General features: G+C 39.2%; 4 protein-coding genes and 1 long non-coding RNA gene across 16 annotated transcripts in view; 4 read left to right on the top strand and 1 right to left on the bottom strand.

Annotated features, from left to right (window-relative positions):
- LOC123765461 (high-affinity choline transporter 1) overlaps positions 1-21,274 on the top strand; it is a 26,426-nt gene extending 5,152 nt beyond the window's left edge. For both annotated transcript variants that reach the window (XM_069333957.1, XM_045754052.2), the window contains exons 2-13: positions 1,713-1,878; positions 3,763-3,870; positions 8,996-9,151; positions 11,285-11,433; positions 11,931-12,086; positions 12,802-12,931; positions 13,066-13,154; positions 13,343-13,465; positions 14,848-14,951; positions 15,209-15,339; positions 18,625-18,799; positions 19,205-21,274. In XM_069333957.1, coding sequence (XP_069190058.1) covers positions 1,713-1,878; positions 3,763-3,870; positions 8,996-9,151; positions 11,285-11,433; positions 11,931-12,086; positions 12,802-12,931; positions 13,066-13,154; positions 13,343-13,465; positions 14,848-14,951; positions 15,209-15,339; positions 18,625-18,799; positions 19,205-19,373 — 1,656 coding nt within the window. In that variant the 3' untranslated portion in view covers positions 19,374-21,274. The remainder of the gene's footprint in view (positions 1-1,712; positions 1,879-3,762; positions 3,871-8,995; positions 9,152-11,284; positions 11,434-11,930; positions 12,087-12,801; positions 12,932-13,065; positions 13,155-13,342; positions 13,466-14,847; positions 14,952-15,208; positions 15,340-18,624; positions 18,800-19,204) is intronic.
- Positions 21,275-24,908: 3,634 nt separating this feature from the next.
- muskelin (muskelin 1) lies at positions 24,909-50,878 on the top strand. Of its 4 annotated transcripts, none has more exons than XM_045754051.2 (16): positions 24,909-25,037; positions 27,185-27,254; positions 27,596-27,738; positions 28,997-29,096; positions 31,386-31,484; positions 31,771-31,963; positions 33,578-33,723; positions 34,087-34,197; positions 35,936-36,049; positions 36,780-36,952; positions 38,438-38,618; positions 41,469-41,666; positions 44,058-44,137; positions 46,052-46,163; positions 47,736-47,875; positions 50,451-50,877. In XM_045754051.2, exons 1-16 carry the CDS (start codon positions 24,952-24,954, stop codon positions 50,773-50,775), a joined length of 2,271 nt encoding a protein of 756 aa, XP_045610007.1. In that variant the 5' UTR covers positions 24,909-24,951; the 3' UTR covers positions 50,776-50,877. The 4 variants fall into 4 exon arrangements, with proteins under 4 accessions (XP_045610007.1, XP_045610006.1, XP_069190054.1 ...); XM_045754050.2 differs by having other exon boundaries at positions 36,780-36,964; positions 50,451-50,876; XM_069333953.1 differs by lacking the exon at positions 24,909-25,037 and adding an exon at positions 25,052-25,245 and having other exon boundaries at positions 50,451-50,878.
- A 17,082-nt stretch (positions 50,879-67,960) lies between these two features.
- Gcn2 (eukaryotic translation initiation factor 2 alpha kinase Gcn2) lies at positions 67,961-103,635 on the top strand. 4 transcript variants are annotated; one of them, XM_045754049.2, is made up of 22 exons: positions 67,961-68,048; positions 69,851-70,069; positions 71,297-71,466; positions 72,944-73,085; positions 74,454-74,623; positions 75,619-75,738; positions 77,052-77,826; positions 79,154-79,327; positions 80,437-80,619; positions 81,230-81,397; positions 83,306-83,450; positions 86,162-86,300; positions 88,180-88,368; positions 89,206-90,442; positions 90,741-90,986; positions 91,235-91,389; positions 93,648-93,793; positions 96,113-96,243; positions 98,917-99,142; positions 101,820-101,911; positions 102,302-102,477; positions 102,740-103,635. In XM_045754049.2, exons 2-22 carry the CDS (start codon positions 70,019-70,021, stop codon positions 102,873-102,875), a joined length of 4,971 nt encoding a protein of 1,656 aa, XP_045610005.1. In that variant the 5' UTR covers positions 67,961-68,048; positions 69,851-70,018; the 3' UTR covers positions 102,876-103,635. The 4 variants fall into 4 exon arrangements, with proteins under 4 accessions (XP_045610005.1, XP_045610001.1, XP_069190051.1 ...); XM_045754045.2 differs by having other exon boundaries at positions 77,043-77,826; XM_069333950.1 differs by having other exon boundaries at positions 68,038-68,150.
- A 6,476-nt stretch (positions 103,636-110,111) lies between these two features.
- LOC123765458 (uncharacterized) lies at positions 110,112-116,573 on the top strand. The gene is made up of 4 exons (XR_006773717.2): positions 110,112-110,159; positions 111,790-111,961; positions 112,094-112,223; positions 114,594-116,573. It is a non-coding gene; the product is annotated as an uncharacterized lncRNA (long non-coding RNA).
- A 20,594-nt stretch (positions 116,574-137,167) lies between these two features.
- Positions 137,168-144,179, bottom strand: part of LOC123765457 (ankyrin repeat domain-containing protein 65) — a 22,268-nt gene continuing 15,256 nt past the window's right edge. For 3 of the 5 annotated variants that reach the window (XM_045754039.2, XM_045754043.2, XM_069333948.1), the window contains 5 exons: positions 142,586-142,662; positions 140,713-140,936; positions 139,234-139,472; positions 138,666-138,839; positions 137,168-138,191 (listed from right to left, as the gene is read on the bottom strand). In XM_045754039.2, coding sequence (XP_045609995.2) covers positions 138,051-138,191; positions 138,666-138,839; positions 139,234-139,472; positions 140,713-140,936; positions 142,586-142,662 — 855 coding nt within the window. In that variant the 3' untranslated portion in view covers positions 137,168-138,050. The remainder of the gene's footprint in view (positions 138,192-138,665; positions 138,840-139,233; positions 139,473-140,712; positions 140,937-142,585; positions 142,663-144,179) is intronic. The other 2 variants (XM_069333947.1, XM_069333949.1) reach the window with 1 other exon arrangement.

Genomic DNA, 144,179 nt, shown 5'->3' with positions numbered 1-144,179 from the left:
CCTGGAGTCATTTAACACCCCCATGCATCCTGTGGTGGTCAAGTTCAACATTGGCTGTTTCTTAACATTAGCAGATGTGAGACAGTTGAGTTTTGCTGGGGTTCCCAGCCATATTGGCTTACACGAACGTGCGCACACTGCCGCTAAACAGTCCGTACGTGTCCTAGTTCCATAACAAATCATTACTAATTCAGTTTTCTTCCTACAATCCGTAACCGCTGGCAAGGTCGTTGGTCTTAAGTTATTTGTAACAAACTGCGAGCTCTTAGAAGTAAACTATTCCCCTTGGCCTTCTTCCTACCACCGTGATAGACGCTGGGAAACGGCTTAGGCTAGGTTACGTATTGGGCATACACGCCTCCCTTCTGGCCATGTAATGGCACACCGCCCTGCTCCTTACTCTCCAGACCTTCTTGTGGGATGTCCAGATCTGCAGGATGGCCACTTGTCTTGTTTTCCTAATGTACCTCGACAACGTCCTTGGCGAGTCTGACACCGTCTTTGGAGAGTCTGACACCTTGGATACCGCTTACCTTATGTGTTTTTTGTCCTCGAACTGGCGTCCTCGGTGATATTTAGCACCTTGTGAGTACCCCTGCACACCGATGGTGCTGTTTAGCCTCCCCCGGATTGGTGCCTTCTTTTGGTAATTACTTAGTGAACCCTTTTCTTAATTTAAACAAAATAGAAAGGGGGGATATCATGAGAGAGGGATAGCGAGAGGGAGATTATGGAGAAAGGATAGCAAGAAGGAGCAATAGAGAGGGAGATAAGGGAAGGAGAGGGGGAGGTGAGGGAAAGAGAGGGGATGATGGGGGAGAGATAGAGAGGGAAAGTGAGGGAAGAATAGCGAGAGGGATATGACCACTTGGAATACCTTATACAAAAGTTTAAACTCGCTCCTTCTCATTATTTACCCTATCCCTCCATCCTTCCCCTTCACCTCACTCTACCCAACCACTTGGGCTAGACGGTAGAGAGCGACGGTCTCGCTTCATGCAGGTCGGCGTTCAATCCCCGACCGTCCGCAAGTGGTTGAGGGCACTATTCCTATACCAACTCCCCGTCCCATCCTAAATCCTTATCCTGACCCCTTCCCAGTGCTATATAGTCGTAATAACTTGGCGCTTTCCCCCTCATAATTCCCTCTACTTGGCTCTCTAACTCGTCGTATTTTCATGAATGGAGAAAGTCATACACTGGAAAATGAGTCACTTTTGTTAACTTGGATAGTAGTAGTAGACATCCATCAGTCTCAGGAGACTATGGAGATACACCTTATGATATCCTATTATCTGTTAAACTAGTCCCCCCTACAGCCCGTAACACAGCCTGCTGGGCTAAACTAACCTCCTACAGCCCGTAACACAGCCTGCTGGGCTAAACTAACCTCCTACAGCCCGTAACACAGCCTGCTGGGCTAAACTAACCTCCTACAGCCCGTAACACAGCCTGCTGGGCTAAACTAACCTCCTACAGCCCGTAACACAGCCTGCTGGGCTAAACTAACCCCCTACAGCCCGTAACACAGCCTGCTGGGCTAAACTAACCCCCTACAGCCCGTAACACAGCCTGCTGGGCTAAACTAACCTCCTACAGCCCGTAACACAGCCTGCTGGGCTAAACAAATCCCCTACAACACAGCCCGCTGTTTAAAGCTAACCCACTAAGAAGCTATACGCTAAGAAGCTAACCATCTGCACGTCTTACAGATGGTGAACGTCCCGGGCTTGGCGGGGATCGTGGTGTTCTACGCGGTGATCCTGGCCATAGGCGTGTGGGCCGCCTGGCGGAGGAGGAAGCAGCGGGTGGACTCGGAGGAGGTGATGCTGGCAGGGCGCTCCATCGGGCCCCTCGTCGGCGTCCTCACTATGACAGGTGAGAAGACCTTGGGGAAGGGCCAGGGGGCCAGGTGTCCCCTGAGAGTGTACCAGGGGTACACGTGGCTGGGACACGTTCCAGGGGGACGTGTCCTACGTACCCCTGGTACGTGGGACCACATATATATATATATATATATATATATATATATATATATATATATATATATATATATATATATATATATATATATATATATATATATATATATATATATAACTAAACTAACTATATATAAAACTAAACTAAACTATATATATATATATATATATATATATATATATATATATATATATATATATATATAATATATATAGAGCAGTCTTTGTAGCAGTCTTTCTTGTAGATATATTATTGAACATGGCATAAAGGATGAGATTCGTGCTTAAAGCATTAATCTTCTCTATTTCTTATGTATTTCTTCGTTTTAAAAGGAAGTCAAAAAATTAACACTCTAAAGACCAATTTACAGTTTTACTACTAGTCTGAAGCTAAGAGATGCGTCTCGTTGACTCTTGTCAACATTTTCAAAGTCTGTGACTATTTTCAAGGCCATATTCCGGGTGATTATTCTGAACGTTATTATTCAGTATAGGACCGTAAGTGTTATATTCAGTATCCCTGCCTAGGAGTAGTTATTCTGCGAGAAGCAGTATTTTGTGGGGTTGAGCCTGGCCTCGGACCGGGCTTGGGGAGTAGAAGAACTCCCAGAACCCCATCAACCAGGTATATGTGGGCCTACGGGCCGCTCCAAGCAGCAGCCTGGTGGACCAAACTCTCACAAGTCGAGCCTGGCCTCGGGCCGGGCTTGGGGAGTAGAAGAACTCCCAGAACCCCATCAACCAGGTATATGTGGGCCTACGGGCCGCTCCAAGCAGCAGCCTGGTGGACCAAACTCTCACAAGTCGAGCCTGGCCTCGGGCCGGGCTTGGGGAGTAGAAGAACTCCCAGAACCCCATCAACCAGGTATATGTGGGCCTACGGGCCGCTCCAAGCAGCAGCCTGGTGGACCAAACTCTCACAAGTCGAGCCTGGCCTCGGGCCGGGCTTGGGGAGTAGAAGAACTCCCAGAACCCCATCAACCAGGTATATGTGGGCCTGCGGGCCGCTCCAAGCAACAGCCTGGTGGACCAAACTCTCACAAGTCGAGCCTGGCCTCGGGCCGGGCTTGGGGAGTAGAAGAACTCCCAGAACCCCATCAACCAGGCATCAACCAGAGAGATTACAATTGGGGGGGGGGGGAGCAGAGGCAGAAATAGAGTAGGGGGTGGGAGGGTCACTCTGCCGGAATGGCATCAAGTGCCAATTGCGGCGTGGCACTGGCCTGGCTACCTCGTTAAGTGTGCCAAGCCGAGCTCTGGCGGTCATGACTTGACCAATATTGCTACGTTACCTCAGTACAGTTAGCTTAGCAGATCCGTTACTGATTGGTTCAGGGCTTCACTACCTGGCATCCCCCCTGAGGCATTTGTTTGCTTCCGAAGACTGTTCATCTGGCAGTAAACAAACACGTGGGAGTTATGTGACTGTTGTGGGTTGCATATTGCGTAAGGTTAGTCATTGGTTATAAGAACCTGGCTAAGCCTAATTCCCTGGAAACACAAATCCAAACTGTCTCTATTTTCCGCTTGTTACAACTTGTAATAAAGTTGTTAAATCTTTGCTTAACGTGTTTATGACGTATTAGAACGTTGTTACAACTTGCTATATTGGTTCTTATAACTGGTTAGGAGATGTTAAAGCTTGTTCGAACGTTGTACCAACGTCGTAGTTTCGGTGTGTGTTTGGCGGGAAGAGGCTTCTTGTCCCCGAAAGCGGGAAACTATTTCAACGTTTTTGGGATTTTAAAAGTTTGAATTAACTGTTGTTTGTGTGTGTCAGCCACGTGGGTCGGCGGCGGCTATATCAACGGTACGGCGGAGAAGGTGTACGAGAAGGGCCTCATCTGGTGCCAGGCGCCCTTCGGGTACGCCATCTCCCTCACCATAGGTAAGTGCCTCAGGGTGTCCAACGGTCACTCTCCCAGGTCGGTAAGTGTAGAACCAACAGCTCCCTAATCGGTATCTCAGGGTCCGTTTTTCAGACTGGGATTACTTTCAGGTATGGATTATCAGGGACAGACTCTGGAAGCCAGTCAGTTAATGCCAGCTTACAACACAACCCGTCCTCTTAAAAATAACGTCACTTTTGGCTCGTATGCGCCGCTATGGCCAAATTTGGACGTAATTTGAAATGAAATCGACTCACAAAAGTGACGTATTGTCCCGTTTTCTGTTTGAGTCGTCCGGCTTACTCGGCAAGCTTAGAAAAGGAAACTTTCCATTAACGTTTTTCATACCATTTTGAAACGTTATGAGAATTTCCTGCCCACCTAACCTATCAGAGGAACCTTAACTTACTGTTGTTGCAAAAAAAAATCCCAAATTTATTTTCATTTTTTTTTTTTCATTTTGAAATTACGTCCATATTCGGCCATACGGGCAAACGGCCAAAAGCGACGTTCTTTTTAAGAGGACAGGTTGAGTGTGCTCGGCCCCTTGTTGTGAAATGTTTACTTCAGTGATCTACAACACCTCTGAAGATCAAGCCTACGTTGATAACGGCATTCTGACCTTGACATATGCAGGAGAGAAATGACAGCTAAGGGAACCATTACTGGGGCTGGAGAGCGACAGGAAACTTTCGTGTCTGAGGATAATCAGGCGATGATGATGATGATGATACCTGAACTGAGTGATAGTGCAACTCGGAGTGGTATGGGATGAGTGGAAAAAGCTTATTGCAAATAATGCAGTTGGCCTCTTGGAGATGCAGTTCGGTTTTAATGACTTTGCACTGCAACCAAGAGGCTATCAGTGCTAAAGCATATCTCGTATTTTCTCAAAATTAGTGGTTACAGCATTATATATGAAGCTCAAATTCTTTCACATCTTGATTACGCATAAGTCTCCCCTAATGGCCAGCCTAACAGCTTTAAAACTACTTCTGGATAAATTAGAGAAACGTACTTGAAGATTCTTCTCTTAGTGTGACTCGTCTCTTTGGACAAGTCCGTACACCAGAGCCTTTAACACCCAAATTGGCGTGTGTGTGGTGCTATATACGAGGATACAGTCGTGTTGTAGGGGCAGGGTTACTCACCTGGTAAAGCTTCGTAGCCAAGCAGGAGAGAGGTAACTACAACACAAGGCGCTCAGCCATCAACAGCCTTTTGCTACATGGGTTATCAACGATCATACATTTCTAGGCTGACTGACAAGTGGAACATGTTTTCTCATTAGAGAAACCCGCTGGCACACAGCTCCAGCCTCACCCTGTCTCGTATGATTGTAACTTACTTTTAAACAAAGTTAATACCAAATGCAAAACCAATACTAATCTCAACATATTCATCATTTGTTAGGGGTCACACTTAAAATGAGCTAATGTAGGATAGCAAATCTTAGCTTAAAGTTCCTTTAGTATCTCTCTCCTTCCTGTTGATAGAGAGAGAGAGAGAGAGAGAGAGAGAGAGAGAGAGAGAGAGAGAGAGAGAGAGAGAGAGAGAGAGAGAGAGAGAGGAAGAGATTGTCAGGATATTCCTTGGTGGCCTTTAATGATGACACAGGTGTTGGACACCTGTGTCATCATGCCTGGGTGTTGGGCACCTGTGTCATCATGCCTGGGTGTTGGGCACCTGTGTCATCATGCCTGGGTGTTGGGCACCTGTGTCATCATGCCTGGGTGTTGGGCACCTGTGTCATCATGCCTGGGTGTTGGGCACCTGTGTCATCATGCCTGGGTGTTGGGCACCTGTGTCATCATGCCTGGGTGTTGGGCACCTGTGTTTTGTAAGGAGTGTAGGAGGAGCGGGTGAGACCAGCACCGGTGTCAACACCTCGGCCCGTCACAGTACTTGACAGTACGTCACAGACACATAAATCTTGCTGAAAGTATTCATTCATTTCATTCATGAATTCTTAACCCCACTTTCCCTTCTACTCGCCGCCCCCCCCCCCCCTTCCCCCTCTTCCTATCGCTCACGCATTCATTCACACACACACACACACACACACACACACACACACACACACACACACACACACACACACACACACACACACACACACACACACCAAAAAAAATAGAAATTGACCAAACAAACTTAGCAATAATTGTTCTTTAGGTGAGGCGCTTGAAGTTTGAGATAAGACTAATGGAACTTGATTTTTCGAATCGCTTGAAATTTGAGATAAGACTAATGGAACTTCGTCACACTGGAAGAGACATTGCATATAATCAACATGATCACGACATGCAAAGTTTTAACTGCAATTAACACAATTTTTTCCGAAAAAAATCGTTGTAAAATTGTGAGAAGCAGCAGACGGAGGCACAAATAAGTGAGAGAGATGAGAGATGCAACTGGGGTTACCCAGGACACCCGTTCATATTCCCGTCATGTTCCGAACATGATCTTATTCTCTGCAGTACTTGGTATTTTGATGTTATTCATCCAAAGTCCGAAGAGTTCATTAGAGTCATCTTGAGGTTATCTTGAGATGATTTAGTGTCCCCGCGGCCCGGTCCTCGACCAGGCCTCCACCCCCAGGAAGCAGCCCGTGACAGCTGACTAACTCCCAGGTACCTATTTACTGCTAGGTAACAGGGGCATTCAGGGTGAAAGAAACTTTTGCCCATTTGTTTCTGCCTCGTGCGGGAATCGAACCCGCGCCACAGAATTACGAGTCCTGCGCGCTATCCACCAGGCTACGAGGCCCCAATCAGTCTCACCCTGTGTCGTACGGGACGTTTATGTCCTTCGGTAATCACTACGCTTCTCCAGTGACTGCTGTCAATTATTTACCCGACTTTAAAATGAGAAAGGCGGTATTCGCCTTCACCCAGAATAGATGACTCGAGCGTGGCGAGTACTATAATGGCCTTGTCGACGCTGGAGATCATGGGGCTAGATTCACGAAGACGTTAGGTAAACACTTACGAACCTGTACATCTTTTCCTCAATCTTTGGCGGCTTTGTTTATAATTATTAAACAGTTAATGAGCTCCGAAGCACCAGGAGGCTGTTTATAACAATAACAACAGTTGATTGGCAAGTTTTCATGCTTGTAAACTGTTTAATAAATGTAACCAAAGCCGTCAAAGATTGAGGAAAGATGTACACGTTCCTAAGTACTTGCGTAACTGCTTCGTGAATCTGGCCCCCTGGCGCCTGCTCGCATCTTGGCACAAGTTCATATCTCTTGATTAAAAGCTTCCGTGTTCAATTGTTTCGTTACAAGTCTCTGTTATTTAGTTTAAGTTGCTTTCTGTAGCGTAGCCGTGTCCTCGCTGGCTTGTTACAGGATACAAGCCAGGATAAACCAGGAAGGATACAGGACGCCTGTATCCTTCCTGGTTTATATCTAGTTACTGTATTGTGTGTATGTGTGTAGTGTCCAAACCTGCCAGTGATGTTGTTGTTTTGGGTTTAGTTACTCCGAGCGAAATGTCCATGTAGCACGGGCTATGGTGAGCCCGTAACTGCCAGTAACATTACACCTTCTTAAATAAGACCATATGACCGCCATCAAGTGACATATAGGGCTGACAGCGTCAACGCTTCTGATATTCAGCCTGTCAGCTAGATAGCCAACAATTTAACCTATTAATCAGTCAGACAAGATTCTTTTGCAACAATTTGGCACCACTTAGAGTGTTTGTAAGCTGGTGTGTCCTCCATGTTTATGTTTCAAAAATAAACAAATCGACGCAGTTCCTCTTGAACTTTGATGTCCTAAGTCGAGGAAGTGTTATGTCTGCATCTGTGTATACTCACCTTGTTGTGCTTGCGGGGGGGGGGGGGTTGAACTTCGGCTCTTTGGTCCCGCCTCTTGACTCTCAGTCTACTGGTGTACATGTTGGGGAGCTTATTGAGCTCTGTGATGACCAAACCATACACCAGGAGATGAGGAAGTTGTCTCCTCATCTTGTGGTTTGACTCATCGTCTGCATTGAGCTCTAGCCTATCTACATTTGGCACTGTGTATGGAGTCAGCTTCCACCACATCACTTCCTAATGCATACCATTTGTTGGTTATTCTGACCCTGAAAAAAAATTCTCTCTTGTCTCTGTGGCTCATTTGGGTACTCAGCTTCGACTTGTGCCCCCCCCCCCTCCTTGTGCGAGTACCACACTTGCTAAATAATCGTCCTCTACCTTGTCAATTCCCCTGAGAATTTTATACATGGTGATCATGTTTCCCCTAACTCTTAGGTCTTCTGTGTGTCTTCTGTCGGCTGCGTGTGTGTGTGTTTGTATGTGTATCTGTACTCACCTAATTGTGCTTGCGGGGGTTGAGCTCTGGCTCTTTGGTCGTGGTATTCTGTACCAAGACTGCTCGTATCTCCCGTAACTACTGAGCTCGTAACTAAGCTCTTTGGTCTGTATGTGTCGGTGACTGTAGAAACGTGGCATGCTAGTGTATTCTCAGGAAGGGGGTGAGAATACTCCTTTTATGTGTATTCGTATACACAAATAATTTCGTGAATTCGTGTGTGTGTGAAGGAAAGAAATTGACGAGTATTTGCAAGGACCACACAATGTCGGTGCCTCCGTCTGTCTGTCTCTCAACGCGACTTGCAATGTCTCAGTAAGACTTGAGACACTCCAGCCAGGTCCTATTTAACGCAGCTTTATTTCCATAGATAGTAGGTAGATGTAAGAGTAGTTGAGGTGCCTGTGTGTGTGTGTGTGTATGTGTGTGTGTATTCACCTAATTCTGCTTGCGGGGGTTGAGCTCTGGCTGTTTGGTCCCGCCTCTCAACCGTCAATCAACTGGTGTACAGGTTCCTGAGCCTACTGGGCTCTTATCATATCTACATTTGAAACTATGTATGGAGTCAGCCTCCACCACATCACTTCCTAGTGCATTCCATTTACTAACTACTCTGGCACTGAAAAAGTTCTTTCTAATGTCTCTGTGGCTCATTTGGGTACTCAGAGTATGTGTGTGTGTGTGTGTGTGTGTGTGTGTGTGTGTGTGTGTGTGTGTGTGTGTGTGTGTGTGTGTGTGTGTGTGTGTGTGTGTGTGTGTGTGAGTGCGCCCCCCATGTGAACGACTATCTCCCACAGGCGGACTGTTCTTCGCCAAACCTATGAGGAAGGCTGGCTATGTCACCATGCTCGACCCTCTACAGGACGCCTTCGGCCGGAGGATGGGAGGACTTCTCTACTTCCCAGCGCTCCTGGGGGAGACCTTCTGGTCGGCTGCTATCCTCTCAGCTCTTGGTAAGTCTCCCACTAACTAGCCTCTTTATCGTGAAATGGGAGATACGAGCAGTCTTGGTACAGAATACCACAACACTTATTTATAAACTCACATTTTATGCGCTGACATACTTGTTTTCACCATTGTTATAGCTAATTTATTCCTCCCCCGCCCCCGGGTGCAATCCGGCTCAGGAAGAGCAGCAAACAAAACAATAATTAAGTAAAAGAAAGACAAAACAAATCTTCAGAGTCAGCCTGTGGCGTTAGGAGTCACAAATATGTGTGAAGGTTTGCCCTTTGACCTTATGGGCGGTGTTACCTAAAGGGGGTCGTTAGTATGACTTTACTTGATATTTTAGAGTTATGGGTAATGCCTGAAGGACCTTGGGGCTGTGCAGTGGTGGCTGACGGTCTCAAATGGAAGTTTGAATAAATATAAAATCATAATATAGAGCGTTAACTACATTATCCCTTTATAGCAAAGATTGGTGCATTTATGATGGTTTTAACGGCTGAGGGAGGCAGGGAGGACCTGCTGCATGGGTAACAGCTTCTCCACCATATCAACCTACCCTGGCTTTGCGCCCTGGAGAGGCCACTCCAGACCGACAACCAGAGCGCAACTCCATAGTCTCCTGAGACTGATGGATGCCTACTAGTATAACTTCACACCCAAGCTGAGGAGACACAAGTTATTCTGTTACTCTTGTCACTGGTGTGCCAGATATTCTAGCAGCCAAGAACAGTGGCCTGTTCTTGGCACCACTTGGGCCAAGAACAACGTTGTGTCTCTCTTGCAGGCGATGAGTCACAATAACGTGGCTGAAGAATGTTGACCAGACCACACACTAGAAGGTGAAGGGACGACGACGTTTCGGTCCGTCCTGGACCATTCTCAAGTCGATTGTGTCTCTCTCTCTTGTCTTACCAATTGTTTACGAATGAATCTCTAACTAGAGTATTCTTGAAGCACGGTTCTCGGCTCACAACCGAGGGACCCGGGTTCAGTCCCCAGGTCCCACAGGACAGAAACGGTTGGACTTTCTTTTCACCTCATGCCTCTGGTACCCGGGAGTTAGATCATGGTTGTAGGGTCGCATCCTGGGGAAGATTAGCAACCGGTTCCTGGAGCTAATTCTAAGTCTGAGAGCTAATTCCACGTTCAGTAATGCCTTTTATTAAGCGCCTTTTATAATGAGGTTTTGTCTCTTGAGTGAAGCATCGTTTGAAAGGGTGGTAGACATAGCCTAAGCTACTCTATCCCTTTGAGATGTATTTCTTTCTTGTCACAATAAACATGAACTTGAATCGTTTGAAAGTTGCTTAGCCTGCTGAGAAATTGAAAGTTTCTCAGCAGGCTAAGTAAACCTGTTTTCCCGAAACCTGTAAACCTGTAAACCTGAAGAAAGTTTCCTCAGTAAACCTGAAGAAAGTTTCCTCGGTAAACCTTGGCTTTTATGCTTGAATAGTTATAACGGGCTATAATGCATTCCGGTACCACCAGAATTATATTATTATTATTTAGCAGAATTTATTATAGTTGTTCTGAGAACATTGCTCTCAGTGTTTAATGTGATGCAAGTTGACCAAGGCCTGTCAACCCTCCACCTCCTGCCTTACATAGTTAGTGTCGTCCACTCTACGAGTCATAACATTTTTATCTTAATCTTTAAATTTGTTTTTCCCTGCCTTGCTCGTTGAAATTTCCTTCACCTTGTTCTTCATGATGATCTTTTCATTAATACGGCTTTTCTCCTTCATGTTCTTATATGTCATTAATCTTTTCTGCCTTCTTTCTCCCCTACTTTCCTCACTTCCTCCCTTCCACCCCTCTTCCTTCCCTCGTCAACTGTGCTTCCGTTTTTCCTGTCCTTCGCTGCCTGGCTTCCTTTTTGTTTACCTTCTTATGTGTTTTGACCTTCGTCTTTTCATTCACTTCCAATCCCCCTTTTGCGCGCTCTATCATCGTCTCCGCTTCACCTTTCTCCCTGTCTGCCCTGTGCCCTCGTGCTGCCCTGCGCCCTCGTGCCGCCCTGTGCCCTCGTGCTGCCCTGTGCCCTCGTGCCGCCCTGCGCCCTCGTGCTGCCCTGTGCCCTCGTGCCGCCCTGCGCCCTCGTGCTGCCCTGCGCCCTCGTGCCGCCCTGCGCCCAGGCTCGACGCTGTCTGTCATCCTCAACATCGACAACACGACGTCCATCTTGGTGAGCGCGGCCATCGCCGTCACCTACACTCTCTTCGGCGGGCTCTACTCCGTCGTCTACACTGACGTCGTCCAGCTCTTCTGTATCTTCATCGGTCTGGTAGGTGCAGGCTTATACCTCTTTCCTTACCTCTTCCATCCTCGTTCCCTTCCCCTTCCATTCCCCCATCCATCCCTTTCCATTCTCCGTCCCTTTCCCATTCCCTGCTTGTCTACTTCGTCTTTCCCAAATAGTGTTCCAAGTGTGACCGTCCGGAATGTCTAGCCAAGTGCAGTATTCTACTGAGAAAGTTTAGGAAAAAATGTATTAACTCTCAAATTCTCTTACATTTTATGAACATAATTCGATGCAATGATAAGTGTGCAGATGATGAGTCACAATAACGTGGCTGAAGTATGTTGACCAGACCACACGCTAGAAAAGGAAGGGACGACGACGTTTCGGTCCATCCTGGACTATTCACAAGTCGATCTTCGACTTGAGAATGGTCCAGGACGGACCGAAACGTCGTCGTCCCTTCATTTTCTAGTGTGTGGACAACAATGATAAGTGTGTGAACGCCAGGGCTCACGCGACTCCTTTTGGTCATCTTGCAGTGGCTTGCAGTGCCATTCTCCATGACGAACCAGGCGGTGGGTTCACTGGCACTCAACGAAACCAACTGGTTGGGTTCCATCGAGTCTGACTCGCCTGAGTGGGGACAGTGGATCGACTACTGGCTTCTGCTTGTCTGTGGCGGCATACCATGGCAGGTAGGTCCTCCGTGTCCAGCTCAGCTATTGGAACCACGTCGGCGAAGGCTACAACCTTCAAATCTCGGCACTCAGATGTTTGAAAGATACAGGGCGTTCAACTAAATAAAACTTAGACATTTCTCTCCTTCTACCGCATTCTAATTCTTCGTTACTCATGCAGTAAAGAAGCGCCTTTCACATCCCTATTGGTTATATTAAGTGGGTGACATGAGGGACGGGTGGAAGTACTGATCCCTGTGGTACTCTGCTTGTTACTTTCTGCCATTCTGAGTTCTTCTCTTATGCTTACTCTCTGCCTCCAGTTGGCTACGTGTTGTGAGGCAGCTTAACATGCGTCCGGGTTACTCCCAGCTGCTTCACAAGATTATACAGTAATTCTTGTGCAGAATTGTTAGACTATCTAGCAGTTCAGAAGATGCAGCCGGTACATCCTCCTCTTTTTTATCAATTATTGTTTATGTTGTCATGGAAACTTAACTAGTTCTTCATAAACTTTCCCTTATGTGCACCCATGTTGTTGCTGTCTATCTGAATAGACAGCAACAACAGTAGTGTAAATGGATCTATCTGATCCATTTACACTACCAGACCAGGTATACATGTCAGGGCTAAAGCGCTATTGGATGCGAGTGTTCTGGTGTTTTGGGCTCGGCGGTCTCCCTGGCTGGATGTGAAGCAAGAGGTAACCAGATCGCGCGGTTTGCTCCCTCAGGTATACTTCCAGCGGGTGCTATCATCGCGGTCACCAGGCCACGCCCAGCTCCTCTCCTTCGCCGCCTCCGCCGGCTGCATCATCAGCGCCGTCCCCGCCTGCATCATCGGCGCCGTCGCCAAAGCTACAGGTAATCAGCTAGAACAGGTACTCTGCACTTGGTCGTGTATTGGCGCTCCGCTAGTGACGCAGTGTGTTCCCATGAGTCACTCAGTGTTCCTGAAGTGTGATACTTTAAAGTCAAGTGTGGTTTATCGTCAACAGACTGGAGTCAGACGAGCTATGGCCACGCCCCCGACGGTTACCAGGCGAAGCTGGTTCTTCCTCTCGTGATGCAGTACCTGACTCCGGAGGCAAGCATTCTATGTTTCTACCCCTCACCAGTACCACCACCACCCTCACTACCCCCTTTGCTGATGAGAACATATATTTAAAGATATACAATGCTCGTTACTTGAAACATATCACAGACTCTTAATAATTGCGTTATGACAAGGTCAAGACGGAAGTGTGACATTACAAGATGTTCATCTGTTGACAGTGGGTGGCATTCGTTGGTCTTGGCGCCGTCAGCGCCGCCGTCATGTCCTCAGCTGACTCCTCCGTCCTCTCGGCCTCCTCCATGTTCGCCAGGAACATCTATAAAAACGTCTTCCGGCAGAAGGTGAGCGTCTTCCCACCGAGTCGTGGTCACCTTCATCTCTCTACGTAAGTTACCCCATAAACATGTCGTATTGTCCGTCTCTGTGAAAGAAATTTAGTACCTTTAAGTATCCAACTGACAAATTTAATTTTGAAATGTTGCAGTGGATTGATTTGGATAATTTTAACATGGAATTGATTTATTTACAAAGTTGCTCACTTTGGAGGGAAAAAACTGCCGGCTTAAGAAATGAACAAGAAAATATTGAAAAATATCGGATAATAACTGAAATCTTAAGAAATTTGCAGTAAAGGAGGTTCGGAAACTCTTGAATTTCATTCCTGAAACCTTTGACTGTCAGAAAAGTCTCTCAGTGGCATTATTATCCACATTTTCATCGACATATTCATGCGAGTCATTGTGATCACGATGAACTTTGTCAAGCCAAGTTATGTAGACATTTTGGTGAACTTCTGTATGTATATACAGCTCTCAAAACAACGAAATAAAAGCCTGAAATAGCAGAAATCTCCGCGAGTAAAATATTTAGCCTATGTTCTTTCCCCTGATTATATATCATGAACCCATATAGCCTATTGCTTCACATTAACTCTTCTTATGTTGCTTGTAAGGTACAATGACAATAAACACAGAGATCACACTAACTGAAATTGAAATTGAAATAAGTTTATTGAGGTCAAATACACACAAAGGTATGAGGTAGCTCAAGCTATTCTCACCCCGTTCAGTACATCGTGTTAATACATACATATATACACATCACAAGCAATAAACGTATTACCGAAAATCATCACACTAACGTGATGCATCAAATGAACAACTCCACAAGGGCCGTGACGAGGATTCGAACCTGCGTCCGGGAGCATCCCAGACACTGCCTTAATCGACTGAGCTCCGACAGGGTTAAAAAAGAGTTGAAACCGAAGTTCTACTGAACTTACTGGATCCCGTAGCCTCTCCGAGGCACAAATCCTCGTCACGGCCCTTGTGGATTTGTACAATGACAATACTATTTACATATTGTTTATTTTTCATGTTTTTTAACACGGATATTAATAATTTGTTGAATCGGCTTTCTAAAATGCCATCACTTATTTATATCTCTCTGTTATACTTATGTTAAAAGTAATACGTAAATACGGAACATGGTTCCTGATCTTTCCATAAAAAGGTCGAATATTATTGTTAATAATCCACACATTTGGTTCTTGTGAATAACTAATTGTTATTAACATGTAATTCCTAAAGATGTTCCATTTAAAACAATTCCATTGTACCGTTTGGAATCATTGCACCGCGGAATCCTCCAGTTGCCCAACCCCCAGTAGGTGTAGGAAAGTAACGAGTCAGTAACGCGCCAGTAACGAGAGTGTTTCCTGCAGGCGAGTGAGAGAGAGGTGATCTGGGTGATGCGGGCGGCCATCTTGGTGGTGGCAGGCGTCGCCTCCACCATCGCCATCCTCATCCACAGCATCTACTACCTGTTGTAAGTGCTCCCTCATGCCGTCTTCACACTTCTAAGCATCTACTCTTCCAGACCACTGACCTTTCCGCCCTGTTCTTTCTTGCTAATCATAATGTGTTCCGCTGTAGACACACATGTGGAGTACTGTTGGTGCGTTAGTGTCCCGGCGGCCACAAAATCCAAGAGTAACGTTAATTCAACGTTCTCTTGGGTGTTGCGACCACTGGATAGTCAGTGGTGAGGCGTAACGAGTTGTGCTTCTCTCCTGTGTGGTGCAGTAAGCTGTGTGGTGACCTGGTGTACGTGGTCCTCTTCCCTCAGCTCCTCATGGTCGTCCACTTCCGCCAGTACGTCAACACCTACGGCTCCTTCGTCGCCTTCTGCCTGGGGATGCTGGTGCGTCTCCTCGGTAAGTCCACATACACACACGACCAAACATTCATTTGCCTTTTAGAAGCCTGAATAAGGAAGCTTGCAGATATAATCTTGAAAAGGAATATATATAACTTTGTACCTGGTAAGTAACCAAGTTTGTAGACTCATTGTGTGACCTTGAGAAGAAGTATAGGTTAGGAGTCGTCTCCAAAGAATTTTCAAAGATTTACTCGTCCATGCTGTCTAAAATAATTAGAAGAGCCAAAATAAAATACTACGAAAATAAATTTACCCAAATTAAGGGCAACATTAAGAAAACATGGAGCACTATCTCCCAAATATTAGGATCTAAAAAGATTTTGAATAAAAAACCCATTCTCCTATCCAATAAGGATGGTGTGCTTTCGGCCTCAGACACTGCTATTGAATTCAATAGGTTCCCATTGGGACATCCCTTTCTCATGATATTCCATCCTCACTCACTAATATTAAAGACTACCTTACATGTAACTATGCAGAGTCTCTACCTAGCTCCCGCTAATTCCTCTGTTGTTAATGAGGTAATCCTTTCCCTTAAAACTAAGTCAAGTGCCCTTGATGAGATACCATCTTTAATTTACAAAAAAAGTCTCCAGATTTCTAGCTCCTGCCATTGCAATGCTCTTCAACAAATCACTTAAACTCCAAACCTTTCTGGATATTCTAAAAAAAAAAGCGAGAGTAACCCCAGTCCACAAATGTGGTGATCTCACTGATGTCAACACTCTATAAATCCAACATTATGTTTGCAACTAATCCTCTATGTATGTACTTTTACATGAAAAAACATTTGATTTGATTTATGTGTAAAGTTTCAAGTAAAAAAGCAATTACAAATATATAAGGAGGTGGTAGGAGAAAATATGCGAGGGCACGTGGGAGCCCCACAGTACACCCCAGGGTGTTACTTATTCTCTTCTTCGAGGCTAAGGGTCCCTACAAACACTGAACATTCCCAGTAGACAACCCGCAGCAGCTCGCCGCTTAGTAAACAAAGGCATCAGGTGCGAGTAAGCGTCTCGTCCTGACCAGGAATAAACACCACCACCTCACCACACCACACTAAGTAAAAGTATTAAATCGGTTCTAAGGAATATAATATAAAAACAATAGTTGGTGTTGGCCCTGACTTGTGTTTGCTTGTCTTCGGTCGTAGAGTAGGATGTATAATGACTACACATTATCCACATGATAATGTATAATGATCCACACGTTGCCACATCAGATGATAACGAGACGACGACATTTCGGTCCGTGCTGGACCATTATCAAGTCGTGTGATCCGACTTGATAATGGTCTAGAACGGACCGAAACGTTGTCGTTTCTTCATCTGATATGGTTATCATATCGTCAGCCAGGTTATTGTGACTCTTCGTCTGCAAGTAGGATGCATTGTCGTACAAGAGTCAGCACACTCGGTTTGCAAATCTGGAAGTACTGGGTTCGATTCCCGGGTGTGGCGATCCAATTTGGATACGTTTCCATACACATAATGCCTGTTCACCGACCAGTAAATATGCACGCCGGTGTCAGCAGACTATCTCGCAGTGGGCACAATATGCATAAGTGTAATGTTGTTTCAACTGTAGCGAGCGAGTAAACCTTATATTCGCTCCACGTTCAATACCCGTTACTCTTGGATACTGAGCCCACTGGATTATGTTGTATCCTGACGAAGATCAGTCGTTATTCATGGCTAGGGGGACCTCGTTAAGTTTAACGAGCTTCATGGACCTAATGATGAGAAACCGATTTATAAGGTATGAATATTTAAAGTCTACCTTTAATATAAACATTTTACGTTTTTTATAAAGAATATATATCTTTTTAAAGGAATAACTACTCTGTTATTTACCTGAGGTCCACTAACACTCTAGTGGCCTCGACGAGGACAGGAAGCTGGCGGCTTGTTAAAAGAACTCCCTGATTATTTTTTCCAGCTGGATTTTAACAATTAACAAGAGTTTTGGTATCTAACTATTTATCTCTCTTTAATCCCTAGTCAGACTAAATATGTGCAAACACTCCATGCAAATATAAGGGCCCAGTGTTTGGAACTCACTCCCTGATGAATTTTTTTTTTTTTTTTTTGAGATATATACAAGAGTTGTTACATTCTTGTACAGCCACTAGTACGCGTAAATTGTCCAGCCTATGCCCTATTCAAAAGTAAAACCAAAAAGTATTTAATTTCATCCTAATAGTATCAAATCAAATCAAATCTTTATTCAGGTAAAGTACATACATACAAGGGGGTGATACAAAAATTGATAGATTTATAGATAGAGCTAGTACATACAATGCCTAAAGCCACTATTACGCAAAGCATTTCGGGCAGGATATCCTACCTTGTGCTTTAAATTCACACTGTATCTTGTACTACCCACTTCCCCCAATATTAGTACTTAAGACATATATATCCTTACCAGTGTAATCACCGCTGTCAAATTATATTGTAGTTATTTGTTGATATAAAACCTTGCTACAATGTACACTTCTATCTTAACTGATATGTTAGATTAAGGACCTGCCCGAAACGCTATGCGTTAGGCTTTGCTTGAATGTAAAAATATCAATCTTATGTAATCTCACTAACCTATTGTACCTTGCTAATAAATTATTATTATTACTATTGTTATTATTATTATTATTATTATTACGGCTTTGGCAGTTTCAGTTTAGTTCATTTATTATGCACCCCATACCCATCTTGTGGGCGGTAGTGGAAAGGGTTACAGAGGCACATAATGGGTTCAGGGACTGAACCCCACAATTCATTTAACTAAGCAAGTTACAGTCTTGATGAGCGAGTTACAAAATTCAATATACGTCGTCACACGTCACAATGGGTTCGTGATCGGCCAAAAGTACAGGTTCTAAATTAAGCAACAGACATATGTGGAGAGCCTAGTGTCACAATTGATATGTTTGTCCTGCACACCGCCCCCCATCCAGTGGGCAGCGGTGGATAAGTTACAATCACTTAGTTACTACATACAGTTAACAAAATCAGTGTTCCAGTTGATTTTCTCATTGATATATATCACATTAGTGTGATTTCTTTGTGTATCAGTAATATATAGCGATCCTTCATTATGTTCCTTCGCATGTTACTTCATTATCTTCAAATGTCTCTTTTTCATGTTACTTGTGTTATCTTCAAATGTTTCTCCGCCATGTTGTTACTTAGATTTAATGCATTAACCACAAAAATATAAAATTAATGATGTTTCATTGATGGCGTACTTAAGTATTGTGTGTGTGTGTGTGGGTGTACAGGAGGCGAGCCGTACATAGGGGTGCCAGCCACCCTCCGCTACCCGCTCTACGACGAGACGACCGGCCACCAGAACTTTCCCTTCAGGACTGTGGCCATGACGGTCTCTCTTACCAGCCTAATCCTCGTCTCAGCCATCGCCAAGTTCCTCTTCACTCGCGGCTTCTTGCCTGCCAGGTAATGTTGCCCGTCGCAGACGACGAGTCACAATAACGTGGCTGAAGTATGTTGACCAATCCACACACTAGAAAATGAAGGGACGACGACGTTTCGGTCCGTCCTGGACTAAGTGATCGACTTGAGAATGGTCTAGGACGGACCGAAACATCGTCGTCCCTTCATTTTCTAGTGTGTGGATTGGTCAACAATGTTACCCGTCTCTTAACAACACTAGCTCATTCACTCGACAGTGAAACCGTGTATTTCCATTTGTACAATCTATACAATTAGTACCATATACAAAACTTGATTAAAAAAGTCGAAAATATAATAAATATTATATATTAATCGAGCATATAATATTGTTCCTGCATTGTTTAAAATAATATTCCTATGTCATTCTAACGAGACACTGGCTTCCAGTCTTGACGTGTGCGAATGCTTCGACCTTGCGGCCAAAGGTAAACAAGAATCAGGAGACTTGGCCAAAGACACCCAGACTTCACCCAAGGAGAAAACCTTAGTTATGACGAGTATGGAGAAGAATATGCATCAGGTGCAGAGGGAAGAGAGAAGTACTGCGGCAGTATGAAGATGTTAATCCCTCTCAACCCAACACTTCCGGTTTATTCATGCCCGTGTCACCTCTTGGATGGCTTAATCTTCATCAATCAATCAATCAACCCACCATCAACCCTCAAGCTGGGGCGTCGCTCGGCGCTATTCCTTAATTTTTTTTCAATTTATGACCAAATTCCATTATATATTCATACACGGAAGTGCGTTGACACTTGTAGTTCTTATATATTAAATCGTACTGATAGTGCTACGTATTTTTGAGTGTTTTAGAAATGATGTTATCTTTATGACAGATAACACATGTCTTATATCATTTTTACTTGAAGCAGTTAGGGGTCAACTGCACAGTGAACGTTGTTGCCCTGTTGGTGCATCATGGGAACCCCTGTGGGCCACGGGCGCTCAGGGGTTCCACTCCTGGTATAGGATATATGTCATATCAGGGACGGATCTACTGTGAAACTATTGCAGGTTAAGCTTCAGGGGGGGTCCCAGGAGCGGTTTTTAGTGTATGAGAAGAAGTTTTTAAACAAAAATATTAAAAAATAGTTAGTAGGGAAAAGTAGGATGTAAACCAACCCTTCACCGGCCTTGATGGATGACTGGCGGATGTACGCACTTCCGGGCGCTTGACGCGTGGGCGTTCTCCCCTAATTGTATGCGTGCGTAATTAGAGATGCTAGCTCTTGGTCCCCAGTCTTAGTAGTTTTCTATTATTCATTTTAAACAGTCGCATTTTGTACGTAGTAAAGTCCACTTACCTATGAGTTTATAAGAGTTCTTAGTCATTCCAGTGTACTTATATGTACTTACGTATTCATAGTTAGATGTATTAGGAAAAGCTTAGATGATTTGTTTGGGCCCAAGTCAGGTCCTAGTCAGATGGCCATGGCTTTCACTGGTTACATGGATCATTGGCCACTGTGGTCCGGTATCTGATCAGGTCTTCAATCTCCAACTAATGGGATGGATGAATGATGGTTGGTATGGCACCCAGCTCACCGTGCAAGCATGTGCCACACCAGAAAACGCTGATAACGCTGTTGTGATAGATCGTTCCTGAGCATACTTCAGCTTAGTATACTCATAGCTGGCTACTGCAACCTGAATGCACGACCATTGCATTCTGAATGCATTACGCATTCTGAATGCATTATGCATTACGCATTCATTTACGGTACTGCAACCTGAATGCATTACGACCATGGCCACAAGGTTCGTACTTCGTAAGAACTGCGACGCTGAATCAAACTGTTATAGCATGAGCCCATCTCCGTCGTGGACTCACCAGAGACGCGTCTTGTCTCTCAGCTAGACCACGGAGTGCTGGGAGTATTCGGGCAGTCTATGCTTGCTTTGCACCCCACTCCCTTACTACAATGCCCTCAGTGCCAGTCGCACCCATGTTCAGGATAATAGCAGCCGACCAGCCAGCGTAAGTTGGCGGAAAACATAATTATGTACGCTCTAAGGTGACCTACAGTAAGCAGGACGCATCTGAATGCTCCCTGGTCAAAAATGGCAGTGAATCCCTATGTCTACAAAGTATTATGAATAGAGGAACCAGAGCTCCCCAGAAGACTTAGTAGCAGCTCTCTTAAAGCAGTCATGAGATGTCAAGTATCAACGATCGCCAAGCGTTCCTGGTCTCTTCCAACCCAGTAAAGGGAGTAAGATGTCACTGCTGTATTATCTTCTGTTAAGCCACCTCAAGCACCAGCCTCCTGCCGTGACAGCCTCCTGCTCCTGGCCTCGCTTCAGACGCTGCTTGTCGTCTCCAGGAGCTAGGGCTTACTCCACGCCTACACCAATCATTGCGACATTCTCCTTATATATGTACTATGCAGTTGCCACGGTGCCCATGCATGTGGGAGTTGTGGCAACTGAATGTTAAATAAAACAAGATGAGTGTGATATTGGAGTTTTCACCGAGCCTATTTGATCATCTATATAATTTTTATTCCATTTCTTGCACATTTCTTCCACAAGCAACAAACATGCAGATTATTGATGCCGAAGTTACACACACTTGTCCCTCTCTCTGAGGTGGATCTTATGTCCAGCTTGATGATACGAACAAGGGAGCTATGGTGCATGTGATAAATCTGAAATTGTACTAGATTCTGTATTCCAGTATTCCAGTCTCTGTTGTCATGATCGCACTACTTCAAGAAACTAGGGCTGACAAGAGCAATTACTGACATTGGAAAGACAATAAGACGAGTATGCAGTTATAGATTGCATACTGCATATAGTTCATTCAGTTATAGTTTTTTCTGTATGGAAAAAAGTACGCGAGCAGTTATACCGGTAAGTTACCGGTATATATTTAGAACCGGGTATTATATGTTCTGACATTCACTAGAGAGTGTGACATTTTAATTGCCAGAGTTAGGCTGGGATGTCAATACTTGTGGCAGCTGGCTGAAGTAATAAATCCCTCGGCGGTTAACACTCCAAATCTAAACTATGTGAACACATTCCAACACCATGTGACGCCTCTCTTATCTGTAACTTTAGACCAAGTGGTACGAGGCACTTTGAGCTCTGTTACTACTTCATACACTCGTGAATATTGGAAGATAATCTTGTGCTCTACCCAGAGTTTGCTAGTGCAGACTAGTAGACTAGACTCACATCTCGTGTTTTCCTCTGATTCCATGTATGACTAACCATCCTGTGAGATGGGAATATTAGACGAACTCTTGATCTATACTATGTAAACGTTCATATAGAATAGGGTACATTGTTGTGTATACTTAAGCTTATTAATATAATAACTAGAGGAGCAGCCCGCGCTCTGTTCAGTATAGATACACCTGAGTATCAATAGAAGGAATATGACGCTTCATGCCCACAACAAGAGGGTGCGCTGCACGGTAAACTACTGCTCACAAGTGTCCAGACTGATTGTACAACTTTAGATTCAGGAAAGACCCGGTTGTTGTTGTTTAAGATTTGCTACCTGGAACAAAAAGTTCCAAGTAGCACGGACTATGGTGAGCCCGTAGTGGACTTAGAAAGACCCGGGTAAATCTTTTGTTTCCAAACACTAGTTTGGAAACAGGATAGTTGATTTATGGAACGAATTAACAGGTAACATAACAATGTGACCGCTGGACTGTTTTAAGCACAAGTTAAACATATATGAAAAAGTATGGGTGGATAAAATTAGGAGCTGCCTCGTGTGAGCCAATAGGCCTGTAGTTTACAACATTCTTATGGTCTTTCGAGTATAAGGATTTACAACGAACTAACCATCGCTGGAAGCACTATACTCAACCTCAAATCCCAAGTAGTAGATATTGCATCTAGATGACAGTTTGCTCCTCGAAGCTGTCAAGGCAAACGTGGTACTGCTGTTTAAAATACACAGGTGCGAATTGGCAAGTTGATCACTCGACAAGCAGGCCTAAAGTAACTCAATATTCTAACCAAAACAACAGTGTATCCGACATTATACATTTTGAAGATTCAAATTCAACATACGATTCTATTATTGTTGACAAAATATGTAGGAATTTATGACACTTCAATATAAAAGTTCAGTATAGGGTTCTCTACCATTAGGTTCTAAAGTCTGGACTACTTCAGTACCTTTGAAAATACGAAATCAAAATGACTTTGGTTTTATAGGGGCATAGCCCATATCTAGAGAAGGATAGGAGCCTAATCCATAGCTAGATGAGGTTGTTAGGGGCACAGTCTACATACAGGTAAAGAGGATATATTGGTTAGGGACATAGTCTGTGGGTAGAGTCGTATAGGTGGGGTCGTTACCGCACAGCCATAGGTTGGTGGGGTTCGCCACAATTCAAGAGAGAGAGAACAGCCTGCCAGGGTTACATTCACCCCCCCCCCCCCACCACCACCACCATCTTTGGTACTGCCCGCCGGCTACACACCTAAATATTTTGAAAACAAACATTTCAAAACAATGTTTTCTTTTTATGCACCATTATTCGCTGATCTCGAGAAAATTAACATAATATGCCCGTAGTCGCATAAAACAGACGATCCTAAGAACTAGTACACAGACGACACAGCTCTGGCTTAGGCTACTTGACCCGCTCCTGTGCTAGGTAAGTTAAGGGCTCACCATAACCTGTGCTACTTGGAATTTGCTCCGAGTAGCTGAATCTATAACAACAACAACAACTCTGGCTTAGCTATGTTAGTGGGCCTCAGGTAAATTAATTATTATAATCCCTCACGTAAAGGTAGCAGTGCAATATGGTTACTGTGTACCTAAGCTTGTCAAGACAAAAAGGGGTCCATAATAATTAAACTAAATTAAAAGATGAGTAATATATGAGACTTTTAAAACTCAAACTATTGTAAACTTTGTGATGTATCAAATATATATTATTTAAAAAAAAGCATTATTATTAATGCTTTAATACTTTAACCACCGAAGCTGTAAACGCCAAAACGCTGCTGGGTTTTAAGATACAGCTGGAAAAGATGATCAGGCACAAATGACAAGCCGCCGGCATTCTGTCCTCATCGAGGCCCTCAGGTAAATTAATAGTGTATTCGCTGCTGGCAACGTTAAAAACGTTTTGCATGCCAAGGACTCTCGAACCTTGCATGGGTAGAGCAAGGCAATCAATCAGCAGTTGCTAAATTTTGTATTTTCTTCTCATACATGCGATAAAAAGATTAGTACAAGTGAATGTAAACTTCAGTATCTCCCCTGCTAAATAGGGTACGTGAAATGTCACATAATGACAACCTCATTCGGATTTATATTTAATACTTTGAACGAGGTAATTGATTGTGTAAACGAGATTTGTACCCGCTGGCGGCAGAGGCGCGCCCTGGGCGGGACGGAACACGGGTTCAATACGTGTTCAATGCTTCCAGTGTTCGGGTCACAAAAGATGATAGAAACAGCTACTCTATCCTTTTGAGATGTATTTTGTTGTCTCAATAAACGTACTTGAACTTGTTAACAAACAAGAGACTGTATTACAACCTAGACACCACTACTCACAGGTTGGGTTATAGGGGGAGTATAACAACTTAAAGCTTTACTACTATAAGCTACAGCTCTCACTCGAGAAAGCTGGCGGTGATCTACGAGCTTGGGTTCATAAAAATGTATAAAATGATAATGAGAGTACATGTGCAAGCTTATAATCCGACCTATAAGGGCGAGGACTGGGGCATGAGATGATAGGAATCGCGTTCGACCAGTTCTGTCCCGCTGTTATAAGTTTTTAGGCATAGGTTAGACTTAATGAAAATAGATATGTCAGGTGAATGTGCTGTCCTGATAGACACGCAGACAGATGGACAGACAGATCAAAGAAACTTTTCAACTTCCAAAGCCACGTACGTAATAAATATATGTACTGTACAATAAAGTTGCAAAATTTTAAATCAAGAATATCAACTACAGCGAAACGTCTGGGAATAAAGATGCCACGTTCACGCTTTACGCGAATAAGCAATACCATAAACCTATCTCTCATCTCTTAACTACTTCCTATAGTGTCATAAGTGCCATGCTATTATTGAGTGTTCGAACTTCCCGCCAGCAGATTCGAACGCCACCATGGAACAGCTGTTTGAGAACCACAACAACAATGGCAGAGGCTCCTGGTGACAACACTCAACCTCTCAAGTATTCAATCCATAAGTTCTCCACTTACTCTTCCAATTATGTCCCAGAGTGAGTATGGAAGGAGGAGGGAGATGGCTAGTGTGAGGGGGACCAGGAGGAGGGGCACAGGGCCCCAGGTAGAGGTGCCCGTGGCCCCCAAGAGTGCTCGGGCATTTACAACTCTTCCAATTTCTTCTCTTTTATTACCTAAAATCTTCAGTGAAATTCTGCGGTCATCGGTCTTCAGATGTCTTAGAGAATATGCTGTGTTAACAAGGTTTATAAGGCAGCCTAGCAGGCTGTTGCTGTTCCGTCTTGTGCATCAATGTCTTAACAATTCCGGATGTCTTGTTAGTGGTTCACAAATCTTAAGATTTATAATATATCCATTGTGGCAGTAATGTTAGGGCCACATGCCTTGTCTGCCACTATGGTATTTATATGTAGTGAATTACTCTCTTCTGTGTAGGAGAGAGGTGCCGGAGTTGACTTGATTTTCTGTTCTTCGCCAAACCTATTCTATCCATTGCCTGTCCTCGCCTGATTGAATGCACCAGTCCTGAAAATCAGATTAATAAACGTTTGTTAGGTGTACAGGTAAGGTAGACCAATTGAGGTTTACAGGTAGTCGTGTGAACTCTAAAATCTTGACACAATATAAAGAGGTTTCGGTGCTATATAGCCATCCTGGCTTAATGTTTTATTTTTATCTTTCTAATTTAAAAATGATTAGGTTTTGAAGGACATGCACAAATTATTAATTTAGCCAATAGTGACATCAGTTTTGTTATAGAGCTTTTGTAATAAAATTAATGTACCTGTATTATGCTGTAGTTCCATTAAATATCTTGGGTTAGAAGGATTTGTTTTATTGACAGTAGAGAAAAGTTTTACTACAATTCACTCTAACTCTAACTTATTTCAAATACTAAACTAGCCAACCCAAGTTAACTGGTTGATCAAATCTAGAGAAGTATGGCTAGATGGAGGGATTAAGTTGAAAATAGGTTACACATCTTAAAGATTCATCAATAAAGATTACACATCTTAAAGCCGTATGTGAATTCTCAGTCTTGATTGCAATGGGGATTTTCATTTCTTTATTCAACAGTTTTGTTAATATTGTTTCAGATTGTGATTGTTATCAACAGAATTTTGTTAGCCATTATTCTCTACTGGTATGTTTACCATGACTTGAACTTTGTATTTTCAACTTTCTGATTTACATGTCTTGATTTATGGGAGGAAAGCTTTCCTGGAAAAATCTTTTGCCGAGTAAATCTGCACAAATTAAACTTAGATTGTGGTTTTATATTAAAATAGTTGTTTCAGAGATCTTTCAAAGTTTTTCTCACCCCCCTCCACTATATCAATAAAACATGTAATTGAATATTATAACTAAAGAAATATCCTGGACTACAACAGACTGTACAAGTAGATTCAAGTAGAATACAACTACATGTATTACCTGTACCAATAACACATGTGTAGATGCTGCCTTTTGTTATTTCATGAGTAAATCTTTGAATGCAGCAAGTATTGTAGACTGTTATGTACAGGTATCATGATGCAAAAAAAAAAAATCTGAAAGTGCCCAAGATGCAAGAAATTTCTACACAACTCTGGTCTGGCCTCGTCGAGGACCAGGCCATGGGGACGTTGAGCCCCAAAATCATCGCAGGGTAACCCCAAGGTAATCAGACCCCAGGCCTGGGCTCTCGGTGAAGAACAACTCCCAGAACTCATTACAAGTACAAAATACATCTCCCTGCATTTCAAATTTTGGTGTTAAAATCTATATCTCGTGTGAGAGGTTCACATTATCTAAATTCGTACTTATTTAGGCTTAATATAATTGTACTGTATATGTGAAATGTGTTTTTGCATTACTGTACTTCTTTTTTTACTTGGTCACCATTCAGACTTTAATAATACATAATTTGTCATTATTTCTTAATTAAAAAATGTTATTAATTATTCATTATAACTTACTTTACATTAAGTTACTGATAGTAAAATCTACAGCTATCTGTTCTATGTTCTATCATATGTATGGAAGAGAGTAGCACTTACTGATGCTCATAGGCAAAATTGACTTAACTGCTGTTTATATTTTTAAGGCTTAGATTTTCTTTTATTTATATTAGTCTTAAATGTTAAGCTTTGTAAAAGTGAAATATAAAACTCGACCTCATGCTGTATATAATTTTTTACAGAAATATTCTTGAAGATAAGCCAAACGATCAAGCATCTCGGTGGTCGTCTGATTCCAATAACCCTCCGCAGGTAATTCGTATATGCATTAATATTAAAGCATTAAAATGAATTTGACTGTACCAAGATAGCATAGCCTAGTCATGCACAAATGTTTAACATGTGCAAAAAATATAAATTTGGGATTCAGTTATATTTGTGATTTGGTTAAGTAACTTATATTATTATGAAAAAAGAAACTGATGAAATTCTTCAGTGCATAATTTACATCGTGCACAAAACATTTTGGAATGTGTTCATTTTTTAATGCATTATTAGTCAAATAATTATGCTTTTAATACTGTATGTTTAATTCATTTTTAATTTTTTTGGTATACTACACATTTCTACATATATTTGCATCTTTTCTTCAGTTCCTTACCCTGAAGCTTGAGAGGCCTGCTGTTCTGAAAACCATAGCTTTCGGCAAATATGAAAAAACTCACGTATGCAATATCAAGAAATTTCGAGTATATGGTGGACTCTCGGATGACAACATGATACTTTTATTGGAAAGGTACAATTAATTTGTCATTTTTTTTTGGTGTAGCTGTTGCTTTCATTTAAATTACAGTATTTAAATGCAACAAAATATTTACAAATAATTTTTTAATGCGTATATGACTCGAAGGGGGGGGGGGGGCATCCAAGTTTATTGGTGCTGTAGAACAATAGTTACCACATGATGATATTTAGTGTGGAAGCAATTATGGTAGATTGGGTGTTAGTCTGAATAAAATTTGTCTTCCATTTCTGATATTTTTTCTTGCTCGAGTTATTTCTCATACTGTACCATGAGGTTGGAAAAGTGGCTCATATGATAATGACATATATATACAAATAGGAAACATTTACTTCAGAGTGGTTCAACACTTCAAACGTTATAAACTAGACACCACTTAAAAAGTTCATGGGCTACCGATATAGATTATATGAAATAAAATTATAGCATACTTATGGAATAAATGTGACTCTTTCAATCTTTTGTTTTTCCTAACAAAACTAACTTTCATGTTAATGACTCATAAGTAATGCAAATTGAACTTAAAAAGATATACTGTATATTTAAATATAACTGACATATATACTGTGTGTATAAAGAATAGAAATACAAAATCAATGGTTTGTTTGCACTCAGTATTTTTGAAGTAATATCATTTTTTGAGCTAGTTACTAGTTAGTTATCACGCCACCACCTGGTGATTGATTGATGACGATTATGCCACCCAAAAGGTGGCACGGGGATGAATACCCCCCCTAAGTGGTAGATTTTTGAAGTGAATGTGAACTTTGGTTGTGCACCACCTGGTGTCATCTGAGACTAAATAGTCACGAAGAGTTATCACCTCTCTCTCCCCATCTTCGAATGTACAGGCTTCACCATCCCAGCTTGTGAGGAATCACGTTAAGCTAAATGACTTGCGTTTATCCCAAAACATTGGTTTAATTTACATTCGAGTCAATATTTTAACATTTATCTTTTCCTGTACATGTTTACATTCTGTTGTGTGTCATGAGTTTTTACCAACAGGCTTTGCAGAGTTATCTTTTCAATGCTGATTGAATTAGGGTTTTAGCTGTGGTTATTTTCTTAAGTTGACTCTTTTGGAGTTTTGTGGGATCTTGTTTTGGAATTAATACTGGGCTCACTTGATTGAGTTAATTGAGTCATCATTCAATTATTGTTTACTTGCTTGCAAACAATGGATACAAATTAATCTAGAAATTTAAAGACTGTTTATAATTACGTAATGGAGACATCTTTCACTTTGCAGCGGTTTAAAAAATGACACAGTTCCCGAGACATTCCTATTAAAACATACTGTCTCAGGGCACCAGTTTCCCGTCCGATTTGTGAAGATTGTCCCGCTTCAGGTAAGTGAAAGACAGCGTTTTCAGAAGAGCCTTATTTCTGATAAGTTTATCATAGTGGCATTAACACTTTCGCGCTATCTGGACGCGCCGGCGCGTTCGGTTTCGTCTAACGTAAACGCATAGTGGACATAAAGTTATGTCTACTTTCAAAATATTTGTATAAAATTCAATTTTTATCCGATTTACTTTGGGTTTGTTTCAAACTGCTTGCTATGAGGCTCTCTTTCCCACCACTAGGCTGCATGGTACAATAAGTTCATGAAAGGTGTGGATAACTTCGATCAAATGGTATTTTGTCCCAAACGGGTTGCAGGTGGGTGACTTTAGCCGTTTATACTGGTAATTCTTCCCCCATATCATGTATTATATGCATATGTCTGTTTAGGGAATTTTATTCCAATCAATATACAACCAAAAATAACTGTGTGCAACAAGTATAATCTTGACAAACATAACAAAAGTAAAAATATTTCGTGTGTGTTTGACGCTCACTGATATGTTCCAGCGTTGTTTTATATTTGTCGCTATTCTAACTTACGCTTTGTTGATATTTTTTACCTATGGGCACATAGAACATTCTATTGCGAACACATTGACATAAAAATGAATGACGTACATAGAAAATTAATGTCATGAGAGTGAAATAAGTATAAACTTTCAAAGCGCCGTGCGTCGTCCCGTCACCGATACCGGGTAACAATTTCACCACTTCCCACACTCTTGCGGGCGGGCTGCATCATTATTCTACGCTTATATTCATATCACCGTGTTGGGAATTTCATTGCGAGTTCATTGATACCAAAATTAACGCTGTAGAACAAGTGTGGAGGTGATTACAATCCCAAGAGTAAAAACATTTTGTTGCCGATGGGCGCTCACGGCGAGTCATCTACGTAGTTATTTATTTGGTGCTGGTATCCCTATATGTTTCGTGACTTATTTTACTAATGTTCTTCTAGAGAATTTTATTGCGAACACGTTGGTACCAAAATGAAATACGTAGCATGAGAACTAAGGTCAGAAGAGTAAAAAGAGTATACACATTTTTGTTTTTACGCTTAAGCGATAAAAACGCAGCGCGCACATTCGGTTGGCTGAGTGACCTTTGCGGAGAGCGCGAAAGTGTTAATAAAGGTAAAGACCCTTGACTCAATGTTAGTTCCAATTTCTTTATATGGCTTGGTTTTTATCTTGGCCCCTTGAGATAATGCTTCATCTCATTTGTATCATGCAGTCTAAATTAATTACCGGTATATACACATTAACATTAGCCTGACCAAGATATTGAATGTTATAGTTTCATAAGTTAACCCTCATAGGTAACTAACATAAATATATACATATATTGGTGTATACAGTACTGGCAGCCGGTTTTCATTTAGACATGTTTCATTGAATATGACTGCATACGGGTCTTGGTAGTACAGTCGGGTTCGTTCTCGACGCACAATCGAGAATTCCAAGTTTGAATCTCGGGCGGGACAGAAATGGTTGGGTACATATCCTTTTGCCTAATGTCTCTGTTCACCTAGTAGTGAGTGGGTACTCAGAAGTTAGTCAACTTGTTGTGGGATTGTCTCCTGGGCAGGGTCAGTAATTCGGCCTTGCAGGGGGGGGGGGGGGCGGGGACTTGATAAAAGCCAACTATGAATGAATACACTCTGGCTTCCTGTCTCCTGATACAATGAATTATAATATGAATTATATTCCATGTTAATTATTCTCTTGTTTAGGGCTTCTATTCCTCTGACTTGTGCTCTTCCATCTTGGTTTAACTGGAAGAGGATTTCTACAAGTGTAATATTTGTTCGAGGTTGACTAAAAGAATAAAAATTAACTATAGAATGTTATAAATTTACACTTTGTTGTAAATTTACACATTGTTTTGAGTCTAGAAGGTTCATTCTCAAGTGAGGAGACAGGATTAATTGATTGATGAAGATTAAGCCACCCAAGAGGTGGCACGGGCATGAATAGCCCTGTACCACGTGAAGGACACAGGTTGTTGTTGTGTTTCTGGTTAGCCTAAAAGGTTGTATTTTTTATGGAGTGGCAAATTAAATGAATGGGCTGGCCAGGTTATAATTACGTGATGAAATTTAACCGTTGTTTATCTGATATGGTAGATAATTTTATTTATCTGATATGATAGACTTTTAAAAGGTAATTTTTTTAACTAGGACAACCTGGTGAGTGTGCTTTGTTCTTGTTATTTGCCAGAGAAATATATTTAAGTTGATAAAGGGCTCTATATGCCAGCACCGTTATATATAAATCTTCACTTTTCAGTCTTGGGGATCAACATTCAACTTCAGCATCTGGCATGTGGGGCTTCGTGGTTGTGATGACTGGGCTGTGGTGCAGAAGTGTATCAACTGGTATACAACAGTAAGTACTCTACATTTTGTGTTTTTGTATTACCTTTTTCTTCTTCATTGTCATATTTCTCTTTCTTTCTCCTTATTTGTATTATCTTTTTGCACACAGAGAACTTTACCATATTTTGCAAGTTGATACAATACATATAGGTGAAATTGTCATAAATGGTAGCACATTATTTTCAAAAAACCATCTAGAAGTGTAAATTATATTCGGTTTTAATAATTAACAACATAGTGTGTGTAGGTAGTGGGAAATATACGGGACTATTTTTTCACTTCTGTCTTCTTTTTAGTACCGGGAAAGAGAAGCTATTCGGCTGTGTCTGAAACATTTCCGTCAACATAACTACTCTGAAGCATTTGAATCCTTAGAAAAACGAACTCGGGTTACTTTAGAAGATCCTCGTTTGACACAACTACATAAGCTGCTCGTGGAACAGGGAGACTTTGATGCATGTGAAGAACTTATTAGCCAGGCTGCCCAAGGTATGTACTGCCTCATGTGGTGTTCATACTCGAAAAACAATGAGAGTTCCATTGGAGTACTGCAGGTTACTGGTTTGATCAATGATCAAATTGTTTGTGATTTTGTGATCAGAGATTCATTTGTGAATAACAATCGCCATACTATATGGGTATTAAATAATTTTGTCAAAGTTTCCACTCTGATCATTAAAACTTTGTTTAACCTGTGCAAGTGTATTGGTCTTTGTATATCAAATACTTCGGTGTCTATATATGATAAAGCTTACCTCGGTAAGCAAGATGTTCTGTCAGAGAAATTCATTTCCATAGATAGGGTACAGTTTTTTTTATGGATGATAATAGTCCAACATATATAGTATATCAGTATCAAGTATATTCATTATCTCACTTTGTCTTGTAGCCACTCATTTTCATTGCCTCTGGTACTGTTGTATATTTTTCATAGCACTATGAAAGTCATGCATGATATGTAAGTGTGGGAATATGCAATGTAATGCATTTGTGTAGAGTTTAGTCTCGCCTATTTTGAATATCTAGTTGAAATCATGAGTGATTTTCAGTATCTTATTCAAAGCATTACTTGTATACAAAATAATAAAATCAATACAAATATGTTACCCACTTAGTAGTACAGTACATTAGATTATCAAAAGTCTGGACTTCTGTTCTAGATTCCTGGATTTTGAGAAATTTTACATTTTTATTATTGGTTTATCCGTTTTGGGAGGGTTTCTATGGAAAATTATAGAATACATTTTTCTGGGAGATACCCCTATATGGCTTCCTGAACTTAGTTCTGGTTCCACCACGCCTTAGCTCAACACACCTGGTCTTTGTGACCAGTCTGTTGCTTACTGAAAGGCAGGACCAGAATATGGCTCACTCTACAAGCCAATAGAAGCAGAGGATCAGAGCTCAACCACAAAACTGGGAAAATCCACCAGAAAGCATAGGCACAACAAAGCAACTGCGTGAATGAAATTAGGCAACCCCGAGATTTTCCCCACTGCTGTTGGGTAAATATCACATGATCCACCAGCCTGCCACCAGATGGCAGTCCAAGTCATCTGAGGTGTTGGCCAGCCTGCCCCCCTTCACTCTGGAGTCACCTGTGGCAAAACCCCACAGGCCTATGGGGAAGAAAGAAATAGGGTGGGGAATGGACCACGGGAGATCCTCCAAATACATTTGAACTTGTATAGGCAATTCTCACTCCCTGTTACATGTATTTATTTATGCAAAGAGGGCAACTATTTGATTGATGACCAAACATGTAGAACTCTTAGCCCATTATTTGAGTGTTGTTTCTGACATTTAGCTTTTGAAGGTTTAATGTTGTTAAGCCAAATATTTGGTATTTTTGCATATGCTAAGACCCCTGAATGGAGTTGATAACAGTGAGTGGTTTATTTTAAGATAACATACAAACTTAAAAGTACAGTATCTCAAATTTGTCAAAGATAAACTTATTTTGGACAAAATCTTTGTACTGTATATATGTCTGTATGTCTGCATATGCAAGTACAATATACTCAAAAGTGCTCATGTTAACATGGGCTTGTTATGTGTGACAATTATAATTAATAGGTAACCATTAATTTGTATTCCATACAGAGGGGTTGTTTCAACAGTACATTAGCCAGCAGGAGTACAAACCTCAATGGACACCCATCATTCCCTCTCCTGGAGGGTCTGCCAGTAGCCGTCAGCGGCCGGGTATGAGGGGAGGTCACCAGATGTGTATCGACACCAATACACAGGTGCGAACCTTTTTGTTTTTCCATATGGCATATTCAATTCAAATGAATTAACAGTAGTAATGCTGCTACTTTTACAAGACATTGTTCTTTCTCATGATTACTTTCCTGTTTTCCTTTTATTCTGAGTGTGTAAATATCCTCCGGATATAATTTTTTGAGTGTTGTATGCCATACTTTCCTGTTTAAATTACTAACTGTGTCTTCATGAATATCCATGAAAGAAATTAATTTTGCTTTTGCTATTTTTTTGGAGGAATAAAATATTAAGCGTTTAAATTATTACCGTGCACTTGCAATACAATACAGCGGCAGATTTGTTCGTTTACAGAATGTTGATTTAGGCATGTTTATTTTTTTCTTCAGACTATATACCTGTTTGGTGGATGGGATGGCATGCAGGACCTTAGTGATTTATGGTCTTATCACATACCATCTCAGGAGTGGACTTGTATTACCAGAGACACTAATGCTGAGGTACAGTACTCTGTGTGGTAGTAATTTTATTTATTGCACCACTTGGCGATCTGTTACCCACTTGTTAAACCTCTACCACACACAACACCATATGGCACTACCATACACACTTGTAACACCATGTGACAATTTGCCCCACACACTTGTAACACCTATTTATCTACCCCCTCCCCCACACATATAAAATGCTACTTGGTGATCTACCACACAATACCTCTTGGTGATCGACTACACACTTGCAGGACCTTTTGGTGGTCTACCACACACAATACATCCTGGCGAGCTGATTAGCAAAATTGCAATGCCATTTTATCTGCTACACATTTGCTATATTCAGTTGGCCATACCAACACATTCACATGCAGAATTCACGTCCACATCCGGTACTCAGTCAAATCAGCAAGTCAGCCATGTCAGTGAGTTCATTCAGTTTTTCAGGTTTGTCACAATTGGGGATCTTAAGTTTTATCCCCAGGTTGGGGAGAAATGGTTGGGCACATTTCCTTTCATCTAATACCTCTGTTCACCTAACATATTTTGGTAGCAGTCTTTCTTGTACATATTTGTTGTTGAGAATATGACCTAAAGGGTAAGATTAATGATTCTAACACGAATCTTCTCAATATTTTGTATGTTTATTTTGCACTTTCGAGGGAAGTTGAAAAATTAACTCTCCAGTTAATAAACAGAGTGGTAGACTGTTGGAACAAGCTAAGTGAGGTGGTGGTGGAGTCCAAAACTGTCAGTAGATTCAAAGTGACAAAGAGTACTGGGAAGACGGGACCACATGAGCATAGCTCTCATCCTGTAACTACACTTAGGTAATTACACACACACATACACATATATATACAACTATATATATATACACACACCCATATATACATATATATATACACACACACACATGCTTCCTGTTTGTGATAACTGGAATTATTAAATTATTGTAAGTCAGACAAGTAAGACAGTCTAATCAGTCAAATTAGTAAATCAAGTTGCAATCATTAAGGTAAATTGGTAAAATTTATAAATCAATCAAGTCAGTTGGTGTGTATCTGCTAAACCAATCAGTTAATCAAGTTAATTAGTTTATCGCTTAATTTTTTTTAATAGTCAGTCAAATCAGTTAATCAGTATCGGTCAGCCAGGAAGACAGACAGATAAACAAAGACAGTCAGGTTTACGCAGGTCAGTTAAGTTGTATGACTTAATATAAATGTATTGCCTGATGGACGGAGCTATGTTGCACTTGTCCCAGACCTGTAAAGAGTGTACAGACTCTACCACTAGACCACCGCTAACTTGTAAAAGTCATACAACCGGATTTCTACTGAAATCGCTGGAAAGTCTGGTGGCCTCTTCTGAAGCTAGTCCAGGTTTTATATATATGACCCGCAAGCAGTAGGGACCTCCAGACTTCCTGTGATTTCAGTAGAAATCCGGTTGTATGACTTTTACGAGTCAGCGGTGGCCTAGTGGTAGAGTATGCGGCTGGCAATGCCAAGGTCGTAGGATCGCGCCCACCTCATTGCCCTAGTGAATTTTCTAATTGATATATATATATCTATCACATTAATGTGATATCTGTGTGTTAACAAAATGAGTTTTAAATATATCTATATTTTGTGGCTGAACCCACAAAGCCAAGTTAAAAATATTGTACTGTACTTAAAATGTTTTTTTTACTTCATGCTGTCTTGTCTAAACATACAATAAATCTCCTAAAACGTTGACATAGGGTGGTCCTAGTGCTCGTTCCTGTCACAAGATGTGTCTGGATCCTGAGCGGCGGCAGATTTTTACTCTTGGTCGCTATTTGGACTCTGCCCTACGGCTTCCAGAGAACCTTAAAGTAAGTTTACACCAAAAATCTATTGGAAATCTGTGCCTCGGTTAATTAATTCAAATGAGTTCATTATTTTACCAAAATTACAGTACTGTATTTATGAGACAATAATATATTTACTTATCCTGACAATAGACTTCATAGCCACATGTCATTTTTAGCAGGTGCTGAATTTTAGGCTTTTATTTTCAAGTAGTTATGGATGTGTTTATGTGACTTGACCATTGTTTATTCAACCATTTATTCTATATATTCCCAAAAAATTATTGTGGGAATAATTGACATTTTGATAAGGCACATCAACTTAACCCTTAAACTGCTAAGATATTTACAAGTTCTACATTGTGTTGCTCATGAAAATAAGGTATTGGAGACCCATTGTGACCAATCACATATTGAAATTTAAGCACAGGAGGAAATTCCAGGTAGCAATTGGAGCTGTGTAGAGGTTAAAAATGAAATCTTTATTATCCTATTCATATATTTCAAAGATGAAAATTTATAACAAAAAACTTGTGAATTTTAGTTAAAAAGAAAGTTATATATTAATGAAAATACAGTAATAAATAAAATAGACAATTTTTCATTGCTGAATACACATTACTATACAGAATCACAAAATTTATTCTAAAATTCAATATACATGTACTATATAATAGTGGAAGATTTCTTCCAGGCTTTGTGGTGCAAGTCAGGTTTAATCTCATTCATTGCATTTTGTTTTCCTTGCCCCCAGAGTGACTTTTATATGTATGACATTGAGAACAACAAGTGGACCCAAGTTACTGAAGACACGGCAGCTTTGGGAGGCCCACGACTTATCTTTGACCATCAGATGGTGATGGATGTTGATAAACGGATTATTTATGTCTTCGGTGGACGTGTTCTCACCCCCTCAAGATGGGAGGGGTGCGTTGGGGGGTACATAAATGTTGTTTTATATATGTATGCTTGTTTAGATTTCATACATAAAGTACTAATAATTATATTTGTTTCTCTTCTGTCTTAAGTTCTGTCTCTTATATTACATTACATTATATATATATATATATATATATATATATATATAATGTATGTATGTATGTATGTATGTATGTATGTATGTATGTATGTATGTATGTATGTATGTATGTGTGTGTGTGTGTGTGTGTGTGTGTGTGTACTCACCTAGTTGTACTCACCTAGTTGTGTTTGCGGGGGTTGAGCTCTGGCTCTTTGGTCCCGCCTCTCAACCGTCAATCAACAGGTGTACAGATTCCTGAGCCTATCGGGCTCTGTCATATCTACATTTGAAACTGTGTATGGAGTCAACCTCCACCACATCACTCCCTAATGCATTCCATTTGTCAACCACTCTGACACTAAAAAAGTTCTTTCTAATATCTCTGTGGCTCATTTGGGCACTCAGTTTCCACCTGTGTCCCCTTGTGCGTGTTCCCCTTGTGTTAAATAGACTGTCTTTATCTACCCTATCAATTCCCTTCAGAATCTTGAATGTGGTGATCATGTCCCCCCTAACTCTTCTGTCTTCCAGCGAAGTGAGGTTTAATTTCCGTAGTCTCTCCTCGTAGCTCATACCTCTCAGCTCGGGTTCTAGTCTGGTGGCAAACCTTTGAACCTTTTCCAGTTTAGTCTTATCCTTGACTAGATATGGACTCCATGCTGGGGCTGCATACTCCAGGATTGGCCTGACATATGTGGTATACAAAGTTCTGAATGATTCTTTACACAAGTTTCTGAATGCCGTTCGTATGCTGGCCAGCCTGGCATATGCCGCTGATGTTATCCGCTTGATATGTGCTGCAGGAGACAGGTCTGGCGTGATATCAACCCCCAAGTCTTTTTCCTTCTCTGACTCCTGAAGAATTTCCTCTCCCAGATGATAGCTTGTATCTGGCCTCCTGCTCCCTACACCTATCTTCATTACATTACATTTGGTTGGGTTAAACTCTAACAACCATTTGTTTGACCATTCCTTCAGCTGTGTGTGTGTGTGTGTGTGTGTGTGTGTGTGATATATTTAATGATAACTGCAGTGTGTGTGTGTGATATATTTAATGATAACTGCATTATTTATTTCTATATAACATATTCTTCCACTTTTGAGTATTTCCACTCAAAGATTTCCTCTTTGCTTCTATAGTTGCTTGGGTCAAATATCTGTTTCTTAGCAAAACATGCTTTCTAACCTAAGATGTTGCTCTTATAAATATGTTTTAATAATCAAGTTGTATATGCTCAGATATTTGTTCTTGATTCAGTTTTCTTGTACAGTATTACTTCATACGATGAATGAACTCATGAATATGATTTGTGTGTGTGTGTGTGTGTGTGAACGAAAATCCAGTTCATGTAGTTTTAACCTATGATCCTTCACTATGTTTCATCCTATAGGCTAGGGCTGGATGAACTACGCAGCAGTAACTACACTCCCAGTGAAGCTATTTTCTCGGGTCTTTATGCCTACCACGTAGCCACAAACACCTGGACCAAACTGAGAGATGATTGTTCTGGCAACTCTTCTGGTCCTCAAGACATCAAATCACGCATTGGCCACTCTATGCTGTTTCATAGTGTAGGTTTACAGGGTATATTGCATTATTTGTCATTTACTAATTGTTGCTTCAAATGGACTTTTTGCATTGATGTCCCATGTTTTAAGCTTACATTGCCATTTTGAGTGTCAAAACCATTAGACAAGTATACAGCCTATGTTGTGAATGATAAGCTTTATTATGGAATCTAACATTGGTGGTGAAGATATCTTTCACCTCAGGAGTTGTCACACTATATGCATCCTAATATGGTTCATAAGAAAGGCTAAGTTTAAAATTAAAATGTTGATGTAAAGAATACCACTTTTTTTTTTTTTTTTTTTTTGAGATATATACAAGAGTTGTTACATTCTTGTACAGCCACTAGTACGCGTAGCGTTTTTTGCCCGAAACGCTACGCGTACTAGTGGCTGTACAAGAATGTAACAACTCTTGTATATATCTCAAAAAAAAAAAAAAAAAATACAGTAATTGCAACATTCTTGATCCTGATGTGCAGTTTAACAACAATATAAAATGTGATACTGTACAATGCTGAAGCTTGGAAGTCATGGAGATATGTTTGTATTGTATTAAGTATCACATTTTTCTTGGAGAAAATGGGTGGGCATATATCAGCTTTTGAACATGGAAACCTACAAGTGCTTCATTAAGGGATAATTAAATAATGTAGTGTGGAGTCAGCTCAGTGAAATTATAAGTTTAGTTTCAGTTGTACTCTCATAGGTAAGACTAGAATTATTTATATTAAATGAGATTATTTCACATGCTATATATAGTATACTATAATACAAACTATACCTATGAACAGTCAAGATAAGAGAGTTACTTAATGAATTACTCTATTTCCAATATTAACCTAAACTAATCAACATAACCCATCATGATCTTATCCTAATCAAACCAAACCTTGTTTAACTCATCTAGAAAGTTTGGAAAAGTATGGTGTCTAGGAGCTAGCAGGAAATAGAAGGACTAGAACAGATCCGGTAAGAATATTGAGCCTCAAACATGACCCTTGAAACTGTCTGCTATGGTGCTGGGCTTCAAATGACAACCAAATCAGAAAAGACACCAACATAGACAAGGGATGGCAGGGGCTAGAAACTACTGGAATGAATGTCAGGTCACTTCATACTATCAAGAAAATGCCTAAAGATGGTGATGAAGGCTGTCTTCATACAAGCACCAGTAGATCTGGGCTAAAAACCACTGACATAAAGATTGATGGAGAGCCTGGAAATACCCCACAAAACTTCCAGAGACCAATCTTATACATGAGTAGAAGGCTCAGAAAGGAAGAAGTTAGGTCAAATAGTAAACAGGGGTTGAGAATCTGAGTAGAATCAGTCACATGGAAGTTAATGGAGGCAAACAGCCCACAAATCTCTCTAACTTTGCCAATACAGGCAACAGTATCTGAACTAGAGGAAACCAATAAGTTGTCTTCCACTTGGTTCATTTGAGACAGTGTGTTCAATGTAAAAATATCATGATTGGAAAACAAAGCCACATTAGCAGAAGTTTGTGATTCCACATAGATGCAAACATATCCACATTAGGCATGCAAAAAGGTATACATTTTCTACTTAAGGAGGCCTTGTCAACCTCCCATTATCATCCTCTTCAGATGGAAATGGAAGAGGTCATCCATAAGACGTTACTTATCCTCATGAAAGTGAATTGCCAAGAGGAAAAAAAGCTGTGAAGTCAGATGAGGTGTTATGGCCACAGTAAAATACAACAATAGAAGAGACAAAAAACCCTCCACAATTCAAACAGAGAACTACGGGAACATTCGGAGTGAAGCCTTGCGGAAGTGCCCCCTGGGAGAGAAAGAGAGAGATGCTTTCAAAGTAATGCATACAGCATCTTTCTCCCAGCATATGAAGATGCATCATCTCCAAACATAAATGACCCAAAAAATATTTGGTAGCAGTTGGAAACAGCTCAACAAATAGCACTGGGTGCGTCAATAAATAGCACGCGACAAAACCAGCTGTCAAACAAAGGAAGTGGTTCATCACTTTCAGCCAAAACCAACTCATAGGGAAACTATGCAGGCAAAATTGAGACTCCTAATGAGCCGCTCGAAAACCTGACGCGAAAGTTGATGCTTCTAAAACACTAACCGGATGTGGGAAGCCAACTGATCCTTGTGTATATTTGGCAGATAGACTGGGTCACCCCTTGTATCCCAGATGAACCCTAGTTTTACAGGTTCATATGCCACCAAGCTCCTTGGGTGTGTTATTGTGTTAGTTTTCTGGTTTTCGAATGATGTACCCCAGATCCATGAATATGTTACTCGGTTTTCCTTGGGGATTTTTTTTTTTACCCTGGGACACCAGGGAGCTTTGCCTTCTTCTCTTAGCATCACATCTTGCATTTTTATATTAGTTATTTATCTATATTGATGTAGAAAGAAGCAAAAAAAGTAATTTAATAATATTTATTCAATAAATTTTTAAAGTAAAGCATAATTTGCTTCTTGAGCAAGCAGTCAAGTGTTTTAACTTAGCACTAGGTTGTGGGGACTGGGAAGTAGAGGACATAATATCTGCCCACTCATGAGATATTGTATTTGAATCACAATGCATCAATTTGATAGTCTGAATTCCTGCCCCACTCACCCTCCACAAACTCTCATATACACATTGACCAATTTTTAAGTTTCTTGTACTTTCTTGTACTGTACCTCTTTCGAATTTTGAAAAATTTTGCCTATAGCAAAATCCTTCCTGATTTTAAGGCTTCCATATGTGGAAATTATGGATTTTTGTGGTTATTCTGTACAGTATATCCATTTTAAAGGTTTATGTAATATAGTATATTCATATTTAAAACAGGCATATTATTTTCTTCTGCAGGGAAGTCGTCAGCTCTTCATTTTGGCTGGTCAGCGAAATAAGGAATACCTGACAGACTTTTTCATGTACAATATAGACACAGATACAGTAAGTTACATAAGTGATGGAACACGTAAGGACTCCTCATCTGTGCCTGCTGCTGGCTTTACTCAAAAGGCGACCATAGATCCTCACCTTAATGAGATACATGTTTTATCGGTTAGTTATTTCTCAATTGTATTTACTATATAACTTTGTTTCTAGGGGCCCATATGAAAATATCCCTGCAAAAAAAAAAAGTGTAATCCCTTTGGTATGTGTTAAAATGTAAATTCGTGAAACTCATGTTGATGTAGCTCTAGTTAGAAGAAAACCCAGATAAAAAGAAATGTAACCAGAGGTCTGCAAGGAATGAAAGTACCGACTCTCATGAACAGATGTGTGATGATGGCATGATATAAACATGAAAGGTCAAGCAGTAGAGCAGTTGGAATAGAGAAGTATATGTATTGCAGAGAATAAGTCGCAAGCATTGCATACATATAAACTGAAAGTAAATCGACAAAGTTTTGGCCCATCCTGGACCATTAAAAAGTTTTCAAGTGTTTTGTTTGGAGAATAGAGAAAAAGAATTAAAAATATGCAAAAATGTGAGAGTCCAAAAATCAATGAGTCACAAGATTTTAGAATGTGTACCAAGATGCTTTGCTCAGTTTAAATGAATGATTGATGAAGTGCATGTAGTAAGAGTGCAGGAAGAGGGGATGAATGTCAGGAAGATGGAGGAATGTGGTGAGTTAGTGTACAAGTTCATAAGGCTTGAGGGGCTAGGTCGACAATTTCTCAACCTTCCTCAAACACTCATAATTTTTGTGCATAGTGTACGTGATAAATACTCCAACTTTTCATAATGGATCAATATCATAACATGAACAGGAAAAAATACAAGAATGTTTTGTTTTAAAAACTGAAAATTTCACAATTTCAAATTAAGCTGACGAATTTAATATTTCACCAATTTTTATTTTATTCATTATGGGTTCTGAATGGCATATAATATTCATTTTCCTTAATATAAATTTGAGAGTATAGTTTACTGTAAAAAAAAAAGTTAGTGTGGACTTCAAAATATGCACAAAATTTAGACGCAAAAATTTACAACTTCCAAAGTTATGGGTTTATGAATAAATGCCATTATGGAAACCTTGGAACTAAAAACTATGCACATAATATATAAAAATGTTGAGAATCAGTCTGAAACTGGATTTTTGACATCGTCTCAAAGTTGAAATTCCAGTTTTAGAGAAAATTGAAGTTATTATCGACATTGTCGTTATTATCGAAGTTATCAACAACGAATATGGTAGTTCTAATTCATGAATGTTCTTGTATGTTCTAATAAACATTGCTTGGCATTCATACTTGAATATGTGAAAGTTGCAGGTCAATATGTGTTGAAATGGAGTCAAGAAAAAATACCCCCACTCTTCCCATAAAATAAAAACTAAATATTTTGGGATGAGGATAATGGGTTAATAAGGATAATAAGTATACTTTATATAAGTGAGGCCCGCATCTGGTCCCCCATTTATTAATATAACCTAAATATACAAAAAAAAATAGTTTTAAAATCTGTAAATAACTCAGTCAAAAAAAATTAAGAGTGACAAGTTCTGCCACCTGTGGCTGATTTACGTGTTGACCAATTTCATTCTATCTTCACATCCTTAGTGATGGATATGTATTCTCCAAGATTTAGAAGCCACAACAAAATCAGATGAGAAACAAAGGAGAGGAAAAAAAATCCCATTAAAAATAAGAGTGTTGGACATTGGTGGAAATAACAGACATTGGCATAGGGCAATGTATTTATATGATATATAACAAAATACAGTATTGTAACATACAGTACTTACTCATTATTATTTGTGTTATGTAATACTTGGCAATGATAGAAAGGTACCAACTGCTTATCCACTTTGTGAAGCCTTCTTACTACAGTACTATTCTTCTTTTGTGCGTCGGACAGGTGCCTGCATCTCTTTATTACTTCATTATCTCACGGTTCCATTTAACAGGAGCTGTTCTCCTTATCATCAATTTTCTTTTTTTTTAATCATATAAAATCCATTTCTTAACATATTGGGATGAAACTTTCACAATGCTAATGGCAAATAATTGGAGCTGCGTTTAACATTTTCAAGAAATTTTCATATAATTTAAATATTTTTTGAACTCCCGGCCCCCTTAAGCAAGAACAATGCATGGGATCAGGTAATTGACAAGGCATTGATTTTAAGAAGAGAGTGAATCTATTTGTTTCGTAGTATATATGTATAATAATAATATATAATAATGGTATTCATTAAATATACATAAGAAGATATTACAGTGGAGCACCATACACTTTGTGAAGCAGTGATTCTACTGGAGTATGTTGCGGATTGTTTAGCTATGATGCTCTATTGTGGATAATATAATGAATAATGGACGGCTATTTTTAATATTTGTAATTTTCTTTTTTCCATATTGGCCCCCATTTTTTTTACTGGGTGATGCTTCTGGAGTACTGTAATGATGATATAATTGGTTTTATTAACATTTTTTCAGGGCCTTAGTAAGGACAAGGATAAAAGAGATGAAAATGTTCGGAATTCATTCTGGGTGTATGATATATCTCAAAATAAATGGTAAGTTTTGCAATTGCTAAATGCATTCTGAGAGTTATTTGGTAGATATTAACACCTCCCTAATAGGAAACTCCTAAGAGGGAATAAGGAGTTGAGGTTATCGATAGATTGTTTTTAATAAAAGTACAAACTTGTCATAATTAAAAATGTAAGCCATTTTTAATACTTGCAATCCAGTGATGCTATAGTGTTCATTCCAAAAATTTATGCTTGTATTTTGACAATTAAAAAATGTGTCATTAACTCTATAAGTGAATTTTGTATCATGATGCACACTGTTCAGATTTCATGCTTCACGTGGGGGGGGGGGGGAGCTCAGCAGGCAGGCCGTGCCGTGGGCAGGTCCTCGGCAGGCCGTGCCATGGGCAGGTCCTCAGCAGGCCGTGCCGTGGGCAGGTCCTCAGCAGGCCGTGCCGTGGGCAGGTCCTCAGCAGGCCATGCCGTGGACAGGTCCTCGGCAGGCCATTCCATGGACAGATCCTCGGTAGGCCATGCCGTGGGCAGGTCCTCGGCAGGCCATGCCATGGGCAGGTCCTCGGCAGGCCATGCCATGGGCAGGTCCTCAGCATGCCATGCCATGGACAGGTCCTCGGTAGGCCATGCCGTGGGCAGGTCCTCAGCAGGCCATGCCGTGGGCAGGTCCTCAGTAGGCCATGCTGTGAACAGGTCGTGCTCTTAAGTACCCTGTTGAACTCTGTGGGTGTTGTTGCCCATACTGTACCTTCTCATGTATTTGTAGTAATTTCTTTTGGAATCTAGTGGTACAGTAACTTTGTTACAATATTAAGTGAATATTGCATATAACCCTCCCCAAGGAGCAGCTGTTGTGAAAAGAACATATGTTATTGATGAAGTTACATACAGCTGCATTTGTTGTGAAAACTTGGGGAAGATAAGTTGATTATGTAATAATATATTAATTTTTTAACTAAAAGAAAGACATGACAAGCTATTGCAGGCGATGAGTCACAATTACGTGGCTAAAGTATGTTGACCAGACCACACACTAGAAGGTAGAAGGACGACTATGTTTCGGTCCGTCCTGGACCAATCTGGACAATCGACTTGAGAATGGTCCAGGACAGACCGAAACGTCGTCATCCCTTCACCTTCTAGTGTGTGGTCTGGTCAACATGACAAGCTATTGAACAAACTGAAAATGATTACTCTTTTAAACATTCATGTGCAGCAATTTGCCAGTTCATTATACCGGATTCACTTCAGAGAGTGGCATGCCAGAAAATCCTAACTGTGAATTAATATAAAAAGTTTATTTAAAGCCAAATGCCTGCATTAATTATTGGGCTTTATGAATTACTGTATTTGTAATTTTTTGCTGAAATATTCATTGCTAGTAGATAGGTTTAAAATCTTAAAAAAAAAAGGCATCTTGCTTTATGTAATGGGTTATTGATGCAATTTCACTAAAGAAAATACATAATGTAACATTTTGGGAGGCTACTGATAATGGAAAAGTTTTCATAATTGCAGTTCATTGGCAGATAAGAGCTGTGGAGTGAAAGATTTCTAGGAGATACTGTATAGTTTGGCTAAAGGACACTGCACAGTGGTGTAAGAATAAGCATGTTAATATACCCAAAGTGGATGGTTTAGCTGAAGCTGATTCTGCATCTTGAAAGAAAACAAGAATGTTTAATCTTAACCCTTGTGCATTCCCTCATTTCTTCATTTAGCACTAAACCACTGTGTATAGTAGGGCAGGCCGAGGCTTAGGACTCTCACAGGAATATCTCTTAAAAGAAAGAGAGTATCAGCAAGTACTATAAATGGTTATTCTTGGAGTTAAAATATTGTGTAAGTAGTAGGAACACAAAGTAAATAAAATTATACAAATCTGAAGCAAATTATATATAATGAAATTATTCCAAGTTTAATCATGTTTTCTTTCTTCAGGTCATGTATATATCGCAATGAGCAGACCGGGGAGTCATATTGGAGCAAAATGCAACATGTAGAGCCCTGTCCTCGATTCGCTCACCAACTAGTCTATGATGATACAAAAAAGGTCAGTGCTGTTTGTTGATGGGATGACTAATTTTGTGTAAATATCATATTTACACAAACTTGTTCCTTTAAGATTTCCTTCTCCTCGCCTCTCTTTTGCCTATTTATTGCCTTCGCCTCCTTCCCTCATCACAATCGACTTGAGAATGGTCCAGGAGGGACCAAAACGTCGTCATCGCTTCACTTTCGAGTGTGTGGTTTGGTCAACATATTTCAGCCACGTTATTGTGATTCCTCGTCTACATGTAAATATCACAGATATAATGACCAAACCACACATCAGAAAATGAAGACATGACGATTTTTTATTACATGACTTGATAATGGTGCAGGATGGACTGAATTGTCACTGTTTCTTAATATTCTGATGTGTGGTTTGGTCATCGTATCTTCAGCCACATTATTGTGACCCATCGTCATCATAGATATATGCAGCTGAAGTTTGTGAATATTTTTTTTTTTTTAACCCTGAAAATGAGGCTGTCATCAAAATTTTCATCTTGCCTATGTAAGGGAATGTTCACCTTGGATGGTTTTATATTTTATTTATTACATTACAAGATGTAGTGTTTGCAACCCGTTCTCGCAAATTCGTAAAGTCAATATTGACTTATTAACTACGTGCATAGGTGATATACTAAACATAATAGATACCCTTAAAAAGATTCATAGAAAACACCAACCTTACCTAACCTTGTTAGTATCTTAAGATAAGCATCTTATTGCTTCGTAATTACAATTATTACTTAACCTATACCTATTATAGGTTAGGTAATAATTGTAATTACGAAGCAATAAGATGCTTATCTTAACATACTAAGTAGGTTAGGTAAGGTCGGTGTTTTCTATGAATCTTTTTAAGGGTATCTATTATGTTAAGTATGTCACCTATGCACATATTTAATAAGTCAATATTGACTTATTAAATTTGCGAGAACGGGTTGGTGTTTGTGTTGAATAACTCAATTTATGTATATAAAATTGGCAAAAGCAATGATTGCGTTCTCTATATAGGTCTACAATGTAATAAATATGTACACCTATTGTACTCAAATCTGTTCCTGACATAACTCAAAGAAGTGCTTTGTAACCCATTGTTTTGCTGCATTTCTGTTGGGGAATGTTGTCCATGATTCCCTCATCGCTGTTACAAAACGATTGCAGAAATTTTTCATGATCCTTGATTAACTTTAGTACATCCACATTTAGTTATTATAACTATATTAATATTATTGGTGTATAAACCAGGTAGTAATAATCATCAAATGACAATAATTGCAGAGGCCCAGCTGATTAACAAATAACAATAATTGCATGTCTAGAGTTAAAAAAATGGTGTTTATGAGAATTTTCATTCATTCAGTTTAATAAGGAGAATTCTTCAAATTATCTCTGAAAGGTTTATATAAACAGAGGTTTTATACCGACACTTAAAGATTCATCATAAGATCAATAAAAAATGGTAATCCAAGTGAAATTTGGCTAAAATTCAATATTTTAAAACTGGATAAGTTTTTCCTTCATATTTATCTATTTATGAAATGCATAGTTTCATTCGTATATTTTTTCCTAGGTTCACTACTTATTTGGCGGTAACCCAGGTAAAGCTTCTCTTCCCAAGATGCGACTGGATGATTTTTGGTCACTGAGACTATGTCGTCCCTCAACTCAACAGCTTTTGCACACTTGCGTCCTCCTTATCCGGAAACATAGGTAAGTGTGTATTCTAGCTTGCTAAAATTGGTTACGTAAAGCTTTGTCTCTGACTTATCCGGTTTCATGGCCCCTGGTAAAATAATGTTTGTCCACTTCATTAGCTATGTTTAATTAATCCTCTTCATGTTGTGAGTAGAGATGTTTATAGAATGCTGCAACACATATGGTGCTAGTTTATATTAACAGCATAATATTATGATACAAAATAGTATACAGTGTATATGGATGCATGATTTGTGTTGTCATGTAGTGAATGTAGAATAAAGGTGAAGTATGACGTTTACTAACATAACTGGCTAAGCACCCTAAACAAATGAAACAAGAAAAACTCGTTCAAAGTTTTGCTTCTTTTAAAATGCCATATCTCGGTAACCAGAAATGAATTTCAGGTGATTTCTAGTTTTAATTGTAGCTTAACCACTGCACTGGGCCACCTGACATAACACTGGGTATGGCGGTGTGCCACCCGACTCAGGAGCGATGTTAGGATATCATAAGATTCAAAACGCATACGCGGAACGTTGGTTACGAGATGGGTGCCTGAGACCTCCATTGAGTGGCAGCCATCTTGATAAAATTCCCAGCATGCCCCAGGGCCATGGGTTGGCTCAGTTCTGAGTGAGCAACCAATCTCCTGTTGGATGCGGTGTCGAAAGATCGCTCTCCGTTGATGAAATTCAGATCTTATGGTTTGAAGAAGTTAAGAATAGTGATATTGATGAAGCAAGGCACGATAAAGACTTAACACAAGTGTCGGATACAAGTGATAAAGCACAGATGAGGATACAGATACAGAGAGCATATCCAGTACAGGGTGAGCGCCTGGTATGTTGCGGCCTCCCGGGCCATCTCCCTCGCCATTATTATCACCATTTGTGTCATCTCCAATTTTTGAAGAAAGTGATACTATAGATGAATTGTTTTCTGGGTTGTGGTGATACTTTTGATACAAGTAGCATAGTTTAGTCAGTGTGTTAGTGGCTTCCATGGTGGTGGTGGTCATGCCAGCACAAGGAGCATGGGTGAATTTACAAAGGAGGGCTGTGATAATTTTGCTCCACACAAAAGCACAATTTGATGATATTGAAGTTGGTGTTGAACCCACTTTACCATATACAGGTGAAGATGAGTGAAATTGAATATTTTATGGCTTATTTTGATGAGCCATTCATACCTTGCGATGATATCGAGGCTTAGCGTCCCCGCGGCCCGGTCCTCTACCAGGCCTCCTAGTCACCTAGGTTCATGCAAAATCATCTTGACAAAACTAACAGGTTTGCAATGCAACTGCAACTTATTGCAGATGGTTTATTACATCCTTCACGTATGACACGATGGAAGGACACCACTGTGGCTAAATTGTGTGTTCTTAGCTCTGTGTCTTCCTATTAAACATTCCATGAAACACTTAGTACAGGATTATTGGAAAAATATTTGCGCTGTTCCAAGCCGTATTCAACAACTACATGTCATGAGACAGGTTCCTGATATTTCTAAGGTGCCTACACTTTGAAAACATTATAAATGTTGATAAAAATTATCAACTTTGGAAAGTGCCAAAAGTGTTCAGCGATACCAGACAAAAAGTTTGCGATTACTTTGTACCAGGACAGAATTTTGTCATTATCTTTTCCTAGATCTTTTTAAGACTACCTTACACTTCACAAGCTTGACTACATACCACCTACAGGAACTAAAGCCAAAGGTGTATGTGAGTGCATTGTTTGCAAGTGCACAGAACAAAGAAACAGGAAGTGGAAATTTGTGTGTACCTGGTGCATCATGTGCAAAGTCGCGCTGTGTACCATGGACTGCTGTTTTGATTATCACTCACTTCCGAAGTACTGAATGTGTAATACAGTGTATGACTATGTAAATAGTGTGTGAGAGTGTACATAGTTTAAATACATTGAATATTGAACAAGTAATATTGCGACAATAAAAAAAAATTGTGGACACATTATTGACACAGGTATCACAGTTCCTTGGAACATTATGAACATTCTACTGTGTACCTATTGTAAAGGACACACATGTGCATCAGATATGATAAAAGAAGTAATTAGAAAGCATTGAAAATGCATTGGAAAAAATTCATGAAAATATATTTATGGCAACTCGCGAGTCTTGAATCGCCCGCACGACCGCCTCTGAAAGCTTTCTGTATGGGCGAACACGTATTGGTGACGTCACATCGCATCTTCTCCACGTCACCACAACCAGAGTAAGTTTTTTTTTTTTTAATGTACATGTTCAGGGAAGGGATTTTAACAATTTACAAAAAAAAAAAAATTGGGGAGGACGCTTCAATTTCCGTGCACCACCAGAATGTGGTGAGGTGCACAAACCGCGCAGCACGGAGGTTAAAGTATGTTTCAATATTAGTACAGTAAAGTTAAATTGATAAAAGTCAAATTAAATAAGTCAAATTAGGACAAATTTAATTTTGTTTTATCAGCTTTCAAATGGTGTTTTGAATAAGAGAATGAAATTCTATTGTATATATTGTATTATTATTATATTAGTTTCTACAGCTGTCTTGAGTAATCACCTTTGTTACTTTTTCTCCCAGGTTTAGTGAATTAGCTCGGGATAACTCGGTACTGGCGCTGAAGTACCTTCAGACGAAACTTCATAATGCCGTTGACCATACTGACCCACAACAAGTGCAGGAATTCCAAGCACTTGCCACAACGCTCTTTCAACCCCACGAGGATTCAATATATGGTCAAGCACATTCTTTATCAGAGGATGAAGACAGCAGCTCAAATTTATTTGGCACCGACCTAGGATGGCAACATAGTTCTCGTTCACAATTATTTGATCAACTAACTCAATTTTTCCCTGAGCACATGACACAGCCCAGAGGGAATCTAGTAGATCTCATACCTTACTGATCTTCATCACTTGATACGCTATATCTTGGAAAAGTAGTAATCACAGCCTTGGCATATTCCTTTTATATACAGTATATATATATATATATATATATATATATATATATATATATATATATATATATATATATATATATATATATATATATATATATATATATATATAATATATATATATATAATATATATATATAATATATATAATATACAGTATATAACAACCAAAAATAGAATTCCTGCCCTGTAGACCAGTATTCACTGTGGCCTGTTAATACTAGATTGTTTTTTTTTATCTGCAATATTTTCTTTTTAATACATATTAAAAAGTAAAAAGTCCTCAGAATATTGAGCTTCTGTAAGTTGCCTTCAACTAATATATTAGTGCAAATCTAGTTTCTTTGTAGAGTACTGTAAAGTAAATACAGTACTTTCAAAACCAGTCAGTTTATATATTGGTCGTTTTAAATTTTCTTCAGTACTATATAATAAATAATTTTGTTTACTTTAAAATTTGCTTATTTTGGTTGAACTTTTCATTTATGTAATTATTATCTGCTTGATTATGTGGGTAAGTGTATTCCCTCTCAGACTCATGCGTGCACGCGTGCGCGCGCACACACACATCCACATATACATACACATATACATACATATATACATTCACTCTTAAATACTTTTGTAATAGTTAGAATGTAAATACTTAATTTTTAATGTGAGATGTTTACACTTTTTTCTAGTTGACCCATGATATTTTTTCACATTTACCTAGCATGTGGCATGTTTATTTCTTGGAGTGAGTACACAAGTCCTTTTCATCTACAAATCCCTTCACTAAACTATCACACAGAAAGAGGCTATATGTGGCAAAGAGGTGCTAGACTTAGACAGTTAATGATTAAATTTAGTAGTAACTTCATTTGCCATTGAAGGCAAATGAAGAAATAAAACTATTGAAGGATAGTTTTATATTTAATGACGCGGCAAACAAGAAATGACGATGAAGTGAACTTAACACAAGGACGTATTTTATTTCTGGTTTTCACTAGTGCAGATAGGTCAGCCATACTGCTCGTGTGTGTGTGTGTGTGTACATGTGTGTGTGCGTGCGTGTGTGTAGTGTTTTTACCAGTATGGATTACTGCTGCAGTAGATGGACCAGCCACGTTTGACTGTACAGTTGTTCCTGCAGTAAGTGGGCTTGTCATGCCGATTTCCTGTGCTCCTTCAGCGCAGGTGCAAGTTGCCTTATTGTTGGACCAGAGTAGGAATTTCTGGTAGCAATTGAAAATATAGTCATAACAAAAAAAGCTATCTTTACAAAATGAAAATATTTTGGTCATTCACTGATAAAAGGGTTTAAAGTTCAAACACCATTTTACTTTTTATAATACTGTTTCTATAATTTTGGGAGGAAATTGAAATTGGAAAATAAATACGGTATTGTGTATATCAAAATTTTGATTAGTTTAATAACTCGTAGCAAAATATTAAGAAAAGTGTCATCACCACCTATCATATTACTCATACTTATTGTGTTAATATTATGAAGATATTCATGTTAAAGTGGATAAGTTGATGATGATAATACTCGCATTATAGCTAGCTTAATATCCAATGACATATGTAGTTTTAGTGTATTACTAATGTGAAACTATTTAATTATTCTGAAGAAAATTCGTGCATTTTTATTATTTTTCTTGAATGATGAGCCAAGAAGTTTCGTGCATGTTCAGAAATTTATCTTGTGCCACTTCTACTTATGAAGTTTTTTTTTTTTTACTATGAAGGCACTTCTTAACATGGCAAGTTATCTCTTTGGACAGATATTCATGCATACAGAAAAATTGATTAAGGGCTGAGCACTTGATGGACTAGCCAGTGATACAACCAAAGATCACAACAAGTTTTATAAATATGTTAAACTTTGTGTTCCTGTTAACTTGTTATATTTCTTTTGTTAATGGTGCATCATTCCACAGAAATGTTTGCTACTTATTGTACCAAAATTCATATAACCATTAACAACTAATTACTTGTTCATGGGATAGCATAACTAGGAAAGTACTAATGCAGTGTATACATACTAATGATGACAATGACCACAAACTAGTCTAACTCCCCGATATGAAACATGCTATTAATTGTCTTTCTTTTATACAGTGCTTTTATATGACCATTGTCGTCTGAATGTACATGAAGGACAGTTATAGTGCATACTTGATTTATGGAGGCATTCTTTAAGCCACAGATGTGGGAACCTGTCATACATACGCCATACTAATATTTTTGTGGAAACAACTCTGGTATGTTTTGTCTTCAGAGGTTTAGGATAAGCTGCCACCTCTTCCTGAATGATTAATTGGTTGGAGTCATATGTGAGTGTAGTTTCTCACAGTATAGTGGAGACAAAAGTGCAACCTCTGTATATAATGTTAAAACTCTTACATTGACTTACCTTCCCCAGTCATTCATTAGGTGTCCATTTTTCTATGAATAGGGAGACTCTTACGAAGAAGTTCAATCAAGATTGTCTTCCCTGAAGTGTTTCAATGCATTCATTAATATTTATCATTTTATTTACAAAATACCATAAAACTAAAAAATTATGTTGATTTTTTTGTTTTTTCCCCTTTTTAATAGGTGATTGGCTTAGGTGATTGTTGTAATGAGAATGATTGATGTGTATAATTGTATAAACATTCTGTACATAATACACTTAGAGAATATCTTGAATAAGCATATATTACGCAGATGTTTCGACATTTCTAAAATTGCTCTTATATAAGCTTATGACTTTTATCTCACGTATGGCTTTTGACCCTGAATGAACTGAATGTTCTTTAATAATAATAGGATAAAGCAAGCCAACTGGAGTTGTTTAATTGCAGAAATATGAAGAAAAGCAAATACTGTACTGTACTTGCTTCTCTTCAGCTTAAGTCAGCCATTCATTCAACTGGGTATATTGCATTTCCTGAATTCTATACAGTACCAAGAAAGATGGTATTTTGTGGTATACTTGATATTGAAAAATGGTTGAATATTGCAATACTGTACGGGGAAATAATCATATCTATATTTGTATAGATCTATTGGCCTGTACCCAAGACCATATAAGTAATATTTTATGAGCCAATTATTTATACATATTAGTTTTTCAAATTAAGGTTCAAAGGGATTGTTATAAATTCCAAAGTGTTGTGCTTGTGTTTATAAACCATATTTGATGTTCAGTCATTGTTTGAATCATAAAATAACAGTAAATTTATTTTTTGTTAAGTCATTTGTATTTTTTAGCAGCAAAATGGATTAGAAGGGCTAGAAGTATGTATACTAAAAGACAGCAATTAATCAAGAGAATAGTTGAAAAATAATATTTGTCTGTTTACATGTGTAGAAATTAGGTCTGTACCTGGGCTATAGATTAGTCGTGTGTCATGCACAAAGCTGTCACCGAGACACTAACGTAATGGTTGCACCTTAATCTTGGCACTGTTATAATGCCATTTTCACAATATGTACTGCACACTAAATACTGAAATGCAATCTTTGATATCACTGCAGTACTTGATTTATATTAAATGTATAAATTGGAGTAGTTTAAGTATACAGTATCAGCAAAAGATTAAGAAATTCATCTTACTATTTTTCTAAGGAAAGAAGCTAAAATTCCATTAACCAATCTGTAATTTCTACCATACAAAGTGATTTATTACTGTATAGTGCAATATTTCAAAATAATTTTTAAACAACTTCATTCCATAAGCTCAGAAAGTATTGTCTTTTATGAATGAACTTTATAGATGTATTTTAATTAAGCCAAAAGTTCTAAAAGTGTGTTAGAATGTCATGCAGTGTTTCTAAGACGTGGGAGGACGAAATGAGTGTGCTTGTCGATTTAATTGTAATGAAAATGTAACTGTTGCAAACCTTTTCTTATAATTGCCCGTATATAACTAGGATTGTGTGAATGGACTCGTGGTGGTGTCTCTGAAATATTAGTATTGTAATACACACACAAATACATGTTTGTAAATATTTGTATATCAAATACATTGTATATCAAGTAATCTCACAGTTTGGTTAAAAGTACATTTTTTCTGGTAACCTTTTTTTCTCCATTTTTATTCTTGTACTCTAGTTCTAGGTGGTGTTCTAATCTATTTTCTCATCCATTACATCACCTATTCAGTATATTCTTTTTTCCTTGCATTTTTTCCTTTATATGACTTGCCCTTTATATGTTTTTCAATAATTCTTCTCATCTCATCTTGTAAGTGTGCATGCTTGCCGAAGACTGTCCTCATTCTTCCTACACTGGAGTACATGCTGAGTGCAGCCCACATTCTATCTCACTTGTATGCATGTCAAGGGCAATCCTCATTCTTTGTCGCATATGTACACTTGTTGAGGGCAGTCCTCATTCTGTGTCGTGTTTGTACACTTGTTAAGGGCCGTCTTCGTTCTTTCTCACTTGTGTACACTTGTTGAGGGCAGTCCTCATTCTTTCACACTTGTGTGCTCTTGCTACATTAATACTTTAAAATTTCCACAGTCTTGTCTCCCAATGCAAGTGATTAGTGAGTTCTTCCCTTTTACATTGGCCGTACTTGAATGTGGAATTCTTTCACAGAGGTTTTAAAAAAAGTGTGTTTTTCCATGTGTGTGTTTGTTTGCATTTGTGGGATACATTAATATGCAGTACTGTACAGATGGACAAATTTATTTTCAAGTATGTATGTGCCTTTTTGTAATATATAAATACAAACTAATATCCTTTGCAACTTGAGGAATAACCCTGGCTATCAAGAGAGGTTAGTACAGTCCCAGGCTTTTTGACTTGCAAAAGCTATAGGTGTTGTGCTCTACTGCAATTAATATCCTCCCCTTTTTTATTCCAGGTTTAGCATGTGAAGCATTATCCCTGTCCCACAAAGCACCTTGTTAACATGTAGAAATAGTTCATACACCTCATAACTTAATTCTTAGTTGTGATAAACACTTACATCCATGAATTACTATCATCATTTATTATGTGACTTTGGTCTTCATATAAAGATTGTTAATGCTTAATCATTGTAATGGCGCATCAACATTTTATAAAACATGCACACACTAAGCTTCTCAAAATTCTCTCTTTCTGATGCATATATTACATAAAGTTTTAATAAATCGTCGGTTTTTCTAATAAAAGTAATTTTTAGTACAGCATTTTATGCAGCACTTCTTGCCCTCTGTTTTTATTCATGATAGTATAGATTACAGTGTAATATCCGGAAGAGGTTTATAACTTGTGTTTATAATTTGATGCATAGTTCGACTTTGAAAGTTTCAGTTGTAGGAATAACAGTTGTAAATTTCCACGGGATTGCTATTTTCCTTTCATATTTAAGCGACATTACTCTAATACTCAAATTAAACAAAAAATAAAAAAAATTAACCTATGAGCCAAGAGATGATGTGAAGCTTTTAACTTCATATAGGTACTACTGTATTGCATTATTTTGACCCTTTTTTTGTAACTATTATATACTGTATCTTTTATCTTTTAAAGGTTGAGTCCTTAATAGTATTTCACAATCTTCTGCTGCCAATGTTTTCTCAAATAATGCTTTTTGCACTTAATATTTCAACCATCATTCCACCAATTAAAAAAGTTTAAAATTTAAAAAGAAAAATTGTGCATGTCTCAAATTGTGCATGCATGCACGTGCACACATCCACGTGCACACACCCACGTGCACACACCCACGTGCACACACCCACGTGCACACACACACACACACACACACACACACACACACACACACACACACACACACACACACACACAGGTGGAAACTTAGTACCCAGATGAGCCACAGAGACGTTAGAAAGAATTTTTTCAGTGTCAGAGTAGTTAATAAATGGAATGCACTAGGAAGTGATGTGGTGGAGGCTGACTCCATACACAGTTTCAAATATAGATATGATAGAGCCCAGTAGGCTCAGGAATCTGTACACCAGTTGATTGACAGTTGAGAGGCGGGACCAAAGAGCCAAAGCTCAACCCCCGCAAGCACAATTAGGTGAGTACACACACACACATCCACCCCCCCCCCCCCTCTCCACCCCCCAACCACTGCTACCTACCTGGTTGGTTGAGAGGCGGGACCAAAGAGCCAAAGCTCAACTCCCGCAAGCACAAATAGGAGAGTACACTCAAAAGCAAGAGTTATGAAGAAAGGATGGAATGTTTAAATATGCTAAAACTCAAAGATAGAAGAAGAAGAGGCGATATCACCACTTACAAAATACTGTAATAGCAGCAATTGACCAAATTGACAAACGGGAATTCCTGAAACTGGCAACCACAAGAACAAGAAGTCATAGATTCAAGCTAAGGAAACAAAGGTGCCAAAACATATTTCAAAGTTTTCTTTGTAAACAGAGTGGTAGATGGAAGAAGTTAAGTGAGAAAATGATGGAGGCCAAAAACGTGAACAGTTTCAAAGCATTACATGACAAGAGTACTGGGAAGATGGGACACTGCAAGCATAGCTGTTATCCTGTAACTACACCTACCTGGTAGGTAATTACATTTAGGTAATCACACACCCACAATATATAATTACACTATAACTAAAGTGTGAAATTTTGTAAAGATTTGTAAATTGTATAATGAGATGAAAGTAAATAATTAGAAATGTTTTATTCCAACTAAGCTGTAATTTTGCATATGCTTAGGATTGGGATTAAGGGAGAGTTTATTTTTATACGACAAGTATTTAGTCGTGAACTACAGGAATTTATTAGGTACTTGAGGGGTAATTAATTCATGTTTTGTAGTACTTTTTTAAAACTTTAGTTATAATTTTGTGTATTTGGTTTACTCTTTATTTGTCCGTAATTAGGTTTTCTAAGTACTGTATTACTCATGAGAAATTATTAATTTTTAATATTTCTGGTGTGGTGGGGGGAGCCCCTTTTGCTCCCTGGAGCTATCTGGGCTGATATGAATGTATTAGACCCCTGGCATCAGTCAAAGTGAATGGAGTTCTTAGGCCTACCGTGGATCACGAGTTAGAACCTGGCCCCCATTAGAGAGACACTAGGAGCAATGGCCTATAGAAACCCCCGTGTGGTTGGAAGCATTCTATGTCTGCCATCGACTGGGTCAGGAACCCAGAAAAGTTGGAAACCCAACACAAACCCTATCTGGTTAAGATATTGCTACTGAAAGCTGAACTGTTGGACAGAACTTCCCCAAACGAAAACCAAGCATGACATCACAACAGTCACCGTGCCGCTGTCTGCGCAGCTCCCCCCTTCCCTGGGAGGGGGAGCCCCAGACCCCCGCTTCATCTTGCGTTTGGGGTGGATGTTACTTCTGCTCTGTTTCGCAAGCTGTCTCATGTGTTGTTGTACCTCCGTCCTGCTCATGCACCATCTGAACCATCCTGGTCGTTGGATCAGGTGCTCTCTTTTCCACCTTCTTAGTTTGTTGTTGACCCTTCGGTTCAAGATTTGGTTTTGGTTGGATTTGGGAGCTTCATGCTCTTCTTTGGCACAGAGGTTTCTGCTCTTTTAGTCCTGGTGGTTGGTTTGTTCATCTGCAAGTCTCCTTCTTTTCTGGCAAAAGAATGAGACGGGGTCCTTGGGTTGTTGATGCTTGATTGGTTCAGCCGGGGGTGCATCATGTATTGTGTCCAGTTGCGGCTCTTCGCCATTACCTGCACACCACGGTCTTGGTGGCTGGAGATGTGCTTTGGGTTGACTCGGTTTCCCTTCTTCCCTGTTCCAGGGTTTGGGTCTCCCAAGTTGTCCGCAGGGTTATTTGGACCAGCCAGCCTGCGGTCTATCCTCATGCCCATGACGTTCGTATGTATGTTGCTTTGGCTACCGTCTTTGGTAACATGGCTCGGGCTAACATTCGGGCACATGATTTTTGGAGGTTGAACAGGGTCCTGGTCACTCACTACCTACCAATGTTCCTGGCCCTAGTAGGGCATGTGTCGCATTGGGTCGGCGGTTGCAGTCAGTTGTCTCAACTTCAAGTAGAGGAGCGAGTGGCAACTGCCGCCCGGGTAAGTCCCTCTTGTTTTTCTTTGGTTAAGTTGCTAAGGTTAAGGTTAAAATCGCTTTGGTTAAGTTGCTAAGTCGACCGCGGGGTCAGTAAGCCCCGGAATGACCTGAAGGTAAGGCAAGGTAAGTTGCTCCGGGTAACTGAAGGGGCTTCCTCCTAGAAAACCAGCGTTGAATATAATGAAACGCATTTTCTAGGTAAGACCTGGAGGCTCCCCTGCAACTCTCCCTTCCTCTGATCGGGGGTTTTTCCGGGTTTTTGATATCCAGCCTCAGAACTGATGGTGTGGATAGGTGGCACAGGGGTCTGGGGCTCCCCCTTCCCCCTCCCGGGGAGTGGGGAGCTGCATGCATAGCAGCGCGGTGATGGTTGTGGTGTCATGCTCGTTTTTCGTTTGGGGGAGTTCTATTCAACAGTTTGGCTTTCAGTAGCAATATTTTAACCAGATAGGGTTTGTTTTGGGGCACCTCCCTTTCTGGGTGCCTAACCCGGTTGATGGCAGACATAGAATGCTTCCAACTACACGGGGGTTTCTATAGGCCGTTGCTCCTTGTGCCTCTCTGAGGGGGCCCAGGTTCTGCCTTATGGTCCCCAGTAGGCCTAAGAACTCCATTCACTTTGATGCCAGGGTCTAATACATTTATATCAGCCCTGATAGTTCTGGGGTGCCTCCGGGTCTCACCCAGAAAATGGCGTTTCATTACAATAAAGTTTTTTTATTAGATTTTCTTTCCCAATATTTGTTTTCAGAATGTAAAGCCAAAATCTTATTATTTTAATGATTAGTTCTGTGGAACTGCACTTGTCTTGCCTCATAGACCAAGTTACCAAATAATTGCTTTAGTGACTTGTAAGCTTTATTAGTGACCAGTAGGCTTTCCAACTGGGAAAATAATGTATTTTGTTACCTAAAGTTATTAATTTGCACTATTATATATTATATTATGGGTAAAATTGGAGTGATTATAATGATGTACTAAGGGTGTAGCATTCCAAATGAGAATTTTTTTCTGTGAAAACATTTTTAATGTCCATGTTATTAACGTAACCATTGTGTGTAAAGGTGATACAGAAAGATTATCTAGGCACTTAATACAGGATGTTTGTTTACACAGCTCGTTATTTTTTTGCCACCATATTAAATTAAGTGGATTATTAGCTACGCTGAGGGAATGGATTACCTATTCCTTATTTTTATTCTGATTTGTGTTTTGGTTAGTGAAGTGAAAGATTTTTCTACTGAATAACGAACGGGCATGTGTTTGAAATGACTTGAGAATTAAACACCAAGGACTGTATAAATTAAAATTGAATATAATCTTTCCATCAAGCAACATAAAATTGATTAATTATTCCAATTTTTAGTTTTCTCTGTATCAGATTGCAAATACATACTAGCAATGCATGGAAACCCTTCATTACTATGTTTATGATAAGTTTCCAAGAACATTAACACAATTATTTGTCATGTCTGTCTAAATTAAGCTGCTGGTGACTCAAAATGCATATTAAAATAGTTGATTTACCCACATGTCATATAATGATTGTTAGAAATTATACTCCTCAATTATTCAAAGTTATTTGAAGCATGTAACATTTAGGGATATTTGTTGCTGATGTCTTATCAGTTTTTTGCAGGTAATCAACAATATTGTGTCTACTATTTTCCCGTGGTTGTGTAATTATTGTATTATTTTATACAATTACTGTATTTAGATTGTGAATCCAGAATACAGTAGAACATTCATAGGAAAGCTTTTTTTAATGGGGAAGCCCCGTCGGCTCCCCGGAGCTATCCAGGCTGATACAGATATATTAGCTTTCTGGCATCGGTCAATGTGCATGGAGTTCTTGCCTACCGGGAACCACGAGCCAGAACCTGGCCCCCCCTCATAGAGGCACAAGGAGCAATGGCCTATAGAAACCCCCGTGTGGTTGGATGCATTCTTTATCTGCCATCGACCGGGTCTGGCACCCAGAAGAGTAGGCGCCCCAAAACAATCCCCTATTCTGGTGAAAATATTGCTACTGAAAGCCAAACGATTGGACAGAACTCCCCCAAACGAAAATTAGCAAACGCTCATGACGTCTTCATGTTGTTGCACCGCTGTCTGTGCCACCCTCCCTGGGAGGGGGAAACCCAGACTTTCACGCCAGCGATGCACCCTTCAGTTCTTGGCTGATGTGATACTGGCGAGATCATCTGTCTCTGGCTCCAGATTTTGCCTTTTGGCGTGGACTGTCTACTGGTGTGCGAGCCAGGAGTAATATTCTTTGGTACTCGGGCTGCATTTGCTTAGAGTTTGCTTCCCTAGGTGACCTGTAAGTACTGCACTTGTTAGGTTAAAGGTGGTACTGGGGCCACCTTCCACAAGTCACCTTGGGAAGGTGACTTGTCACCTCTGCTGTGTCTTACCGACACAAGTGCTCAAGTACCGAGCAGTAACTGCTCAGTACTTGGCCGCCTTTGGAGTCAGCTGTGGTTTTTGTTTGCCCTTGTTTGCCTCTGGGTACATTTGTGATTTTTGTCACTGGTAGGGGCACAGGGTACAGCACAGCTAGTCTTACCTCTCATAGCAGCCGGCTCTGTTCTGCCTGGGCACGTTGTCTTCTTGCAGGGGTTTTCTTTTTCTTTTTGTTGCCTGGTGGAGGGTCTGCCTTTTGGTTGGTCATACCCTGTTATTGGTGTCCTCCACTAGGGCCCCACGAGTGTACACGTCCCAGGGATGCAGCTTTTAGACACCTGCCTGCTACCTGCCGACATGTCCATGTCGGCAGGTGGTGCTCGCTTCTTCCTTGGAATCCGCTTGGGCCCTGGGTCTTGGACGGTCTTCGCCTCTTGTCTGTTGCTATTTGTGGAGTCTGCGGCTGTGCAGTATCTGCAGGCAGCTTCAGCTAGTTGTCATCCTATGTCGGATTTGTTAGTCCTCCGGGGGGAGGGGGCTCGTGGGGGTTCCTTTCCGGCAGAGTCGTACCAGAGCTCGGTGTTCTTCCCGTTATGGTAGGCCAGTGGTGCCAGATTCGGAGCCGATGCAGCCTTCAATGCCGTCTGTGTCTGATCAGTGCGGAGATCACCCTGTTCACCGTCAAGTGCATTGGCTCTTTCGGGGTTCGTCCCATTGACTGGGCGGTTGGGGGGAGGCTCGCTCTGTTTGCTCACGCCTGGTCCCACGATTTGTGGGCCTTTCGGGTCGTTTCATGTGGCCTGTGGCGGTGTTGGGGGTCTTCTCCTTCCGGTGGTTTCGGGGCTGGCAGAGCGCCTCTCCTCCTGCGCTTTGTCGGTTATCTCGGAATGGGTTTGCTTGGGTGAGGTTGAAACGACCCCATCCCTCGAGGGGTTTTCTTGCTTGTTCTGGATCCGAAACGGGACTGTGCAGACCTCCGGTTCATTCTGGACTTGTCCCATCTGAACCCGTGGGTTTATTGCCCCTTCCTTCAGATGACTCCTCTATCCAAGGTCCATCTTCTGTTGGAGCTGGACGCTTGGATGGTGTCAATGGACCTCAAGGATGCGTCTTGGCACATCCCGATTCATCTGGGGTTCAGGGGCTTGCTTGGTTTTGTTGTGGGGCGTCAGGGTTACCACTTTCATTGCCTTCCATTTGGCCTGAATCTGGTGCCTCGCGTTTTCACATGTCTTACTGGAGTCGTGATGGCCTGCTTGCGTCTGTTAGGTGCTCGGGTTCTGGCCTACCTTCTGGCTGGTTTGGGCTCCCAGCCAGTTCGCGTGTCTACTCATCAGGGATTTGGTTCTTTCCCAGCTCGCCGGGTTAGGGTTCTTGGTGGACTGGCGGAAGCCCCGTCTGGTTCCCTCTCAGGTTTGGTCTTGTGTGGGACGCTCGGGCTGCTTCCTTGTCTCTTCCTCCAACAGCTCTGCTTCGCCTGCATTCCTGCCTTCGTCTGTTCCTGAGGGGCTCCCATGCCACGCGGCAGTTGCTCGAGGGTTTGTGCAGGAGTCTTTGCCTTAATGGTCTACCTGCCAGGTCGGGTATGGCTTCATCAGCTGCTTTAGTTCCTTCAGGGACGTTCCTTCCACCTCTCTTCACGACCGCTGGGTTCGGCCTGGGAGCTTTGCGTTGCCGGCTTCCTCTTCGGGTTTTTCAGGGTTCAGTGCCTTGGCGCCTACCCGAGCCCCTCACTCGATGTGTTCACAGACGCTTCGTCTCTTGGCAAGGGCTTTGTGACCAGTGCTCACCAAGCTGGCCAGGGTCCGTGCTCCCGTCGGGCCCACAGCACGGTGTTGGAGTTCGGGACTGTGTGGATGTCGCTCCAGAGGATTCGGGTTGCTTACGGATTGACGATCCGGCTCCAGTTGGACTGTTTCCCCGTGGTTCCTTACCTGCACCACGGGGGTTCGATCAGTGGTTTTGCAGTTTTGATATCCAGCCTCAGAACTAGGGGTAGATAGCCAGCGCCAGGGGTCTGGGGCTTTCCCTTCCGGGGAGGGGGTAGCTGTGCAGACAGCGGCGCAGTGAAGGTTGTGACGTCATGCTCGTTTTTAGATTAGGAAGTTCTGTCCAACAGTTCGGCTTTCAGTAGCAATTTTTTAACCAGATAGGGTTTGTTTTGGGGCGCCTACCTTTCTGGGTGCCTGACCCGGTTAATGGCAGACATAGAATGCTTCCAACCACATGGGGGTTTCTATAGGTCATTGTTCCTCGTGCCTCTCTGAGGGGGCCAGGGTCTGGCTCATGGTCCCTGGTAGGCTTAAGAACTGCATTCGCTTTGACTGATGCCAGGGTCTAATACATTTATATCAGCCCTTATAACTCCAGGGAGCATCTAGATCTCACCCAGAAAATGGCATTTCATTACACTCAACACTGTGTAATGTAGCTTTTCTTTTTTTTTTTTTTTTACTGTTTGTTACTCATTTGAATGTGCAGTTTTCACCCTGCTTAATCTGACACAACTGATCAATAATTTTCTTTGCAAACATTTTACATCACTGTTTTCCAAGTTATTCCTATATGTTTTGGCTCGAAATAATTTTCATTTGAAAAACACTTCTCATACCAAGCAATCATATCAGGCTTGCAAGAAAAACAGTGCTGGTAAACGAAACTTCCTCAATGCTGTGCTTGCTGTTTTAAAAAGCCATTACCATATTTTTGCCTTGGTTTGGTGAAGCTTCCCAGAGATTTGTTTAACATTTTATATAAGCTTTAGTAGCTAATCTTAATTTGATTTGTATGCAAACTTGTCCAAAGCTGTAAATATTTTGTAAATAAAATAATTACATAAATATGCATGGTTTCCTGGTCATAAATTATCTCTGATTTTGTCTGATTATTTAGTGGAGTAAAAGATGTACACGGTACAGCAATAGGGTAACTCCCATGAAGGAAAACCTAGCATTATTTGTGGAATTTGCAATGGAAAGCTGATTGTTATGGAATACCATTGTCTGGGACAGGAAACCAGTTAGACTTGAGGAATCATGGTATCCCTGTCCTCGGGATACCATGTTACTTATGCCACATAACCCTCATAGTTCCTATGATGCTAATGTTCACAGTTTCCCTGTGGTAGATTTACAGTTAGTAGCTATCACCAGGCACCAACCCTTCCTCACATAACATAGTACATCCCATAGTACCCGTCCCATCGCTGTGGACAGCAGAATAGTCTGCTCAAATTTAATGATTATTGTAATTTTCCATTCCCACTTCTGGTGAGATTTAATGTACCATTTTCCATCCTATTCGAATATCACAGATCAGCTACATCTTATTGATACGGTCGTGCATATCCTTGTTGAATGTCGTGGCTTCCAGGATGTGCGTGCGTCTTGCTTCCCAACTGTCCCTCGCGGTCACCTGTCCCTCGATAGTATCCTTGGTGAATTAGATGCCTTTGATGTTCACCTTGTGCGCTTCTGTTTTCGTATTGGCATCCTTAGTGATATTTAGCACCTTTTGAATATCCCACACTTTTGACGGTGTTACATAGCCTCCACGGCTTGGTGCCTTTTGATAATTACATACTTACATCCTATTGAAGGCTTGTAGTTTTGTTTTGAGAAATCTTGGTAATTTTCAGTAAATTATATCAAATATTTTATGAAATATTATCTGTATATATTTCAATTAGCACCAAATTATAATATATACAATAGAACATACTAAGGGTACCACCACTGGTGCACTTGTAGGCACCTCAAAAAAGCCTCAAAAAAGAAAATAGAGTATTCAGAGAAGACCTTGTGGGTTCTCACTGAACACTTTAATATTTTCTTCTCCAACCCCTATTCCTTTTAATTTATTTTGTTTTATTTTATTGCATTGCATTGCTACAGTTTACAGAGAACACACACACACACACACACACATATAACAATCAGTGTTCGAAGACCTCGTCCAGCTCTTCAGAGGTTGGGTGCATGCCCAAGATACAGCATGCATTTCCCTTTGCACTGCGACACTGAAGCGCAGGAACAGGAAACTGGCTGCTCTTGTGTCTTTAGTTTTCCCAATGAAGTCCTCGCCCACCTCCTTTAGGAACTTGAGTGTACATTTACCCCAGGCGCCCAGAGTCTCAGAGCCTATCGACATGAACCTGTAACAACGTTCTTGGTCCCTGTACTTGTTGGTTTTCTGGGTCTCCCTGAAGGTGGCTGCCCTGCCTCCCTCAGCTGTGCTGTAAGGTAGATAGGTATCAGCCAAAGTAGACGCACACGTATAGTCCCATACGACCTGTTTACCTTCCCTACATGGCTGCACGGTGACTCCATCTGAGCATTTGTGGCTGTCGTCAGGTCTGCACAACTGAGGTTCTCTTTGTGCTGGACACCCAGCTGTAGCCAAGCTTCTCTTGATGTTATTGACTGCTTCATGTCTGGCAATCTTTCCCTGTGACTTACGACAGATAAGACCATGGCTGCCGTATTGGTCTGCCAACGCATAGCTGCAGATACACTGGTATTCGGTGGAGATAGGGGCGGCAAGACACAATGCAACACCAATACTTAGGGTGTCTGATGGTCCAGGCAGGTGCCCAAGGCAGAATTAGGGACAGCAGACAGGAATTCCCCTGCATGGGGAGCTTGCACAGCTAGAGGACACGCTCTGTCTTTCCCAGAAGCTGCCTGCAGCATTGCTGTGGCAATGTTCTCCACTATGGGGCTATCCCATTTGGCCTGTTTGCTGTCGTTTGGAAAAGTTGGTCGAGGGTGAGAGCTGGCAAGAATGTCCCACTGACCGGCTCCGTTCACAAATTTTTTGGGATCATGACTCCCAGTGGAGTCTTAGGTATTCTGGTAGTATTTTATTCACTAATTCACCTGTAGCACCGGTCGAGGATAAAAATGCCGGTAATACTGTGTTGTCTTGCGAATACCTATACCCCCAAGTCTAACTGGAAGCCTTGCTTGGTGCCATTGGTCATCTTGCAGGGAGAGGTTTAACACTTTAATGATTATAAATTTTAGAAGTCAGATTCTGTTAATTTTGGGCTGTCGAAGGAGGAAGCACACCTTAGGAAATAGGTAAGTCTGGGCAAATCCAGGCACCGTTTGAGAAGGTATAAAGCATCGTAAGCATTCAATTCCCCTATTCTTCCCTCCATCCTCCTCAGATTGATTGATTGATTGATTGATGAAGATTAAGCCACCCAAAAAGTGGCACGGGCATGAATAGCCTGTAAGTGGTGGCCCTTTTGAGCCATTACCAGTATCAAGAGCTGATACTGGAGATCTGTGGAGGTGCGACTGCACCCTGCGTGACGGGAGATGTCTCCCGTGATAGGTATAATTTAACCACAATGGTAAAATAATAATTTTATTTCATTGTGTCGGAGGACAGGAAGCCAGAGTATATTCATACACGGTAGACTTATACCAAGGCTTTTCCTCCCGCCCCTCCCCCTCCAAGGATGCAACACCATAACTAGCTGACTACAGTAACTCCTGAGTACCCGAGTGTACTGCTAGGTGAACAGAAGCGGGATTCGAACCTAGAATTCTCGATTGTGTGTCGAGAACGAATCCGACTGTACTACACGGTATGGGAATCAATACCCTTAACAGGTTGGTTATTTGGTCCTCAACCCCCCACCCCAACCAACCCCCACGGGATGGGAAAATGAACCATTACACCCAAAGGATGAGTATTGGGTTGAATACTACCACCACATGTACTCTGCACCCCACCCTCAAACAGCCGATGGGTACTGGGTAATATATGTGAAAAAATTCATTACCAAAGCAATCGATTTATTATACAGTTCGTGCATCCTGGGAATGGTCAGTAATTTGACATTGTGGAACACAGAGGACGGCACGGAGACCTTATGGTACTTAGATATCTCAAATATCCCAAATCCGACTCCTGAGCCATATTTTGGAGCCAAATTCTAGCTCTCTGCACATATTTGCAGTTTGAAATTACGACTTTTTATACCGAAAATATGCCAATTACTGAAAACGGCGATGGGTCACATTTTGCCCAAACCCCCCTGCAGTTTTCAAAATATCCCAAATCCTACTCCTGAGACATGTTTTGGAGCCAAATTCTGACTCTCTGCACATATTTGCAGTTTGAAATTGCGACTTTTTATACCGAAAATATGCCAATTACTGAAACAGATATGTCCCCCCCTACGTCAGACCGGCGGGCGCTCAGGCGAGCTCCAGAGAGCAACACTGATACCTTATTTAGCAAACAGTTAGCAAACTGGGACATTCGGCTAAAATTTCTGGTAACAGATCATTTTGAATTAAATATTTACACATCTCTGGAACATTTGGTAAAGAATCGTCTCTGAATTCACGTATCTTTTCGCACTCCATCATATAGTGACGAAGGTTTATCAGTCTTGGCATGTGGATTGCGTCACGGGGAAGGTCATTAAGATCCCCTAGGGAAGGCCAATGGGGGAACTTACTAAGTCAAACAGGCTTCCTTGTCACTGATATTATGGCAACCAAACCAATCTATCTAAGTTTAGTTGGACATTAAAGCTTGTTAAAATAAAAATAAAAAAGTCTGCTAGGCGATGCATTTAAAACGTACTTTTATTGAATTGATTTATATTTTTGTTGAGACACGGATACGAAATATAAAATAATTTTTTGTTTTTTATTATATTTTTGTCTTAAGTTGGATTCAATTCATTGAGACATAAATGATGAGGCACTTCACTGTGTAAACAAGTGAGGAGAAGAGTCAGTGTTTACCTCAGGAGAGGAGGCGAGGGTAGTCTACCGCTGGTACAGTATTGGTCTACTTGTGGTATACTGGGCATGATCAAGTTTTGTGACGGTTGCAACTTATCAAGTCAGGCATCAGGTTGATTGGGTCGTGTATGATAAGTATGGTGGCGATGTCTGATGTTATTGATGATTGTTAAGAGAAATTTTAGGACTCTCCTAACTTTTTTTTTTTCCTTCTCAAAGTTCATTTCTAAGGCAACTAGTCAGATTTTGTCCAATTAAACAAAATGTTTAAGTAGTAATTAAAATATTGTTTATATTACTGTTTGTATTAGCTTATATAGGTATTTGTATTAGCTTATACAGGTAATGTTTTTGAAGGTATGGGGGCCTTGCAACTCTCTCCTAAAGTCAATTTTCTACATTTTTTCATATTGGTCTGTGTTAAGATAGGATACGTAACAAAGGTCAGGATATGTTAGGCAGGATGTATTGAGTTGGCAATGTTTCACATGACCTGAAACATTTAATAGGAGTTGTCACCTAATGTCTAGTGTGGTTATCTTGAGGTTATCTTGAGATGATTTCGGGGCTTTTTAGTGTCCCCGCGGCCTGGTCCTCGACTAGGCCTCCACCCCCAGGAAGAAGCCTGTGACAGCTGACTAACACCCAGGTACCTATTTTACTGCTAGGTAACAGGGGCATAGGGTGAAAGAAACTCTGCCCATTGTTTCTCGCCGGTGCCCGGGATCGAACCCAGGACCACAGGATCACAAGTCCAGCGTGCTGTCCGCTCGGCCGACCGGCTCCCATTGATATTATTATGGATTGATATTACTGTCGGTGGTTTTTAATATAATGCCCCGTTGTCAGAGACATTTAAATTCTTGCAGTTGTGACAGCAACTTCGTTGTATTCTTTAATAATTACTCCTAAGTCTTTTACATTACATTACTTACTTTTTCTTCCGTTCTAGTAGTATGGATTATGTATACATACGAACTGAAATTCAAATGAAAAATATAGTACTTTAAATTTTGAGAGGTCACTTTATTAGACTAGAGTATTTGAAATAAAATTATTATGGACATGAGGGTCTCCTTGTGCTATATAAGTGTGTTCTAGAGAATAGATTTATTTATTTATTTATTTATATATATACAAGAAGGTACATTGGGATTGTGATGATACATAGTACAGTATAGTAATTACAGTCTTGTAAAGCCACTAGTACGCGCAGCGTTTCGGGCAGAACGAAGATATTTCTTTGTAGCCTTCAGTTAATGGTCCCATTGAATGTAGTGTTCCATTAATATGCAAATGTTGGATTGGATCAAGTTTGTTCAAATCTAGCCAATTAAACAGGTGTACAACAGGTTCCTCCTCCTAACTTAGATTGGTGTTCACTCAGAGAACAATGGTAAACACAGGTCAAACTTAAACACACAAACATACCACTGTTAGAGGTAGATGATTGGAACAAGTTAAGTAAAAAGGTGGTGGAGGCCAAAGCTCTCAGTAGTTTCAAAGCATTATATGACAAAGATTGCTGGGAAGATGGGACACCACGAGTGTAGCTCTCATCCCGTAACTACACTTGAGTAATTACTAATAATGATCATTATGCTAACTCACGTCTTTTACAAAACTTTTTTACATGAAGCATTTCAAAATATATTAAGTGACAATTGTACAAATTAAGAGCATACAATATTCATAGGAAGCTTAAATGTACTGTATTCTAATTAAATTGTATTTTTGAATATTGAATATTTGTTTTAATAATTTTGGCCCAAGCGCCTAACTGATCTAAAAATTAGTACAGTACAGATAATAATTTTAGCTTTCTTTGTTTTCAGTAAATAAATCCTTTGAATGTAGGGTGCAGCATCCATGATACATAGAGAACAAGAGAGAGAAGATTGGTGCACAAAATGAGAGCAGAAGTCATTCAATGGAGAGTACTGTCATTAGCAATATATGGAGCTAGTTTAGAAAGAATATCTCGGTAGCTGTCAGTCGCCAAAATGGAAGACTCGCTTCTTGAAGTTGTGGAAGGAGAAGTGGCTATCATGAAGGTAAGCATTCGCTATTATGTTCTTTTACTCGGATGCAATTCTGATGCCTAAGAAATATGGTAACAAAAATTTGTTACCATATTTGTTTTCTTGCTATATGGGTTGCCAATGTCTTGCATGGCATTGGGAAATGCTGTTTTGGAATTAATTACATTACAGTTTTTTTTTTTTTATCCCATTTTGGAATATCATGGGAATTTTGTTATGTAATTAGGCCAATTTGAGTGTGGATTATCAGATGTCTGCAGATCTGCCACATTCATTTGCAAGTTGGTCTTATGCTTACTATATTCTTGTATCATTGCACCTACCAAGTGTTCTATGCTACCATTATGTGTACTGTACTACCATTATGTGTACTGTATTTGTTGCTGGCAAGTGGCAGGAGTATTTAGTAATAAGCTTCAAATAGATGAAAGGAAAGACTTGACACAACTACAGAAGCATTGTGCTGAATCTTGAACTCAAAGTGGCAGCTCTATATATGTATGTATGTATATATGAGAGTCTTTGTGGTGACAGGAAAAATGGTTGTCAGAAGTGGAGATTGGTCACCAATATGACGTCCTCAAAAAGGAAGAACCTGTTGAGAAAATGGACCTCATTTTCTCTGATCAAACTCAGTTCCAAAGGATCACAAAGAATATTACTGCTGACTTTAAAGCAAATGCATCAAGACCAGTATCTTGCTTACTCACCCTTTTTCCAATAAGCTCTTAGTATTTGCAGCTTTATCATTCGCATCTGCCAAATATTTGTAGACATCGTGACTAGCAAGAGTCTGCTGGACAGTATGTCTAAACAGAGCTTTCTTTGCTCCAATTCCTCTCCTTTGCTGACTCGCTCTTCTCTAAACTTCATAGGTGGAAATTGCTCTGTATTAATCTTACATCCTAAGCATTTAAGCTAATTAACTGGTTCTAGTAGTTCTCCATTCACTGTAATGAATTAATAATTTCACACAGTTTCTTTTTCTCTGCACCACTACTATTGCTTTACTTTTGGCAACATTTATTTATATTTGTACAGTATTATACTGGTAAAATAGAGAAAAATGTCTAGGCCTATAGCTACTAAGAGATGTGCTATACAGTAATTTATCATAATATGTAATGTTGTGGAAAGATTGCACATGTTTGACATTGTTTTCAGTATGTATATGTAAGAATGCAGGTAAATACTCTATTTATCTATAGATAAATAGATCAGAAATATTTTATATTCCAGAGTGCATACAATGAAGAATTTTTTGACTTGAGACAAGAAGATCCATGGAAAGTATCTCGACCACCTGAGGTAAAAATTACACTTGGCCCTAATCGGTCCCAGGGTGGCACGCTGCACTCGCACATCAAAGTTGTCTTGAGAATAAAAACATCGGAGAAATACCCACATGAGTGAGTTTTAAGCTTTTATTAAACTCATTTTCAGCATCAGTACCTGGTTGATACCTGGTTGATACCTGGTTGATGGGGTTCTGGGAGTTCTTCTACTCCCCAAGCCCGGCCCGAGGCCAGGCTCGACTTGTGACATATTATGTAGTGTACATAATGTGTGCAAACAAGACTTGTTACTTCATCATATTTTAGAGCAGTATAATGTAATAACAAGAAAGCAAAATTAGGATAATTATATTGAAAAATATGTATACTATCTTGATAACACACCCAATCATTTGGACTTCATGTTTTGGCTTCTTGCAGGTCGGCAAATGATCCCTGACTATCCCCGTTTTTGGTCACCATTCCTTCCCTCCATTCTATCCCGGATCCTTGTCCTCGTATCACTTCCACGTGCTGTCACTATGATAGTTAACAAACCAAAGATAATGTCCCTGAATGATTTTTTGAATGCGGACAAAGCATAAAACTTGGAATTGGCAAAATATGCTATTAGGTTGTGCAAAATAATTTCCATTTACTGTATACAAATAAATGTTATTTTTGGAGTATTTTCTCTTGACCATAAAACAGGAGCTCTTAAAACAAACTTGCCTAAATATACCATCTTGACCTGCTTTTTCTCCTGTTACTAATTGAAGCTTTTTTACTCGTCTGTTTGCCGAAATTGAAGTTCACCAGCAAAATTAAATGAGTAAATGTTTTTAATAGTAATGTGTGACTTATAATTCACACTTTCTTTTTTTTTTTTTGTAACATTTGTTGACACTATATAATATTATGTCCTATACTGTTTGCTTTGTCTCTTTAATTTTATAATTTACTTTTCAATCTCCCTTATCCTTCTTTCACTTTTTTTCTTACATAACTTATACTGCAGTCATTATGTTGCTCCTAAGAGAGCATGATGAGAGCATTAAAGGTTGGGTGTTGCTCGTCAGTGATTCCATTCAGATGTACTTTCTCTACTGTTCTTTCACACAGTTATTCTTCATTGCCACCTCTATCTCCTCGCTTTAGTTCCTGTCATTAAATACAGTACTCAAATATTGGCTTTCACTGTAAACATCTTGTACTCTATTAACAGTTTTCAATAAATCTTGATATTATAAACCCTTATGTATACCGGGTATATAGATTGTGCACCCTGTTATTAATGTACAATATTACAGACTCGTGTTTCTTTCCTGTACAGTACATCATGACTAGATAAACTGTATACTCTAGGAAAAGCTCCTGCGTCAATAAGCTTACATTTATGACATACAAGCCAGCAAGACTCCAGCTGATTCTTTGCACTCTTATTTTCTCCTAAGACATTATAAAGGCTGCCATTCTTACAGTGAAAATTGACTTTTTTATTTTATAAAGTGCAACTTTTCATTTGCTTATTCCTAGTCATCAAAGTTTATCTTCAGATAATTTATAAAGTGTCAGACCTATTGCCTAATCAATTGCTTTTCTAATGTTGCAGACCGCCTATTGTTGTAGTGGAATCATATAATGGCCTTTCAGATAGAGAGGCGGATGAACTGGTCCAACAGCTTGAGACAAAAGCTTCTGAATTTGCACAGAAAGGAACAGTAGTTATGTTAGAACTTTGCCAGCATACGCAAGTAAGCTTTTGTTAAATATGCTACATGTTTGAGTTTATTGTACCTGTACTTCATTATCATCATTGTCAGTCTCATTGTCCCCCTCATTATCATTGTTCTGATCATAATTATTAACTTTGATGTCTTTACAATAATGATAAATGACATTATGATGATAATGTAAAAGGAAAGGGAACTATCAGGAGAAAGCGCGAAGCCATTACGACTATAGCACTGGGAAGGTATCAGGATAAGGATTTGAGATGGGACGGGGGTTAGGAATAGAGCCCAACCACTTGGACGGTCGGGGATTGAACACCGACCTGCATGAAGCGAGACTGTCGCTCTACCGTCCACCCCAAGTGGTTGGGGGGGTGAAATGTTGGACAAATGTCATTGGAGAAGAGGATAAATGTTTTATAGATAGTGTTCTGCCCTTCACAATACCTTCCATTCTCAGTGGCATCTTAAGAAACTTGTACTACTGCACTCCAGCATAACAGTTACTGCAATATGTCGGCTACACAAGTATTTTTTAGAGGTGGAGAGAACAGTAAGACACCCTGCTCTGTCTTGAGTACAAATTTGCATGCCATACACCCTTTCATGGCAGACATTTTTTTTCCTTATTTCTCATTCTGTCATAGAAAAGTGTCATGTAGCATTACCAATGCCAACATAAAGCCATAAGTAAAGGACTTGAACCTTTAAACTGCTTAGCTCTATTAAAATTCCTACATCCATGTGTACATGAGAAAAACAAAATATTGAAAGCTCATAAGGATCAATTGAATGTGGCTGTTTGAGCACAGAAGGAAATTGTAGATATTGATTGAAGCAGTGTAAATGTTAAGCACATAAGATTTAAATACTCTACATATGATTGAGGAAAACTTTTATGGCTGACCTGGGAACAAAAGCATGAAGTTACTGTTTGTAGATCTCTTATTTTGTGTACACATTACAGATCAGTCTATGGTCTGCACTTGTGAAATATACTTGATTGGTTTACAGTACAGAACTTAGATGCTTCTTATGTGTAAAATGGATTTCATACTGCTAGTTAAAGTTTTTAATGCTTGAACCATAAAGTTCTTAATTTGATGTTGGGAAAGAAGGATTTTTATTAACCCGTTGTCAGCAACTCTTGAGAAATGTGCAGGGTATCTGTAATTTACCTATTGTCACTTTTGGGAGTTCGTTCATTCTTGTATCCTGACCAGGGCAAAACTTTTTTGGTGACAAAGTATTCCAAAATAAGTCATAATATTCTTATCACATGTATAAGTTCATTTTACATGCTCAGTCTTTTCTTTGTTCTTGTAAACATTGAGATTTTTTCTTTCTTTTTCTTTTTGATTAAATGACTGCAGTGTGCATTTCTTACAGAATTATCTTGGTGAACATGCGAGACCTTATAATGACTGTATATATGATGAGATGGTTGCTGAGCAGGAGTCTCGTAGGAAAGCAAGTGAAGAAGCCAAGAGAGAGATGCAAAGGCAGCAAGAGATCGAAGAAGAACAGCATCGGGCTGTCATGCAAGAGGAAATTGCTAGGTAAGAGTGTATAATATTATGCCTTGTTTAGTAGAGGTGTTGAAAGTGAATAAACTATTTAAAATACAGTATATGTACTGTACTGTATATATATTTTATCTGGCAGATGATAAGTCACAATAACATGGCTGAAGATTTTGTTGACCAACCAGAAAGGACAATGTTTCGGTCCGTCCTGGACCATTATCACACAAACGACTTGATAATGGTCCAGGATGGACCGAAACGTTGTCATTTCTCCGTCTTCTGATATGTGGTTTGGTCATTTTTTTTCTTTTAATCTTGTTGTAATCGAGTTCGAGTAATTGTTCTTTTAATCTTATAATCGAGAGTAACAACTCTCTTTGAATATTTGCTAACAGTATTATAGCTTTCAGTCTTCACATATTAAACATGCTTCCTTTTTATTTACTCTTGATCTGTTGTATCATGCGCTCCTCTAACTTACTCTCCCATGATGCTGGCTTCTTTCACTGTACTTTATTTTAACTTTTTTACTTTTTTTTCTACATCCTTTATTATCAGATCATCTAATACAGCCACACTAAGAAATCATCACCTCATGTTTCTCCATATTCTGTCATAATGGCGTCACACCCGTTGCATTCACTCTCATGTCTCTTCTGTACGTCTGAGCTTCGTTATTTTTATTAACATGCTTCAATTTACTAACATAAAATAGTACAAAATGTGTGATTTTAGAATTTAAATCTTTTTCCACATTTGCATAAGTTACATTAATAAGATCTTTACTGTTGTTATTTTTGTTTGTACCTGCCAGTCATTCTCCATTTTCTAATTGTAAAGATCTACCAGTAACCACATTCCTTATAGTGGTCTAATTTTGTTTCCTTCACATGGCTAAATCAACATATTGTTAGTCTATATTATGTTAAATTGGGTAAGAATTAGCTACTAAACTAGCATTGGTGTTGAAATAATGAAATTAGAGTACAGCAGGCATCAGAAAACATTTTATATATTTTTTTATTCAGAGTAAAAGAGGAATTAAAAGCAGAAGAGCTGCAGAGGAAAGAACAAAGATTTCGTCCATTCTGTTTGTCAGATAACAAGTCACATGGGTCTGATGGTTCAGACTCTTCAACTCACCGGCGGTAAGTTTTTATTTTGTTGAGAGATTGTGAAACTTTTTGATAGGATATTCGTTCTTTTATATATATATTCACTTTCTTATCCAACAGACTTTGAGACATTGTTTTGTTATGTATTGCTAATGCATCTATGCATCTTAGAGTTACTGACACGAGTTTACCACCATTTGTATAGTGCATAGGTGGCTGAATTGTTGGGTGTCCCACTATATCTTGTATCACGTGACTGTATGAAGTTCTTAGCATTTCTTTCCCCTCTTTCTCTTTCATCATTGTCTTCAGTGTCTGTTCTGGTGGTTGTCATTTTTGTATTGAAGGTTTGTGGCTTGGCATCTTGTGCCTAATACTGTACTGTCACCTCTTATCACTCTGCCTCAGAAGAGACAAGGTTGCTCCTAGTGTTCGGTGAAGATACTTCCTCGTCCCCATTTCACAAGTTATTTCAGGCCTTCTTTAACTTCCAGCTGGTTCATCCTCCTCCTGCTCCATCTCAGTCTCTCGATTGAGTGCTGGTGTTTCTGTCTTCCCCTTATTTCATGGTTGCCCCTTTGGCCTGGTATTTATTTTTTTTGGGGGGGGGGGGGTTGCTGGTGTCGTGTCTCGCATACCTCGGTGTCAGCAAAGTTTGGCATCGTGTGTTGACAGATGCCAGACCACAGCTACTGCACAAACTTTCAGGGTGCCTCCACCCAGTAAAATGAAAAATATTCACTTATTTTCATGTTTTCCTTACATTTTGCATACAAATTAATCATTCTAGAATTTTTTTTTTTTTGTGCGCATAGGCAGGAATGATCATTTTGCTATAGCCGCTGTTTAAGGGTTAAGGCGTTTACTCTGTGGCAGTGACCTGTGTCACATTACCTTCAGGTACCTAATAATTTTAGGTCGTTGTTTTCTTGTGCTTATGCTCTCTGGTGAGGGGTTTCTAGGCTTTGGGTTGATTTTTGATGCCCCAAGTTTCCCCTTACCTTATAGAGAAAGCCTGATTCTGGTCCCGACTCTTCCTAGGCAAAGGTGAGTCTCGGAGTACTGTTGCATCATCCTAAGGGTTGGCTGGATTAGGGCTTAACTCAGGTAGGTACTAAGGGCCCCCACCAGAAAAGAGGTGCTTCAATACAGTCAGTGCTTGATTTTGGCATCATTGCAGTTTTCTACTTTTATTATATATTTTATATTAAAATTGCTATATTGTATTTAATTTATTTTTAGATGGGGTTTATTTAACTGATAATACAAATAATATAATATAAAAGTTGTAGTGTTAAAATTCAATATTTAATTGTACCAAGCTACTTATTTTGAAGTTCTTTCAGGATAAAGAGTCGATCGTTGTCTGATGGTTCCTCAGAGCATGGATCAGGAGAGCTATCAAAAAAATCTGCCGAAGTGCACTTCCCTCGAGCAGGAAAGCAGGAACGTGTTGCAGTATTGATGGGATGTTTAAGCGAACGTAAAATTCAAGGCTGCCGTGTGTTAGAAGCACAAGATAAGGTGTCTTCGGAAAAATGTGTTATCTACATATGGCAAATTAGACTACAAAGAACTGGAAGGAGAGGAAATCATGTGAAAGTTGGACAAGAAAGCCAGATTGAAGAATTAATTGGGAAATTTTCTGGCTTGGAAAAGGAAATGAGTTCATTATTACGCCTCTCACATAATAATTTAGTTCATTACATGGGAATGAAAGTCAGTAATCATCCTAATGAAGGTATATCTGTCTCTGTTTTACAAGAATATGTGCAGGGAATGCCTATAAAATACTTCATGGAACTTAACATACCTATTCATCTTCCTCTCATCAAGCACATTACAGAAGGAACACTACATGCCCTGAACTATTTGCATCAAAATAACGTTGTACATAGAGATCTTAGAGACTCCTGTATATTTCTTAATGCACACTCTCGACAAGTTAAGATAGCAGATTATGGAGTGGAAAGAAGAATAGTTGAAGTTGTGCTAGAATTCATCGACATGGAAGTGCCATCAGCGTATCCATTATCTCCAGGACGAGGCGGCAAGAAGAATGATGTATATCGCCTTGGCCTAATAGTTCTCTCACTCTTCCTGGGTCAACGAGTTCAACAGGTAGGATGAGTTTTGTAGCATTTAATAAACAATAATAATAATAATAATAATTCATTGTGTCGGAGGACAGGCAGCCAGAGTGTATTTATACATGTTAGGCTTATATTGAGGTACTCCCAAGGTTAAATTACAGACCCCCACCCTCTTCAAGATGCATCACCATAACAAGCTGACTAACTCCTGGGTGCCTAGTTACTGCAAGGTGAACTGGATCATTAGACGATAGGAAATGCACCCAACCATTTCTGTCCTGCCGGGATTTGAACATGGAATTCTTGATTGTGAGTCGAGAATGAAACCGAATGTACTATTGGAACCTTGAAATGCAAATCGTTTGTAAAGTTATAATTAATATTCTTTTACCATCTCTTTTTTTTATGTAGCCTTTAGTTTTTTATGGCAATAGGCTGGTTTGTGTAAAATGCATTGTGCTTATTTACACATTACTTCATCTTCCTCTCATCAAGCACATCACAGAAGGAACACTACATGTCCTGAACTATTTTCATCAAAATAATTCCTTGTCCCGATTTACATGTGAGGCCGTAGGTAACCTTTCTGCCCATCATGGCAAAGAACTTTTCTAATGGCTTTGGCATAAAGTTTGGGAAGGAAAAATAGAGTTCTAGTTGCCACTGAGTGACTGCACACTATAAAATACCTGTACAAAAGAACAGATCTATCCATTCAACATCCCATTCAAGCTGTCATTGGAATTGCAGTGAAAACCGATATCATTACCAATGACCCAACTCTCGGATGAAATGAAATGAGTTAGGACATTTTGTTCTGGCCCACTGCTCGATGTACTGTATTTTAGCCACGTCCAAAGACGCAGTGGAATCTTGTTAAAGGGGAGCAGCTGCATGATGTGTCAGAAATAAGCTGGTAGTTTTCCTGTCTCATGCCACTCAAAGCCTGGCATGAAATGTCCTACAAAGGCCATTGGGATGAAGTGTAAAAAAAAAAACTACCAAGCTGCTAAATAAAATAAAGATCACTGGGGGGGATCTTTCTTGGGTTTGGGAATAAATATCATCTTGGCCATTTTAAAGGCTATGTGGATGTGGCCAGATACCAGCATAGCAATGAATATGTTAAGTAGGGAGTGCAGGAGAGTGCCTGGAAGGAGTTGGATCTGCTTTGCTTTGATCCCCGATGGTCATGGAGGCCTTGTTGTGGATGCTTTTTATGACTCCTCTCATCTCTACCAATGACTTTCATTTTTTGTTGCTTTTTAAAAAATGCACTTTTTTTTATAATACAATGGCAGTAGGGTTTCCTTACATTTATAAGTATAATTTAAATGCAGATTTTATTTCCGCAGATTGTACCAACTTTACCACCCGCTCTTAGTCCAGAATTACGAGACTTCATTCAGCGTTGCTTGGAACTTAGTGAACAGCAGAGATGGACAGCAGAATGCCTTCTGAAACATTCATTTATCTGTAGTTCACCAGATGAGCGAGAGAAATCTCCCGAGAAAGAACAAAGAAATGATGTAAGTTCTTCAGAGATCCTTCAAATAACAGTTTTCTATTATTGCTTGCAATAATCTAATAATAAAGCAAAGGAATTTTTGTTGCTGTAAGTTAAAGTTGCCAAGCAAGGTGATGTTTAGGGCAGGGTTTGTGAGGGGGGTTTTCTAAGCAGTATTCTATTATTGTAAGTTGATCTTTTAAACTGTTTAAGGATTTACATCTGATGATTTATATAAAAAGACAAATCACCACACTTAGATTTTCTATTTTGAGGATCAGCACGTCCACCATGTCATCAGTTGTGGTGTTTAGCAGCTCTGTGCAGCTGATTGTGTCTTGGATGTACAGGCTGACTCCACTCTGTAGCCTATGTTTTTTTATCACATCTGAAAAGATTGAATCCTGCTATCAATATTTCATTGTCATAGTAGTCCTTTGTGTGATTTTAAAAGCTGCATACATTAGATTTGCCTCATTTGGAAGATCAGTTATAAAGTGGACTTTGTTTTGGGTGTTTTGACGCTTTGTATGTTGGCAAAGAAGAAAGACGTTTTATTTGTAGAAGTGCTGGGTATTGTACTTAATGTTAATATCTGTGGTTGAGAGTATAATGTTTTGAGTTATTCTCTGGATCATATAAAGATATCTATGCAGTACCATCCTGAATAACATTTTGGATCGGAGAAATAGTGTGTTTATTAAATGCAAAGACCTCTTTGGATTTACTGTAAATGATTGATTAAATCCAAACAAAGTCTGGAAAAGATACAGGTTTAGCAGTGTTTGTGTGGTATTAGTGTGGAAGTATGTCTCAAAGTCCCTCACTGCCAGTCTACCTAGTTCCCATGTATGTTTACAATACATTTTTTTGCCTGTGTGGGTTTCCTTTAGCGCACATTAATTTGGCTAAATGGGATTGTATTTTGATGCAAACTACAAAATATGGGGCACATAATAAATTAACTAACTAAATGGGATTTCACTACGTATATTTTCACCTGAAAATCTTTTAATTGTGTTGAATGATTTGGAAATGTCCCTGAGGTCTATCTTTAATGCATTTTCAAGACTGGATTCTTGTATCAAAAAACATGCCTCTCTATTTATAACAAATAAATGTTCTTATCAGACCTCTACAGGCACCACTGACTCTCAAACAGAGGATGACGAGGAGTGTTCTGCAGCAGGAGTTGAATTGACCTCGGAGGTTTCTCTTCATCTGCCTTCCAACCTTAAAGGAAATTCCAGAGTAGATAAAGAATATGACTTTCTTAAATGTCTGGGGAGAGGAGGATTTGGCTATGTGTTTAAGGTAAACGTCTTATATACTGTATATATAAAAAGTCATTATTTGCACCTAATCATTTGCATGTGAAAAATAATTTTCAGTAGTATAGTATTGTATTCTAAAATGAAGATGGAAATTGTATGTAGTTTTCAGCTTACAATATTTAAATGCATAATTACAGAGTTCATATGAAAAGTTTTAAAAATTCAGTTATGTAATCTCAGAAGAGTTTGTCTCAGGCTGTTCAAACTATGGAAAATGTTTTTAATCTTTATTTGAGTAGGTATTTGTAATACAGTACTGTACTGTACTTTGTAGAGTCCCCTGATTCCTGGTTAATTTATAACATGTATTGTGCATTGCTCAAGCACTCTTCCCTTGTTATGCATTAGTATCTTCCAAGCAATATTGTTTATATAATTACAGATGATTAAATATTTTGCTTATTTTACATACCTAATTTAACTCATTTACTTAGCACAGGATTAAATTATAAGGGGCTAATACTATGAATTTAGTATATAAATTTGCATTATAAAATCTCAAGATGTATAATATGAGGGCCTTTCTGCTAAGGAAGAATTATGCAATCTATATTTTTTACAAATTATGAACATTAATTTACTTCTACCAGGTTCATAACAAAGTTGATGGTCAAAGTTATGCTTTGAAGAGAATACAGCTTGATCAACACGTTGAAATGGATAGAAACAAAATTAATCGTGAAGTGAAACTCCTCTCCTCTCTCAATCATGAGAATGTTGTACGCTATTACACCTCTTGGATTGATGAACTTACACAGGTAACACGGTTAATATTAATGCGAGTTGAGTAATATATGGCAGAGAAGCCACATCATTTTTGGCAAAATATAATCTTAAAATTGTGTTCGTATTGTCAGTTAAGTTTTTAATTGGTTTATCAACTAACACATTAAAACACAGTAGCACCAAAATGTTGGCATTGAGTGAATATGAAAACATTTATCCAAGCAGTGCAAAAGATTGCTTTGTAAACCTAGAACCTACATACCACACATTAGGATCTGGCATAGTCAGGGCAGGTCAGTATACTGTATTGCTCCTTGATGGGTGCCATGGCTAGTGGGGGGGGGAGGACACAGGAAAATGATGTTCATTGTCTCGCCTATATTCGTTATTTATTGTCTTTCCTGAAGCTTGTGTGATGGATGACCAGCTCTAGTCATCCACCACACCACCTGCCTTTGGAAGATTCCCTTAACATAAGCCACGTGGTCTAACCAGATTGTAAAATGCAGTCTCCTCCAAGTTTTGCCCTTCCTAATTGGAAATAGAGTTGAGATAGTGAGCCTGCCCTCTGAAGCACAGTGACTGACAGGCCCCTACCAAAGAGGCAGAAAGTTTCCGGTAAACACCATGACTGAAGTGAAGTCATAAGTGTTTGCACGCTCTGGCCTGTGGGTACAAGCTCAAAATTTCAATGCTGGCTGATGGTAACCTTTTTATGGTAACACTTGTTACTAAGGTATCTTCTCCAGAATGTGTGCAATAGTCTGCAACATATTAAAGGTTCCAGGAACAACCATTTCATGTTTTCTACATGCTGCTTTCTAAACCATTACGGGGTATGTTGTTGTCTATTGTGAACTGATATGGTACTCTTGAGTCAAGAATTCAGGAAGAGTTTGTGTGCCAGGAGGTTGTGACAGTCAGGTGACTCGTTAACACCATGGGTGAAAATCCAACCCAACACTTACTCTTTTCATGGCCTTCATCTGTCATAGCCTGCCCAAGTATATAGAGACAGTATGGTATAGGTTCCCAATACAGTAATGCCATATGGTTGTAATCTTCTCTGATGCTATTATAGTCAGATGTAGGGCACATACTCAAATCTATCATAACATTTTTTGTTCAAGTGTAACAAGGGAAAGGCACGATCTGTAGCCGGCCTTCCCAAGAAGGCTCAAACTATTCTGGCCCTTTGGGCAGTTTTCATTACTATGGAATACATATAGTGTACTGTGTTCGTTATTGATGCTCTAGATAGCCTTACTGATACCAGGGGAATGGTGGTCTATTTCATTGACTCACAATCGAGGGTCCTGGGCTCAAAATCCCAGACAGGACCGAGATGATGCCTGGGCATGTTTCCTTTCACCTGATGGCCTGTTCACCTAGCAGTAAATAGTTACCCCTGGGAGTTAAAAAAGTTGTTGTACATTATATCCTGGGGTAGATTAGTTGTTCCTTTGGGAAAACCTTGAAAGCCTAAGTACTGTACTGGCTTCCTGTCCCCCAACACATGTCCCAACATATGTATTAATATGTCCCCAACAATAGAAAAGCATACCATTGGCTGCAGTCATTTGTCCAATGGTGGCCATACTCCATTATGCCTGACTAGCTGAGCAACTGCACATCATTATGTACACCATTTTATATAGCACACTATTGTTACGGTAATTTGGTCAGAATTTGCTGTCCTGTCATATCGAAAAATTGTTAAAATTCGTCTCTGCTATCTCCATAAAATTGCAACTTGATCACCGTCTAATAGAGTACGGAATAAAGTATGATAGCTTTACTGATGAAGAGATGTATTTTTCTAATTCTTGGATTCAGAACTGTACAAAAATATAAAGTTTGAATATTGTTTACTATTACAGGAAACATGTTTATTATCATGTTATAAGCACTGTACATTATTCAGCAATATTTACCCACAGGAAGTTGAAGAAAGCACCAGTGTGGAAGAAGATACAACGGAATCAACAGCTTCACTAGGTGTAGAAATTACAAATAGCTCAAAAGTGTGCCCCAGTTTTAGTGAAAGTTCAGCAAATTCAAAGAAAGATGAGCATGAGCAATCAGGTTGGTTATTAGCAAGGCAATTTCTTACTGAATACAAATGAAAAAGAAAGATGTTCGTTTGTTGTGTGCACTTCAGTTTTATCATTTATCCCTTTCACTGCTGCATTTTAAAAATACCATAGACAGCAAATAATTTTGTTGTGTTCGGTAATGCTACTGTAAAGGCGTAAAACAGTTGTTGCTCCTTGAAAGTTTTCAATTGCCTGGACATTGTCATACTATTTGTAACAATAGACCTTATATTTATGCCTCAGGGCACATAGGGTAAGGTTGCTTAACACTATTTTGTCATTCAAAGTAGACAAAATATATATAACTACTGTATTACATTATTGAAAAAATCTGTTGTATGAATTGAAAGGGAAGACATCAATCTGTGCAATAAATCCAGTGAAATACTGTGTATAACTAGTGACTATATAATATACAATACTTTATCTACTATGTAACCATCTTACTATGAGTATAATAATATTATTTTTATTATTATTCTACTTTAAACCTTGGATGCTCTTTGTTCCCACCCTTTGTTCCGTCTTTTCCGAGCTTGCCTTAGTGGTATTGACTTAATGGAAGGCAGTGGCCCTTCTAACCTTGTTTACAGTTAGGCTGCTGCCCATTGGTCATGTGGGGGATTGTGTGGACAAGTTGGTAATGGTACTTACAGTGCTAATTAGCATTCCTTGTGGTGTTAATTAACATCTGCAAAGGGTGTTGAGGGGTATTGCTCTCTGTTTCATGTGTTGCAGTTGGCTAATATCTCAGTGCTGTCTAAAGCTACACACACACAAATACTCACACCATTGTCTCTTGCCCACGTTTTTATCTTTGATAAAGCCATTTTCAAAGATCCTCATCAGGGTTTGGGGGAAGGGGGCTGAAGAAAAGTCTTGTGAGCCAGCAGAATGACATTCTCTTGGTGATCTTAATGGCTCCTGACTTAGGTAACATCTGTGCGAAATCTCAGAAAATGGAGTCTCACTATGCATAACCCCCTATTTTTGTTTTGTTAATTCAATGTTCTTAGCTTGGTAGGAAACTAAAATGATTATAGCTCAGAAATCGTTCTTTGAGTAATCACGAAAGCATCTTTCTGGGCAGAATCATTTGGCTGCCCTCTGTCCTCCCTTTTTCTAATATGCACAGATTTAGTTTTCTTGAATCAGGGAAAATGTGAGATTGCCTGGGTGTTGAAACCCTGGGATGTTAATGGTGCAGCCACTTGGTGACCATTAGTGGGACTAGCCAGTCAAACCAACAAGCATTTAGCAAGAGCCCACTGTTGGGCTGTCATTTCTGAATCTAAAGGGGAGGGGGGGGGGTTATGTAAGGCTTTGAATTTTGATGAATGCATCTCTCGATCATTCTGGGATGAATTTTAGTTTTTCTTAAGTGTCTCCCTATTACCTATTAGGATCCTGGAGAGATACCTGCTGGATACCAGCTGGATGGGGTTCTGAGAGTTTTTCTACTCCCCAAGCCCAGCCCAAGACCCAGGCTTGACTTGTGAGAGCTTGGTCCAACAGGCTGTAGTGGAGTGGCCCACAGGCCCACATATCCACCACAGCCCAGTTGGTCTGACATTTCTTGAAGAAAACTATCTAGTTTTCTTTTGAAGATGTCCATGTTTGTTCCAGCACTTGAAAATTCTGTGGTGCCAGAATGAGGTCCTGCTTAATGGGACATGATTTGTTCATATTACACAGCAGTCTTGTCTCGGGGAGCCGGTCGGCCGAGCGGGGGAGCCGGTCGGCCGAGCGGACAGCACACTGGACTTGTGATTCTGTGGTCCTGGGTTCGATCCCAGGCGCCGGCGAGAAACATTGGGCACAGTTTCTTTCACCCTATGCCCCTGTTACCTAGCAGTAAAATAGGTACCTGGGTGTTAGTCAGCTGTCACGGGCTGCTTCCTGGGGGTGGAGGCCTGATCGAGGACCGGGCCGCGGGGACACTAAAAAGCCCCGAAATCATCTCAAGATAACCTCAGGGTAACTGAATAATGCTGCTCAAAGAGGTGCTTCTCATGATTACTCAAAGCCTTACTTAATTTTCAAGGTTTGGAATCGGAATACAGTACTATATAGTAATTTTAAATATTAAGTAGTGTAAGTAATCAAATGTTGCATGGATTTAAAGGTATTATTTTCCCCAAACACATTAAAGTAATAAGTTTGATCGGTAGCTTTAAATGAATTGTAAAATACGCATTCATTAGTTTTCAAAGGGGGTAGACAGGGGTAATTGCTTTTCATTTATGTGGAGAGACTTCGGAGGTAATAAAGGTCTTTGAATAATGAAAAACTAAGTAGTGGTTATGGTTTACAGCCAACATTTTCCATATCTTAGAATTTAATCATATTGGCAGGGATAATTCTGTAATGCTGCACATTTGGAACAGCTAGTTGATCTGTATATGCTAAAGGATTTTCACCAAAACTTAAATTATTTATGAATGTTGAGTGATTTGAATCCTTTGTTTTATGATGAAACATATCAGATCATTACACTGAACTTCATATGTGCCAGTAGGCCTTCTGCAGTTAAATAAATTCTGATGTGGGTAATTTCATGAGTCCCTTAAGTTTTATAAACCAGTTATTAAAAGTGTATTATGATTCCTGGCTAATGGGATAGGCATCAAGTCTTCAGTGGGTGCCATACAAGTCCACAAATTTTCTTTGATTAATCATGCTCTTTTAATATTGTTTTAGGCCAACAAGATGAAACTGATTGGAGCATCATTTTCAATACAAATTCAAACCATCCAGGCTTTGCTACGTCAGCAGACTTCGATGAAGAGAGTGACGACGATGATGATGATGATGATCACTGGCTAATGGGTAGTCTGAGGTATGTTCAGTACCTAAGTACAGTATTCATATATAGTAACTGTAATATGTAAATGAAATCATAGCACTATTCTACTTCATGTCAAAGTTAGGCATATAATCATATCATGACAAACAAGATAACATAAACAGACAATGAGTCACAATAACGGGGCTTAAAGATGCGAAGAATAAACCACACACGAGAAAATAAGAGGACGACGACGTTTCGGTCCGTCCTGGACCATTATTGAGTCGATTGTGATGAGACAAGTGAGGCACAAGCATTAAGTATGGCAAGAGAGAGAGGTGAGGAGGAGGAAATCTTAAAGGAAGGTAAGAGCAAGACGAAAGGTACGGATGGAATAGGTGTAATAAATGGGTGTAAGGGGGTAATAATAGGAGTAAGAATGGAAAGGTAAGAAAGAGAAAAAGGATGCGTGTGTGCATTTAGTCTTTATTTTCTGGTGTGTGGTTTAGTCTTTAAACTGCTTATTTTCTGGTGTGTGGTTTAGTCTTCAAGGTAACATAAACCACTCAGAGAAATAATATTATAGAATGTAGTACATATTAATAAGTGGCACAAAAACTGGACTTCATTTGATATGGACTTATCTATTAACTCAAAATGACTCTACATTATTGTACATATAGGATGAAATAAAATTAGTGGCTTCGGTGAACTGTTAAATGTAGTAAATCCCCCATGAAACTTGCAATGCCTTCCAAAACATTTTCCAGCTTTTGCCATTTTGTCGAGTCTGCTCTCTGCTGACTATCAGTATCACACGAGATACTGATCCCCTGCCCTAGAATATCAGATGTTTACCTATTTTGAAACTGGATATTTACTCTAATAACCTTCATTTTGTAGAAAATATAAAGGAGTCTACTTTACATTAACAAACTATTTATAGATAACCTGTTGGTTATAATTTATTTTATTTTATTTCAATATTAATATTATGATGGTGATGATATTATAATACTGTATATAAGTTGTGTGTTTTGTAGTGTGTTGTAGTCCCTGGAGGACTCCCGGTCCTCCTCTGTGAGGGCCTGCAGGGCCCTCAGCGAGGCTACCAGCCTGCTGCAGGAGTAGTTTTGGGGGCAGCTCTTCATGTTCATGTCTGCATACATGAGCTCGTGCCTCTGGCGCCTAACAACCAGCTGCTCTGAGTAGATGGGATTCGACAGTCTGGGAAGGCAGCTCATCTAGGGGAAGGAAAACTGTGACTTCAAACCTCTGCTGCCTCGCAGCCATACCCACTTTTGGGATAGGCTTCAGGAGTCAACCTCGAGGAAAAATCCGGAGATGGAGCCCCTATGGTAGCTCGTTGTTGACTTCAACCTCATTCTAGCAGCTCCTGAGATGGCGCTGGAACAAGTGTATTGGCATTTGCCTTTCCTTTGGACAATTTCAGCATCGCGGAGAGGGAGGACTCGCTGCATTGGTAACAGCTTCTCCTCCATATCGACCTACCCTGGCTTTGCGCCCTGGAGAGGACACTTCTGCCTCGACAACCCGAGCACAACTCCATAGTCTCCCGTGACTGCAGGATGCCTACTATAGATTGCAACAGATAGGCAAGAAGAGGGGGGTCCTACTTGGCTAAGCGGAAGGTTTGATGAACATGCAGCCTGCCCAGCAAACAGCTGATCATATGATTTGCCGTATATTAAGACCATAACAATAACTGCATTTACAGGTGAATGACATGAAACTGGTAACAATTTGTCATATAACAAACTAAACCAAGCCCTTTTTCCCCTTGCAGAATTCTGAGCATAAAAGAAACTATTATAGTTGCTTTGAAATTTTCTTTCTTTTTTTATATACATTTTCATTTAGTATTGCGCTTGCTTGTTTACCATTTATAACCAAGATGACATTTATTCAGGCCTTTGATGAAGGAAGAGGATGAAGATTCGGACAACGTCGAGTTTATGTATTCAAAGCAATTAGAAGACGAAACAGACAATGCATTGGACAATAATGTTCGAGCACAGTCTATGACTCCCTCTGCCACACAAAAAAAGCTGCAGTTCCTCTACATCCAGATGCAGCTGTGCGAGAATAACACTTTAAGGTACAATTTTATCTACTTAAATTTTAACTTTCTCATAAATGCTCTTAATGCCTAACAAAGGGCGATCAAAGCCAATTCTTATGTTTAAGGTCGTGGGAAAATAACCATCACAAACTTTGCAGTCACAATTTTCATATCACCTGTTATGAACCTATATAAATTAGAGACCTATACAGAGCTATAAATATAAATTAGAGACCTATAAACACCTATATAAATTAAACACTACCATTTAAGCTAAATACATCCACACACACACATATATTTTATTGTTTCTTGTCATTAACATGTATAAGCTGGTGTCACTCATACTTAACATAGTCAATGAATTAATTTGTTCTAGCTCATTATGTCACATACATGCAAAATAGTATTCATTTATTCCCCATATTTGCAACATGTCAGTCACAATATTGTTAGTGTGTACAGCCTTTGCAGTGTTCATTCTTGATACGCAGATATACACACGGGTTAAAGTATATACAGTGGAACTCACATGGGCATGAAATTCTCCATAAACTGAATTTGTATTTTAGATTTTTGCCTGTTAAAGCACATTCAGCCTCATATCAAATACGTATTTCAGTTTTTATGCATGAAGTGTCTGCTTCCTTATTATGCTTGCCTTGTTTACGTCGACTCATAGTGGATGAGCACCAATGTGAAATCTTTTTACGTTGTAATGTACCTTAATAATTATTAATCAATAAAGCATTTAATATGATGATTATATTGTGTTGATTTGTTTTCAAAGAAGGTATTAAAGTATGTATCTTTATATATACAGATATTTCCCTTTGAGCATTTGTATTATATTATTTTCCCTTCCTCTTACAGGCAAGCAATTAATAATGGACTGCATATAGATAGTGACCGTACGTGGCGATTGTTCCGGGAGATGGTCAACGGGTTGGACTACATTCACGCACAAGGTCTTATTCATCGTGATCTCAAACCAGGAAATGTGTTTATTGACTCGGCTGACCACGTGAAGATTGGTGACTTTGGTCTTGCAAGAGCTGCTGTCAAAGCAAAGACAACAGGTGGCATGATGTCAAAGGTAGACGTAGAAGAAAGTAGTGCTCTGACAGGTCAGGTTGGCACAACATTTTATATTGCCCCCGAGGTTACCAATGCCAAGGGAAAAGTAAGTTATACGAGTAAAGTAGACATCTATAGTCTTGGAGTCATCTTCTTTGAAATGATTTACCCGCCACTCACAACTGGCATGGAAAGAGTTAAAGTTCTTTCAGATATTAGGAGACCAGAAATAAGACTTCCTGATGATTTACCCGAAAGAAAATATACTTCTTGTGCCGAGCTAATATCCTGGTTGCTTCAGCACGATCCACATTTAAGACCAAGCACAAAGGACATATTGAAATCACCTCTTTTGCCACCCCTTACAGCTGAAGAAAAGAAGTTCGTAGAAACACTAGAAGAAAGATTGAAAAATGTTAGGTCATCTAACTACCAAGAAATTCTGAACTTGCTATTCAAGCCTTCAGCACGACCAGAATTGGAAGCAACCTTTGAAGTAAACCGCGAAGATACTTCAAATTACTGGGATTACTGGAAGCGTGATTACTTACAGTCACTCTTTGTAGCAATATTCAAAGTCCATGGGGGAATATGGATACCTACTTCTTTTTATATACCCAAAGGTTCATTTTACAATGACAAAGATAACTTGGTATCACTCATGGCACAGAAAGGGGAGCTCATATCTGCACAATTTGAATTAAGATATCCCTTTGCTCGATTTATTGCTCGTAGTAAGATCAAGTTTATGAGAAGATACTGCATTGATCGTGTCCAGCGTGCTTGTAAGGTATCTGGAATCCATCCTAAAGAGTTTTATGAATGCGCATTTGACATTGTCTCTTCAAAGAGAGAACTACCAGAATCTTTAGCAAGAATCATGCTTGTTGCTCATGATATAATACAACAGATTGTTCTGAGAAGTAGCGAATTTGTTTACATCCGTGTGGGTCACATGGATCTAGTTCACGTGATCCTGAGTTACTGTGGAATTGATGAAGAGTTGCATCCAAAGATCATCTCACTTCTAAAGGTAATGTTGTAAGACCTGTTTGAAATATGAATATTAAATACTATACTAAACAGCAGTATAATATTTCATAAAAATTTGTTGGGTATGTAATTTAGTCCTGTATCCTGGAACAGTAATGAAGTATTTACCGTAATTGCTGTGTTATCTTTCACTTTTGAATGTTTATGGTTGAAAATACTCCATACACTCAAAACAGACATATGTACAGAATGAAACAAATTGTTGATATGGGAAAGAAATTAACATAACAATTAACATGGTTAACTGTTTATGAAATATTTTATGTTTTCACTTGCAGGAATGGAATGCCAAGCGAATGAATATTGAACTGTTTATTGATTACCTCTATGACCTTGAAGTGGAAAAGTCTTCAGCCGAGTCACTGAAAGGGTTCCTTTACATAGAAGGGCCATTAGAAGAGATTATATCAAGTCTTCAAAGTAAAGGGTTAAGTTCACGCCGCAAGATTCTTGCATCAACTGTTAAACAGGTGCTGGCTGACTTGTTGGAGATTAATGAGGCTTCTCATATCATTGGTGTCAAGGTACAGTATACTCATTTCTGAGTCTTATGTTTTTTTTATTTTCAAGTTTTTTCTTTTGTTCTGTGATGTTATAAATAATGTAAATAAAAATCCTGATTAAAGATAAGTAATAACGAAGGTGAATATTCAAATACAGTTGCGTTGAATCATAAAAATTTCCTAATCATGTGTAATCAGTTTTTTGTGAGTATGTATATCATGCTGTATAGGATATTTACAAGCCAGTATTTAATATTAATCTTTTCTAGTTTGACATCAGACTACAGCCTCTCATGGTAGCTGATGCGAATCTGTATTCTGGCTTCATGTGCCAGTTTCTGATGGACGTACCTAGGAAAGGGCGTATCATTCGGGACCTTCTAGCTCAAGGGGGCTCATATGAACATCTGATACTTCAACACAGGTAAAACAGAAAAAAAAGTTGTTGGCTTATTACCTCGTACTTCTTTTAGTCACTCTACTGTGCGTTAGCTTAATACTGTATGACAAGCCCCAATGTAGGACAGAAAACAGGAGATGCTTTTTCACCCATAGGGTTGTAAACCCATGGAACCACCTTCCTGCTGAAGCCATAAACATCAAAACTCTGCTGGATTCTAAAATACTGTACAGATAGAAAAGATCATCAGGGCAAATGGAGGGGAGGGGGGGGACTTTGACAAGCCACCAGCTTCCTGTCCTCATTGAGGGCACTAGTATTAGTGGCCCTCAGGTAAAATTCAGGTAGGTCCCTCTGTGCACATAAAATAAATTAGTCCCCCAATTTTTTGTTTCTTTTTAATATTGTTAAAATGCATTCCCTGATCATGGAAATATAAACAAAAATATTGTATGTGATATATTTTGGCCATGGTGGAGAGGGGAAGTTGAGAAATTTATGGTGATTAAGTGAGTACTTGCCCGGTGACAATGGCCCCAGCAGGTCCGTGACCGCGGGAGTTGCCACAAATATAATTTTACATAATTATTTCAATGTCTCTGAATGTTTTTTTTCCATAACATTTTTCAGGTGTGTATAACTTGAGAAATTTATATAAACAAATGTGTGGAACATCACTATGCTCGAAAATATGGTGCACATATCTTAATCTCACACTTTATATTATCAAAACCACAAAACTCGGTGTTCTTTATGCTATTGCATTATATTCACACGCCATAATATTTATGCACCATTATGAACTACTAACCATTTCTGGTGAAAGTAATAATATTATAACCGGTTATCAAAATTCAACGTAGTCTCGCATTGTTATAATGTATGAAGTTGCAACAGAACGCACTGAATATATCATATTTTCTTCATATTGTAAATGTTTTTACCACAATTTTTTAAAGTGTAATGATGCATTGGGCTGTCAGTAATATTGTTTGTATCACAGAACATGAAGAATATTGGTACAGTACTCACATATATATAGTATTTGTGTCATGTACTAATACCGGTTCAAATATTACATTCTTTGAACAATGAAACATACAGTTTTTGCTGTTATTACACAATATAAACATATTGTATATATATATATCAACATTTTCATGCACCACAACGAACCAGTAAACAGTTTTGGAGAGTGGTGATGATGAAATCAAAACAGAGCAGGGAGCCACATAATACAAGCAGACGATACCCCAGCAGATGTCACCTGATGCTTGAAAATGCTTCCAAATATACTATGCACATCACTAAGACTGGCAACAGAACTGCTATTATTATCACATTGCTCTCACTAAATCCTGAATATGAATCCATTTCCATAAGGCTATTTTGTATTGTAAAGGAGCATGATATCCTTTCATGATGCTCAGATGCACCAAATAATGGCAAAGTGCTGTTTCTCTCTTGCCTCATGCTGTGAACATCATAACTAGCATTGTGTTCACTGATGTCTGAATGTTGCACATAGTCTTTATCACAGGATCATCTATGACACCATCATTGCAAAATAATTGTAGTCACTTTATTCATCATTATTAAGTGGTGGTGTAGCGCTGACCTGCACATCTGTGCTGTGGGCTCCAGCTGCATGTGCCAGCCTTGGTCACTCTGGCAGTACCGAGACTCTCGCTACCAGGAGTCATGCAGACTATTTTTTTTTTTCAAGATGGCGCCTGTTTACCAGTCTTGAGGAACAGGATGTGAGCCCATGTACCTTGGAAGTTCTCAATCTTATGATATACATATCATAAGATCATTCCTGCATCACTCCTGCCAGGAGTGATGCAGACTCTTTACCTGTCCTCATAGCTCGGTATTCTCATTTCTGGTACTGTACTAATTGTGTGGCAGACTTTAGTATAAGTCAGAGGTCTGGCTTTGAGTATACAGTACTGTATATGAAAAGCTTTCTGAAGAATGAGAGTATTTCAGTGAGCCATCTAGAGGTCATTTTGGGCTTTAATAAATATTCTTCATTGTCTTCTTTGCACCGGTATGACTCGACAGGAACATTTGAAAAAATCCGTATTGTGCTGGTGCATACTGTCCACCATACCCTGAATGCATGGTAATGTTCATGCAACCAGCAAGGCATTGCTTTAGGAAGCAACTGACTATTTTACTCAAATTTTTAAGCCTTCAGAATTTTATTTATGCTCTTTAATTTCAATAGATTTCTCATAATTTTAGCAATGATCATAAAATGACTGCTTATTTATTAGGAAAAAACTTGTGTCAACAAAGAAGAATGGAGAACAACCCACTGCTGTAGGAATAAGTCTGTTTTTGGACAAGTTTTATAGTTGCATCGATGATGTTACTAAACTTATGGCTACTGGTCGAGGAGATATATCCCAGATTGTGGCTGGTGAGTATGCATCAACGATATTTGATTGTTTATCTTAGACATTTATATTTGTAAGTACATTGACAATACCAGAGTTTACAAAACCACATCAGCATTTACTCAATGTTAATTCTTAAGTGATGTAGTAACTTGAGGCTAAAATTAATAGTGAAATAAGAAAATGTACCTCCAGACGATGAGTAGCAATAATGTGGCTGAAGATATAATGGCGAAACCACACATCAGAAAATGGAGAAACGACAATGTTTCGGTCCATCCTGGACTGAAACGTCCTCACTTCTTGATAATATCTTGACTTGATAATGGACTGAAACATCATCGTTTCTTCATCTCCTAATGTGTGGTTTGGTCATCAAATGTACCTCCATTCTGGGCTTTGAGGCTGAGGAGAGTTTGGTTCTTCAAGTTTTAATTTGTGCTTATATACAGTACTGTCAATTTAAATAATAATATATATTAATATCATAATCAGATCATAGTATTCATGGAGACCATGAAGCTTTTGCACAGTTATGCAAAATTTGGAATCTAAATAGGAAAAAATAGGGTGTTAGGGGAAATAAATCGCTCCTTGACGCAGTCCCTCGGTTATTTTCCTTGATCAGAGGTTACAGGTCTGCCCAGGACACAATTTAATTTATTGACCTATTTCCTAACCATGGGAATTCATTTTTAAAAGGATTTTGTTACATATTCGGGGTGAGGAGATCATAGATAGTTTCTCTCAATCAACCATAGTGTGATTGATTACTATAAGATATCAACCCACTTGTAATCCGTGAGGGCAACAAACACAAGGATCTATAAAACACATAGTAACATTATAATAAGTACAGTGTATTCAGTGAATAATCTATAGGAATGAAAACTGATGCAAAAGTGTGTAATCCAACTTTGGACACTGCAAGCTGGGAGGTGTGGCGAGGTAGCAGCAGGACGCCCAAGTGTTGGTGTATGCAGTCTGATATGGGATGCTGCGAGCTGAAGGCTCGGGTGATGTAGCAGCAAGCATTGCTATGTTAGCAGAGTCAGTTGGTTCTCCTAGTAGCCCCCTGAGACTTGAGTAAAGTTACCATCTACCCAAGATATACCTGTATATATATATATACACATATACATACATCCACCCACTAATCTTTCTATCCATTCATGTATCTACTCATCTGTCTATCCATCTATCTACTGTCTCTGATTCTGTCTTTTCCACACACTCTGTTTCTGTCTCTTATAAAAAATAAAATTGTCTAATGTGTGTAAGAGGAGCTTAGTGCAAAATACTAAAAAAAAAAAAAACTTACTCCTCACCGATAAAGGGCTGTGGCTTAAGAAACTTTTGAAGCTGTGGAAGAATCGTCTGTTTTATGCAAGTATGGGTAAATTATTGAGAGCAGAAACTCTGTTAATTTTTCTGAGATCAATGAATAATAGTGCATACTGTATTACTATCAGGAAAAAAATAGTTTTGAAAATATTTAGGTGTGTAGCTGGCAGGCAGTGCCAAAAATCATCGTGGAGGTCTGAGTGTTACCCTAGCATGACATTCCCTTTTCAGTTCTGGTGACCTCGACCAGCATATGTTCATCCCGTACCCCAGACCATTCCCCCTGCCAATTTGGCTGAGGCTGGCCTCCAATCTTGAACAGACAGACAGACTCTCTTATAGTATGCATGTGGTTCCTGGTAGGTATAGGACTGAGAGAAATGAGGCGTTGCAACAGTTGTTGTGTCCAGATGGTCACTACACGATTACTTTCCCTGCAAGTAATCAACTAAATCACAATGAAAAGTCAAATATTGTTGCTTATTACTGATTTGTAACTAGTTGGTATGCTGGTTATTACTAGGTGATAACCAGATAAAGAAGGCACATAGTCACCACAACAAGGTGTGAGAAAGCATCAGCCCTCATTTAAAGCTTCCTCCCCCCCCCCCCCCCTTCTTAAATCCCCAAAACACACTTGTGAAGTTGGGATTAAAAGGGCAGGAATGTAGCAACTGCGGGACAGCTTGTAAAGGAGTGTTTTATTTTGCTCAGTCTAATTTTGTAATTAGTGCTCTTCAGCTGCTACAGCACTGGCAGCAGCATCTGTGCTGGAGATAAAATAAATTGTTCCCATTGGTTTCAGTCAAAATGTATCGTATCCAATGCAAATACCTGTACAAAAACAACCAAGGGCTCTGACAAGGAACATTTAATTTTGCTCAAAACATTTCTTTTGTTCATTCAGACTCGTGTAGGTCAGATAAATATACATATTGTACATACCAGTATCTTCACTGGGAAATGCTAACCAAATACCTTTTCCTGTGACAAATTAGGCCTTGGATGTGGATCTGGAGTGATCAATGTGTTGGTGTGTGGAATAGGATTGAAACAGTTAAGAGAACGGGTCGACATAGTCAGCAAACTGAGAGCAGCAAATATCACAGCTGATCATTGTCACTGTTCGGTAAGCTTTTGTATACTGTATATTCTAACAATTATGTTTAGTTGTGTAAAAATAATAAGTATATTTAAAGAAAATTACATCCTTCATTTACTCCAGCTATAAAGATATAACTCACTTGTCAGCACACGAAAGTCAGCATGCTAAAACTAATTTTCTTATACAGCCTCCTCAGTAGCTCCACACAGCTGACTGTCAGTCCACCAGGAATGAGGAGTACATGGAGATCAGAGATAAATCTACTACTGTACTAAGGTGAACTTCCCCAAAAGTTGAAAGGGCGTCACAAAACACTTAAAACCTCCTTCAAGAAATGTTTGGTGATGTTGGTTACTGGCAGAGCAATGAGGAAAGTAGCTTTGGGTGTGAGGTACTGGCAGTAGGTGAGGGGGGAGGAGGAGGGCTAGCATGTTGGCTCTGGACCACTACAGTCAACACTGCCTCATTGATTTTCCTTGTGCCCCCACTAATGATGAACAACAAAAGTGCACAGTGCAGGGAAGTGCCCAGTGTTTGTGAAGTGTCCAATGGGTGTGGAAAGGTGAGAGGAGGGATGGAGGTGGGTGAGAGAAAGGGCTTTGCAGGAAGCTGGGGGTCACGTAGTGGTTCATGGTGTGATGAGCGTGTATGATTATTTTTCATTTGTGCAGTCAACAATTGTTGTAAAGTATAATTATTTATGATGCAAAAATTATTGCATTTGATTGCTCTATTATACTATAGAAAGAAAGCAAATATTATACATTAAATCTATTTTCTGTAAATTTTTAAGTTCAGCCAAGGCATCAATTTGAGAGGCTGCCACCCACTGCCTCTCGCCTCTTGCCAAATGAAAATGTCATACTTTCTTCATATTGCATTGAGTTTTTTAAAGTGATATACTGCTGTCTGTATATGAGGCAAATGGGCAATATTGTCACATCTGCAGCAGTCATTGAGGCAACAGTTTGAAATGGCTCGGCATGCTATTTGTCAGTTCTTGGCCCTCCGTCAAATTTCTTTTGTGGCAGTGAGGATGTTTGCCTTCTATCATTCAGCATTATTAGAGCCTCTCTTGTTGGCAATCGAATTTGATTTGCTTTTGGCAAAATGTATTAAATTGGCTTAGGCCTTCTTTTATCTTAGATAAGCTCATGCTCCCTATGAGCCTGCTTTGTCGTTGGAATGCTTGGTCAAGGTTTTGTCCTTGACAATGTTTCCAGTGTGTCCATTTCCAGTTACATTTATGGGTGCTGTCTTTTTAGTGTTAGCTTCAGTCTACAGAGTTGGCAAGTTTCAACCTTTTTGTGGGTTTCATAGTTATTGCTCTTTTGACTTGGGAAACTGTTTTTTTCAAGTTGCAGATGCCTCCTTTGTTCTTAACAAAAGAGTCAGCTTACTCCATTTAGTGATTGAGGACTTAGCATGTTTGTACACATGTGAATCCAAACACACTGTCCTGTATCGATTGTTTGCCATTATCACCTCGTGACTTGTCTTGCATTCAGTTGTGCTAGAATTCGTATTGCCTCATGCCTCATTGCCTCATGCCTCATTTCATTAGAGTAAATGATAAATTTTTGGTGCTGTTCCTTCATCAGCTCGCCAGAGCTTCTTTATCCTGGCACGTCTCCAAGTGTCAAAAAATCATTAAGAAATAACATATGCTCTGGGGGTCCTGATATTTGTTATGAAAGAAGACTGCCAGAGTTAAATACTGAACTGTAATTACAGTACTGAGATTACATGCCTTGGGATAAACGTGTGGAGTCGGTCTCATGCTTATCCCAAAGCATGTAATCTCTGTAATTACAGTTCAGTATTTAACTCTGGCAGCCTACTTTCACAACAAATATAAGGACCCTGAGCATATGTTAATCCTTAATGATGTTTTTGGCACCTTGGAGAGGTGCCAGGATAAAGAAGGTCTGGCGAGCTGATGAAGGAGCTGCACCAAAAATTTATCATTTACTCAAATGAAATACTGCACCACTTTCTGAGTACATCTCACTAGCTTCTTGTCCAGAGTGACGGGACTGGATTGCCACAGCCCCAAGTGCTTCTGTGCTACCACCTGGTGGAGGTTGAGGGGAAAGTAGGTGATACACCTATTTTAAATTTTTGTTTGTGATTTTATGTTTTCAGACATATCTTGCTGGGAATTGTTTGTGTTTTGTGACTTTTCAGCTTTTAGGGTAATACACCTAGAATAGATTTCTCTTTGATCCACATATGTTCTCCCGCTATGTGGAGTGGGTAAAATTGTAGTACAGTACTTGCTCCCGGTGGGCCAAGACTGTCACAAATGCCTGGCAAATCAGAATGAGCCGTGGAGTGTGAGTGCAGTAAGCTCCATGAAGCAACCACGGAGCTGTCCAAAATTTAGCATTTCATTACACTTGGTGCTCTGTTTTTCTTTCACTTCACTATTGAACAATATTACAATTGCTGCTTGCATGTAATGCCCTACATCATCACAGTTATTATCTTGAGAAAATAAATATTGTTATCTTTATGTGGCACATTTATATGACTGATATCCAAGGTATTTTTAACTTTTAACATGATCTTGCGACTAGCTGCTTGCAGGTTTATGCTGTTGCTCATAAATGGTTAATTTTGCTAGATCATTCTTATTTTGAATTTAACTAAATAGAATATTATACAGTCATTTATAATGATGTCTATTATTTTCAGGACCTTAAAGAAGCAGAAGCAGTGCTTGAGGATTTGCACGTTTCAAACTCGGTAATGCTAACCAGCTCGGATAAAGCAGATATTAGGATGTGCTGTGATCCTACAGGTCGCACACTTGAGAGGAAAGTTGCATTAGAAAAAGTAGCAGAGTTTATTTTGAAGAATTTAGGAGTGGGTGATACAGGATCATCATGCACCTTTTCTCGAAGTGATTCAAAAGCTACAGGTAAGGAGGATTTTTTTCTGAATAAATATTTACTCCTGTTCTATGCAGGGATACATTTACTAAAATTTTGTCTTAAGTGAACTGTTTTTGTATTTTTAGCCCTCTCAATAGCTTCTCTAGCAGCCATTAAAAGCACTTCTCAACTTTCACATCTATGAGATGTTGGACAGGGATGTGATAGTCATAATCTCATTCATACAGATCTAGTCGTGCCGCCTTTCAGTGGCCAAGAAAAAATCTCCAAGGCTCTTGGCTGATCCCTAATTTGCAGTGGATCAAATGCTTTTATCCTGTCTTCAATTCCAGATGACTATTGACTCCATGATTTGCCAGATGGTGGTGTCAGGCCAGTCTTGGCTCCCTATCCTGGAACTCAAGAATGCTTATTTACACATCTATCAGATAGATTCGAGGATTGGCTGGAGTTTCCAGTTGGACACACCAGTTAGCATTTTTAGGCATTCAAATCAACTTGGCTCTAGGAAAATCACCAGGCTTGCTTGCATCATCCTCTGGTAGGTGGTGATTTGGGGGGGGGTTTCAAATTGTGGCCTACCTCAGTGAGTACTATAGTTTATTTGAGCTCCCAGTTGTTGCCTTTGCTTTTTGACCAGGGATATAACTATGAGGTTGGTGGGTACTTTGCGTTTACTATCAAAGTATCAAAATTCTACCTGTCTCCTATGCAATGCCTCTAGTGGTTGGGTCTCATTTGTGACACCAGGACTGCACATCCATCTCTCCTCTTGGAGTCAGTCTTGAACAGGCTTGCATCCTATCTACAATGGATCATTGGAAGGCACTGGCTGTCCCATTGAGATCTTGAATGGCTGTTTGAACTTTGTTTGCATAGTGTATCATATGGGTTGGCTGTGTCTGAAGGCTCTGCACAAATTTCTTCAGCTACTGGACCAAACTACTACTAACCTGTTGAGGATCATATTGTGAATGCTCCTGCTGCCCTTTGGACTCCTACAGTGCAGGTTTCAGAGTTCAGTTCTTTGACACCCTTTGGCTTAATTGCTCGATTTGTAAGGGTAAGGGCTTAGGCTTCATTTCTAAAATCTGCCAATCTGGTAAGGGACATTGGTTTCCCAGTGTTGATGTGCACTCATATCAATGTAAGGGAGATGGCTGTAATGTGGATCTTGCTTCGACACATCCGCTTTCATCAGAGCTTGATTCTCTGGCTGCACTCAGTTTTCTAGTCATTACTGCTCCAATCTAAAGGGTTCATTCCTCTCTATCCTGTTGCATCACTGGGTCCTTGCCATATATCAACTTAAGCTTTTCAGGATTTAATCCTCAGTTAGGTTTACACTTATAGAGGTCTCAACTGTTCTCGCAGATGGCCGGTCTCATTTTTGTCAGATAGGAATGGAATGGGTAGTGGATGTTGTCTCTTCCTGGATATGAGACATTTTCAATCCTCTTTAGGTGGACTTGTATGCCTATGCTTGGGACTAAAAGCTTTCTGTCTATATGGTTCCATATCCAAATCAGGTGTTTGGTATGGATGTGCTGCATTTTGACCGAGATCAGTGGTAGACAATTTAATTATTTCCTCCAATCCAGGTGATGCTGCCCATTCTGGTGAAATTGTGGACTATGTTATTCTTCCTGATGGCGGGCCTAGCCTTTGTTCATGGACCTGGTCTTGTATCACCAGACCTGGTATTACCTGGTCTTGTATTATCCATTCATTGGTGCTCATCAGACTCCATTCTGGGCCTTTCAGCTCTTCCAGAGGATTGGCTCCCAGATCTATGCCGGTTTTCATGTTTCTATGTTGAATTTTGCGTTTTGAGTAGCTGTATCATCTGTATAAAAGGCAGGTGACTTGCTATTTAATTCACTATTAACAGGTTTCTTTGTTTTGTGAATATGATGGGTGTGGCAGTGGTGTCTTGCACTAATATTCTTCCTTCTCTGGCATTCATCATGTTTGTTCTTTACCAGTTGATTCTTAAATGCTGCCACCTGCTTAACACTATTGTATCCTATCATTATTCTCCTAAGGAGCTTTTTACCATATCATTGGCCCTCCCATGTTCTTCAGGACCCTTGCTAGTTGTTGGACTTCATCATCTCTTCCAAGAAGTGTTTTGTTTCTCTTACAAATGTTACACTAGTGGCTGAATGTGTTTTTTTTTCTTCCCTGCATTGGTTAGTAGTAATCAAGAAGGGAAATCTTATCCCCTTATTCAGTGATCTTCAGGAAAGTTTTGGTTCAGGGGATAACTTGTTCAGCTTCAACTTTCTCCTATTCTTGCTAAGAAAATGAGTTCCCAGGATTTTGACACAGTCCACTTGTCATTCTGATTTGGTTCATTTGTCCAACCATTTGTTACACCCTTTAACTGGTTGCAGCATTGTGCCGATACCTTAAAGATACTTTTTCGCTGCTTCTGCTCTTGTTCTCAACCTGTGGACCATGACACCTTGCTCAAATATATTAGTCACGGCTGGTCATTTTGCAGGGGATTTTTGTAGCTCAACACGTTTGCTTTTATTTCAGCTGTTGTCCTTCATTCATTGAATAAAACTCGGCAGATATTTGTTCATCTATGAATATTAGATTAGTAGAATATTGAAGCAGAGATAGAATATTACATTGAAAATTAGTGTATTATAATAATATTGCAATTATCCAAGCTACTTGTTTCTCTTCCTTCAGGTGTGAATAACCAAGAGGAGTACCAATTAAATATTCAATACATAACAAAGAAACAGTCAAAGAGTAAAGATGCTCCAAAATTAGATCAGCAGGTTAGTGAATTAGTTGTTTTCAGAGCTCGTGCAAATGTGTACATACACACACAAGTATATCTTGGTCAAGCCCCTTTTAAGCAGTGTCTCTTGATCTTTTTCCTTTTACATAAATTTTATTGGTGTAGTTGATATTTCCTCCTCCCTCCCTCCCCTCTTCCTTCCCCTCCCTCCCTAGCCAATCCACATTGCTCTGTCCTTTAAATTTCAGAGACCAAACTGGTGGTAAACCTCTGAATTTTCTCTAGCTATACTTTGTGTACATGGATAAGCGGGTTCATGCACACACTGAGCCATATATTTTGTATTTTAAGAGGGCCCTTCAAAGTCAAATTTATGACATACCAAAAATAAAACACTGACTATTAGAGAATATATTTTGTTTTGCAGATCAACAAAGATGTGCAGATGGCTCTAAATTCTCGATGGCCGAACCTTTTGCCCAACACAGTTGTTGATGTTTGGCCTGTAGAACTTGACAAGAAAGCCCTTCTGGCTCTTGGGGCCCTGGATTTGGACACCACTGTCAAGAGTTTTAACGAATCTGTGAATGATGTAAAAGCTTCGTAAGTGTTCTTTTTTGTTTACATTGGCAATAGCATTGCAATTATTTTGGTCACATGTAAAATTAGCATGCAAATAGTTCATGCATGTCAATGGAAGGAACATTAGCATACGTCAAATAATTAAAGTAAATCTGCTGGGTTCCCCCTCTAGTCAGTACATAAAGTAAATGCATTCTAAAAATATGTAGTTGCTCTATAATTTTAGTATAAAAATTATACCATCATCGATAAGTAGTTTCATAGGAAATTGTTTACTCTTCAGATTTACCGAACAAAAAGAATACATAGATGAGATCTGCAAACTTCTACACCGCAAGATATTTCCCAGAAAGAAGTTGGACCGGTGTCCTCTTATTTTGTACAGTATATCGTCCAATATTTGCAAGAGGATTATTTGAACAATTAGTTAAAATGTGATGTCTTTTAGAAACAATTGCTTTTGTATTTTATTCAGTGTGTATTTCTCCATTGATAGTAGAGCATGTACATAAATTCAATAATTCCCGATACAGTTGTATTAGTAAATAGGATTATGAAATTTGTTGGTGCTCATCAGGTAACATAAGCAACTGTGATTATCTATTCAAACTACAGGAGTTTAGTTTTTACTCAAACTCATATTTTAGCTTAAAAATTTGCTGAATTTGGTTTTTAAGGTTAAATAAAAATTTACCACTTTTTCTAAAATGTAATTGGTATCTTGTAGTAATTTAAATGTTGAAGTGCCATTCATTGTTTCACACACATTTCTGGGGATTTTTATGATATAAGTAAAGAGACTTGTCATGTTGTATGGAACTACTGTATGTTAGTTTATAAGGCAAGTGTTGAGTGAAGGACACGTGAAGCTTTAAGAAAACTTTCTGCGACTGTGGTATTATTCATAGTTTAGCATAATGAACAAGTGGTGCAAAATTTAATGTAAATCCATGATGTTTTGCATAGTTTCATTTGGTGAAGTGATTTATTGTTACAGTGATAAACACACCAGAATGGAATGATACCGTCTGGATCGGTCACACTGCAGCCGATAATATTTTGTCATTAATCATATTTATATTATTGCCAATAATAGAACACACATTTGTGCATATTTTGATACCCAAATCACTTGGAAAAGTAAAATTCTAATATAAAAATTCAATTAAAATATTTTAACCCTTTATCATTGCAACCCCAGCTCATTGAAATTGTCCTATTGTCTGGACACCATTTTCATGGTACCGTATCTAATTATTGATCAGACTGATAACCTTCCATTGCATTTAATAGTGAATTGTATTTTGTTTCATTTGAGGGTGTATCAGTTTTACAGGCAGCCCTCAATTTGTGCTTCCTTCCTATAAAATGTATGTAAAGCTCGACATGAGCAAATCAAACTTGGAAGTTACACTGTGATACTTAAGTTAACCCCACATGCAGTAGATGTAGGTTTTTCAATTCAAGTGCTAAGGGGCAGTGGCAGGGAAAAAGAGTTTTGGCCAAGTAGAAATTGAAATAAGTTTATTGAGGTATAAATACACACAAAGGGATGAGGTAGCTCAATCTATTCTCACCCCATTCAGTACAACTTGTTTGTTTATATATATATATATATATATATATATATATATATATATATATATATATATATATATATATATATATATATATATATATATATATATATATATATATATATAATTAATTAATATAGACACATATCACAACCAATAAACATATTACTGAACATTCTGAGTGATAAACATATGCATTTCTTCCTTAACTCATGCAGTATGTTAGTAAACAGACACAAATACTTTTATGACTAGGTACACAGACAATTTTAAATGTTCATCTATTTTAATAATACAAAGAATAATTACACTAACGGGACTATCAATGAAAAAATCCGTAGGAACAGTGATGAGGGTTTGAACCTTTGCAGTGGGCGTTGCCACACACTTCTAGCGACTAGACCACGACATGGTATAAGGATTACAACCTGGAGTTCTATTGAACCCACAAGGATTTTCTAATTGATGCAGTCATGTAAGTGTGATTACTCTGTGTTTATTGAAAGAGGAGCATCAGAGGTAGAATAAGTCCTAAATGACAGAGCCAGAGTGCATTGGGGGATTGTGTGAAAACCTGTTCGAATCCTCATCATTGCTCCTATGGATTTTCTCATCGATACAGTCACTGTGTGATTGCTCTCTGTGTATTATTATTATTATTAATATAATTATTATTTTTATTATTAAAATAGACAAAAAATTTACATGCAGTTTAATGCTGAAAAATTTACGGTTTTAAATACAGATGTGGGAATTGCCAAATGTGGTTATTTAATAATAATAATAATAAATAAATAACAATAATGAAAAACCATCTATGATATATGAGAATGCTGGTTGATACCTGTGTCAACCAACCAAGTGCTGTCCCTATTTTTGCACTACCTATAGCTCTGCTATTCAACAAATCTCTAGTGTCATATTTTTCCTGATATCCCTGAACAAGCAAGAGTGATGCCAGTTCATGAAGGAGGCATGACAGCTGACACAAACAATTACAGACCAATATCAAATCTACCTATACTTTTAAATAATTTTTCAAATATTTTTTTAAACGGCTCTATTCCTACTTTGTAAAACTCAACATCCTGCCAGTATGGCTTCTGTTCCCAAAAGAGTACCAATGATGCCATTATTAGTTTGCCTAATATAATCTACACAGCCCTTGACAAAAATGAGTTCCCAATTGGCCTCTTCATTGACCTGAGAAAGGCTTTTGATACTGTAAATTATAACTACCTCTTACTTAAACTTCACCACTATGATATCCGAGGCCTTGCTCTGAACTATATTTGTTCCTATCTCGGTGACAGACACCAGTATGTAGCCACCAACAGCATAACCTCCCCCCACTCTACCATTGACAGTAGGGGTGCCACAGGGCAGCATCTTGGGACCTCTCCTATTTCTTGTATATATCAATGATTTGTCAAATGTTTCTAACATTCTTAAACCTATACTATTTGCTGACAATGCTACCTTCATCTATTCTGACCCCAACCCCCATACACTAAATAATATTGTCAACAATGAAAAAAAAATTGACTCATGGATGTCAACCAACAAACTTAAACTAAACACAGAAAAGACCTACAACATTTTATTTGGTAGTAAATCATCAAATCAGATTCAACTTCAGATAGACTATGTTGATATTAGCAATAAAAATGAGGGAAAGTTCCTTGGCTTATACATCAACCTGTCATCAAGATTCCATAGTACTAATGTCACATAATATTCATAGTTCCTACACTGCTAATGTTTAGTTTCCCTGTGGTAGATTTACACTTTATTAACTATCATCACGCACTAACCTTTCTTCATGTACCATAGTACCTGTCCCATTGTTGTAGTTAGTTTGTTGTAGACACCAGAATAGTCTGATCAGATTTGAATGATAATCGTAATTTTTCATTCCCACTTCTGGTGTACTCGCCTAATTGTGATTATGGGGGTTAGCTTTGGTTCTTTGGTCCCACCTCTCGACTGTCAATCAACTGGTTTATGGATTCCTGCGCCTACTGGGCTCTATCATATCTACATTTGAAACTGTATGGAGTCTGCCTCCTCCACATCACTGCCTAATGCATTCCATCTGTTAACTACTCTGACACTGAAAATGTTCTTTCTAATGTCTCTGTGGCTCATTTGTGTATTAGGTTTCCACCTGTGTCCCCTTGTTTGTGTTCCAACCATGCTAAACAGTTTATCTTTATCTACCTTGTCAATTCCTCTGAGAATTTTGTAGGTAGTGAACATGTCTTCCCTAACTTTTCTCTCTTCGTGTGGTGGGGTTCAGTTCCAGTAATTTTTCCTCATAGCTCATTCCTCTCAACTCGGGTACGAGCCTGATTGCATACCTCTGAACCTTTTCTAATTTTGCTTTGTGTTTATCTAGATGTGAACTCCACGCTGGAGCTGCATATTCCAGTATTGGTCTGACATATGAGGTATACAAGGTTGTGAATGATATCTTGTACAAGTTTCTGATTCAGAAATTTGTGTAATATTTTCAACCCTATTCGAAAATCATGGGTCAGGTACATCCTATTGAAGGCTCATAGTTTAGTTCTGAGAAATCTTGGTAGTTCTCAGTAAATTATAATAATTCTATGAATTATTATCTGTTAATATTTCAATTCACGCCAAATTGGAATTGTCAGCCCGCCCTCCAAACAAAGACCCAAAAGTGATTCCATGCACCCGCCAAACCCCCTGTTTATGAATGAAGGAATTTTGCTTGAAGCACAACTCTGTAAATGCCAGCCCGTCCTCCAAACAAAAATGGTTTACACACAACTCGCAACTGATTTTGTTTGAACACTTCGGGATGCTTCACTTATGAATTTTGTTTGAAGCACAATGCTGTAAATGCCAGCCCGTCCTCCAAAGACACCCACCAAAGCCCCTGTTTATGAATGAAAAACGGTTTATGCACGACTCAACTGTTGACGTTTGAACACTTCCAGAACAAGTTCTTCGATCACTGACTAATTTTGTTCGAACCACAATGCTATAAATGCTTCACCCATGGTACAGTACTTGTAATACAAATAATCACCAACAGAACCTAAACACATTATTTATTTATTTATTTATTTATTTATTTATATACAAGAAGGTACTTTGGTGGTTAACAGAGAACATAGAAATTAAGTTGATTTTACATCCTTGTAAAGTCACTAGCATGCATAGCGTTTTGGGCAAGTCCTTAAACTAACAGATAATTTATAGATAATTCACAGTAAAATTGACAAAAAAATGTTATAGGTACATTGCAAGAAATTTTAACACAAAAGCAGATTAGAAAAATATACAATAATGAACAAGAATTACTGGGTACATTAGGATAACATTTCAGGGTTATACATTGGTTCACTGAAGCACAATATGAGATGATTGTGACCCTATACCTATATATGCACAATATGCAAATATATTATAATATTAATGTATATTTGAGAAAATTACTATTTTGAATGAACAGCATGTTAAAATTGGCGAATGCGTCTGTGGGGTCGACCGCTGGATGTAATGGACTCGAGTCGAGAACGGGTTTGAAATTTGCGTAATATTTTTTATCATTTTCGAATATTATGGATTAGCTATATCCTCTTAAAGGTTCGTAGTTTAGTTCTGAGAACTCTTGGTTGTTCTCAGTAAATTATAATAATTATTGTATGAATTATTATCTAAATATTTCAATTGGCGCCAAATTATAATATATACAATAGAATATGCTCTATACAAAATAAAGAAAATGGGTCGTACATTATGCATTATAGAAAACGTATAGGATAGGGTAGACTACACTAGCAAGCACAGGATGGGTATGGGGACTAATACCGTTTACAAATCAAATCAAATATTTATTCAGGTAAAGAACATACATACAAGGTGAGATACAAAACGTTGATGGATTTATAGATAGAGCTAGTACATACAATGCCTAAAGTCACTATTACGCAAAGCGTTTCGGGTAGGAAAAACACTAAGAATAAAACGTAATACTAATTGAGATTAAAGTATAAATTATGTTGAGAAAATAAAGAAATAAAAAAGAGGGGAACATGGCAGAAAAACAGGATGGGTATGAGGTCCACAACCCCCCACGAAATGGGAATAGGGGGACCATAACACCCACAGAATGGGTATATTGTACAGTAGTACCAGCACATGTACTCTGTACCACCACGTGCCCTCCTTTGCTGTGCCAGGATCCCGGTAGTACAGACGGATTCGTTGTCGACGCACAATCGAGAATTCCGGGATCGAATCCCGGACGGGACAGAAATAGAAGGGCACATTTCCTTTCAGATAATGTACTCTGCACCCCACCCTCAAACAGCTGATGGGTATTGGGTAATATATGTGAAAAAATAGTAAATAATAATTACCAAAGCAATCAATTTATTATACAGTTCGTGCATCATGGGAATGTTCAGTAAGTAGGCCTTGTGGAATATAAAGGACGGCACAGAGACCTTGTGGGACTGCTCCATTTTTAGGTAAATCGTTTGCTCGTAAGGCGGGAATTGCTTACCATCTCTGATTGCCTCTGAGCACCGTGAAGGCAGCAATATTCAGAAAAATCAAGAAAATGTAGTTGACTTGAGGCAAAGTTAAATAATTGATAATAATAATTAATATTAATACAAATATTAATAAAGATTTATAATACGCATACGGTATACATAGGTACCACCTATGGGTCCTAGTTTAATATTTTTGATGATTTTAAGGCTTTATAATTATGATTTTAGTGAAGTCGTCAGCGAAGATGATAGGTGTTGATGGATGAATACAGTCTTTACTAAACTAACTTATTCTGTACTGAAAATAGTTAAACAAAATATTTATTTATTTATATATAGATACAAGAAGGTATATTGGGTTTAAGTACATAGCATTGATGTTTTTACATTCTTGTAAAGCCACTTATACGCATAGCGTTTCAGGCAGGTCATGATATAAGTTGATAGCCATGATTACAATAGTGAAGACGTATGGCTTAGGGCCATATATTGGACGATTGGGTAGCACAAGATATAGTGGAAGTTTAAAGTACTAGGTAGGAAACTATGAAGATGAAGTTAGGTAGTTTATGGTTTTATTTTTGAAAAAAAATCAAAAGTTGGACAGCTTTTCAAGTTGTTAGGGAGTGAGTTTCATAGACTAGGTCCCTTTATTTTCATAGAGTATTTACACAGATTAAGTTTGACTTTGGGGGATATGAAAGATAGACTTATTTCTGGTGTGGTGATTATGGGTTGTATTACATCAGTCAAGGAAGAGTTTTAGATCAGGGTTTGCATTTAAGAACAGGGTTTTGTAAATGTATATATGGCAAAAGCGAATGTTTGGAGCGAGTTTATGTTTAGCATGTAGCCTACTGCAAACAGGATGGATGTATACAACAAGTCACACGATGTTTATGGGGTCCACTACCACCACCTGGTGGTGGTAGTGGACGATAATTGTTCGGAATAATTATCTGAACAATGTCATTCTGGAGGTTAACAGGTATTTTAAAGCATATAATTATTAGGAGAACACACAAAGTTCAATAAGTTAAAATCACTTAATTTGTCATTAACGAGCAATAGGTTAAGTCAATAAAAGAACATATTTAACATCATCCAGTGTTTTGTCGGTAACTTTGGATTGTTGGGTTTCTTAGTCTGTTATTGGATATATTGTAGTTGTCGAGAGGCAATTAACAGTTGTTGACTGACGGACGATTACTAATTCACAGGCGAATCCATTGCAAATGTTGCTGTGTTGTACCTGTTGTTCTGTTTGAACATTTACAACAGAATGTTGTATTTGGTTTGTGAAATAAGATGCTGAAAATAACAACTTCAAACATTCAAGCTGGGGCTCATTATTGGTTTATTCAGAGACTCGTTGGTATTTGAGGAAGTGAAGGAGTGGCTGTTCGCCATTGATAATTGACACTTGAGACGCGCAAAATGTTGACCAATGGGGTGTGTTTGAGGGTGAATGACAACCAATCAGTGGCCTGGGTTGGTTGGCTACTGGGTATTAAAGGGACGATGAGAGTAGCAGCAGGTCAGTGTGTCTTACCTCACTTGTGGTGTGAAGTTCCAGGTTCGTCTCTTGAAGGTTAGTTGTATGTGGATGATCTCCCTTACCTATTGTTGCGTACATCCCCCTTACCTTACCCATTGAGTTACATTTCCCCTCTCCCTTACCAATTACTGCGTTACATTCCACCCCGTCCCTTACAAATTATTGCATTACATTCCACTCCTGCCTTGGCAATTATTGCGTGACATTCCTTCCCTTGTTGCGGTTCCCCCTCTTTACATGTTGTCCTCGTGTTCCCCATATTGGAAAAAGTATATAGAGAATTGCCGTGACAAATATAAGGTTAAGTGAGCACATTGCTGCGTGTGGCACTACGGGAGACCCAAACTGGCTTGATCCTTTACCCCCACTTGTATCATGCGAGGTTACCCCTTAATGTCTGTACCTTTACCTTAAAAACTAAGGTATTTGTAATATTTGAGTGTACAATATGATTGCAAAGTTTAAAAAACTAAAATCCAAAAATTGAAATTTAATATATTGAGACCAGAGTTTTACCTTGCTGAATGAAATTGTAATAAAAGTAGAAAAATGATAAAGCAGGACGTTAATTTTGTTCATCTATGGTGTTACCGTTTATACAATCAATGCTAATTATACAAGTTTTTAGTTAATTTATTATGCACCCCATAACCATCTTGTGGGCGGTAGTGGAAAGGGTTAGAGGCACATGGGGTCGGGACTGAACCCCTAAAATTCATTTAAGTGTTGAGCTGGTTAACAAATTCGTATATTAATCTTAATGTTTAGAATAGCATTTAAAAAGGTTGTGTATTAGATGTTATTTTTCGGTAATGAGTAAACTGAATAAATGTTATTGACCATTGCACTTAAAGGATTAAGAACCGGTTGTTAGTGGTGAAAAGTACCGGCCCGGAGGGGGGGGGGGGGGTGTACACAAGGTAGTGGGAAGATTGACAAGCGCGCCTCTAGTAAAAATCAATGCTAGTCTCCGGATACTTCCCTCACAGTAGATTGCTTTAGTTCAAAAAGTGTAGTTTATGTAAAATATAAATGAACGTACTATCTAATCGTTACTTAAGACAACGTAAAATGTAGACGGTTAATCCTTTACTAGTGTAAGGAAATAAAGTAATTGAATGTTCTTAGTGATGGTGTAAAGTCATTAATGCTTGTATTGAGTTTGGCTTGGGGGGGGGTGGGGGCCCCAAGGAAAAATCTTTGCAGCCTCTTAATTTGAAAGTAATTTAGAAACGTGTAATTAACTATAACCCTAACCTATAAGGATAAAAAATGGGTTGTATGTTATAAACTTAAGTTAAATAATAGTTTGAAACTAAGTCCTTAAACCTTTTCGTAAATATTAAGAATGTGAACCTTCAATATTTACGCTAGCTTGCCTTGAGCATATTCTTGCAGCAGCGTAAAGTGTAAATTGACTTTAGTCGTAAATTGTTAATACTTTAAAACGATCCATAATACTTTAGCTTAAACTACCGGTGTGGGTGTAGAGCATCCCCAGGGGGCCACTACAGTACCCCAGACGGTGCTTGATTTTTGCAGTGTCGGGAGGAAAAGTAGTCTGTACCAGTCCGTCTCCTCCCCCTTGGCACAAGTAGTCCTTCAGGGACGATGTCTGTACATTTTCCCAATACATAAACCGATGTCAACCACTTTTTTTCAGTTGCGTCAAGCGGTTGACTCTTCAAGAACAACCATTGTTCTTGCCAGTTTCCTGCATTTAAGGTATCCCAGCTTGCATTTGGCTGTCGACCACAGATGAAGGGTCAGCCTTAAAGGGCACGGACAAGTGGACACTCCATCCTGTGGAACCCTGTGTAACTTCTGTTAACATTGTAAGTAAAATGTTGTACTTGGATTAGTTGGAACCGTTTTGATGACGTAAATAAAATTGTGCTTAGAGTAACAAAGCTGAAAGTTAGAATAAGCACTTAATATCATTTTAGTACATAAAACAAATGTTTCAGATAGTGGTGGCAAGAACCATTTCTCGGTGCGTGAACACATGGCTACAGCTGGGATAAAGAAAATTCTTACAGCCTAGCCTTGCTAGACGCTTGCAGCTATTCTTATGGGACAAGGAAAACTTATTGAGAAGTGAGTAGTTTTTATTAGTTATAAAATATAAATAACTGTGCATTAAAGTTAAAATAGTAGTAAGTGCTAGAAAGTTTTAATATACTGTGTATAGAAGGTACATTGGGATTGAGGATACATAACTTAATTACTTTGTGGGGAAAACTGGCGGGATTGTTTAGAACTTCTAGGGACTTGTACTATATTAAAATATGCAAAATTAGTTACGAGCTACGGTCGTAAATCCTAGCTCCTCTTTTCGTAATGAAACATGGCTGTAAGGGGCTGGTGGGGTGAATGAATTTGTCGATTGAAGTTGCACAATCCACCTGCGGGCAAATCTCTTGGCTTGTATCGTTTATACAAGGATAATATTTTAATAAATTATGACTTAACATGGTTGTTTTAAAGTGGTGGTTTAAAAATGTACATAGTCCAGCCTAGCACCATAACTATGAACTGCCAATATTTTACTATAAAGAATTTAAATGGTAAAGTACATTAATGACCTTTAAATAGTAGTTACTAGTTAACAAAGTACTAAAGAATATAATTGGACGCCTTTATGAAATTAAAGGTAACTAGGCAAATGATAACTTAAATTGTTAAATATATTTTTAGATAAAATTTATGGAGTGTCGCCTGGACAAACTCGTACCAGACTTGGGACTCTTGAGGCAGTGAACCTCAAGAGTGTCTGGTGTCTTGGAAAATAGTCATGTTATACAATGTTAAAAAAAAAGAAACGTGAGGCGTTGCCTGTCTAAGTTACTAGATAAATTGTTATAAAATTGGCCGATTAACAGTAACATTAAATAAAGATCTCAGTGCCTGGTGCCTGTCTAAGAACTGTGCCAGACCGGATAACTCAAAGTTTAGGGACAATATTTTATATCTAAGCTCTGCTGTATATTGTTGTATTAGCATTGCTAATTGTCCTAAATTGCGGTTGAAGCAGGTTAGATAAGTGATAGACAGATGCCTTGTGTGCTTCACTGAAAACTTATTTAAATGTTCTAAGATTTTTCCTTGTAGATATATTGTGAAGGTACTCCCCAGTTATAGCTCGTAATCACTGTTAATAACGATAATTGGATAAGGTGTCCTGAGGTAATTAATGTTCGCTAAACACCATGCCACGTGTCACTCTTAGTAAAGACGCGCGTTCTGCCCTCGTGCGCCCCGTAGGTCGCTTAGTCCAGAGTTTGGCTTCTTCCGTGAGAGGGGGTAGGTTTCAATGAATATAGATTGTTACCGTGTAGACATATGATTGAGATGTGAATATAATACAAATAGATATAAGATTTAATTAAAAGTAGATATTATTGAATGTTATTAAGGATATGATTTAATCTACTTGAAATAGAATGGTTTCATTAGTTTATTACAAAAGAAATGCATCTAGAAGGTTGTGGATCGTTGAAATCGTGCAGTCACGTAGGCAACAAAGGTCCATATGGTCAACGTGATCATGGGTGGCAGTTATGTATGATCCACATGTATAATAAATCTTTAGTGAATGTGATATTTTAAGACGTAGATATGATATAGAAATGAAACTTATTTCAGATATAGGTATATTGGGTAAAAGTGTCCCACATGAACGTGCTTATAAAGCCACTAGTACGCGTAGCGTTTCTGGTAGGTCCTGATAAAAGAAATTGGAAGTAGGTAAATACTAGGCAAAAATAAGTTACCAATGAAGAAATGGAGAAATCTAGGTATATAAGAGGATAGGTAGCAGATTGATTGCAATGTCAGTTTGAATGGTAATTTAGGGAATTAGTAGGCACAATACAGCGCATGGCTAGCGCACGGCTAGCGCACAAGAGGAATGAATACAATGATAAAGTTGTTTTGAATAAGTACATAATCTCTAAAAGTAGATAGAGAATTTAAAGCTTGTAATAAAGAACGAAGATGAAAATTGGTATTTTTGTTCTTGAATGATACTAAAGTTTGGCAGGTTTGCAACTCGGTAGAGAGTTGCCTAGGGTAAGTCTCTTTATTTGCATAGTGTTTACATAGAATAAGTTTGAGCGTGGGGATATGAAAGGTATAAATGTGATAATGGGTCCTATTACATCTGTCCAGGGAGAGTTTAAGAGCATGGTTTGCCTTTAAGAGGGTATTGTAAATGTGTTTGATAGAAGTGTAGAGTTAATATGTAGGATGGTAAGGGATTAGAACAATGGAGGAGTGTCTGAAAGCGGTTTATCATAGCATATTATTGCTTGATGTGCTAGAGATGGCTTTCAATGGTTGACGGAGATGTACAGATACGGTAAATAAGATAAGGATAGATCAGTGCATAATGTAGTGAACAGTTGAACATATCCTAGGATATAACCTAGAACATTATGAACCTAATATATATAACATTGTTTATAGGTTTGATCGGCTTGACGTGGATCAGCGGCAGAAGGACCTAGCGCTGGATTTTGTCATCCGGGTAATGTGGTGCAGCAAGTGACTCTGGTGGATCATTAGTTTGTTAAACTGTACGAAATGGTCAGAGCAGAAAATGTCAACATACGGTGTTTGGTAAATAGTTTACGGTGAGGGCACCCATAAGGGAGTGAATGGTAAACATATGTAAAATATTTATTGTGGGAAAAGTGCTAAGATTTGTTTTGAGAAACTTAGGTCCTGTAGTTGATAACGGTAAAAATAATTGTAAATAGAAATGGTTAGGTGGGGGGGGGGGGGGTGTAAATATTAGGCACGTGTTGGGCTAATGCCAATGAACTGTAAGTAATGTGTGAATGTAAAATTTGCTAAGAGATGTAGAATGCAGCAGGACAAAATAGCTTGCCTTGTTGATAAAGAACGAAAAGTACAGACGGGTTTTGTTGAAATGTTAAAAATATAGTTCACCGTAGCACTGAGGCAATCATCTAATAATGTTTTATAGGTATGATGTAAAATGTGCAATCAAAGGACCTTAAATGTTGTCAATGTCTGTAAAAGAATGTATTAAATGGTAATAAAAAAATAAGGAAACATTATTTTAATAATTAACTTTGTATTAAATATATGTATTAAATAGTAGGAAGACTCGGACCAAGCTTAGTCCATATGGCATTAAAAGTAATTATAATGTGAAATAGTATAGCGAAATCTTTAGCGTTGCTTGACGCTGTAAGAACAATGTTTGTGAATGGATAGATAAGATCATAAAAAAATGAATATTGTCAATAGTTAAAATATAAAGAAATGAGTATCGGTTCTGTAAATAGTAGGCAGAGTAGATAACCTCATATGAAGAGTTTCGGGAAACTATGAATTGTCATGTATTTAAAGAATGGTAAGTAGGTAAAATAGGTAATTTGAATGTAGTTCGTTGCGTTTTCAGTAATAGGTAAAGTAGATTATAGAGGCGGCATAACTTAAGGTGTGGCGAATGTGATATTAGAAATAGTTCATAAACGTGTTTGGGGCCAAATTGTTGTCATATGTAGGGAGGTATGAGTGTTGTATGAATATAGTAGGGTACATATGCTTTGATATGTTTACACAAACATGTAAACTGTATTCATGATAGGAATGATGGTTGAGGCACACATGAAAGCTTCATGTGTTGCTGTGGCCTAGTTAGTGAATATGGAGTGTAGCCTTGATATATTAATAAATGTGCAGAGAATATAGTGAATAATGAAATGTTATGGCAATATATTGACTAGATAGTAGTATATGTACGTTATTGATTAGTATTTTATAGGTTGAATGTAATATTGATGTAGGAAGTGTTACAATTATACTAGCTTTGTAGATAAGTTATATCCTAGTTACGTATAGAATAGGACTTGAGTGAGTGACAATATAAGCGTTGTTATGGATATAATGTAAAACATATTGTGTTAAAACGGCGATAATGTTTGAATATGTGTTAGCAAGTACTTGTTTGATAACTGTCCAAAGTGTTTTGGTTTGACTCCTAGGGCCAGAAGGACTTGTACTATGTAACGATGGGGACGTAAGTAATACAATACAATTTTCCTCGCACACATGACATCTAGTCTAAAAACTCCTGAGATTGTGACAATTATTCTTCATTCACGTAACTATTGAAATTTACCGGTTATGCACAAACCAACATGTCTTTATTTACATAATACATACAATCATGGCTAACTCAATAATTATCAGAAGCCACCAAACCGGGAAGGCTATGTACAATCCTGGATAAGATAACTATTTAAAAAGCCCAGCAGTCAAGAGCAACTAAAAAAAAACACGATGTAAATCCACAATACAATCTCATCTAATCACAATCTGCCACACGTTCAATATTTCCCTCTAAAGTAACTCATACTAAATTCCTTACCTTCCCACACGCTTACAAATTTAATAAAATTATCACTAACCATTTTTCAGTTCTTTCTCATTACCATTTCTTACATCCTATTGTCCTTTACTTGTATATTTCTGGACTATTCTTTATATATTTCTTTTTCCAGTCTTCATATTTATCCTACCATGCCCCCACTACTTGACCCAATATTCATATACAACATATACAAAATTGGGCTACTTTCGCTACTTTTTAGCCCAAAATTGGGCTACTTACTTACTTTTTAGCCCAAAATTGGGCTATTTTTGCTACTTTTAGCCCAAAATTGGGCTACTTTTAGCCCAATTTCGCTACTTTTGCTACTTTTTAGGCCAAAATTGGGCTACTTTCGCTACTTTTTAGCCCAAAATTGGGCTACTTTTAGCTCAAAATTGGGCTGCTTTGTAGACCAAAATTGGGCTACGTTTGCTACTTTTTAGGCCAAAATTTCGCTACTTTTTAGCCTAAAATTTAGCTACTTTCACTACTTTTTAGCCCAAAATTTCGCTACTTTCGCTACTTTTTAGCCCAAAATTGGGCTACTTTCGCTACTTTTCAACCCAAAATTGGGCTACTTTCGCTACTTTTTAGCCCAAAATTGGGCTACTTTCGCTACTTTTAGCCCAAAATTTCGCTACTTTTTAGCCCAAAATTGGGCTTTTTTCACTACTTTAAGCCCAAATTTTTGCTACTTTTTAGCCCAAAATTTCGATACTTTTTAGCCCAAAATTTTTTTTTCGCTACTTTGTAGCCCAAAATTGGGCTACTTTCGCTATTTTTTAGCCCCAAATTGGGCTACTTTCGCTACTTTTTAGCCCAAAATTTCGCTACTTTTTAGGCCAAAATTGGGCTACTTTCGCTACTTTTTAGCCAAAAATTGGGCTACTTTTAGCCCAAAATTTCGCTACTTTCTAGCAAAAATTTCGCTACTTTTTAGCCCAAAATTGGGCTACTTTTGCTACTTTTTAGCCCAAAATTTCGCTACTTTTTAGCCCAAAATTGGGCTACTTTCGCTATTTTTAGCCCAAAATTGTGCAACTTTCGCTACTTTTAGCCAAAATTTCGCTACTTTCGGTATTTTTTAGGCCAAAATTGGGCTACTTTTTAGCCCAAAATTGGGCTACTTTCGTACATTTTAGCCTAAAATTTCGCTACTTTCGCTACTTTTTAGGCCAAAATTCCGCTACTTTCGCTACTTTTTAGGCCAAAATTGGGCTACTTTCGCTACTTTTTAGCCCAAAATTGGGCTACTTTCGTACTTTTTAGCCTAAAATTTCACTACTTTCACTACTTTTTAGCCCCAAATTGGGCTACTTTCGCTACTTTTAGCCCAAAATTTCGCTACTTTCGCTACTTTTTAGCCCAAAATTTCGCTACTTTTCAGCCCAAAATTGGGCTACTTTCGCTACTTTTCAGCCCAAAATTGGGCTACTTTCGCTACTTTTTAGCCCAAAATTGGGCCACTTTCGCTACTTTTAGCCCAAAATTTCGCTACTTTTTAGCCCAAAATTGGTTTTTTTCGCTACTTTGTAGCCCAAAATTGGGCTACTTTCGCTATTTTTTAGCCCCAAATTGGGCTACTTTCGCTACTTTTAGCCCAAAATTTCGCTACTTTTTAGCCCAAATTTCGCTACTTTTTAGGCCAAAATTGGCCTACTTTCGCTACTTAGCCAAAAATTGGGCTACTTTCGCTACTTTTAGCCCAAAATTTCGCTACTTTCGCTACTTTTTAGCCCAAAATTGGGCTACTTTCGCTACTTTTTAGCCCAAAATTGGGCTACTTTTGCTACTTTTTAGGCCAAAATTTTGCTACTTTTTAGCCCAAAATTTCGCTACTTTCGCTATTTTTAGCCAAAAATTTCGCTATTTTCGCTACTTTTAAGCCCAAAATTGGGCAACTTTCGCTACTTTTTGCCAAAATTTCGCTACTTTCGCTAATTTTTAGGCCAAAATTGGGCTACTTTCGCTACTTTTTAGCCCCAAATTGGGCTACTTTCGTACTTTTTAGCCTAAAATTTCGCTACTTTCACTACTTTTTAGCCCAAAATTGGGCTACTTTCGCTACTTTTAGCCCACAATTTCGCTACTTTTTAGGCCAAAATTCCGCTACTTTTTAGCCCAAAATTGGGCTACTTTTGCTACTGTTTAGGCCAAAATTTCGCTACTTTCTAGCCCAAAATTTCGCTACTTTTTAGCCAAAAATTTCGTTACTTTCGCTACTTTTTAGCCCAAAATTGGGCGAATTTTGCTACTTTTTAGCCCAAAATTTCGCTACTTTCACTATTTTTTAGCAAAAAATTTCGGTACTTTTTAGCCCAAAATATCGCTACTTTCGCTACTTTATAGGCCAAAATTGGGCTACTTTCGCTACTTTTTAGCCCAAAATTGGGCTACTTTCGTACTTTTTAGCCTAAAATTTCGCTACTTTCACTACTTTTTAGCCCAAAATTGGGCTACTTTCGCTACTTTTAGCCCAAAATTTCGCTATTTTCGCTACTTTTTAGCAGAAAATTTCGCTACTTTGTAGCCCAAAATTGGGCTACTTTCGCTACTTTTAGCCCACAATTTCGCTACTTTCGCTACTTTTTAGGCCAAAATTCCGCTACTTTCGCTACTTTTTAGGCCAAAATTGGGCTACTTTCGCTACTTTTTAGCCCAAAATTGGGCTACTTTCGTACTTTTTAGCCTAAAATTTCGCTACTTTCACTACTTTTTAGCCCCAAATTGGGCTACTTTTAGCCCAAAATTTCGCTACTTTCGCTACTTTTTAGCCCAAAATTTCGCTACTTTTCAGCCCAAAATTGGGCTACTTTTGCTACTTTTCAGCCCAAAATTGGGCTACTTTCGCTACTTTTTAGCCCAAAATTGGGCCACTTTCGCTACTTTTAGCCCAAAATTTCGCTACTTTTTAGCCCAAAATTGGTTTTTTTTCGCTACTTTGTAGCCCAAAATTGGGCTACTTTCGCTATTTTTTAGCCCCAAATTGGGCTACTTTCGCTACTTTTAGCCCAAAATTTCGCTACTTTTTAGGCCAAAATTGGCCTACTTTCGCTACTTAGCCAAAAATTGGGCTACTTTCGCTACTTTTAGCCCAAAATTTCGCTACTTTCGCTACTTTTTAGCCCAAAATTGGGCTACTTTCGCTACTTTTTAGCCCAAAATTGGGCTACTTTTGCTACTTTTTAGGCCAAAATTTTGCTACTTTTTAGCCCAAAATTTCGCTACTTTCGCTATTTTTAGCCAAAAATTTCGCTATTTTCGCTACTTTTAAGCCCAAAATTGGGCAACTTTCGCTACTTTTAGCCAAAATTTCGCTACTTTCGCTAAATTTTAGGCCAAAATTGGGCTACTTTCGCTACTTTTTAGCCCCAAATTGGGCTACTTTCGTACTTTTTAGCCTAAAATTTCGCTACTTTCACTACTTTTTAGCCCAAAATTGGGCTACTTTCGCTACTTTTAGCCCACAATTTCGCTACTTTTTAGGCCAAAATTCCGCTACTTTTTAGCCCAAAATTGGGCTACTTTTGCTACTGTTTAGGCCAAAATTTCGCTACTTTCTAGCCCAAAATTTCGCTACCTTTTAGCCAAAAATTTCGTTACTTTCGCTACTTTTTAGCCCAAAATTGGGCTAATTTTGCTACTTTTTAGCCCAAAATTTCGCTACTTTCACTATTTTTTAGCAAAAAATTTCGCTACTTTTTAGCCCAAAATATCGCTACTTTCGCTACTTTATAGGCCAAAATTGGGCTACTTTCGCTACTTTTTAGCCCAAAATTGGGCTACTTTCGTACTTTTTAGCCTAAAATTTCGCTACTTTCACTACTTTTTAGCCCAAAATTGGGCTACTTTCGCTACTTTTAGCCCAAAATTTCGCTATTTTCGCTACTTTTTAGCCCAAAATTTCGCTACTTTGTAGCCCAAAATTGGGCTACTTTTTAGCCCAAAATTTCGCTACTTTCGCTACTTTTAGCCCAAAATTTGGCTATTTTCGCTACTTTTTAGCCCAAAATTGGTCTACTTTCGCTACTTTTAGCCCACAATTTCGCTACTTTTTAGGCCAAAATTTCGCTACTTTTTAGCCCAAAATTGGGCTACTTTTGCTACTTTTAGCCCAAAATTTCGCTACTTTCGCTATTTTTTAGCAAAAATTTTCGCTACTTTCGCTACTTTTAAGCCCAAAATTGGGCAACTTTCGCTACTTTTAGCCCAAAATTTCGCTACTTTTTAGGCCAAAATTGGGCTACTTTCGCTACTTTTTAGCCCAAAATTGGGCTACTTTCGTACTTTTTAGCCTAAAATTTCGCTACTTTCACTACTTTTTAGCCCAAAATTGGGCTACTTTCGCTACTTTTTAGCCCAAAATTTCGCTACTTTTAGCCCAAAATTGGGCTATTTTCGCTACTTTTTAGCCCAAAATTGGGCTACTTTCGCTACTTTTAGCCCACAATTTCGCTACTTTCGCTACTTTGGAGCCCAAAATTTCGCTACTTTTTAGCCCAAAATTGGGCTACTTTCGCTACTTTTTAGCCCAAAATTGTTTTTTTTTCACTACTTTAAGCCCAAAATTTCGCTACTTTTTAGCCCAAAATTGGTTTTTTTCGCTACTTTGTAGCCCAAAATTGGGCTACTTTCGCTATTTTTTAGCCCCAAATTGGGCTACTTTCGCTACTTTTAGCCCAAAATTTCGCTACTTTTTAGCCCAAATTTCGCTACTTTTTAGGCCAAAATTGGCCTACTTTCGCTACTTTTTAGCCAAAAATTGGGCTACTTTCGCTACTTTTAGCCCAAAATTTCGCTACTTTCGCTACTTTTTAGCCCAAAATTGGGCTACTTTCGCTACTTTTTAGCCCAAAATTGGGCTACTTTTGCTACTTTTTAGGCCAAAATTTCGCTACTTTTTAGCCCAAAATTTCGCTACTTTTTAGCCCAAAATTGGGCTACTTTTGCTACTTTTTAGCCCAAAATTTCGCTACTTTCGCTATTTTTAGCCAAAAATTTCGCTATTTTCGCTACTTTTAAGCCCAAAATTGGGCAACTTTTGCTACTTTTAGCCAAAATTTCGCTACTTTCGCTAATTTTTAGGCCAAAATTGGGCTACTTTCGCTACTTTTTAGCCCCAAATTGGGCTACTTTCGTACTTTTTAGCCTAAAATTTCGCTACTTTCACTACTTTTTAGCCCAAAATTGGGCTACTTTCGCTACTTTTAGCCCAAAATTTCGCTACTTTCGCTACTTTTTAGCCCAAAATTTCGCTACTTTCGCTACTTTGTAGCCCAAAATTGGGCTACTTTTGCTACTTTTTAGCCCAAAATTTCGCTACTTTCAGCCCAAAATTGGGCAATTTTCGCTACTTTTTAGCCCAAAATTGGGCTACTTTCGCTACTTTTAGCCCACAATTTCGCTACTTTTTAGGCCAAAATTCCGCTACTTTTTAGCCCAAAATTGGGCTACTTTTGTTACTTTTTAGGCCAAAATTTCGCTACTTTCTAGCCCAAAATTTCGCTACTTTTTAGCCAAAAATTTCGTTACTTTCGCTACTTTTTAGCCCAAAATTGGGCTAATTTTGCTACTTTTTAGCCCAAAATTTCGCTACTTTCGCTATTTTTTAGCAAAAAATTTCGCTACTTTTTAGCCCAAAATATCGCTACTTTCGCTACTTTTTAGCCCAAAATTGGGCTACTTTCGTACTTTTTAGCCTAAAATTTCGCTACTTTCACTACTTTTTAGCCCAAAATTGGGCTACTTTCGCTACTTTTAGCCCAAAATTTCGCTATTTTCGCTACTTTTTAGCCCAAAATTTCGCTACTTTTGCTACTTTGTAGCCCAAAATTGGGCTACTTTTTAGCCCAAAATTTCGCTACTTTCGCTACTTTTAGCCCAAAATTTGGCTATTTTCGCTACTTTTTAGCCCAAAATTGGGCTACTTTCGCTACTTTTAGCCCACAATTTCGCTACTTTTTAGGCCAAAATTTCGCTACTTTTTAGCCCAAAATTGGGCTACTTTTGCTACTTTTAGCCCAAAATTTCGCTACTTTCGCTATTTTTTTAGCAAAAATTTTCGCTACTTTCGCTACTTTTAGCCCAAAATTTCGCTACTTTTCAGGCCAAAATTGGGCTACTTTCGCTACTTTTTAGCCCAAAATTGGGCTACTTTCGTACTTTTTAGCCTAAAATTTCGCTACTTTCACTACTTTTTAGCCCAAAATTGGGCTACTTTCGCTACTTTTTAGCCCAAAATTTCGCTACTTTTAGCCCAAAATTGGGCTATTTTCGCTACTTTTTAGCCCAAAATTGGGCTACTTTCGCTACTTTTAGCCCACAATTTCGCTACTTTTTAGGCCAAAATTTCGCTACTTTCGCTACTTTGGAGCCCAAAATTTCGCTACTTTCGCTACTTTTTAGCCCAAAATTGGGCTACTTTCGCTACTTTTTAGCCCAAAATTGGGCTACTTTCGCTATTTTGTAGCTTAAAATTTCGCTACTTTTTAGCCCAAAATTGGGCTACTTTCGCTACTTTGTAGCCCAAAATTGGGCTACTTTTGCTACTTTTTAGGCCAAAATTTCGCTACTTTCGCTACTTTTTAGCCCAAAATTTTGCTACTTTCGCTACTTTTTAGCCAAAAATTGGGCTACTTTTGCTGCTTTATAGACCAAAATTTCGCTACTTTTTAGCCCAAAATTTTGCTACTTTCGCTACTTTTCAGCCCAAAACTGGGCTACTTTCGCTACTTTTTTTGCCCAAAATTGGGCTACTTTCGCTACTTTTAGCCCAAAATTTCGCTACTTTGTAGCCCAAAATTGGGCTACTTTCGCTACTTTTTAGCCAAAAATTTCGCTACTTTCTAGCCCAAAATTTCGCTACTTTCGTACTTTTTAGCCCAAAATTGGGCTATTTTCGCTACTTTGTAGCCCAAAATTGGGCTACTTTCGCTACTTTTTAGCCCAAAATTTCGCTACTTTCGCTACTTTTTAGCTAAAAATTTCGCTACTTTTTAGCCCAAAATTGGGCTACTTTCGCTACTTTTTAGCCCAAAATTGGGCTATTTTCGTTACTTTTAGCCCAAAATTTCTCTACTTTCGCTACTTTTTAGCCCAAAATTGGGCTTTTTTCGCTACTTTTAGCCCAAAATTTCGCTACTTTTTAGCCCAAAATTTAGGCCGTTAGCGGCAAAAATCGCCCGATTTTTCGCCGCTAGCGGCGAAAATCGCGCTATTTTTGGCCGGTAGCGGCGAAAATCGCGATTTTTGCCCGCCAGCTGCGAAAATCGCATGGTTTTTGGCCGCTAGCGGCTTAAATCGCGCGATTTTTGGCTGGTAGCGGCTTAAATCGCGCGATTTTTGCCCGCCAGCTGTGAAAATCGCACGGTTTTTGGCCGCTAGCGGCGAAAATTACGCGGTTTTTTGCCGCTAGCGGCGAAAATCGCGCGGTTTTTGGCCGGTAGCTGCGAAAATCGCGTGATTTTTGCCCGCTAGCTGCGAAAATCGCATGGTTTTTGGCCGCTAGCGGCGAAAATCGCGCGGTTTTTGGCTAGCAGCGGCGAAAATCGCGCTATTTTTGCTCGCCAGCTGCAAAAATCGCATAGTTACTGGCCGCTAGCGGCGAAAATCGCGCGATTTTTGGCCGCTAGCGGCGAAATTCGCACGATTTTTGGCCGCTAACGGCGAAAATCGCCCCATTTTTGGCCACTAGCGGCGAAAATAGCCCCTTTTTTGGCCGCTTGCGGCGAAAATCGCGCGATTTTTGGGCCGGTAGCGGTCTAAATCGCGCGATTTTTGCCCGCCAGCTGTGAAAATCGCACGGTTTTTGGCCGCTAGCGGCGAAAATCACGCTGTTTTTGGCCGGTAGCGGCGAAAATCGTGATTTTTGGCCGGTAGCGGCGAAAATCGTGATTTTTGCCCACCAGCTGCGAAAATCGCATGGTTTTTGGCCGCTAGCGGCAAAAATCGCGCGGTTTTTGGCCGGTAGCTGCGAAAATCGCGCTATTTTTGCCCGCCAGCTACAAAAATCGCATAGTTTCTGGCCGCTTACGGCGAAAATCGCGCGATTTTTGGCCGCTAGCGGCGAAATTCGCACGATTTTTGGCCGCTAGCGGTGAAATTTGCACGATTATTGCCCGCTAGCGTTGAAAATCGCCCCATTTTTGGCCGCTAGCGGCGAAAATAACCCCTTTTTTGGCCGCTAGCGGCGAAAATAACCCCCTTTTTGGCCGCTAGCGGCGAAAATCGCGCTATTTTTGCCCGCCAGCTGCGAAAATCGCATGGTTTTTAGCCGCTAGCTGCGAAAATCCCGCGGTTTTTGGCCGGTAGCGTCGAAAATCACGCGATTTTTGCCCGCCAGCTGCGAAAATCGCATGGTTTTTGGCCGCTAGCGGCGAAAATCGCGCAATTTTTGGCAGGTAGCGGCGAAATTCGCGTGATTTTTGCCCGCCAGCTGCGAAAATCGCACGATTTTTGGCCGCTAGCGGCGAAAATCGCGCTATTTTTGGCCGGTAGCGGCAAAAATCGCGATTTTTGCTCGCCAGCTGCGATAATCGCATGGTTTTTGGCCGCTAGCGGCGAAAATCGCGCGGTTTTTGGCCGGTAGCGGTCTAAATCGCGCGATTTTTGCCCGCCAGCTGTGAAAATCGCACGGTTTTTGGCCGCTAGCGGCGAAAATCACGCGGTTTTTGGCCGGTAGCGGCGAAAATCGTGATTTTTGGCCGGTAGCGGCGAAAATCGTGATTTTTGCCCACCAGCTGCGAAAATCGTGATTTTTGCCCACCAGCTGCGAAAATCGCATGGTTTTTGGCCGCTAGCGGCGAAAATCTCGCGGTTTTTGGCCGGTAGCTGCGAAAATCGCGCTATTTTTGCCCGCCAGCTACAAAAATCGCATAGTTTCTGGCCGCTTACGGCGAAAATCGCGCGATTTTTGGCCGCTAGCGGCGTAATTCGCACGATTTTTGGCCGCTAGCGGTGAAATTTGCACGATTATTGCCCGCTAGCGTTGAAAATCGCCCCATTTTTGGCCGCTAGCGGCGAAAATAACCCCTTTTTTGGCCGCTAGCGGCGAAAATAACCCCTTTTTTGGCCGCTAGCGGCGAAAATAACCCCTTTTTTGGCCGCTAGCGGCGAAAATCGCGCTATTTTTGCCCGCCAGCTGCGAAAATCGCATGGTTTTTAGCCGCTAGCTGCGAAAATCACGCGGTTTTTGGCCGGTAGCGTCGAAAATCACGCGATTTTTGCCCGCCAGCTGCGAAAATCGCATGGTTTTTGGCCGCTAGCGGCGAAAATCGCGCAATTTTTGGCAGGTAGCGGCGAAATTCGCGTGATTTTTGCCCGCCAGCTGCGAAAATCGCACGATTTTTGGCCGCTAGCGGCGAAAATCGCGCTATTTTTGGCCGGTAGCGGCAAAAATCGCGATTTTTGCTCGCCAGCTGCGATAATCGCATGGTTTTTGGCCGCTAGCGGCGAAAATCGCGCGGTTTTTGGCCGGTAGCAGCGAAAATCGCGCTATTTTTGGCCGGTAGCGGCGAAAATCGCGATTTTTGCTCGCCAGCTGCGAAAATCGCATGGTTTTTGGGCGCTAGCGGCGAAAATCGCGCGGTTTTTGGCCGGTAGCAGCGAAAATCGCGCTGTTTTTGCCCGCAAGCTGCAAAAATCGCATAGTTACTGGCCTCTAGCGGCGAAAATCACGCGATTTTTGGCTGCTAGCGGCGAAATTTGCACGATTTTTGGCCGCTAGCGGCGAAAATAGCATGGTTTTTGGCCGGTAGCGGCAAAAATCGCCTGATTTTTGGCCGCTAGTGGCGAAAATCGCACGGTTTTTGGCCGCTAGCAGCGAAAATCGCACGGTTTTTGGCCGCTAGCGGCGAAAATCGCACGGTTTTTGGCCGCTAGCGGCGAAAATCGCGCTATTTTTGGCCGGTAGAGGCGAAAATCGCGATTTTTGCGCGACAGCTGCGAAAATCGTATGGTTTTTGGCCGCTAGCGGCTTAAATCGCGCGATTTTTGGCTGGTAGCGGCTTAAATCGCGCGATTTTTGCCCGCCAGTTGTGAAAATCGCACGGTTTTTGGCCGCTAGCGGCGAAAATCGCATGATATTTTGCCCAAACCCCTCTGCAGTTTTCAAAATGTCTGAAATATCGGAAATTTCACTCCTGAGCGTGATTTTTGAGCCGAATTCTGACTCTCTGCACCTATTTTCAGTTTCAAATTACGACGTTTTATACCGAAAATATGCCAATTACTGTAAACGGCGATGGGTCATATTTTGCCCAAACCCCCCTGCAGTTTTCAAAATGTCCGAAATGTCGGAAATTTGACTCCTGAGCGTGATTTTTTATCCAAATTCTGACTCTCTGCACCTATTTTCAGTTTCAAATTACGACTTTTTATACCGAAAATATACCAATTACTGAAAACGACGATGGGTCATATTTTTCCCAAACCCCCCTGCAGTTTTTAAACACTTTGGCGCATTCCTGCAGACCGTCGTTGTCACCAATATTATTAATCACACCGCACGCGTGCCCCTCTCGGGAGTCACGAGCAAAAATTTTTGTATAAAATCCATTTATTATCTGATCAACTTGGGAATAGTTTACAAATGTTTGCCATGAAATTTACGTTTTCTCTAATAGCCGAACAGCTTAATAAAGAAAACGGCGTGGCAGTGAATCATAGTGGTAAAACAATTGTATTATTGACACTACGAGTATAATCGACGTAGTTTTTATATATGTTGCCGGTCGAACGCATCCTTATGTGACCTTTAATACTTATGTTCTTATAGAACATTCTATTGCGAGCACATTGGTACAAAAATGAAATACATACATCGACAAATAATGTCAGGACAGTGAATTGAATACACACTTTTCAAAGCGAGTTTCGCCGATATGCCGCCGCGGGTAACACTTCGGCCACTTCCCACACTGTTTTGGGTGGGCTACGACATTGAATCTATATTTATATGCATATGTCCGTGTAGAGAATTTTATTGCGATTCCAATGATACCACAATTAGCAATGTAGGACATCTGTAAGCTTCGCAACTATTAAGAGAGTGGAAACATTTTGTTGCTGTTTGGCGCTCTCGGCTAGTGATCTGAATAGTTTTTTATTTGGTGTTGATAATCCTAATGCTTTGGCGGCATTTTATAGATATGTTCTTATAGACAATTTTATTGCAAACACAGTGATACCAAATTTAAATACGTGCGCCTTCAATTATTGTCAGGACAGTCAAAAGAGTGTACACTTTTTCGGTCTTACCACATAGGCGCGTGAAGCGCCGAAAGCATCTGGGGTATGATTTTTTTTTGAAATGTCTGAAATTTTACTCCTGAGCGTGATTTTTGAGCCGAATTCTGACTCTCTGCACATATTTTCAGTTTCAAATTACGACGTTTCATACCGAAAATATGCCAATTACTGTAAACGGCGGTGGGTCACATTTTGCCCATACCCCCCTGCAGTTTTCAAAATATCCCAAACATCCCAAATTCGATACCCGAGCCATATTTTGGACCCAAATTCTGGCTCTCTGCACCTATTCGCAGTTTGATGTTATCTCTCATGGCCCGTATCAGCTACTGAGCTACTCTAGCTGTTGCTACCCATAATCCTCTCTGCCTCATCCAGAATGAGGGATGGAAAACAGACTTTTTAATATTTAAAAATAATTGAACCACTTGTTCTCAAAACACATAAGAATGCTAATTAAATTTAATAGTTATTTGCAAAATATACAAGTACAATGCCACCTGCTTATTTACAGTAAATAAACAATTATATAAACTTAGTAAAAGTGACATCTGGAACTCCAAGAACTGAACAGGTCCAGCAATTCTAATTTCCCGATTTTAACAGGTATTAGACGTGTGAAGAGCCACCGCGCTCCTGTCCCCACTCACGTTGCCACACCACACGATAATTTACAAAAATATAATGTGTACATATACAGCTAATAATATAATGGAACAAAAGTTTATTTATATTTATATACGTATTCAGCTAGGAGTACGTAACAGTCACAAGAAACCTCTTCGCCTTTCCACTCATTCCATTTTCACTTTTCTTAATCTCTTCACAACACAAGTTCCTAATTAGCGCTTTTAACTTTTCAGCCTATGCTCGACACTTGTCAATTTATCTCCATTCTATACTATTGTGACAAACTAAACTCCATATTCTAAATGAGGCATAACCCAAGCAACATACCTCAACACCAGGTCTCTTCTTACTAAACCTTCCATTAATAATTTCTCTTCTCCTATTTACCCTATTATGAACATTCATCCATTTATCCTTTCGTTTCAAATTACTATTCATAACTAAACATCCCTTTCGCAATTACACTTCGCAATGTTAACACATTCTACCTATTCTCAACTATCATTACCTATCCTCAAATTTCGATTTATCAACATTAAACTCCATACAATTCTAATATTTAAATAACCTATTTACATCAACTTCAACTCAACGAGTCGACCATCCATTTCCCTACACATTTCTCTATCATCGCCAAATCTCAACTTCCTACTCAATCATTCGAAATCTTTCATATATACTATAAACACAGGTCACAGAACAGTCTCCACATACAACATTTTCAAACTAACTTAACCACATTTATACGAGCTTTTCTCTCCTATACACAACCTCTAATCAAACTATATACCACCCCCATACCATCAGCCTCTTTTCAATCACTTTCATGAGGCACTATCAAGAGCTTTCCTAAAGTCCAAGGTACACATCACAATCCTTACCACTATCAACTACCTCAACTATGCTCCAATAAACACTTTCCTAAGTTTTTACACATGAACGCCCATTTCTAAAAAAATTTGGACACATTTTTCAAAGAAGTACACATTCAATGCAACTAGGCAACTACAGATTATAGCGTCTTTCCCACAATAGACCTTAGGCTAATTAGACGATAGCAAGTCATCACCTTAAAAATTTATACCACATTACCAACCTTCCTTCACGGCTACTCCAAGTCATTTATTAAATAGCTGTACCCGGCTATGCGTTGCTCGGCCTCGGCAACCCATGTCCGTTCCTGAGCCACACCAATCTTCCCCTCATCTCCCTGTCCTACCCACCATTCCCTACCATTCTCCCTCGTCTTCTGCACTATCCCCTACTCTCGTGCCCCCTTGTCCTTACCACCAGTCTCCTCGTCCCCAACTTCCCTATCCCCTCCTCCTACCCTTCATTACCCCCTCAATACCATCCCATCATCCTCCACTCGTCCGATGCATTCATAGATGATCTCTGCTTCCCATCACTGAAATAAAGAAAAAAAAAGACTTAAAAAGCGAAATGACAAAATATACTACTCACGAAATGAGTGGGTATGTACGAGTTAGTTACCATACATTACCAACTGTCTGGTAAACAACAAAGCTCAATTCAAAGTCAAAAAATTACACACATTTTATAACGTCTCAAATTCTAGGAAACTTCAATTCCATTTATTTGGAAACATTGAAATGCAACCTTAAAATATTTAGTATAAAGCGAGTTCCTCTTACGTGCAACACATGCCACTAACAATAAAATACGTTTTTACCCGTCACAGGTCTGGCATCTACTTACGAAATGAACGGTCTGGTAAACTATTCCAACGCATTGTCAAAATTAAATCAAAATCAATCTAAATACAATAAATTGTCAATGCAATTGGATACAGTGAAATGTATTCATAACATTTAATACATCCTGTGTTGCTATTACATGCAACACATTGAACCTTGTAAAAATCTTTTACCAGTCACTGATGTGGCATCTATATACTAGGTATATAAAATCACGCGCATATTTGAATGTAACATTCTCAATTTCAAAGCATTCTGCGATTGAGAGATTACAGTGTGTAGTGCTTTTACGTTTAACACATTATGCCCTTTTTCAAAAAAGCACTTTTTCCTGTCACGTGAGGAAATGGTATATAGTATTTTATATAGTAGGTATATAAAAACACGTGCCAATTCAAATGCAACGTTATCACATTTTCAATTCATTCGGTAAAGAGCTTTCGAAGGTCTCATGAACAAATTAAACATTTAAAAAAAAAATTTACCCCCACAGACGTTACATCTATATAGTACGTATATAAAAACCAGTTCTAATGCGAATGGAACATTATGTGAAAATTTCAAACCAATCACTGAAGAACGTTCGCAGATTAGCCATTTTTAACAACCTAACATTTTCATTTTTATTAATTTAGATCGTACACTGGCTCTCAAAGCTCTTTTTACATTCTTTAAGCACCCTGGCAAACTACATCCGGCCTTCGGGATTTATGGCCTACCAGTTTTTACCATTTCTTTAATTACATCCTCCCTTGTAACTGTCAAACTAGTCAACCTGTCCTCATCCCCAACCACACACTTCTTCGGCTGAAGACATTGTTAAGTTCCTCTTTAATAAACAATATTACAAATAATAATCTCTATCCGTTATCTGACCTGTGTTTTTAATGCACCTATCCTTTCCCTACTCTTAGATACAAAAGAACCCTTTAGGATTTGTCTTTGCTTGCCCTACTAAGCGAACTTTAGTTTCTCTTGCCCCTCCTTATCTAACATTTCTGACTACTTTGATGAATTAAGTTCAGAACAGGAATTCGTAATTCTTAAGTCTTTAGTACCATGCTGTTTTTTTTACCTACTAAGTTTTTTAGATCCTTATGGCCGAACACTAATGTATTTTTACATTAAATCGCCCCACGAAACTTTTACTGTCCTTTTTTGGGGGTCCTCCAGTTAATTACGTTAGGCGAGGACAATTCTTATGCCTTTTCAACATTTAAGGAGATTTTTCTGCCCTAACCTACTACAAGACCTTTTATTCGTTTGGAGCATTTTCCAATTTTTATTTTCAATGTTTCATTTTCAATTTGTCAGTTTTCAGTCACACGTGCAAACTGCTAAATTCACACACAATTTGTAAAGACAGTTTGAGGCGCTTTATATTCCAAAAGCCCTAGTCACTGACCATTACCACGATACACGAACTAATTTATTGCCTCTACTATTTTCTTCCAACATTGAATTCATGAATGATAAAATACAGTAGCATTGGAGTATTTAAGATTTTTTACAATATCTACGACCGAAGTTGTGAACTTAATGTTCATGCTTAAAATAGTCATGAAATTACGTCCTACACATTTACATATACCGATTTGTTTAAAACTCCTAGTTACCAAGTAACAGTTAAATCTAGCCTGCTGATTTTAAGTCGTGTTATCAAATATTAAATTTTGTTTTCATTCCGTACTTTAACGTTTTAAAAACTAGTAACCCCATTCTACACTTTACTCAAATTGGTAATATACATTTAACCCATTTAATGTTTAAGTCCAAACGTTAAGGGCTTACCTCACGTGACACAAGTGTGGGGTAGAGGAGAGTTACAAGCCACTTCTGGTCTGCTATAGTGGCTCGCGCAGCATTACACGCACATACACCTTCCAGTCGTCAAATCAATTCTGAAATAATGGTGGCTTTCAGTTACACTTCACTACTGCCTGTACTAGCAACGCGGGTAAAAAAACGCGCGGGGCGGCGGCAAGAAAGCAGGGGGGGGGGGGGGGGGGGGGAGCAAGAGTAAAAAATTAGGGGGGGGGGGGGGAGTGAAAAAAAGGACAGGGGGGGGAGGACTAAGTGAAAAAGGCAGGGGAAGGGGAGCAACAAGGGAAAAAACCCGGGGAGGGGGGACGGGGGGGGGGGCAACAAGGGAAAAAACCCGGGGAGGGGGGGACAACAAGGGAAAAAACGGCAGGAGGGGGGGGGGGGGGACAAGAGGAAAAAAAAGGCATGGGTGGGAGAACCAAGGGGGGAAAAAAGTCTGGGGGATAATCCCCCCACATACAGCTAACCTTCAAGAGACGACCCTGGAACTGTATACCAAAAGTGAGGTAAAACACACTGAAGTGCTTTTTGGACTCATCGTCTCTTTTATACCCAGCAGCCAACCAAACCTGGCCGCTGATTGGTTGACATTTCACTCTAAAACTCACCCCCATTGGTTAACATTTTGCGCGTCTCAAGTGTCAATTATCAATGGCCAACAACCACTCCTTCACTTCCCCAAATACCAACGAGTCTCTTAATGAACCAGTAATGATCCCCAGCTTAAATGTTTAAAGTTGTTATTTTCAACTTACTGTACCTGTTCATTAACATATTTTGTAGACCTGTTATTACCAACAATAGTTTTAAAGTACCAGGTCACAGAGTCAAAATTGAACACAATTTTCACCTGAATCTTTTCCGATGCACAAAAATATGACGGACTTCGGCGTCATCTACGATCCAGGTGCCGAACTATAGCAGTTGACCCTCCCATTAATCCTAGTTTCCCATCTTCTAGTCTGCTGGGCTGGAACGTGACGACCAACCAGGGACAGGCCATGGAAGGCAGTGAAGGCGAGAGAGTAGAACAGTACTTGTGACGACCTGAAGGTGTTAGCCAGTACGGCTAGTTGAACGCTGTGGACTTTTCCAGTGGAAGGTGCTAGGTGGTCTCTGTAGTTGGGCGTTGTGGACTTCTCTCCTGGAAGGCGTAACCAACTAGCCAGTGGGGCTAGTTGAGCGTTGTTGACTTCGCTAATTGAGCATACCCGCGAGTGCACTATGGAGGGGGGAGTGCTTTAAGGCTTCTCCATAACTACCACCAGCGTACGGACTGACCGTGCTTGGAAAAACCTCTACCGAGCCATATAGTCGGTTATCACTCAGGGCTACTGACTGCTCTGGACGACTTCACAAAGAAACTTTTAAATGGTGATGGGTAATAATAACGGATAACTTTGAAGTGCTATTTTATTAATTTACCTTAAACATTAACCTATATTTCCACAAAGGTTTGTGGGGGAGTATCTAGTTCTCAAATAATGCTACATGCTTCGAAGGACCAGATTTCTATTCAAGAGAAGCAGTAGCTTTTAGATCTGGCATAATGAATACTTGTTATTTAAATATTTATAGACATGAACTGTAATATTTGTAGTAATTCAGAACTAAATCGTGATGCCTTAAAACTTCGCTATTCTATAATAGGAAATTAATGCACTTAAAATAAAAGTAAATACACTAGGTATAATGAAATATTGATGTTAGTGCGCATACATTAATAAATCACTTGTGTGATAACTGGAAATTAATAATTCGTCAAACTACAAATTGAAAAAGTAATCAGCTTAGCTGTCTAAGATGAACGTAGATCACGTCTGACGAACTCGGCCCATTTAATATTGTTAGTCAGCAGCTCTCGAAAAACAAACTCGTAGGTAGATTCGTCTACCCCTTCCCCCCTAGTTAATCTGTTGCTGAAATGCAAATGTGTAAATTCCACTCCAAACCGGAGAAAAATCCATTTAATCGTAAATTCTAAATGGCTTTGGGGATCAAAAGTACACTTACGTGGGATTTAATGTTGCCACGCATTGTAACGAGAGGGAAACAACCTAATAGAATACAAAGGCCTGTACAGTTTAGTAAAGATACTTATACCCTGCCAAACGTGGTATCCGTAAATGATTGAAGTTGCAGCATCAGTCTGCAGCCTGTAGGTGGCCAGGTGCTCCGAACTGGGACCGATGTCAATGAGCATACTTCAGAACACCACCAATGGCGGTTCTCGCATGTCTTCCCCCTTCCTCTACTCGGGTGTCTCGTGCGCAATCGCTCCAAAGGCTGGGATCCAAAGTATAAATCATAATATTCACTTAATGTTCAGTAAGGAAGGAGAGGGTATGACGAATATTTACGTCGTAATGTATTGTGCACAACATGGTTTTCTTGTAGATGTCAATTTAAATATAAAGTGAACGAGATTCGGTGGAAATTCCACTTTGTTCACTGGTGCTGTTCGTAGTTGGATAAATTCCAGTAAATGATATTTACTAACTAAAGGCAAATCTATTAATAAAAGACTAGCCTTAATAAAAAGGCAATATAAGGTTGGATTCTACTCCATCCATTAAAGTGGAAATTCCCAGTGGCTAGCTGGCTGACGCAACACCCATGATTTTAAGAGAATTCGGGCGATACTACGCCTCTACTAAATAATTTAATTTTCTCTGAACTACGGGTTAGTAGTTATGACACCTAGTAAAAGTTATTGTACTAGAGATTAGGAATTAAGTGTTAAATTTCCAACAAGGTTAAGGTCTTCGGAACTTGACCATGATCATAGTTTTAAGAAGAACCGAGCCCATAGCCCGTGCTACTTGGAACTTTGTTGTTGAAGATTTGCTACTTGGAACAAAGAACCCGGTTACGAAGGGTTCGTAAACAAATGCTGTCACGGCGAATAGATTATGTACTTTGTTTATAATTACATCACTGTTTGAACGTAAATCATACATTAGTTCCCGGTTTAGCTTCCTTTAGTTAAAGGTCTACCAGATTCTTTATGGATAACGGGATAAAATAAAGGTTGGATAAAGTGTCTTGTTTCCTTGAGATTCTCACCAATGATTCCTTCTTCCCTTGCAACGCTGTATGGTAGTGGTTTGAACAGCCCCGAGGAATACAGCCACAGGTTACACATAGGATAATGTGTAATAAAAGGGTTAATATCTGGGATATATTATCTACTTTATTGCTATCCAATTGTCATTGACTTTCAAGAATAATCATTAGCCACAACAATGGGGAAAATACTCATCCACTGGCCACTTTATATAATAGGTGGGTAGCGGAAATAAATGGCTCCATATCCTGAGAATTCAAATCGGTTCTTGGTTGGTTTAGTTATGTGGATTTGGATACAAGGGAGGACGCTGTACTGCATGGAGTATTTAGCCTAAACAAAAATTAATGCGCAACATTAAGTGTATTTGCCATTGCTCATTAACCTGTTCCTGTTGTCTCGTGAAAGGAAGCCTGTGTCTAGGCTTATCGAGGATACCCTTATATCTACTAATGACCATCTTCAGGATTTAACTCGACATGATTCCTTAACTCCCTGGTATCTAACTGCTAGATGAACATTAGCATCAGGTGAAATGTTCCCACTTATTTCTGTCCCACCCGGGGATTTAGCCCAGCTCCTCTGTCTCAGGCGAGTATGTACGCCATTGTGCTATAGAGCTATGAAAAATATTAATACATAAAAGTTAAAACAACTTTATTCTCAAACCAATACATAAGAAGCGTACAAGCCTATCTGCTACTGAAGATCTCAACGATCTAGACATGTAGTTAGGTAGAGATTTGGGGGACACTGTTTAATACCTTTTATCAGAGTATTGGCATCTCAACACTACAACTCTTCCTGTTAAGTCCTAGCACCATACTAGGAAGGAAAGATGAAATGTCCAGGAGTATTTTAGTACTGCTAACAGAGCCTCAAACTGACCAACAAGTTGCATTTTCTTTCTGTCGTAATATACTCTCATCCATTTTGAGAAATGCATATTACCAATTACTAAAATATTTGTTATTCTCCATTTACAAAAATAATTATTGCAATAGTCAAGTATAAAAGCTTATTATTTATGTATAATAATCAAGTAATTATATGGAGGAAAAATATACCAGATTACATTTGCTATATATATATATATATATATATATATATATATATATATATATATATATATATATATATATATATATATATATATATATATATATATATATATATATATATATATATATAATATTGCATAATATACTGATGTATTTATATACACTTGTAATACTGTTGGATACAGACTCTGCAGTACAAATCTTATTTTGCAGTTATGAGACAAGATAATTAGCAATAAAAATTACAGAGGTCCTGGAATTATGTGCACATAAGGGTTAACATTAAATCATTAATTAACCATTGCGTTAAAAATAACTCATCTTACCATCCCACAAATTAACCTTTGCTTGGTGTACGTGGTTCAATGATTTTTAAACAAACTTAAAATTCCTATTAACCAATTCTCTCAAATACAGTATAAAGCAAACTTGTTCGCCTTTACTTATGCAACAACAATGGTGGCAGCTTGCTAGCCTATCCATTTACAATCCATTTGTATCGCATTGGCCTCATTCATTGGCCAAATGCATCATTGATCTGAGAAATTCTAATATGGTAAAAATTGTCAAAAAATTATTCTGAGATACATCTTGTTAGCAAGTTTTGATTTTAATTTATTTATATCATAATATTAAAATAAAAAACAGTAAAAAATGTACATAAATAATATATATATACATATATATTGTTTTACAAAAATAACTGACAATACAAAACACAACACCCATATACATATAAAAGTATTTGATATGTAAAAATATTTCAAAACCTACTTTACATACTAATGAAAGTTCATTAAAACTACGTGGTAATGTGTTCAGTTTTACCTGTGTTTCTCCAATCAACAAAACAGTGGCGTTCCAAATTAACTGCTGGGCAGGAGGGATTTTTCCTCTTTCTATATGGTAAAGTGGCAATGAATATACCTCTTTGCCTCAAATAATGAAATTTATAATACATACCCAATAGTTATTGTGAACGACACTATTAAAAGGTAAACTGAAATATCAACCCTAACTAACTTTTCGTCCTAACGAGACGATTCATCTAATACAACCATGGCGGCAGTCACAGAATTGTTTTCAGCTTTTAAATAAACTATATGCCGTGTTTGTCGGAATATATACAAATTCTAATACACAATGAAAATCACAATAACGTGATAGATCCATGACAACATTTTTAGATTGAGGGGTTAGCCGGGACAGGTGCCATCCCGCAGTCCCGCTGCAAAGATATTCTCGTAAGATATTTAACAAAATCAATTGTATTATCGGTTAATTTAAGAAAAATACAAAGCTCAGAAGACAGATTAACAGAGCTAAGTTCATTTGGCTAGTGACAACCCGGTGTAAGTTTACTTGAAGCCAATGTACTTGCATCGTTATCAGATACATTACAAATTAATGGTAAACTACACATATGCAATTTATTGATGTCAATAATCTAAGCTATTCAATGAGCCTCCAACAATGAGATTTCACTCTTTGTGTTGGCTAAATGTTCCCGACCAGCCGCAAATTATCTTAAGAAGTTGTAATGTACTATACGCCTATATATATATAAAATCTCAGTAAAGAAATATCACAAGCAAGTAGGAAATCAGGAAATGTAACTTTCTGCATTTCAAAGTAAACCCAAATCTTTTAGTTGTGAAAACCACAGTACTGTGGTAAAGTGCAGAGTTTTAGTTATGGTTTACATGTCAAATTCTTCTAATAGATCTGTATCAAATTGCGAAATTATTCCCGATAGTTGACTAAAATATTAACGAAACGCAGACTAATTTTCATACAGTTTCAATAACTAAAACTAATTCATTACTCAAATGAAACAAGTTGGAACAGAGAACCAACTTGTAAGAATCACATGTCAGCTAAATAAATATACAAATGAAGCATACACAGTATACAATAATGCACAATAGTAATATCAAAACTAGACCTTAAATACTAGCGGTGACCGATCAGTTAACTAATTTCATACAGCAGGTACTTCTTCATAATGACTGGAAGATCAAGTTCATCAATCCGGAGTGGGATTTTCTCGGCAAGTTCCTGACGCAGGAAAACGCGTACTAGATGTTTGAGGGGTAGTGGAGACTGGCCAACCTATCACCCAAAAAACTAGATTAGTGAACAAATTCAACTATTGGTCTGAGGGGAGGATAACTTAACATAGCCTAGCCTGATCGAACGCAACATAGCCTAACCTAACCTAACCCTTGCAAGTATACTATAGTGCTGAACATTTACCAGAGTAAGTTAAACTATCAATGTATATGCAATGAGAGGCGGAATATACCTCTCAATAGGTATATCTATATCTTCCTATATACTGTATTATAAAAAACTATTTGTTATAAGTGTTGGAAATAATATTACTCAAGAGATATTATGGTAGTGAATTATACTATATATTAATGAAATTCTGCAAGTTACTAATTAACCTTGTGTAATATATATCAGTGATACAAAACTATGAGCTATACATTCATTATACATACAATACTCTTACTTTTGCAATACTGTAGTTATTCTCAGACAAATTATGAAATATAATCATGCCCAAGTGTTATAGCATACCTTGAGGTAGATCTTTCTCTGGTCATTATCAATAAGTGATGAATGTTTAATAATGGAGAGGTCGAAGCGGTGTGCAGCCTCCAGGAGAGGGATGAGCACATCTGGTCTTTTGGTGAGGTTTGGAAGGCAATTCAGGAGCCCACGAGGATCTCTGTTCTGACTCTGCATCACAACCTGATGAATAAGCAGCTTATAGAACTCTGAAGACTCGATCCTACAACCCACAAAGAGGTTCATTTAAATATATAACTTTCAGTCTATTGAGAATATAACATTTTGCAGTCAATTTATTACTGTCTGATATTATTAAGCTAAATTTTTTTTCTAAATATGGTTCCCATTGCTGGAGACGCTGAGATGTTCTTTTTGTAATAGGCTAAGGTCTCCATTCACTAACCATAGGTCCTGGATGCAACCTTCAACAGTAGCTCCCAGGTACCTTTTACTGCTAGGTAAGCAGAGGCAGAAGGTGCAAAGCAACGTGGCTAAACGCTTCCCCTGCACGTGAATCGAACCAACACAATCACCCGTTACTTACATTATTTTCTAACGCATCACCGAGCCTTACCTCTGCACCATATCTGAGGAAGAGGTTCACAACCTCAACATCAGGATCTTCATTTGAGGCCAGGTACTCTCCCAGGGCCGGCTTGATGGGAGTGTTGTCCTCCCCAACGATCACCAGATTGGGGTTCGCCCCTTTTTCCAAGAGCAGCTTCAGGATTTCCAGGCGGTTGGGAATGCCCTCGCTACAAGCCATGTGAAGGGGAGATCCGATGATGGGAGAGCTGGCATCTAAATCCGGATCTGTGGTGCATGACAAGTACAAATATTAGCTAGCATTTTTAAGAGAAACAACAAGTGTTAATAACTAACATCAACAATAGATACTGGGAAGCTCACTGTATATATTCCGGCAGGGGCAAATCAACCTTGATTTAACGTTACTCTAATATGCTCTCTTCCCCCCACCCCTGCCTCTGGGAGCTAGGCTTTTCAATTTATTTGAGCTTATTATATGGAATAGGTGTTAATGATAATGAAACCAAGTGTAAACTATTTGGTATGTTAAGGTCTCGCACACTCACTCATTATGTTCTTGATTGCCCGTTGATTAATGTATATAGAAAACCCGATATAAGGACTGTTTCTGAATAAATAGCCTGGGTGTGTCACAATGGAAAGCTTGATACTCTGGCGAGATATAGGAATTTTGCACCAAGACTGTAGCTTTGTTGAATTGTCTTAATGCCTACTGCAAATTGTCTGTGTACCTAGTCATAAAAGTATGTGTGTACGTCTAATAACGAATTGCATGTGTAAAGGAGGAAATGTATGTTTATCACTCAATGTTCAGTAATATGTTACTTGTTGGTGATGAGTGTCTATACATACATGAACACATTGTACTGAACAGGGTGAGAAGAGCTTGACCTACCTCATCCCTTTATTGAGGTATAAATACTCTACACACAAACTAATTTCAATTTCAAATTGAGCTTTCTTTACCCCCTTTCCCCTGGGAGTTCGGCTTTTTACTTGCCCTTTTATAATTTCTTTTTATATTACCCGCCTATTTGTACCAGCTGATGCCCCACAGTAGGAAACTAGCTGGTGATAATGACGAGGTCATTCTTAAGTGTATTATGTGTAAGTTGACATGTAGATGATATGTAGGCTTATCAATGTTCCCTCTTTTTCACTATATTGTTATATTACTATGTGGTTTCTTGTTAACTAAAAATATTAATTATCAAGAGAAAGCAGCAAGCCAGGATAACTATATAGCACATGTTAGGGACACGAGGTCAGGGAAGCGACTGTGATAGGAGGATGGAGTAGTTTTAGTTAGCTGCTTTGTTTCAAAATAAATTAAAATCATTTAGGTCTTTCTACAATTATTTTGAGATCACCACAATAACTATACACAAAGAGCCTTTGGCGACTACCAACAATACTCTCACCAAAAGGTTTGGTTGCAGACTAACCACCAAAGAACAACACAATTCAACCGCGGTACAAAAACCCATCATCAAGATCGACTCACTGTGTTCAAGAATCAGTCGCACCATCTCGACATCGCCCTTTAGAATGGCCAGGTCGAGGGGCGTTGGCTTATTGTACTCCGGCTCGAAGTTGACCCTGGCGCCCTGCTTCAGGAGGAGGTTGACGATGGCGACGGAGCCGGAGAGGACAGCGTAGTGGAGCACAGACCTATTGAGGGGGTTCGCAAGAGATGGTCGGGAAGAGTGAAAAAAAAGGCAATTCCTCCTGAAGACAAAGAGGGGGAAACAAAACAAAAAAGAAAAAGCTGGAGAATATATTCCAATATTTTCATTTGTTTAACAAGGACAAAAGATTAATGCTGGGTTGGGTTTCATATTTAGGCTACACTACCTGCATGGATGTTTTTGTCAGTCACATCCATATCAACTATGGCTTTTAATATGATGTAATTGCTGTACATCTAAATGCTATATTAATTCACTAGATAATCATGCTCTATTTACTATTAAAACATTAATAAAAGTAATATACCGATTAAAAAAATAAACTATAGCTAAAACTGAATAAAAAAAATATTATTTCACAGGAACTGAAATAATATGCGTTACTATAGTCATATACAAAATCCAAATAAAGTATTCACTTTATTAGGAAAAAAAAAAGTTTTGAAGAGTATAAAGCATCACAAAAGTAAAAATATTTTTACAAGAACTAAATAGCACATTCACACTGGTAAAAAAGGCAAGTTGTGTTAATTCTAAAGCTTCACAAGTATTGAAGAACGACAATATAATACAGGTAGGGCTGATGGAGAACAGTCTGGGTGTGACACTCTGTAGTGTTGTACATTTTTATATCAAGAAATGTATGGTCATAGTTGGAACAGAAGCGATTGTCCAGAGCAGAGAGGTTTTTTAATTATCAAGGGAAAGCGTCAAACCATTACGACTATAAAGCACGTAAAAGGGGGTCACGATACGGATTTGCGATGGGACAGGGGGGAAAGGAATGGTGCCTAACCGCTTCCAGAGCAGAGATGATCACGTGTGGGGGCGTCAGGGAGAAGATGGAGGGGGGGGGGAGGTTACGTAGGGTGCAATGTAGAGTTCTCAGGTGTAAGGTAGTGTGCCCAAACGTCTCTTCCTGCCCGGGAGTCGAACCCTGGACCACTGGGTTGTGAACCGATTGCGCTGAGCGCTACGCTAAGGACAATAACAAGTAACAAATCTTGGGTTTTCCATTTTCAAAGAGAGGAACAAAGAACATTTTGTTTTTCAAGAAGCAATTGTAAAGTAAAGCTATCCAAGCTCAAATACAATAAAAAGTTAACACATTGTGTACAGTATTACAATAGAATATTTTCCCCATCGGTTTATGAGATAGAATATAGTCTTCGTGCAACTAATGCCAGCCCATCCTCCTGTTTTGGTAGTACTGATAGTAACGATGAGGACCATAGCATATATTCCGACGTACAGCGAAATTAGAAAGTAGAAAACCGAAATACTTAGTTGGACAAACTAGAAAACTAGTTTTTTACTCTAGTTGCTTTGACAAACTAACCTCCCTAGGCCTAATACACGATATCCGAGGCCTAATATAGTACATATTTGTCCTATACTAGGCCTAGGAATATTTAGGTTAGTTGTTTAGCTTCATTTTAAAATCATTCCTTACTAGTCAGTATACTACTATCTAAAAGCTAAATACCTACGAATTCGTGACTATTGACGATCGTCACAATACCTACTATATTTAAACAGTAGGATGGGTTGACTAATGCATAAGGTAGCCTTTCATTCAACTTGAGTGGCTGAGGAATGCTCTGCAGCGTGCATCAGAATGCATCAAGCTTAACATGCAATTTCAGATACGAACTATTACATACAACTTTAGGTATGAAAAAGGCTCACCTGTAGTCGTGGCGTGCCTCTGTGCGAGCGTTGACGTTGGCTCCAAAGGAGATGAGGAGAAGAACTGCCTCCAAACCCTGTAGAAGAAGAGAAAACTCCATGAGAACTGAGTGCACGTCAGTAAGAGGAGGCCAGGTCAAGAGGCTGGATCTAGGAGACAAGGCTTAGGTAACAGACTAGGGCAGAAAGTTAGGTTAGAAGAACAGGATAGGATAGAAGATTTCGGTAGAAAACTAAGGCAGAAGAAAAGGACAGGACACTACGACAGGAGACTAGGGCAAAAACCTGGATAGGAAGTATATGAGCTTGGAATGAAGTTTGATACGACTCGTGGGCGAGAGAAACGAACAGGAGGCGCTAGCAAAAAACTAGAAGAGCATGTGGGTGAGGCAAGAGACTAGGACAGGACGGGAATAGGTGGTGTCAGAAGCTTGGAGCAAGAGATCAGGATAAGAGGCTAGGACAGGTGGGTGAGGCTGGGGGTAGGGGGGGGGCAGAAGTCAGGATAAGAAGGTCCAGAAGAAAGTGGGAAGAGGCAAAAAGCTATAGTCGGCAAACTAGAAGTACTAAGATCAACAAGACGACTGATGTTCAAATAAGCAGGAAGAGAGAGAGGTGCAGTGATCTACATCCTCGGCTCAACCCCGGGTTCATTCCCTGGGCATGTTGTCTTTCACCCGAGGCTTCTGTTCACCTAGCGTTAAGCCCGTCCCGCGGGAGTCAAGACAACAATTGTAGGTTGCATCCTGGGAGAGGTCAATAATGTTGACCTAGCGGGACCTCGATAACGTAAACAGGCTTCCTGTCCCCGACAACAGTTATTACACAATGTATAAAAATTTTGATATGATCGCTTATGCCTCTTAAATTATAGAAAATTACTTATTCCTCTCAAATTTCGCTTTGACCTTTCTCCAAGACAGCTTAGGAAATTAGTTTTTAATGTACCTGACAGCTCCCGACTCATTTCTAGAGGTGTGACACGTTGTTTCCTAAGTTGGCACCCTTCAGGTACCTTCCTTAAAGTTGTTTGAGGCAAAGGTCAAAGCAAATCGAGGGGAATTTTGTATACTTTGTATAAAATAACCCTTGCTACCCAGAAATTTTTGTTAGACTGCGTTATTATTATTATGTAGTCATATAACCATTCCACAAAGCTGAAAGCAAAAAATAAATTAGATTTAAAGGGTCAGGATACATGTATCTGATCAATGTTTATATTGTGAATAAGCAAAATGAACCAAACAAAATGTATACCTTGTTAGTTATATATGCAAGTGATCATTTAAACTTGTTAAATCCACTTCTTCTAGTATTAAAAGTTAAGTATGAATATGTATGTATTATGTGACTCCACAGTATATCTGTGTGCGGACAAACGTATTCGCAGAGTTACAGAGTAACAGAATCATTATGCTGCGAATACACTTGTACTCTGTATTTGAACACCAAGGCATAGAGACTAACGTTGTTGCCTGTTGCAGACAGAAGTACTGCTAAAAGAAACTCCTATGCTGTGTTCTGCTGCGTGGGACTCGTCTACCGTTATGGCATTGCAGCACAGAGCAGTTGTTTAAGATTCGCTACTTGCAAC

This window comes from Procambarus clarkii, chromosome 30, assembly GCF_040958095.1.
Source record: "Procambarus clarkii isolate CNS0578487 chromosome 30, FALCON_Pclarkii_2.0, whole genome shotgun sequence".
In the NCBI taxonomy this organism is placed as follows: domain Eukaryota; kingdom Metazoa; phylum Arthropoda; class Malacostraca; order Decapoda; family Cambaridae; genus Procambarus; species Procambarus clarkii.
The sequence above is the reverse complement of the archived record's forward strand: the minus strand, read 5'-3'. Positions and strand labels throughout refer to the sequence as shown.

Excerpts from the sequence above, each read along its gene's own strand:
- muskelin (XM_069333952.1), top strand. The coding sequence starts at position 25,061 with ATGGCTAGTGTGAGGGGGACCAGGAGGAGGGGCACAGGGCCCCAGGTA. Across the intron at positions 27,255-27,595 it reads ATTCCAATAACCCTCCGCAG|TTCCTTACCCTGAAGCTTGA; the intron begins GTAATTCGTATA and ends TCTTTTCTTCAG. Across the intron at positions 34,198-35,935 it reads CCAGAGACACTAATGCTGAG|GGTGGTCCTAGTGCTCGTTC; the intron begins GTACAGTACTCT and ends ACGTTGACATAG.
- Gcn2 (XM_045754045.2), top strand. The coding sequence starts at position 70,019 with ATGGAAGACTCGCTTCTTGAAGTTGTGGAAGGAGAAGTGGCTATCATG. Across the intron at positions 74,624-75,618 it reads ATGCAAGAGGAAATTGCTAG|AGTAAAAGAGGAATTAAAAG; the intron begins GTAAGAGTGTAT and ends TTTTTTATTCAG. Across the intron at positions 83,451-86,161 it reads AGATGAGCATGAGCAATCAG|GCCAACAAGATGAAACTGAT; the intron begins GTTGGTTATTAG and ends ATATTGTTTTAG.